Source organism: Nycticebus coucang, chromosome 6 (genome assembly GCF_027406575.1).
Source record: "Nycticebus coucang isolate mNycCou1 chromosome 6, mNycCou1.pri, whole genome shotgun sequence".
NCBI classification, from domain to species: Eukaryota; Metazoa; Chordata; class Mammalia; order Primates; family Lorisidae; genus Nycticebus; species Nycticebus coucang.
Window position 1 is genome coordinate 42,808,265 of NC_069785.1, and position 112,591 is coordinate 42,920,855.

Consider the following 112,591-nt stretch of genomic DNA (forward strand, 5'->3'; position numbering starts at 1 on the left):
GGAAGTGCTTTGGAACATGGGCATTGTCAGTACACATAGGTTCTTATAATGATGTGTATGACAGATGTAATGATATTACCCTGTACTAGGAATGGGAGGAGGCAGAGATCAAATTGCAACAAAATCGTTTCTTCTCAGTAGCTGCACAGTCATTTGCTTCATAATGGTGGTAGAACATACCATCATAACTCTATGTCCACCAGGGATTGTGGAAAAACAATCCAACAATCCTGAAAATCCAGAGAAGGGGAGACAGACCACAACACCATAATGTGGGTAAATGGGGGATGCTGCAGTTCTGCAAAAGAAAATGATCTAAAAGTTGGCTACAGGACCAACTAGGTAAAGTTGCTATAGGTGAGAAATTGGGTTGGGGATGGTTAAGCCATCACTAAAAGGTTTGGAATCTCTATTTTGGGAAAGCATTAAAAGGACTAACATTGATTGGTCTTTTAAGAGTTCTTCACTCAGCAAGAGTAATGAGCTTGGCTTCAAGAAGTCACAGTTTTGCTGCTGAGAATTTTTTTTTTTCTTCAGTTTTTGGCCAGGGCCGTGCTTGAACCCACCATCCCCAGTATATGGGGCCAGTGCCCTATTCCTTGAGCCACAGGTGCTGCCCCAAGAAGTCACAGTTTTGGCTCTGTAGTCACAGTTTTGGTGCCTGTAGCTCAGCGGTTAGGGCACCAGCCACATATACTAGAGCTGGCGGGTTTGAACCCGACCTGGGTCAACTGAACAACAATGACAACTGCAACAACAAAAAAATAGCTAGGCATTGTGGCAGGTGACTATAGTCCCAGCTACTTTAAAATAATAATAATGATGAAGAATTCCATAGTTTTGTGAAGGGTATCAACTCTTCGGTGAACTGGAACCTCTAAGCTTCCCAGAATGGCATTTCACTGGAAAAGAATGGCTAGGAATGTTACCACCCCAACCAGGTTCATCTGCCCACTACTCAAGAGGATGCCAGTAACCAGAGACAGACGGGCTTACAGCAGAGAAAGAGTTTATTTTGCATAGTGCTAAGCAGGGAGATTGAAGCAATTTGTCAAATCTGCCTCCCAGAGAATTGGGGAGGCAGGGTTTTTTTTTTTTTTTTTTTTGTAGAGACAGAGTTTCACTTTATTGCCCTTGGTAGAGTGCCCTGGCGTCACACAGCTCACAGCCACCTCCAACTCCTGGGCCTAGGCGATTGTCCTGCCTCAGCCTCCCAAGTAGCTGGGACTACAGGCGCCTGCCACAACGCACGGCTATTTTTTTGGTGCAGTTTGGCCGGGGCTGGGTTTGAACCCGCCCCTCGGTATATGGGGCCGGTGCCCTACTCACTGAGCCATAGGCGTGGGAGGCAGGGTTTTTAAAGACTGTTTGATGGTCCAATTCCATCCAAATTGCTGAAAAGAAAAAAAAAAAACAGTTTGATAGGCAGAGAGTTAGGTAACTGGGGTCTGCTAATTGGCTGGTTTCAGGGCAGGACCATCAGTCCTTTGGTGTGGGCCACTGTCTAGGTGGGTCAGTTACTGGAATGGAGGACCGTGGGTGGAGGGTCCAAGACCAGTTTGAGTCAGTTCCTTGCTCTGGGTGGGTTGTCTGGAATGCATACCTAGAAGACATCTGAGAAACTACTCCAGAGGACAGAAGCAGAGGAAACGGGGATTACCAAGCAAATGAGTGGACAGTGGCTGATAATTATCATTATTTTAGCTAAGCCAGCTCCTTCTCAGAGTTCTGGGTGCCCTTACTCTGTATCTCGCTTTGCACACCTTTCATCAATTTGTAAGGCCAGTTTCAGGAACATCCTTTTTGTGGGAGAGAAGAAACCTAAGCTACAAGGAAGGGGCAGCAGTAACAGATGGGAAGAGAAGCTCTAACACAAAACAAGGAAGGGCCTCAAAAAAGGGAACCACTGTGGGTCAAGCAGGGAGGCCTGGACGTGGAGAGCTTCCCAGAGCTGGCAAGGGCGGAGACGCTGAAGCAGACGTCCTGGATTCGTTACTGCAGATGCAGAAACCAGCTTCTGGGTTCTTCCCCGCCACCGAGTGGGAGTGATTTCCCGAGGATCGACAACCGACGTCCAGAACATTTGCAAGCAGCTTCCCCTTGTATTTCCTTCCTCTGCTCTTCCCAAGCGCCTCAGGCCTGGGGCTCGAGAGTGCTGGCCTCAGATGGGACAGGGAGGCTGGAGGCAGTCGCCCCAGAGTGCCGGACCCACGCTCGCCCAACTTCGCGGCGAGCGTCCGGGAAGCGTCCCGGCCTCCGGAATTCCCGGAGGTACTAATGGGGCGCTGGGCCCTTTCTCGAAGCTGGACGCGACGGAGCCTGCGAGCCCCTCCGGGGAGCAGGATGCCGGGGGTGGGGTCGGGGATCACCGGCAGGGCGGGCGGGCCGGGGCGCACCGGGCGTGGGCGGGGCCCGGGCGCAAGGGTTAATGGCTGCCCGGCCCCGCCCGCACTGACTCAGTTTCACCAGAAACCAGGGGGAGGAAGTGGCAGATCCTCCGCGCACAGAGAACCGGGGCGGAAGCTCAGGCCTGAGCCGCGCCGGAAGCCAGGACCGGAACCGCGGCCGGCCGGGCCCCTCCCCGCTCACCTGCGCAGGTAAACCGGGCCGCGGCCTGCGAGGCGGAGGCGCAGGCGGAGCGGGCTGGTGGCATGTTTGGCCCTTTGTTCTGTGCTCGTGCCGGTGTCCGGGTACGTGAGCTCCTCGGAGGTCCGTCTGTCCGTCCGTCTGGCAGCCGGGTCACCGGCGGGACCTCCTGCCCCTCTCGCTCGGGTTCTCGCGCTACCCCCACCCCGACCCCTCTCGGCCTGCCCTCCTACTTCGAAGACTCCCCAGCTCGTCAAGGGTGTCTCCTCCTCTCCTCCTCCCCTCTCTCAGGTCTCTAGCACCCTCGGAACCCAGAGGCCAGCACTGTGAAGGTGACCCTCGTAGGGAGGAGGCCCACGGCCCCTGGGAGGACAATGGCTGGCGCCCGCCTCGCCCCGGCCCGCCTCCCTGCGGTCACCGTGTGGCTCCTTTGTGCGCTCGGCCTCCAGGGCACCGAGGCCGGGCAGCCCCCAGCTCCCCCGGGGCCGCCCCTCGAGCCTCCGGGGCTGCCCGCGGGAGCCGTCTGCCTGGAACGCTTTACGGCTGGGGTGCCTGCCTTCGTTCTGGACACCACGGCCTCGGTCAGCAACGGGGCTACCTTCCTGGGCTCCCCTGCGGTGCGCCGCGGCTGGGACTGCGTGCGCGCCTGCTGCGCCACCCAGAACTGCAACCTGGCGCTGGTAGAGCTGCAACCCGACAGTGGGGAGGACGCCATCGCCGCTTGCTTCCTCATCAACTGCCTCTACGAGCAGAACTTCGTGTGCAAATTCGCGCCCAGGAAGGGTTTCATCAACTATCTCACGCTGGAGGTTTATCGCTCCTACCGCGATCTGCGGACTCAAGGATTTGGAGGTAAGGAGGAGGGTGCGGGGATGGATGGATTTGGAGAAACTCAGAAAAGGGGCTAATTATGGAGTCGGGGGGCGGGCAGCAGAAAGGAGTTAGGGCACAGAGTCCACTTCTACCCCAACTCCTCCTTAAAAGTAGGCAATATAAACAGTAAAGAAAGGAACGGGACGTGAGTCGAAATAAGTGATATCCTAGAGCCCACTGGAGGCAACCCCTAGGATCCCCAAACTCTAGCACTAATAGATAGGCTGAATGAGCGAGCTGGCTGGGTGAAGCCTGGTGTCTAGAAAGGCACCCTTCCAAACACTGTCCTGGGCACCTTGAGGTCCTGTCAAGTAAGGCTGGTCATGGTCTTCTCCAATGGCTGGACTTGGGACTGGTGAACATCTCTCTACCCCACGGGAACAGATTGGCCTTTTGGTGGTCCTGGAAAACTGCCAGATTCCAGAGACTAAAGAACAAGCCCAGGGGCGGTGCCCATAGTTCAATGGGTAGGGTGCCTGCCCACATGCACCCCTGCTGGTGGGTTCCAACCCAACCTGGACCTACTAAAACAAAAAAAATAGCTGGGTGTTGTGGTGGGGGCCTGTAGTCCCAGCTACTTGGGAGGCTGAGGCAAGAGAATCTTGAGCCCAAGAGTTGGAGGATGCTGTGAACTGTGACACCATGGCACTCTACCGAGGGTGACATAATGAGACTCTATCTCAATTAAAAAAAAAAAAAGAACAAGCCCAGTCTGCCATTGATCCCAACAGAGAGGTGGTGTTGTGGAGACAGTAAACTAGAGGCTCTGGGGTGGGGGTGAGGAGGATTGCTGGGTGAGTCAGCTGGTTGGAATCTATACCTGGTAGGGAGGGGTGTCAGCTGTCCAAGTGTGTGCCTGTCTGCCTGAGCCAGACTGGGCTCTCCCTGCTTAGCATCTGGTTGGCAAGCTTTGTTTACTTTCAGGGATAAGGGATGAGGCTCCTTCTCTTTCCTCCTGGGACTGAACAGTCATCTGGGATCAGGGCCTGCCTTCTCCATTCTCTCTTTCTTCTACTGTTCTGGGCAGATGGGGCTCCAGACCAGGGACAGGTCATACTGATAACCTCTGTTAGCACTTCACAGTTTACTGATTGCTGTGCCACACATCCTCTCACAAATCTCCAAAAGTCCTCATGACAAACCTCCAAAAAGGGTGTTATTTGTAGTCATTCCACTTTTTAGATAAAGAAATAGACTGTCATGTTAAATAATTTTCCCAGGATAGCACTACCCATGGTACATCTGGAATACATTCCCCGAGGACCTCCAAAAGTCTTCTGCTATTTTTCACACAAGACCACCTATCTAGCAGAAACCTATTGTTCTGAGAACCCAAGACTAGGGTGTCTAGTGCCCATGGCTGGGCTGGAGCCAAGTCTGGGATTGGTCTCAATTCTGGAAAGTGGAGAAAGGGCTTTCCTCTTCAGCCCTTTCTTGGGCTAGTCTCTATGCCAGGCTAAGAGTCTTTTCTTCTCCCTGTCTTTCCAGTAGCTCTCCTGGATCTCTTAAGAGAGGTGAGATGATGATTCCAGGGTTGTGGGGGGACACATCTGTGTGCTAGGCTGGGTGGCTGAGTCCCATTGGAACAGTGATAGAATAGAGCCTGTTCCACAAGGAAGTAGCAAAGTGTAGGTGGTGATGATTCCTATTGACCTGAGCTGCCTGTGCCCTTCCTGCACTGACAGAGGCCCCATGGGAGTCCTACTCCAGGGCAAGAGTCTGAAACTCTGGAGTCTGGTCAGGACCTGAGCTAGACTGGGACCACATGATCTTGGAACCAGCCTTCCTTATCTGAAAACCCCCAGGACATGCCTGGCTCAAGATAGGGTGAAGTGGGGATTTCCTGGGACATTTAGGGAGCTGGATAGGGCTTGGACTGAGTGTGAGCTCTGGGCTATTCTAGGCCATTGTAGGGTGCTGCAATACTTTGGGAAGTAGAGAAAGCTGTGTGTGTGTCAAGGGGCCCATTCTCACCCTGAGAGTCACCCTGAAGCATGCAATAGAGCCATTAAGGGCCTCCTGGAGGCCAGATAGATAGGCAGGCAAGGTGGAGTTGGTGATTAGGGCTTCTAAAACTTTTAATTCTTCTATTGGATAGAGAAATCCTCTTCCAGGTGGGTTTGTTTGTTCTGCTTTTCCTGCTTATGTCCAGGCCCGATTTCTGTAGCAAGGGGCTTTGCAGCTGGCTCTTCCTCCTCTCACCTTCTGCTCTCTGCACCTTCTATGGGGGAGTGGCTTTGGAGACGGAGTCTGCCTTTCCAAGAGAAGTCTTAAAGCCTGTTGGCTGGGGTAGAGCTGGTTTTATTGTCACTCTAGCCTTTGCTCTCTTGGAGGGTGGGAAGAAGGGAGTGGTAGGGCTGGGTACCTGCTCCTTGGTCCTGGAAGCTGGGGGTTGTAGAGGACAGAGTTGTGTGGGGGCGGGACTCAGCCCCTGATTCAGCCCTAGGTCTGATGTCTGTCTGACTCTGTCTGCTGCTTCTACCCTGGGGGCCCAGTAGGGCTAGCTTCTCTCTCTCCTCTGTAAACTACTGTCTATCTTCTTTCCCCTTTTCCAACAGCCGATTAAAAATGCAAGGAGGGAGAAATGGCTCCCCCTAGCTCACTACCCCCTCAGCTTTGTCTCTCAGGAGTCCTCTCCTAATTGCCAGCCAAGTCCTGGGCCAGGGAGTTGTTTCTAGACGGCCACTTTCTTGGAATTTTTTTTTTTCTTTTTTTGTTTATCAGGCCCAGGCGAGGCTGGAACCCACCCTCTGGTGTTTGGGGCCTGCAGGCTAACCACTGAACTATGGCGGCCAACTTAGACAGCCACTTTCTAGCCCTGTTCTCCCTGTCTTCTTTCCCCAGACTCCCTGAAACCCAGTACCCCCTTTTCATTATTGTAGGCCTCTGTACCATTTGACATATTTCTCTCTTAACCCCCTCCCTTCCCATCCCTTTTGTTGGCAATAGTGTCCTGGTCTTCTCACTTCCATTGCCACCTCTATGAAACTCCCATTAGCTCTGATTTCTCTGCCTCATCAAAGAGGAATCTCTGTGACTCCCCAACTGCTCTTATCTTTTTTCCTTCTCTACTTCTTTTGTGCCCACTCTTACACTTGAAATAACCTTCTATAGAGCCTCTTTGGAGGATAGTTTGGTAATCTATTAAAACTGTAGATGTAAATAACAATTCCACTTATAGGAATTCATCTTGTGGCTGTACTTAGACATGTGTGAAACAACTTACCAGCCAATTATTTATTGTAGCATTGGGCGGCACCTGTGGCTCAAATGGGTGCAGCGCCTGCCCCATATGCTGGAGGTGGCGGGTTCAAAGCCAGCCCCAGCCAGAAACTACAAAAATAAATAAATACATACATATTGTAGCATTGTTTATAATCTCGAAGAATTGGAAATAATCTCAATGTCTGTTCCTATAATGGAACATTATGATGCTTTTTTCATTATAATAATGATAATAATAATAAAAACCCTAATGCAGCATGATTTAGTTCTTGGGGAGAGAAAGAAAGAGGCAGGGAGAGAGAATCTAAACCAGGAAACTGGTAGGGACTGGTTAACTAAATTATAAATTGTGATACATTCATACACCAGTACTATAGGAATAATGACAAAAAATAGGAAACTTTGTATTGTTATGGAATGATTTTTTTTTTTTTTGAGACAGAATCTCACTCTGTTGTCCTGGGTTGGCTGCCCTGTCGTCATGGCTTACAGCAACTTCAAACTCCTGGGCTCAAGCAATCCTCTTGCCTCAGTCTCTGGAGTAGCTGGAACTATAGGTGCCCACCACAACACCTGGCTAGTTTTTTCTATTTTTGGTAGAGACAAGGTTTTGGTCTTAGGCTGGTCTTAAACTCCTCAAGTGATCTTCTGGCCTCAGCTTCCCAGAGTGCCGGGATTAAAGCTGTGAGCCACTGCACCCAACCTGATTTTTCAATATATTATATTTAATGGTTAAAAACAAGATGAATAGGGTGGCGCCTGTGGCTCAGTGAGTAGGGCGCCGGCCCCATATGCCGAGGGTGGCGGGTTCAAGCCCAGCCCCGGCCAAACTGCAACAAAAAAATAGCCGGGCGTTGTGGCGGGCGCCTGTAGTCCCAGCTACTCGGGAGGCTGAGGCAAGAGAATCGCGTAAGCCCGGGAGTTGGAGGTTGCTGTGAGCTGTGTGACGCCACGGCACTCTACCCAGGGCGGTACAGTGAGACTCTGTCTCTACAAAAAAAAAAAAAAAAAAAAACAAGATGAATAGGGCGGCGCCTGTGGCTCAGTGAGTAGGGCGCCGGCCCCATATGCCGAGGGTGGCGGGTTCAAACCCAGCCCCGGCCAAACTGCAACAAAAAAATAGCTGGGTGCTGTGGCGGGCGCCTGTAGTCCCAGCTGCTTGGGAGGCTGAGGCAAGAGAATCACTTAAGCCCAGGAGCTGGAGGTTGCTGTGAGCTGTGTGATGCCACGGCACTCTACCGAGGGCCATAAAGTGAGACTCTGTCTCTACAAAAAAAAAAAAAAAAACAAGATGAATAACTCGCATGCTTATAAATTTAAATTCTTTCTCTCTCTCTCACACACCCACACACATACACACACATACATAAAAGAGGATGCCTTTAGGATAAGGAATCTAGGGATTCAGGAGAAAAGGGGACTTAATTTTCACTAATTTTTTGTACCTTTTGAATTTTATATCATATGCGTGTATTACTTAAACCAGTGTTTTTCAACCTTTCTTATCTCACAACACACTCGAACCTATAGTTAAACTTCTGTAGCACACTTAAATTATGTTGATAAAAAAAATATATATATATATTTACTATGCTTTGAAAGTTCTTTCGAAAATAATTTCATTAATTATCTTTAAAAATTTTTGTGGCAGGCTCAGCACCCGTAGCACAGTGATTAGAGCTCCGGCTACATACATCAGGGCTGGTGGGTTCAAACCCATCCCTGGCCTGCTAAACAACAATGACAACTACAAAAAAAAAAATAAAAAATAGCTGGGTATTGTGATAGGCGCCCATAGTCCCAGCTATGTGGGAGGCTGAGGCAAGAGAATAGCTTAAGCCCAAGAGTTTGAGGTTGCTGTGAGCTGTGACGCCAAGGTACTCTACCAAGGGGGACATAGTGAGAATCCGTCTCAAAAAAAAAATTTTTTTTATGGCACACTAGTATGCCACATACCAGTTGGAAATTACTGATTTAAACTAAAACACGAAAAAGCTCAAGAATATTAAAGTAATCAAAATCACACCTCTAAGCAGGTAGATGGTCTATAGTATAACATTTTGGAGAGAGTATGAGCTGTGGAGTCAAACAGACCTGGCAAATCCCAGCTCTGCCATTTAGAAACTAAACAACCCTGGGTAAGTCATTTATCTTTTTTGGTGTCATCTTTCTCATCTGAAAAGAGGGTGAGGATATAAGTATGGCAGGGTAGTTACCAAGGTAAATGATGGAGACTGGGGGACAACAAACTTTGAGCCAGGGTCAGTCACTCACGCCTATAATCCTAGCACTCTGGGAGACTGGGTGGATTGCTTAAGCTTAGGAGTTCGAGACCAGCCTGATCAAGAGTAAGACCTACACTACTAAAAATAGAAAAAAAGCTAGCTGGGCGTTATGGGGGGCACCTATAGTCCCAACTACTCAGGAAGCTAACACAAGAGGATCACTTGAGCCCAAGAGTATGAGGTTACTATAAGCTATGACGCTCTGGCACTGTAGCCAGGGCAAAAAAAATGAGACTATGTCTCAAGAAAAACAAAAACAGGCTTGGCACCTGTAGCTCAATGGTTAGGGCATCAGCCACAAACACCAGGGCTGGCAGGTTTGAACCTGGTCCAGGCCTGCTAAACAACTATGACAACTACAACAAAAAAAGTAGCCAGGTGTATGGCGGACACCTATAGTCCCAGCTACTTGGGAGGCTGAGGCAAGAGAATCTCTTTCAGCCCAAGAGTTTGAACTTGCTGAGGGCTATGACACCATGGCTCTCTACTGAGGGCAACATAGTGAGACTCTGTCTCAAAAAAAACAAAACAAAAAAATTAGCTAGGCATGGTGGCATGTGCCTGTAGTCTTAACTACTTGAGAGAATCGCTTGAACACAGAAGTTCAATCAGGCTATAGTGAGTTATGATTGCACCATTGTGCTCCAGCTTGGGTAAAGAGCAAGACCCTGTCTGTTTTAAAGTAAAGAATAGGCTGGGCTGGACGCAGTGGCTCACACCTGTAATCTTAACACTCTGGGAGGCCAAGGCAGGCAGATTGCTGGAGCTCAGGAGTTGAGATCAGCCTGAGCAAGTGTTGTTGTACTCATGCCACCTATACGAAAGACTTGGACCCCACTTCAGGTGTAAATCAGATGGTGATTTATTACACCTGCGCAGATGGGCTGCCGCCCCGAAGGGCAAACGGCCCCGATGAGAGGAGCAGGCTGTCTTTTTGTGCTACGTGGCAAGCCAAGCAAAAACAGAAGCAGAACGTGGCTGGTTATAGTCACAGGGGTGGGGTTACAGTCAGGGGGGCTCAGTTGGCATGGGGACAGCTTGAGTAAGCTTTTACCATTGTTTTCATTGCTAGGGGGTTGGAGTAAGTTCAGGGGGGTTACAGAACCTGGGAAATTCTGCTCGAGTGAGTTTTCACTATTGTCTGACAAGGGAGCCAGGGAACTCAGAGAGAACTTCCTTGTTCTGAAACCTGTTCTCAGAATTAACCCAAGGGTGGCGGGGTTGAGATGTGCGGGGACTCAAGCTGAGACAGTTAGGGGCCTTTAGGGGTCTTTTTGCTGGTCGGTTATTACAGTGTGAGACCCTGTCTCTACTAAAATAGAAAAATTAATGGGCCTTTGTAATGGGCACCTATAGTCCCAGTAACTTGAGGCATGAAGATTGCTTGAGCCCAACAGTTTAAGGTTGCTGTGCGGTATATTGATGCCACAGCACTCAACCCAGGGCAACAAAGTGAGACTCTGTCTAGAAAAATAAAAAAGTATATAAGAGATGGTGGGCTGGATTTAGCCTGCAGACCATAATTTGCCAACCATAAAGGTAAAATCCCTAGCGTGCTGTCCACGATACACTCAAAAAAAGTGGCCTTTTTTTTTTTTTTTGAGACATCGGAGTCTCAAGCTGTTGCTCTGGGTAGAGTACAGTGGCATCATAGCTCACAGCAACCTCCAACTCCTGGGCTTAGGCGATTTTCCTGCCTCAGCCTCCAGACTAGCTGGGACTACAGGTGCTCACCACAACGCCTGGCTATATTTTTGTTGCAGTTTGGCTGGGGCTGGGTTTGAACCTGCCACCCTCTGTATATGGGGCCGGCGCCCTACCCACTGAGCCACAGGCACCGCCCAGTAATATACTTTATTTATTTATTTATTATTATTTTTTTTTTTTTGGAGATGTTTCCTTTATTATTTTTATTTATTTATTTATTTATTTTTTTGGCCAGGGCTGGGTTTGAACCCACCACCTCCGGCATATGGGACCGGCGCCCTACTCCTTGAGCCACAGGCGCCGCCCTTTTTTTTTTTTTTTTTTTTTTGAGACAGAGCCTCAAGCTGTCGCCCTGGGTAGAGTGTCGTGGCATCACAGCTTACAGCAACCTTCAATTCCTGGGCTTAAGTGATTCTCTTGCCTCAGCCTCCCAAGTAGCTGGGACTACAGGTACCCACTACAGCGCCTGGCTATTTTTTGGTTGTAGTTGTCATTGTTGTTTGTTAGTCCTGGGCTGGATTCAAACTGGCCAGCTCTGGTGTATGTGGTTGGCGCATTAGCCACTTGAACTACAGGCACCCAGCCAGTAATATACTTTTAAATTGGTCTCTGACCCTGGCCTCTCCGGAGTGTCCATGCCCATGTCCCACTGCCTGTTGGTCTTAATGTCTTTTCCTGCCTCAAATTCCACTTCTCTGTGATTGAAGCCACATGTTCCCTCTAAATCTGGATTTGCTTTTGCTTGTGCCCCGTTGGCCCATTCCCAGAGCCTGGCAGGGGGAAGCCTGAAGCATCTGTCAGCACTATATCTCATATCCTCCTCTTCATTCCTTTGGCTACTCCAGGATTCAGGCTACTCTTGTTGCATCTGCCCTGAACCGCTGGACTGGTCTGACAGCCAGCCTCCTCGCTTCACAGAAGTACTCATGAACAGACGGAAAAACAGCTGCTGCCCAAGCTCAGGAGTGCCCCTGCCACCCAAGCTCGGGGCTCTTTCCCTAGAACACTTGGGTTTTCCTCGTGTTTCTAGGAGGTCAATGTCTGGTGCAGCCAGGCCCTCCAGGAATCTGCTCCACTGCTCATGGCCAGTGTTTGTTCCCTTCCTCTACCACCAGTTGTTTAATATTTGAATACCACTCTTTCTGTGTCCAGGCCCCCTGGCCTGGTATCCAGGGTGCTTTGAGATCTACCCCAGCCCAGCTGGTCTCCCTACTGTCTACCAAACTAACCTTGTAAATTCCTAATTCTTAGCTTTGGTTCTCATAGTTTCTATTGTCATCAATAGTGCCTCCCATTCTTCTTCACAATCAAGCAGATAAAAACAATCAAACCCTTTCTTCTCCAGAGAGCCTCATCTGCCATGGCCTCCCTTCTTTGAATGTCCACTGCCTTATCTTGTGCACATACTGTTTCATGTTGTTTGCTCTTAGTCTGCCGAACCGGTCTGTAATCCCCTTAAAGGCAGTGTATTCCCTTCTTATGGCTACTATAACAAGTTACTAAAAACCAATTAGCTTAAAACAATAGTTTTTTTTTTTTGAGACAGAGTCTCATTATGTCGCCCTTGGAAGGGTGCTGTGGCGTCATAGCTCACAGGAACCTCAAACTCTTGGGTTCAAGCAATTCTCTTGCCTCAGCCTCCAGAGTAGCTGGGACTATAGGCACCCAGCACAACGCCCAGCTATTTTTAGAGACAGGATTTCACTCTTGCTCAGGCTGGTCTTGAACCTGTGAGCTCAGGCAATCTATCCACCTCGGCCTCCAAAGTGCAGGGATCACACTTTGAGCTGCAGCTGGCCCTAAAACAATAGAAATTTATTTTCTCTCAGTTCTATAGGCCAGAAGTTAAAATCAAGCTGTCAACAGGGACATGCTCCCTCTGCGGACTCCCAGGGAAAATTCTTCCTGTCCTGTCCAGTTTCTACTGGCTCCAGGTGTACCTGGCTTATGGCAGCATTACTCTAATCTCTGCCTCTGTCTTCACATGGCCTTTTCCTCTTTCGTTCTGTCTTCTCTTCTGTTTCTTTTGAGGATACTTGTCATTGGAGTTAGGGCCTAACCAGCTAATCCATGATGATGTGATCTGGAGATCCTTGGCTTCATTACTTCCACAAGACCCTTTTCCCACCTAAATCACATTCACGGGTTCCAGGGCTTAAATGTGGACATATCTTTTGAGGGGGCCACCATTCACCCAGCTACAGGTATGGATCCTGCTTTATACCTGTCATCCTTCCCCTGCCCCTAACACTGAGACAGAGGAAGCCTTGGACACAGGTGCCGTCAGGTCAAGGGAGGACATGGTTCCCTCAGGACCCCTCATAACTAGAGGCAGAGTCTCTCTGAAGTACAGAGGAATCCTCTTCCCATGGCCACTCATCCTGGGTATCAAGGCCTGCTACGTTGTCTACCTTGTTTCCTTGGGTAAGGGGGGTGGTGGCAGTATGTGATTAAGGCCTCTCTGTCCAGATGAGGTGGGGTTCTCAGTAGCAATCTGGACCCGAGGCACAGTGAGGGGTGATGGGGTTGTTTTGTTTTGTTTTTGAGACAGAGTCTCAAGCTGTCGCCCTGGATGGAGTGCCGTGGCTTTATAGCTCACAGCAACTTCCAACTCTTGGACAGGATTGATCCTCTTGCCTCAGCTTTTCTATTTTCAGTAGAGAAGGGGTCTCGCTTTTGCTCAGGCTGATCTGGAACTTGTGAACTCTAGCAATCCACCCACATCAGCCTCCCAGAGTACTGGGATTACAGGAATGAGCTATTGCGCCCAGCTGGATTTTTTTTTTTTCCAGGCAGAGTCTCAGTTGGTTGCCCTGGGTAGAGTGCTGTGGCATCATAGCTCATAACAATCTCAAACTCTTGGGCTCAAGCAATCTTCTTGCCTCAGCCACCCAAGTAGCTGGGACTATAGTTGCCTGCCACAATCCCTGACTGGTTTTTCTATTTTTCATAGAGTTGGGGTCTCACTCTTGCTCGGACTGGTCTGGAACTCCTGAGCTCAAGCATTCTTTCCACTTAGGCCTCTTAGAGTGCTAGGATTAGGGTTAGCCATCATGCCTGGCCTCCTTATTTAACTTAAAAAAAAAAATTGTTATGGCACCAGCCACATACACCAAGGCTGGCGAGTTTAAACCTGGTCTGGGCCAGCTAAACAACGATGACAACTGCAACAAAATATAGCTGGGCATTGTAGGGAGTGCCTATAGTCCCAGCTACTTGGGCAGCTGAGGCAAGAGAATCGCTTACACTCAAGAGTTTGAAGTTGCTTTGAGTTGTGACGCCACAGCACTCTACCGAGGGCGACATAATCAGACTCTGTTTCAAAAAAAAAAAAAAAATTGTTACTTTAACTTTTTAAAGCAGTTAACCCAAGTACCTGGTCATTGTAAAAAATAGGAACAAGCTCACTCCCTCAAATATCTATGTATTTTTTCCCCTAAATATCAGGTGGCACATGCTGTTTAGTAATTTGCTTCAGGAAGTGGGTTTTACAACATAAAAATGTCTTCTGTATACCAGAGACATAATGTCTCTGCATAGACAGTGAGAAGCTGATTTTGTCATGAGCTCCCACCTGTACCCCTTGCAGGCTGCTGAGTCCCAAGTAGGTCTAGGTTCGGCCCATACTGCCACCACCCCCCCTTACCCCAGAAGATATCTGGTCCATTCCATGACAGCTGACCTTACCTCACGTTCCCCCCAGGGTCCCAGATCCCCAAAACCTGGGTGGGAATAGACTTGAAAGTACAGCCACAGGAACCCCTGGTGCTAAAGGATGTGAACAACACCGACTGGCACCTGCTGCGGGGTGAGACAGACGTCAAGATAGAGGTGAGACATTGGGGTGACTCCCCCCTTAGCCTCCTGGAGCCCCTTTCCAGGGCCATAGGCCAACCAGTGCTTCCAGGCGGGGTGGAGTAGAGAGAAGCTGAGGATGCATTTAATACTAAGTCCCTCTGATCTCCCCAGGGGGCCTGTGTTGACTGAGGGGGCCTGGGGTGGACTGAGGGCATTAGGATGTACCCAGCCTGATGGCCACTCCTGTGTGTAGAGGAAAGATCCGGACCAGGTAGAGCTGTGGGGACTCAAGGAAGGCACCTACCTGTTCCAGCTAATAGTGACTGACTCAGACCAACCTGAGAACACGGCCAATGTCACAGTCACTGTGCTGTCTGCCAAGCAGACAGAAGGTGAGGGAGAGGTGGGGAGGCAGTGCCTGAAGCCACCTTGCTCTGCAGACTGGCCCTGCAGACCCCCCCCTTACAAGCTCTTCTCCCATAGACTATTGCCTTGCATCCAACAAGGTGGGCCGCTGCCGGGGTTCCTTTCCCCGCTGGTACTATGACCCCACAGAACAGATCTGCAAGAGCTTCGTCTATGGAGGTTGCTTAGGCAACAAGAACAACTACCTTCGGGAAGAGGAGTGTATGCTAGCCTGCCGGGGTGTGCAAGGTGGGCATTTGAGAGGCAACTGGTAAGGAGGTGGGCATCCCCCAGTCATCTCATCCCTATTGGACCCTGGCCATGCCTCCTCTCACTTGTCTGTTCTCTCTCTTCTAGGCCCCTCCATGGAAAGGCACCATCCAGGTGGGCTTTACTCTTTTCCTATTTCCTTCACCCCTGCCATGTCTCCAGCCCCATCCGTTCCCTGGCCAACCTGCCTTGGCCCAACCCATTCCTCCCCTCATAGTATGTGGAAGAACTGCAAACACCCCACCCCCTTCTAGCCCATCATCCTCCTATCAGGGTGTGCCAAATTCATACCTAGGAGGAGTCGGGTTGGTGGAAAGGGGGTGGGGAATTTGTTGTGATGCCGGGTCGGGGAAGAAAGACTGAAGTAGATGATGAATCCTTGGAGCTTGCTCTGTGCTTGAGCCTGACCTCATCCCCACCCGGTCCTGCCCCCATCCAGTGTGCTCTGGCACCTGTCACTCCACCCAGTTCCGCTGTGATGATGGCTGCTGTATCGATAGTTTCCTGGAGTGTGACAACACCCCTGACTGCCTTGATGCCTCTGATGAGGCCACTTGTGAAAAATGTGAGGCCTGGGGAATGAGGGGTGGGCAGCAGATGGGGAGGCCCTGATAACTCTGCCCTGCACCCCTGGGCAGACCCTCTGACCTTTCATCTCTGCAGATACCAGTGGCTTCGATGAGCTCCAGAGCATCCATTTCCCCAGTGAAAAAGGTGAGATCTTCCCTAGGTCCCCTAGGTCAGGGCATATGCTTGGCACTGCCATCCTCACTCATTCTGTCCAGCAGTGCGCACAGTTCTCCAGATAGTAGCCTGTTCCCTGGCCGGCTCTGGTGCTCTCTTCTGTGGTGCTGTGTTTTCCAAGCATCACTCATTCTCTGAAGAACCATACCCATCATATATCACCAAGATGTTATTTATTTAATCAATTAATTTGTTTAACTAATAATTGAAAAGGAAATTTCAAGGCTAGCCACACTGGCTCATGCCTGTAATCAATCCTAGCACTCTGAGAGGCTGAGGTGGGTGGATTGCTAGAGCTCAGGAGTTCGAGACCAGGGCGGCGCCTATGGCTCAAAGGGATAGGACCCCAGCTCTATATGCCGAAGGTGGCGGGTTCAAACCCAGCCTCAGCCAAAAACCACACACACAAAAAAACAAAAATAACTATGAGCCGATGTAGTTTACCTTGGTACCTAAGATTATTGTACAAGGTTTGTCTTCCTTGCTCTTGGCAACACTGTAAATAGGCTATCTGTTTCTGGGGTCCCTCAGGCCCTCCGGCTGCCACAGCTGCCCTGAGCACAAGGTGGGTTGGGAGGTGGTGGGCAGCAACTGTGTGGAGCTTGGCAGATGGTGGCAGGAGACCCTAGGCACTCAGTCGGCACTTGGCCTGCACCTTACCCTCCAGGGCACTGTGTAGACCTGCCAGACACAGGACTCTGCCAGGAGAACATCCCACGCTGGTACTACAACCCCTTCAGTGAACGCTGTGCCCGCTTTACCTATGGTGGTTGCTATGGCAACAAGAACAACTTTGAGGAAGAGTGGCAGTGTCTTGACTCCTGTCGAGGCATCTCCAGTGAGTGAGGCTGTGATGGGGCAAAGGTGTGGTGGAGAGGATGGCACTGGAGGGTCTGGGGCACAGGGGAGCAGCTGAGTGCTGACTGGTCTCTACCCTTATTCTACAGAGAAGGATGTATTTGGTCTGCGGCGGGAAAGCCCCATTCCCAGTGTAGGTAAGCCCTGGTCTGTCCTGTTACCAAAGTTGACATGGAGGCATCAACTCAAGGAATCAACTCCACCTGATTGGTTGTGACTGTCTAAACCTGTGTTGAGATGGATCCTGAGACAGAGTACCACAATCAAATAGTGATGCTTGCCATGGGCAAGAGAGAGAAGTATAGTAAAGTGCATGGCAGATGTCTGCATCAGAGTTCCAGGCCTTTCCCTAAGCTACCTGCAACTTGGAGCCAAGACCTGAGGCCCACAGAATCCCTCTGGGCTCCCTGATGGAGCCATTCAGTTGCTCGGTTGTGGAGGGTCTAAATTGGGTGCCTGGGTCCTTCCACACTGGCATCCATTTGACTTGGTCCTTTCCACAGAGTGGGGGTGTGGGTGTCAGAACCAGCAGGCCCCAGGAGCTCCTTGTTTCACTCTTTCTTCCCCAGGCTTTGTGGAGGTAGCCGTGGCAGTGCTCCTGGCCACCTGCATTGTGGTGGTGGTAGCCATCCTGGGTTACTACTTCTTCAAGAACCAGACAAAGGACTTCCGCAGACATGACCACGAGCCACTGCCAACCCCTGCCAGCTCCACTGTCTCCACTACTGAGGACACGGAGCACCTGGTCTATTATCACACCACCCGACCCCTCTGAGCCTGGGGCTCTTGCCATCTCTCACGTGGTCCTGCTTTCTACTTGCCAAGACAGACTGGGCAGGGGAAAACTTTAGGACCAGACACCCTCTGCCTGTTTCCCTGGCCCACTCTGCCTCAAAGGCCTGGACTCTAGCCCCTCTTGGAGGAGTCTCAGCTAAGCTCAGGTTCTGAGGAAACTCAAGGGTCTGGGGGTATCAGAAAACCCTTAGGCCGGAAGTACCATAAGTAAATGGACCTGCCTGTCCAGGAGTTCTGAGGAAGTTGGAGTTTTGTTTCTTGTTCAGCGCTGCCTGCCCCTGTCCCACCAGGTGGTGACAGAAGCTGGAGGCTCCAACCCTGTCCTCCAGAGGTTCCCTTGCATACTGTGTAATACAGGGCTGGGAGGAAGGACTTCCCTGTGTAGTTTGTGCTGTAAAGAGTTGCTCTGTGTTTATTTAATGCCACGGGGTGGGTGCAAAGGAATGACAGGTGCTCTGCTTGTTCCCTAATCTTCCCCCGGGATGGAGCTTTCCACCCTTGACCAGCCCCACCCTGGCCTGGATGGGCAGAGCCAGAAGAGGCTCAGCTGCATCCTGCACCCCACCCCCACTTCCCACTATGCCAGTCTACCCACGGGGTAATAAAATGGTTTCTTCTGTGGGGTTTCAGCCTCTGTTCTATGGGCCAGGAGGAGAGAGGTTGTTGGGGGGAGATGCAACTGCCCTGTCTAACTGGTTCAGGCTTTGGTCACCTCGCTGAGCAGGTTTTCCCACTTCTCTCGAAACTGCCCTGGCCCCTGAGGGTGGGGACAAGTGCCAAGTTTGACCACCAGAGGGGAGGGGTGAGAGGGCCTGGGGGAGTAGGGGGTGTGGGGAGGCTGCAGTGCTGCCGTATAAAATTATTTCTTCCTGGTCTGAGCCTCTCCTCAAGCCTGTACAGTCACTGAGGGTAGTTATAACCTCATGTGCATGTGGGGTGGGGGAGGGACACACAGGCTTGATCTGGGGCCCTCTTATCTCCACCCAGCAGGTCCCAAGTCACTGGCCTTCTCCCTCCCCACCTATAGAAGCTTGTCTTCTGCACAAGAATGCAGCCCCTGCCCATTCTGAGCTGTTGCCCAGGAGGCTCTAGTGGAGGTACTCTATACTCCGACCCATGCCCCATGCCCCTGCATTTGTTCAAGCAGCCTCCTGGTGTGCAAAAAAGAAAAAAAAAAAGTTGGGTGGCGCCTGTGGCTCAGTAAGTAAGGCGCCGGCCCCATATGCCGAGGGTGGTGGGTTCAAACGCAGCCCCGGCCAAACTGCAACAACAAAAATATAGCCGGGCGTTGTGGTGGGTGCCTGTAGTCCCAGCCGCTCGGGAGGCTGAGGCGAGAGAATCGCGTAAGCCCAAGAGCTGGAGGTTGCTGTGAGCTGTGTGACACCACGGCACTCTACCGAGGGCAGTAAAGTAAGACTGTCTCTACAAAAAAAAAAAAAGTTTAGACTTTTAATTCATAAATTAAATTTGTGTAAATTAAGTATGCTAAATTTAGGCTCGGCGCCTGTGGCTCAAGCGGCTAAGGTGCCAGCCACATACACCTGAGCTGGCGGGTTCGAATCCAGACCAAGCCTGCCCCCGCCAGCTGCAACCAAAAAATAGCCGAGCGTTGTGGCGGGCGCCTATAGTCCCAGCTACTTGGGAGGCAGAGGCAAGAATCACTTGAGCCCAGGAGTTGGAGGTTGCTTTGAGCTGTAGTGCTACGGCACTCTACCCAGGGTGACAGCTTGAGGCTCTGTCTCAAAAAAAGTGCTAAATTTAAATTCAAATCATATTGAGTTCCTCTGTGCCAGGCACTGCTAACCATTAAAAATTTGGTGTTATCCAGAGAAGCACATAGGAAGCACTGTTTAAATGCTCTACACATCTCACATTATTGGCCTAGCACACAACTCTGATAAAGGTACTATTATCCCCATTTTACAGGTGAGGAAGCTGACTCAGTGAGGTTGAGCCCCTAAGGTCCCAGGGCTGGGATAAGAGGACTGGATTCCAAACCTAACAATATGACTCCACAGTCTAGTCTTAAAAGAGGCTGGGGGCTTCTGTACAGTAACAAGTACAAGTGATCAAATGTACATACATGAAGTCATAAGTGTGCAGCTCAGTGAATTTCTGTAACTGCACACGCCTCTGAAGCAAGCAACCAAATCAAGAAGCAGAACCTTCCTAGCACCCTAGGATGGGCTTCCTTTAGGTGAGTAATACATCTGTGGTGTCTTGTGCCTATTGTGCTCTCAGCCTGGACCACCTCCGCCCTTTCTTATCCCTCAGCTAAGCTCAAAACCCATACACCCTCAGGTGGCAGATATTCCTTGTTCCTCAGCCCTATTTCTGCTAACAGGATCCTGAGCACAGGGTACCTCTTATTTCCCTTGTCTGCCCTTCTGCCAGTTTGTGGCTTCCAGAGCTGCAAATGGCAACTTAGTCATCTCTGAGTTGCCAGCACCTCATGCTCCCTCCATGACCTTAGTGAATGGTAGTTTTTTAAGTAGATGTTGACTAAATGGCTAGGGGTGGGGATCATTCCTTTCTATTTCACAGGACACCATATATTTCCTTCTAACCCCCTACTTTGTCTTTCACTCATCTGTCCTTTGAGGCTCAAAACAGACTCCTTCCTCTGGTCCCCTCAGCCCTGGGAACAAACGCCATTATCCTTCGGTTCTCTGTAAGCCCTCCAGGGCTGGTATGATCAATGATTCAAACTATCCCAGTATCTAGAACAGTGATCAACACAGAGTGAGTGCTTAATAAGCGTTTGCCAGCTCAAAGTGTACATCACCAAAGGGAGGGATAGAGAGCAAGTGAGGATGCCAGGCAAAGTGCACTCACCCATAACAGCTGCTGAGAGGCACAGAGGGCACCACGGGGTCACCTCTAGCCACAGGAGATCACAAGGGCCACTAGGGGGCACTCTTGCTACTGCTGGGCAGTAGTTAAATCCTGCAAGGGTTGGAGGGGAGTCCTGCCTCAGGTGGCAGGTGTGGAGCTTACACTCGAGTGCAGGCAGCAGAGATGCAGATACTGCACCAAAACAATTTGGTCCCCAAACTGCTCCTTCTCCCAGTGATTGCCCCAGGATGCTTTTCACAGGCAGAGTAGCCTCCACCTCAAATACACCTTCACCCCTGAAAAGCCCCTACTTTACTTGGGTTCCAGCTTAGAAAGATTCCTCTGGTTCTCCAGCCAAAATCCATTGCTGCCCTCTCCATTCACTCGTGCTCTACACAGCTCTGCTGCATACAGATGGACTGTGTTAGTGTGCCTGCCCTCATCTGGACCAGACTTCTCAGAGCAGGGACCAGTGATCCCCAGAGGCTGGCCAAGCCAGGAAAAGTGAGAATGTTGAAAAATGGCTTCAGGGGGGAGAAATAAAATGAGATGAGCAAAGGTCTCGAAGAGATATTCACACACCCATGTACACAGCAGCATTATTCACAGTAACTAAAATGTGAAAGCAACCCAAGTATCTAGAGTTGTACATACACACAATGGAGTATTATTCAGCCTTAAAAAGAAAGGAACATCTGCTACAACATGGATGAATCTTGAAGACAAACACTCTACGAAGTGCTCAGAATAGTCAAAATTATAGAGTTGCTGGGGAAAGGAGAAATAGGGAATTATTGTTGAATGAGCATAGTTTCAGTTTTGCAAGATAGAAAGGTTCTGGAGATGGATGGTTGTGATGGCTGCACAACAGTGTGAATGTACTTAATGCCACTGAAATGTACCCTTAAAATAGTTAAGATAGTAAAAAAAAATTTTTGAGACAGTTTTACTCTTTTGCCCTAGGCAGAGTGCTATGGCGTCATAGCTCACAGCAACCTTAAACCCCTGGGCTCAAACGATCCTCTTGCCTAAGTAGCTGGGACTACAGGCACCTGCCACAACTCCCGGCTAGTTTTCTATTTTTAGTAGAGATGGGGTCTTGCTCTTGCTCAGGCTGGTCTCCAACTCCTGAGCTCAGGTGATCCACTCACCTCAGCACTCCCAGAGTGCTGGGATTACAGGTGTTAGCCAGTGCACCCGGCCAAACATAATAAATTTTATGTTATGTGTATTTTAGCACAATAAAAAAATAGAAAAAAATGAAATGAGTAGTAGTGTTCCAGGCATAGCAAAATTATAGTGAGCTGGGCAGTGGAGATTAAATGACTCGTTATGTTTGGGAACAGCAAGCTGTTCAGTTTGAAACCAGTGAGGGGGCAACTGGGGGGTTGGTGCCTAGAAGGCATAGCTGGAGGGCAAGTGAACAGGGAAAGAAATGATCCAAACTTGAAGGAGTGGACAGATAAGCAGGCCATGTCGATGGAGGTCACACCACAGGAAGAGAGACAGGGAGGAAGCAACACCAAGTTAATTGGGTAACAGGCGTGAAGTACATAGCAGATGTGCAGTTTAGGTTGCACACTGGCAGCCAGCAATTGTACACAGTGGTTTAGCTTCTTTACTTAACAGCATTTCAAAAGTCAGGGAACTTTAGGCGGTGCCTATGGCTCAGTGAGTAGGGCGCCAGCCCCATACACTGAGAATGGCAGGTTTGAACCCGGCCCCACCAAACCCCAACAAAAAAATAGCTGGGCCTTGTGGCGGGCGCCAGTAATCCCAGCTACTTGGGAAGCTGAGGCAAGAGAATCGTCTAAGCCCAAGAGCTAGAGGTTGCTGTGAGCTGTGACACCACAGCACTCTACTGAGAGCGACAAAGTAAAACTCTGTCTCCAGGGCGGCGCCTGTGGCTCAAGGAGTAGGGCGCCGGTACCATATGCCAGAGGTGGTGGGTTCAAACCCAGACCTGGCCAAAAAAAAACAAGAACAAAAAACTCTGTCTCCAAAAAAAAAAAAAAAGTCAGGGAACTTTTTTTTTTTGAGACAGAACCTCAAGCTGTCACCCTGGGTAGAGTGCTGTGGCATCACAGCTCACAGAAACTTCCAACTCCTGGGCTCAAGCGATTCTCTTGCCTCCACCTCCCAAGTAGCTGGGATTACAGGCGCCTGCCACAACGTCTGGCTATTTTTTGTTTTGTTTTTGGTTGCAGCCATCATTGTTTGGCGGGCCCGGGCTGGATTCGAACCCACCAGCTCAGGTGTATGCGGCTGGTGCCTTAGCTGCCTGAGCCACAGGCGCTGAGCCAGGAACTTCATTTTTAAAAATTCCGTATTAGGTCAGGTGCAATGGCTCACACCTGTAATCCTAGCACTCTGGGAGGCCGAGACAGGTGGGTTGCCTGAACTCACAGGTTTGAGACCAGCCTGAGCAAGAGCGAGACCCCCATCTCTAAAAATAGCTGGGCATTATGGCAGGCGCCTGTAGTCCCAGCTACTCGGGAGCTGAAGCAAGAGAATCCCTTGAGCCTACGAGTTTGAGGTTGCTGTGAGCTATGACACTACAGGACTCTACTGAGGACGGCAAAGTAAGATTATCTCAAAAAAAAAAAAAAATCCATATTGCTAGCATCTTGTGAAAACTTGGGGAACCTGGAAATTCAGGCACTGAGTTTGGGGTTCTCCTTAGCTGGGTTGGCACTAAATCATTCACAGCCCCCACCCAGCCTGCCTCCACCACCCCCAGGTTGGGTGCTTGCCCGAGACCTCTAGGCATTCAACTTTGGGACCCTCATCATCTTATCCTTTATAGCTCATCCTACCTTCCCCATATTAGGGAATTGTCTCCAAACTTTATTGGTCCCAACATTTCAAATAAACACTCACAAAGATCTAGGTTGTTTCTCCCAAACCCATCCCTGCCCACTTAAACAAACAGCCTTGAATGAGTAGCCATTTGCTGTATTGCACAAGACTCCTTCCCCCACCCAACCACAGTGAGACTAAAGCCTGGGAAGGCATTTTTAAGTTATCCCCTCCCCTCCCATTGTTGTCTATAGGACCACCTTGGAGCTCTAAATCCGGAATCCCAGTGTGGGGTGGAGACAGGGGTAACCTAAACCTTCTCACAGGTTCTCAGAAGGAGAGCTTCCTCTCTTGCCCCACCTGCAGTGGCTCCTGCAGAGCCAGAACCCAGAAAACAGATTGAGAAAGAGATAGAGGACAGGCTCAAAGGCTCAAGCCTGTAATCTTAGCACTCTGGGAAGGCGAGGTGGGTGGACTGCTTGAGCTCAGGAGTCTGAGATCAGCCTGAATGAGAGACTTTGTCTCTAAAAAAAAGAAATAATAATAATAGGGCGATGCCTGTAGCTTAGTGAGTAGGGTACCGGCACCACATACCGGAGATGGCGGGTTCAAACCCGGCCCTGGCCAAAAACTGCAAAAAAAAAATAGGGCCGTGCCTGTGGCTCAGTGAGTAGGGCGCTGGCCTCATATACCAAGGGTGGTGGGTTCGAACCCAGCCCCAGCCAAACTGCAACAAAAAAATAGCCGGGCATTGTGGCGGGCGCCTATAGTCCCAGCTACTTGGGAGGCTGAAGCAAGAGAATTGCCTAAGCCCAAGAGCTGGAGGTTGCTGTGAGCTGTGATGCCATAGCACTCTACTGAGGGTGACAACATGAGACTCTGTCTCTACAAAAAACATAAAAAAATAATAAATAGCCTGGTGTTGTGGCGGGCGCCTGTAGTCCCAGCTACTGAGAGGCTGAGGTAAGAGAATTGCCTGAGCCCAAGAGTTTGAGATTTCTGTGAGCTATGATGCCACAGCATTCTACTAAGGGCAACAGCTTGAGACTCTGTTTCAAAAAAACAAACAACAACAACAATAAAAAAACTGAAAAAGTATATTTACCCAAATTTCCACATAATCTTTCATTGATAAAATTACAGATGATTTTTGTTTTCTTCTTCTCACCAACCTGTATTTTCTAAACTTTCTACCAATGAATATTTATTGGTTTTGTAATAAGAAAACATATTCATATATATATTTAGGAAAGAAAGAAACCATCAAAATGTGAAGCTCTGGGACAGGGAAAGACAGTGGGGATAGGGAAGAAGATGAGCTGTGTAGACTTGGGCAGGTCGCTGTTCCAAGGCTCTGGACTTTGATGGCAATGCCACCAGCAGAAACAGGGATTGTGGAGGAGGGACCAGGAGAACCAGGCAGAAGGTGAGAGGCCAGCCAGCAGCAGATAGAGACTGTTTTTTTTTTTGTCTTGAGACAGAGTCTCATTATGTCGCCCTCAGTAGAGTGCTAGGGCGTCACAGCTCACAGCAACCTCCAACTCTTGGGCTTAGGTGATCCTCTTGCCTCTGCCTCCCAAGTAGCTGGGACTACAGGCGCCTGCCATAACACCTGGCTATTTTTTGGTGTAGTTTTGGCCAGGGCCAGGTTCAAACCTGCCACCCTCAGTATACAGGGCCGGCGCCCTACTCACTGAGCCACAGGCGCCACCCAAGAGACTGGTTTTATTGATTTTATCATCAGCTTTTGTTTTCTTATGCCTTGCCTTGCAGAGGAAGGATTTAAGACCGCTTAAAAGAGTCTATAAATTATGAGATAACATAGGTGTAAAGTAAAAAACAAGATTTTGCTTTAAAAAGTAAGAAGGGGTAGGTGCCTGTGGCTCAAGGAATAGGGCACCGGCCCCATATACCAGGGGTGGTGGGTTCAAGCTCGGCCCTGGCCGAAACTGCAAAAAAATAAAAAGTAAAAAGGAACGTGAATTATGGCCAGGAGTGAGGCAAAACACAGGAGTGTGATGGTCTTTGGGCCCTACAGGTAGCCCTGAGTGTTCACACTGCCGTGCCTCCAGGTGAGGCTGTGCCTAACTCCTGAAGTGAGAGGTCTAGGCTTGGGGGAGATAATGGAGCTCCTGGTTTAGGGAGTGGGCAGTGTAGGGGTGAAACAGTAGCACAAGAGATTACTGTGAGAGACAAACAGAAGTTAGGGCAGATGCGCCACAGGAGAAGGAAGAAGGCAGAGATGAAGACAGAATCTTGGGAGGCGGAAGAAGACAGTGAGTTTATGATCATATAATTCACTCCAGCCTGTGCAGTAGAGTGAGTTCCTATCTCAAAAACAAAAACCACTGATGGAGTAAAAAGGTTACATTGTTGATCCACTAACTCACTTGGGGTTGTCCTCCCAGGTGATTTTCTGACTCACTTACCTTCTTCCACATGATCCCCTTTTCAGCCAGTTTATGAATTAAATTGGCCCTTGGATTAACCAGCAGATTAGTCTGTGTCTCCCAAAGAGGGGACCCATAGTAGTCTATGAAAAACAAAGGAGCCGGGCTAGATAACATGATCCTTTCCATCCCCAAACCATGGTCTTGGTCTCCAATTACAGGCTCTAGGGACCCCTGAATACAGAGGTGGGAGAGGCTGTCAGAGCTGAGAAGTTGAGGCTCAGAGAGGGGCAATGATTAGCCCAAGGTCACACAGCCAGTGGATGGAGACATAACCAGGCCAGAAGGTCAGTTTCTTAGAGTCCCACACCCTGTGCTCTGCAAGTCTCATCTCCAGAGGACCAAGCTCCTGGCTTCAGTTTCTGTCCTTTCTCTGGAAGTGGGACAAAAGAACCACAAGCCAAGAAGCTGTCAGGGCTGGTCCTGAGCCCCAGAAGGCTGGGAACAGAAGGTCCACGCCCATGTAAACACAGCCAGCACTGATACCTCTTATTTGGCTCTCAACAGATAGTTTCTTTCAAATCAGTTCCTGGCTATTATCTTGCTTATCCCTGTGGGTCCCCTGGGAGCTAGGGAGGGGCAGAGTATTAGCCCCACTTCACAATTTGGAGAAACTCAGACAAGGAGAAAGGCCGTCATTTGCCCAAGTCAGGATGGGATTGGAACAGGAGGCTATCTCCAAGGCCCTGTGAGGGGTGGTGGTCAACAGAGCACGTGGTCTGTTGGCATTGGGTGGGGTTGAGGGAAGTACAGGAATGCATACAGTCTCAGGAATTAAGGGTCCTCTGTTTCATGAGGGGAGTGATCTAACAGTCCCTGGAGGGTGACCTGTAGGGACAGACTCTGTTTGCTGGTTCAGGGTATTAGGAGGGAAGAAAGATAGGCAGAAGCAGGAACACAGCCACAGAGAATGCAGATGAGGGAGGAAGCCAACATGGTTCAGGTATCCCTTGGTGGGGTCTGTGCCAATGCCTTTCTGTCAGCTCCAAGTTGTCCCAGGGAACTCTCATGTCCACACTGGGCCCAACAGCTCTCCTGCTGTCCCTCACTGCTGAGGGGCCAGGGAGTCATCTGGACACTCAGGAAGAGAGAGACATTGGCACAGGTGAGGGTTAATGAGTCCACTTTCGAGAGGGGTTATGATATGGGGAGAGTGACCAAAACATTGAATCTGACAGAATTCCATGGTCATTCCAGTTATGCGACAAATGTGTGCTTCAGCAGCTTCTGTTAGTAGAGAAAGCCTTGAGAACATTTACTGGGGAGGGCAGGACAGTTCAGTGGTGACGTCTGTCCTCACTGTCCCCACACCCAGCCTTGTCTCCCTTTTCCTCACCACTCAGGCTAGGACAACCTAGTCTGTTCTAGGAACCATGCTTCCCAACCCTGTCCTATAAGAGAACTATTTCTGGGGGGCAGCACATGCCTGTGGAACACGGGGAAGAGGACTGGGCCTAGGGTCAGGAAACCCAGGAACAAGGCCTAGCTCTGCTTTAACCTTGGCCATGTTGCTTTGTGCTTCAGTCTCCTTCTCTGAAAATGGAGCTAATAAAAGCTGTCTGGTCTTTCTTTTAGTTCAGTTGTAAGGATGGAGGGTTATAGTGGAGGATCTAAGACTGCCTAAGTGTTGCTCCATACAGGGCAGAAAGTAGCACTAGCCAGGTCTAGGAAGTCATTCCCCCCGGTTGCCACAAGGTGTCTAATGTGGCCCCTTGTCTGGGTTCTACTCTTCAGGGATCTGGCGCAGGCCCAAGGAGGGCACTGACAGCACAGCTCTCCACTGACAGCACAGCTCTCCTGGGAGCCAGGTTTCCTGGCAGTTGAGGCACTGTGGGCAGGTCTGACCTGTGAGAACCACAGTTACTGCCTGGGGCCTGGGTTGGTTGCAAAAGGGGCTGGTACTTCTGACGCAGTCTACTCTCAGTCTCACTCTCTGGAGCTGGTTCCCAGGAGAATAGGGAGCTCAGGGAGGTGCATCACCTTTGCCCTGGGCACGATTATGCTCCTAGGGAAAAGCAAGGACACAGCTCCTTGGGGTGTACACACACCACACACTTACACTCACACTCAGACCAGCCTAGGCCCAGCATGCACATCCAGCACAAAGATGCCCATGAGACCTCACACGATCCACACAGAATGGAGCACAGACACACACAGACACATAGACACGGGACCCCAAGAAATGAGGCCCAACCTAGGTATACATACAAAGGCACAGAGACCAACATACACACCCAGATACAGATATACAATTGTGTACACTACACACTTCAAGAGGTGTGATGTGAATACACAGACATATACACATCTTGCATAAAGATATACACTGCATTTACAGACGTACATATGCATATATAGAACTATTGTATTTAGAGTTTTTTTTTTTTATTTTATTTTTTGTAGAGACAGAGTCTCACTTTATGGCCCTCGGTAGAGTGCCATGGCATCACACAGCTCACAGCAACCTCCAACTCCCAGGCTTAAGTGATTCTCTTGCCTCAGCCTCCCAAGTAGCTGGGACTACAGGCGCCCGCCACAACGCCCAGCTATTTTTTGGTTGCAGTTCAGCCGGGGCCGGGTTTGAACCCGCCACCCTCGGTATATGGGGCCGGCGCCTTACCGACTGAGCCACAGGAGCCGCCCTGTATTTAGAGTTTTTACACAAACATCCATTTTAAATACATAAGAGCAAAAGCAGGGACACAGGGAAAGGTACATGAACACACACCTAACCATACTTTGTCATCATTTAGTATTTATTGAACACCCACAATCTGTTAGTCATGCTTCAGCAGAAAAAGACCCCCCCACAGTCTCTCTCTCTCTCTCTCACACACACACACACACACACACACGTTTCCTCATAAGATCTACTTAGGATTATATGGGGGCCCAGTTTCCAAGCCAAAGATGAAGAACGTTTCTTCTGTTGACGGTCAACAGCACAGTGAAGAAAAAATAATCAATTATACATAGAGTGTCATTTACATGTCATTCAAGGTTAAAGGAAAATGAACTATATGCCCCCAAATGGGGATCTAGTGAAAGATATTAAGGTCAGGGTAGAATAGTAAGCAGACACGCACATGTAGTTACAGCCTCATGGTCAGAGTTTATAACAACTTGGAAAAACATTGTCAAAATTTTAAATTAGAGTTGAGTGGAGTGGCTCATGACTGTAATCCTAGTACTCTGGGAGGCTGAGCTGGGAGGATCTCTTGAGCTCAAGAGTTCCAAACCAACCTGAGCAAGACTGAGACTCCATCGCTACTAAAAATTGAAACATTAGCCAGACGTGGTGTCAGGTGCTGGTACTTCCAGCTACTTGGGAGGCTGAGGCAGGAAAATTACTTGAACTCAGGAATTTGACGTGGCTGTGAGCTAGGCTGTTACCACGACACTCTAGTCTGGGTAACAGAGTGAGAGTAGATCTCAAAAACAAAATAGGCACAGTGGCTCATGCCTATAATCCTCACATTCTGGGAGGCCAAGGTAGGTGGATTGCATGAGCTCATGTTTGAGATCAGCCTGAGTAAGAGCGAGACCTCATCTCTAAAAAATAGCTGAGCATTGGCTTGGCACCTGTGGCTCAAGTGGCTAAGGCACCAGCCACATACGCTTGAGCTGGTGGGTTCTAATCCAGCCAGGGCCCGCCAAACAACAATGATGGCTGCAACCAAAAAATAGCCGAGCATTGTGGTGGGCTTTTGTAGTCCTGCATACTTGGGAGGTTGAGGCAAGAGAATCACTTGAGACCAAGAGTTTGAGGTTGGTTTGAGCTGTGATGCCAGAGCACTCTACCAAGGGCAACAAAGTAAGACTCTGTCTAAAAAATTAATAAATAGGTCAGCGCCTGTGGCTCAAGGAGGAGGGCACTGGTCCCATATGCCGGAGGTGGTGGGTTCAAACCCAGCCCCGGCCAAAAAAAAAAAAGAAAAATTAATAAATAGGATGGCACCTGTGGCTCAGTGAGTAGGGCGCCGGCCCCATATACCGAGGGTGGCGGGTTCAAACCCAGCCCCGGCTGAACTGCAACCAAAAAATAGCCAGGCATTGTGGCGGGCGCCTGTAGTCCCAGCTACTTGGGAGGCAGAGGCAGGAAAATCACTTGAGCCCAGGAATTGGAGGTTGCTGTGAGCTGTGATGCCACAGCACTCTACCACTCTAACCAGGATGACAGCTTGAGTCTCTGTCTCAAAAAATAATAATAATAAATTTATTTATTTATTTATTTATCGTTGTGGTTGTTGCAGTTTGGCCGGGGCCAGGTTTGAACCCACCGCCCTCGGTATATGAGGCTGGTGCCCTACTCACTGAGCGACAGGCATCGCTCCAAGAAATATATTTAATCCAATTTATATAATAAGTATTCCTTTGGTTTTTTTTTTAGACAGAATGTCACTCCGTTGCCCTGCTAGAGTGCCTCAGCTCTCCTGAGTCCTTCATTTTGCAAATGAAGAAACTGAGGCATAGAGAAGGGAAATTATTTGCCTATGGTCATAGTTGGTGTCAAAGTCTGAACTTGAACCTGGCTCTCTGTCCTAGAGGGGCTTGTATTAGGCTGGACTGAAGTATGAGCAGGCTGTGGTCCTGAAGTAGGAGACCCTCACGACTGACCTGGCTATATAATATGCAGTTTAGCACCTCCACATGACAGGTCAAGGGACAAAAGGAGGGCTCGGCACCCGTAGCTTAGTGGTTAGGGCGCTAGCCACATTCACACAGACTGATGGGTTCAAACCCAGCCCGGGCCTGCTAAACAAAAGAAATAGCCAGGTGTTGTGGTAGGTGTCTGTAGTCCCAGCTACTAGGGAAGCTGAGGAAAGAGAATCATGTGAGCCCAGGAATTTGAGGTTTCTGTGAGCTGTGAAGCCATAGCACTCTACCGAGGGTGACATAGTGAGACTCTTTCTCAAAAAAAAAAAAAAAAGAAAGAAAAGAAAAGGACAAAAGGAGGCTGGAGTGTTGGAAGAGAGGTGCTGGTTGGCTTAAGCTAAACTTGGAGATTATCTGAGGTTTCACTTGGCTAGGGTTTCTATCCCTGGACCATGGTCTTTCTCACACACACACACATAGAGCTGTAGCTTCCTACCGAGGAAGCTGGCCCCAAAGGTGGGCTGGGATAAGCATGAGTGCTCACCTGGCCCAGCAGTTGCCTAGCAGGTGTGCCAGGTGTGCCTTAGAAATACCTAGGGTGCCAGCCACATACATCAGAGCTGGCAGGTTTGAATCCAGCCTGGGCCTGCCAAACAACAATGACAACTACAACCAAAAAATAGCTGGGCGTGTGGCGGGCACCTGTAGTCCCAGCTATTTGGGAGGCTGAGGCAGGAGAATCGCTTAAGCCCAAGAGCTGTGATGCCATCACACTCTACCCAGGGCAAAAGCTTGAGACTCTGTCTCAAAAAAAAAAAAAAAAAAAGAAAGAAAGAAATACCTCTCTGTAGGAATAACACATATCCATGTGCCCAACTCTAGTTTACAAAGTGCTCTTACAACTACATGACAATATTATCTCGGTCTGGGTGCCATGGCTCACTGCCTGTAATCCCAGCACTTTGGGAGGCTGAGGTGGGTGGATTGCTTGAGCTCACAGGTCTTTCTCTCTCTCTCTTTCTCTCTCTCTCTCTCACACACACACACACACACACACTGCTGAGCAAGAGCAAGACCCCGTCTCTAAAAATAGCCAGGTGTTGTAGTAGGCGCCTGTAGTCCCAGCCACTTGGGAGGCTGAGGCAAGAGAATCGCTTAAGCCTAAGAGTTTGAGATTGCTGTGAGCTGTGACATCATCGCACTCTACCAAGGGTGACAAAGTGAGACTCTGTCTCAAAAAACAAAAATGACAATAACAGCTCACTTGAAATATTATCTTTTCTTCTCTGGCCCTCAATTTCCTTATGGTAAAATAAATTGTTCTGTTTTACCCTAACATGCCCTTAAAGTTCCTTTAAGCTAGGCCAGGCATGGTGGCTCACTCCTGTAATCCTAGCCAAGTGAATCCCCTGAGCTACGAAGTTCGAGACCAATCTAAGCCAAGAGCAAGACCCCATCCCTAGTATAAAAAGAAAAATTGAGGGTGGCGCCCGTGGCTCAGTGAGTAGGGCGCCGGCCCCATATACTGAGGGTGGCGGGTTCAAACCCAGCCCCGGCTGAACTGCAACCAAAAAATAGCCGGGCGTTGTGGCGGGCGCCTGTAGTCCCAGTTGCTCAGGAGGCTGAGGCAGGAGAATTGCGGAAGCCCAAGAGCTGGAGGTTGCTGTGAGTCCTGTGACATCATGGCACTCTACAGAAGGCGGTAAAGTGAGACTCTCTCTACAAAAAAAAAAAAAAGAAAAAGAAAAATTGAGGCAAAGAGGATCTCGCGAGCCCAGGAGTTTGAGGTTGCTGTGAGCTATAATCCTCAGCACTCTACCCAGGGCAGCAGTATGAGACTCTTGTCTCAAAAAAAAAGTTCCTTTATAGCTGGGCATTGTGGTAGGCACCTGTAGTCCCAGCAACTAGGGAGGCTGAAGCAAGAGAATCACCTAAGCCCAAGAGCTGGAGGTTGCTGTGAGCTGTGATGCCACAGCACTCTACCAAGGGTGACAAAGTGAGACTCTGTCTCTAAAAGAAAGAAAAAAGTTCCTTTAAGCTTCAATTCCAGCAAATGTTCTTTGGATCCTCATTCCTCTCCAAGTCCTCTCCCAATGAACCACAGTTGCACAGGATTTCTGGGGCCAAACCTTTTTACATTGTTTACAACCAGCACCCTGACCTTCACTTAGGTCAGTGGTTCTCAACCTTCCTAATGCCCTGAGATTTTAATACAGTTCCTGTGGGTCACGACCCACAGGTTGAGAACTGCTGACTTAAGTGCTGAGGTGCCCAGACTGGCCAGTGGTTGAGGTTCAGGCTGTGCACTGGAGGGAGAGGTCCCCCAACCTGATATCCTAAGCCCCATGGACTGTCAGAAGGATGGGAGCAGAAAGGTTAGGCGGCTGGGGATTGCCCGAGTCCCAGGGCTGAGTAGTGCTCCAGAAAGGAGAGAGGAGGGGCCCCACCTGCCTGGTGAGGTCATGGGAAAGCAGTGCTGGCGCTGACACCTGGGGAAACCCGTTTCTAGGCTGCTTCCCACGCTAGCTCTCCTGGGAACCAGCAAAGCCCCAAGTGGGGAGCCCACACCTGCCCCCCCCATCCAGTTCCCATCATACTGCTCTCCCAGTCCAGCCCCACCCTTCAACCTAGCCTCAGTCCTTTGGTACCCACCCTGTCTGTACAGGCAGTTGGCCCCTGACCAGGGTTCTGAGGGTGCAGCGACCGCTCCAGGAAATGACAAAGACAGCAGCTTCACAAACTTAAGGTTTTATTTGGAGAGTCTGCACTGCACTACCTTCTTAGCTGTGTGATCTTGAGGAAAGGATGACTCCTAATCCCTTCCTCCTTTAGGCTCTAATTTGCAGCTCCTCCCCCTCCCTTTGCTGGTCTTGACTCTCACTTCCTGCCCTACTCCTGGCCCAGCCAGTTTGGGCAGTACCTAGGGAGCCTCGAGACCCAGTTCTTCCCAGGGACCAGCTGGCCCGGCCTTGGGGGTGGAAGGCAGCCCAGGTGTCAGCCTGTTCCTCAGCTGGCCCACTTCCCTGCTCTTCCCCTCCTGTCTTCCTCCTTCCAGGCCCAGGCCTCACTTTCTGTTCCCTCTCTTAAACACCCACTGGCCTCTGTCTTACCCACTCCATCCAAACCATTTCTAAATCAGGGCTGAACACCTTCTACCTTCAAGATGCCCCAGTGTTCCCCAGGCTCTTCTCCACCTCTGTGCCAAGGAGGAGGTGGTGACCACAACACGAGGGATCCTAATTTAGCCAGGCTGACCCAAGGGCCCATGATAAGAAACTGGGAATTGGATCTCAAACTCCTCAGAGGTGGATGATCTTGTTAGGTCCATCCTATGAAAATCAAAGTGCTGGGTTTTCTCTGCGAGCCCTGACTGGAGAAATCCAAATCAGAGCCTTCTCTCTTCCAGGCCCTAGGCTCACCCTAGCACATAAGAGTAGGCAGTTAGAGGCCCATGTGCCCACAGTGTTCAGAAGGGAACTGAATTCTATGGGATGGCCAGGCCTTGCCAGTAGCCCCCTCAAAGGCCCCATGCCCCAGGTTCCAGAAGTCTCTGGCCTCCGGCCTACTACTGGCTATGTTACCATAGCTGCTCAAACAAAGCAGAAGAATTTCTTCCAGCGGCAGCGAGAAAGGGTGCGCACACCTTTGGCATTCAGTTTCTTCTCCAGGCGGGCTTTGTGCTCAATGGCACTGAGAATGGCAGAGTCAAACACCTCCTTTAAGTTCTTCTGTGTCAAGGCTGAGCACTCAAGGTAGCAGCAGGCCCGGATCTTCTCGGCCAGACCCTGAGCCTGGGGTTGGGGCACAGGGCCCTCCCGACCCCCCTGGTCCAGCTGAATCAGTACATTGACATCGTCCCTCAGGTCTGCCTGGGTGCCCACCAGCAGCACAGGTGCCTGGGGGTTGTGAGTACGGATCTCTGGCAGCCATTTCTCTGTGATGTTTTGGAAGGAGCTGGGCTGCACCACACTGAAGCATGCCAAGAAGACATCGGTATCAGGGTAGCAGAGGGAGCGAAGGCGGTCAAAGTCCTCCTGGGGTGGGAAGGCCAGGTGTTAGTAGGATTATTCCCTGCCACATGGAACAGGAATTCACTTCTCACCAAGGGCTGGGGCCTGAGACTCCAAGAGCCCAAGGCCTTCTCCATTTCTGCTCCATGTGGGGTCCTCCCAGACTTCAATCTACCTCCCCCAAGACCAATAGAGGATGCTCCCAGCTTCTCACCTGCCCAGCTGTGTCCCAGAGCTCAATGCGCACAGGGGCTCCATCCACCAGGACTTGCACTGCAGGGAGACACTGAGTTAGGAAGAGCGTCCTGGATCCCACTAGGCCTCGCCAGCGCCACCTCGAGGGCCGGTCCCGCCTCCTACCCGGGGTCTTCCGTGCCCTCCCGCCGCGACGCGCGCCTGGTATACCCAGAGCACAACCTTATGCTTAGCCACGCGGCCGCCGAGGCCGTTAAACGTACCGGAGAAGGTGTCCAGCGCTGTGGGCCGGTAGCGCGCGGGGTACCCATTGCAAGTGTAGCTGACGATGAGGCTGCTCTTGCCCACCGCCCCGTCGCCCACCAGCACGCACTTGATGCCCAGCTCCGGGGACGCGCTACGCCGCCGCGGAGGAGGGGTCGGGGCCCGGAGCGGGGGCGGCTCGGCCTCATTCAGCTCCCGCGGTGGCATGGCCCGCTCCAGGAGCAGCAGAGGGGCCAGCCCCGGACCAGGCTCCGCTGCGCTCGAGGAAGCAGATTCTGCTGACAGTCGCTGAGTGTGCTGGTCCTGGCTGGGCGCGCTGTCCCAGCTCTACCCGCGGGTATATATGCAGGGCCCTGCCCACCTCATCTGCATGTCCCGAGCGGCCTGGGACCCAGCCCACTGGCCCGACCCTCCCTAAGCCCGGCGAGGCCAGGCAATCTCAAAACACTGGGAGGAGGAAGAGCAGGCAAAGCTGACACTCAAAAGAACCACACAAGTACAAAGACAAAGAACCGCCAAATAAGAATATCAAGAAGAGACAGACATCCAGGATTTATTGTTAGGAGGAAGAAGCAAGTTGCAGAACATATCACATGCTCAAGTTAAACAAATGTTCCAATGAAACCTTTTTCAATTTAAAACAAAAAATGTACATATGTATGTATGAATATTTAAAACGCTGAAATAGGGCGGCGCCTGTGGCTCAGTGAGTAGGGCGCCGGCCCCATATACCGAGGGTGGTGGGTTCAAGCCCAGCCCCGGCCAAACTGCAACAAAAAAATAGCCGGGCCTTGTGGCGGGCGCCTGTAGTCCCAGCTGCTCGAGAGGCTGAGGCAGGAGAATCACATAAGCCCAAGAGCTGGAGGTTGCTGTGAGCCGTGTGACGACGCCACGGCACTCTACCGGGGGCAGTAAAGTGAGACTCTGTCTCTACAAAAAAAAATAAAAATAAAAAAAATAAAACGCTGAAATAATTTTATTAGTGTTGTTGACCCTTGAACAATGCAGAGATTAGGGGCACTGACACCCCTGCAGTCAAAAATCCACATATATATATATTTTTTTTTCGGTAGAGACAGAGTCTCACTGTACCGCCCTCGGGTAGAGTGCCGTGGCGTCACACAGCTCACAGCAACCTCTAACTCTTGGGCTTACAGGATTCTCTTGCCTCAGCCTCCCGAGCAGCTGGGACTACAGGCGCACGCCACAATGCCCGGTTATTTTTCTGTTGCAGTTTGGCCGGGGCTGGGTTTGAACCCGCCACCCTCTGCATATGGGGCCGGCGCCCTACTCACTGAGCCACAGGCGCCGCCCCACATATATATATTTTTAAAATCCACATTTAACTTTTGACTCCCCCAAAGGTAATAGCTGACTATTGACTGGAAGTCTTACTGATAACATCAATAATTGATTAACACATGTTTTGTATATGTATCATATACTGTATTGTTACAATAAAGTAAGCCACAGAAAATAAAATATTAAGAAAATTGCAAGGAACTGGCATGGTGGCTCATGTCTGTAACCCTAGCACTCTGGGAGGCTGAGGCAGGAGGATTGCTTGAGCTCAGGAGTTCAAGACCAGACTGAGCAATGCGAGTCCCCTATTTCTACTAAAATAGGAAAATTAGCCAGCTGTGGTGGCCCATGCCAGTAGTCTTAGTCCAGAGGCCAAGGCAGGAGGATCATTTGAGCTCAAGAGTTTGAGGTTAATGTCAGCTAGGCTGAGGTCATGGCACTTTAAGAGAGACTCTGTTTCAAAACACAAAAACAAAAAGAAGAAAAGAAAAGATAATCGTAAGGAAAATATATTTACCCTTCATTAAGTGGAAGTGGATCTTAAAGGTCTTATAGGCCAAGGAAGAGGAAGTCTGTCTTGCTGTCTTGCAGCGGCAGAGGTAGAAGTGGAGGAGGTGGAAGAGAAGGTAGGAGGGACACGCATAAGAGTGTAACTTGTTTTTGTTTTGTTTTTTTTAAGAGTTTCACGGGTGGCGCCTGTGGCTCAAGGAGTAGGGTGCTGGTCCCATATGCCGGAGGTGGGGGTTCAAACCCAGCCCTGGCCAAAAACCACACACACACACACACACAAAAGAAGAGTTTCACTTTGTCACCCTCGGTAGAGTGCTGTGGCATCACAGCTCACAGCAACCTCCAGCTCTTGGGCTTAGGTGATTCTCTTGTCTCAGCCTCCTGAGTAGCTGGGACTACAGGTGCCTGCCACAACACTGGGCTATTTTTTGTTGCAGATTGGCCAGGGCAGGGTTCAAACCCACCACTCTTGGTATATGAAACCGATGCCCTACTCACTGACCCACAGGTGCCACCCAGGGGTGTAACTTTTGTTTAAAAAAATCCACATATAGGCTCAGCGCCTGTGGCTCAAGAGGCTAAGGCCCTAGCCACATACACCTGAGCTAGTGGGTTCGAATCCAGCCCAGGCATGCCAAACAACAATGATGGCTGCAAACAAAAAATAGCTGGGCATTGTGGCGGGCACCTGTAGTCCCAGCTACTCACTTGAGCCCAGGAGTTGGAGGTTGCTGTGAGCTCGCGGCACTCTACCCAGGGCTTGAGGCTCTCTCTCTCTCAAAAAAAAAAAAAAATCCACATATAGGCTGAGTGTGGTGGCTCACCCCTGTAATCCCAGCAATGTGGAGGCCAAGGTGGGTGGATTGCCTGAGTTCACAGGTTCAAGAACAGCCTAAGCAAGAGTGAGACCCCGGTCTCTAAAAATAGCTGGCGTTATGGCAGGTACCTGGAGTCCCAGCTACTCAGGATGCTGAGGCAAGAGAATCATTTAAGGCTCAGTGCCTGTGGCTCAAGTGGCTAAGGTGCCAGCCACACACACCTGAGCTGGCGGGTTCAAATCCAGCCCGGGCCTGCCAAACTACAATGATGGCTGCAACCAAAAAGTAACCGGGCATTGTGGTGGGCACCTCTAGTTCCAGCTACTTGGGAGGTGGAGGCAGTAGAATCGCTTGAGCCCGGGAGTTGGAAGTTGCTGTGAGCTGTGATGCCATGGCTCTCTACCCAGGGTGACGGCTTGAGGCTCTTTCTCAAAAAAGAAAAAAAAGAGAATCGCTTAAGCCCAAGAGTTGGAGGTTGCTATGAGCTGTGATGCCATAGTACTCTATTGAGGGTGACAAAGTGAAACTCTGTCTCAAAAAAAAAAAAAAAAAATCCACATATTAGTGGACCTGCACAATTCAAACCCATGCTCTATATACAGATCATACAGAGGCAGAGAAACTCAAGCATGAACACAGCAGGCAGGAATGTACTGTATTCCCTTTCACCTGAGAGCTTCCCTTAGCCTCAGCCTGAGGCAGTGTTTGAATACCTTCACTCTCCTGTGCTATAGGAACTGGGGGTGTTGAGAAGCTAGCTGGAGAGGCTCTTCAAGGGCTATTCCCCATTTGTTTTTTTTTTTTTTTTTTTGTAGAGACAGAGTCTCACTTTATGGCCCTTGGTAGAGTGCCGTGGCCTCACACAGCTCACAGAAACCTCCAACTCCTGGGCTTAGGCAATTCTCCTGCCTCAGCCTCCCGAGTAGCTGGGACTACAGGCGCCCGCCACAACGCCCGGCTATTTTTTTTTGTTGCAATTCAGTCGGGGCCGGGTTTTGAACCTGCCACCCTCGGTATATGGGGCCGGCACCCTGATCACTGAGCCACAGGTGCCGCCCGCTATTCCCCATTTGTATAAATCCCCAAAGTACCTAATATTATCTTCATCATCATCAAAAGCATGTAATTACCTATTTGCAAATGCTGTTCTGGGCCACCCACTGACCTTACCCTAGAAGGAGTTTGCAGACTGAGACAAGATCTCCCAGATAGCCCTAGGAAGGTCACTTAGAGAGCAAGTGAAGTATAGCCTGATGCTAATTTTGTCCCTTTATTGCAGCCACACTGGAGTGCCACAGGCCCAGAATCCTTTCTCTGATCTCCAAGTCAGTCTTTCATCTCAGTCTATATAAAGATCGTTGAAAACACCTTCACACAGGGAGTCAGCCATGCCTGAGTTTTGGGAAAAGAGAGAGTTGGGATAGAAAGGGGACAGTATATATTAAAGAGAAGAGATAATCCTACTTCTCAATGAGTTGGTGGCATAAAAATCTATGAATCCAAAACAAATCTCTAAATCTCTTGGAAAAAGGCTTAAGTTCCTTGATATTTTCTTTTTCTTTATTTTTGAGACAGAGTTTCACTTTGTTACCCTCAGTAGGGTGCCTTGGCGTCACAGCTCACAGCAACCTCAAACTCTTGGGCTTAAGCGATTCTTTTGCCTCAGCCTCCCGAGTAGCTGGGACAACAGGTGCCTGCCACAACACCCAGCTATTTTTTTTGTTGTAGTTGTTGTTTAGCAGGCCCGGGCCGTGTTCGAACCTGCCAGCCCCAGTGTATGTGGCCAGCGCCCTAACTGCTGAGCTACAGGGGCAAGTCTCCTTGATATTTTCTTTTCCCTTTCCCCTTCCTTTTCGCCTGTCAAAAGGAAAGGACAACAGCTAGAAAGTTGCTGTGTTAACTACTAAAATCTTGACTATAGGGTGGTAGAGTGCTGGCCCCATATGCTGGATGTGGTGGGTTCAAACCCAGCCCCAGTCAAAAACTGCAAAAATAAAATAAAATCTTGACTATAGAAAAATAGTAGGATCCTCTGTATCCATTTCTGCACCCAATGTCTACATCATACATTCCCTATACTGGAATGTCTGGGGATGCCATTAATCCCCCAATTATAGCTCCCAAACCTCAAAGACCTCTCAAGTATATCCACATAAGTTTATTCATCTAGCAAGTAAAAGAGATTGTTAAATGTTTTCCAGCCTTTGTATCCCCCTGGAAAGTCCAAAAACTGTTCCTTTTTCTGTCCTGAAAAAGGCAGAGGATTTTTTTTTTTTTTTTTGAGTCAGAGTCTCAAGCTTTTGCCCTGGGTAGAGTGCTGTAGCATCATAACTCACAGCAACCCCCAACTCTCGGGCTCAAAGGATCCTCTTGCCTCAGTTTTTCTATTTTTAGTAGAGATTGGGGGTGGGTGTCTCCCTTTTGCTCAGGCTAGTCTCGAACCTGTGAGCTCAGGCAATCCACCTACCTCGGCCTCCCAGAGTGAGAGGATTACAGGTGTGAGCCATCTCACCCAGCCTAAGGCAGAGGATTTTTTTTGTTGTTGTTGTTGTTGTTGCAGTTTTAGGCCAGAGCTGGGTTTGAACCCGCCACCTTCGGTATACGGAGCCGGCACCCTACTCCTTTCAGCCACAGGCGCCGCCCAAGACAGAGGATTTTAAAAGACCTGGACATCAGAAGACCTGCCCCAGTGTTCCCAGTTCTTTAGGTCACTACCTGTGTGACTCCTGCAAGATCACTTCTTCCATCTGAGTTCTGTAAAATGACAGGTGAAGTGTGTTTATTTCTGAAAATCTTTCTGTTGCTAGCAATCTGAGATTCAGGGATCCTAGGGAAGATGCCTCAGCCCAAGTTTCTGGGACAAAAGTACTAAACACACACATACATACAAGTGCCCTTTTTTTTTTTTTTTACAGTACTCTTTTCTTATACCTAGTTTTTTTTTTTTTTCCTTTTACTGTTATTTGCATTTATTTTATGTTGCATCTCTTCCCGTGCCATAAGTTTTTGTTTCTTCAGTTTCTTCTGGGATCTCTTTTTCTTCTGTGCTACCTCTTCTTCTGGTTTGGGAACAATCTGTTCCTTTTCAGTAAGGATCATCTCAATGTGGCAGGGGGAACTCATGTATGGGTTCATGCAACCATGAGCTCTGTAAGTTCGGCGACGCATCTTGGGTGCTTTGTTCACTTGGATATGCTCAATGACCAGAGAATCTACATCTAAACCCTTAAGTTCAGCATTACTCTCTGCATTTTTAAGCATATGCAGCAAAAATTCAGCACTCTTTTTGGGCCACTGACCCTGTGTCCAGCCCCACTGTTTGGCCTGGGCACACCTACCAACTCCACCATTATAAAGTCGGAATGGTACACATTGTTTCTTTAAGGTGACATCCTTCAGATACTTGGTGGCTTTTCCTATATGCATACCCTTGATGGCCTGGGCAGTTTCACGTGTGTTCTTAAAGTGAACACGAAGATTTGAGCCTCTTGACTTGCATGACTTTGTGGGGTTTTCTGGGTCAAGTGAATAGCGAACCATTTTCATAGATCACCTCAGGCCGCTTAGGGGAAGAGAAAGCTCTTATACCTAGGTTTTAATAATAGTTTTCAGCTCACACCTGTAATCCAGGCACTTTGGGAGGCCAAGGCCAGAGGATTGCTTATGGTTAGGAGGTTGAGACTAGCCTGAGCAAAAAGTGAGACACCACCTGCTTTGTCTCCAAAAATAATAGTAAAGTTACCCGGGTGCGGTGTCACACACCTATAGTCCCAGCTATTGGAAGGCTGAGGCAGGAGGATCATTGAGTCTGAGAGTTTGAGGTTGCTGTGAGCTATGACACCACCACCACTGTACTCCAGCTCAGGCAACAGAGTGAGAAATTGTCTCCAAAAAGTAGTAATAGTTTTATTGTAGCTATAAATTTGATAATCCTGTGTAATCATTTTTGCAGATAAGAAAGGTATAAATACAGGAATGGGAGAGATGTCTAAGGGGCATGAGCAAAAGGCCTGACTTGGCCTGAGACAGGCCATTCCTTTCTGGCCTCATGGGTGCAGACACCTTACGTAGGTCCCTCTCTCTGAGCTGGTTTAGGGACAGTCTTGTCAGCAAGAGGAGGAGGGAGGAGACAAGCTGGGGAGCTGGTGAGTCACCTATTTCTCAGCCAAGGACTTGCAATTCTGGCTGCAAATGCTGGGAAAGTTACCTCCTAAGAGTGGGTTGGGTCTTATTCCTGCCCACCTGCCAGATCTTCTGCTGCAACTTCTAGCTAGAACATTTGCTAGGATTAAAAAACTTGGCCCTGATCACTCAAGGTGGCTCACACCTGTAATCCCGGCACTCTAGGAGGCTGAGGCAGGAGGATCCTTTGAGCTCAGGAGTTCAAAACCAGCCTGAACAAGAGGGAAATCCCGCCCCAACTCCCCAAAATAAAAAAATTAGCCGGGCGTCATGGTGCACACCTGTACTTTCAGCTACTTGGGCGGCTGAGGCAGGAGGATTGCTTGAGCCCAGGAGTTTGAGGTTGCAGTGAGCTATGATGATGACACTAGCTGGGGCAACAGAGAGAGACTGTCTCAAAACAAGGCTGAGGACGTAGCTTACGCATATAATTCTAGCACCCTGGGAGGCTAAGGCAGGTGGATTGCCTGAGCTCAAGAGTTCCAGACCAAGCCTGAGCAAGAATAAGACCCTGTCTCTACTAAAAATAGAAAAACTAGGGCGGTGCCTATGGTTCAAAGGAGTAGGGCGCTGGCCCCATATACCAGAGGTGGCGGGCTCAAACCTGGCTCCGGCCAAAAACTGCAAAAAAAGAAAAAGAAAAGAAAAACTAGGCCAGGCGCAGTGGCTCATGCCTGTAATCCTAGCACTCTGGGAGGCTGAGGTGGGTGGATTGCTTGAGCTCACGAGTTCAAGACCAGTCTGAGCAAAAGCGAGACCCTGTCTCTACTAATAATAGAAAAAAATGAGTCACGAGGATTGCTTGAACCTAAGAGTTGAAGGTTGCTGTGAGATATGACTCCATGGCACTCTACCCAGGGTGACAGCTTAAGACTCTGTCTCAAAAAGAAAAAAAAAAAAAAAATAGAAAAGCTAGCCAGGGGTTGTGGTGCCTGCAGTCCCAGCTACTCAGGAGACTGAGACAAAAGGACTACTTGAGCCCAAGAGTTTGAAGTTATTGTGAGCTATGACACCATGGCACTCAATCCCAGGGCAATAGAGTCAGACAAAAAAAAAAAAAAAGACCATCATAAGGACATTTGTACTAGACTGTTGCAGATTAATTTACAATGGCTAAAAGGTGGAAACAACCTAAATGCACACCAACCTAGGAATGGATTAACAAGCTATGGTATAAATAGCCAGGCATCTTGGCGGGTGCCTGTAGTCCCAGCTACTTGGGAGGCTGAGGCAAGAAATACTCTTAAGCCCAAAGAGTTTGAGTTGGCTGTGAGCTGTAACCCCATGGCAATCTACCCAGGGCAACAGTGAGACCCTGTCTCAAAAAAAAAAAAAAAGAAATCATATGCCAAAAATATTAGTGATTTCTTTTTTGGAAGGAGTCCCTCCTAAGCCCTAAGGAGGATTTCAGGGAATTATGGGGCCCTGGAATGTCCCAGGGGCACCTCCCTTATAATTCCTGCCCTGGGGAACGGGGGCTACACAGGGAGGCCGACCCTCTGACTGACGAATCTCACTGGGACCTCCAAATGTTATATTCAAAGGGAGCGGAATAGAGAAATGCCAGCACAAGAAGTCCAAATTAAGCAAGGGTCCTTTATTGATCAGCCAAATGGAGAGCAGGCTCACTCCTCAAAGTCTCTCCACTAGTGATTTCTTTTTTTCAGATAGCTGAAACCTAATTATGTACTAAAATTTTATTCAAATTAAAGAACTGAAAAGTATTTGATGTGCAAAGGACTTGTTACCTGGTCATTATTCTCTTTGTAGGAAACAAAGCCAATACTTCAAGTGATGTCTTTGCTGGAACCTCTGGAGATTTTTACACCCCCTGGCACCACTGCCAGCAATGCACCCTAGGTTGGGGGGTTTGGTGAGGTTTCCCCATTGTGAGAGACTGGTGTGAGGGGTGAGATTTTCTTTGTGGAGCAGGAGCAGGAAAGGTGGGAAGGGGACCTACCATTTTGTTGAGGCTCTGGAAAGTGATTCCCTTAAAATGCGTTTGTGTCCTGTGTCTCTTGGGAGATCATTTCATAACTGTAGGGATGTATGAACCTTGTTAGAGGACCCTGACCTGAGGATGCCCTCATTTCCCATCCAGACAAGTAGGGCTACTGGACTACAGCCCTAGGGGGATTGGGGGGATGAAAAAGGACCTGGGTATATGTACACCATGGAATACTATGCAGCCTTGAAGAAAGATGGAGACTTTACCTCTTTCATGTTTACATGGATGGAGCTGGAACATATTCTTCTCAGTAAAGTATCTCGAGAATGGAAGAAAAAGTATCCAACGTACTCACCCCTACTATGAAACTAATTTAGGACCTTCACATGAAGCTATAACCCAGTTACAACCTAAGAATAGGGGGAAGGGGGAGGTGGGTGGAGGGAGGGGCATTGAAAGGATCACACCTGTGGTGCATCTTACAAGGGTATATGTGAGGCTTGGTAAATGTGGAATGTAAATGTCTTAGCAAAGTAAGAAAATGCCAGGAGGGCTATGTCAACTAATGTGATGAAAATGTGTCAAATGGTCTATGAACCAAGTGTATGGTGCCCCATGATGGTATTGATGTACACAGCTATGATTTAATAAAAAAAAGAAAGAAAAAAAAAAGGACCTGGGTGAGGCTCTGACATTCCCTAAATGAGAGAAGGGGTGACTTTAACAGGGAGGAGACAGTTTTTGAGAATTTCAGATAGGTTTGGCTACATCTGGAAGGGAACCAAGCAAGTGAGAGGAGAGAAAATGGAGTGGAGAAATGTTTTTTTTTTTTTTTTGTAGAGACAGAGTCTCACTTTATGGCCCTCGGTAGAGTGCCATGGCATCACACAGCTCACAGCAACCTCCAACTCCTGGGCTTAAGCGATTCTCTTGCCTCCCGAGTAGCTGGGACTACAGGCGCCCGCCACAACGCCCAGCTATTTTTTGGTTGCAGTTTGGCTGGGGCTGGGTTTGAACCCGCCGCCCTCAGTATATGGGGCCGGCGCCTTACCGACTGAGCCACAGGCGCCGCCCGGAGTGGAGAAATGTTTTATAACGGCCTCTTTCTTTCAGTTTATTTTAACAGGAGCCAAAAATTGTGCCAGGCCCCATACCAGGAGGTGGTGTGCAAGAGACACTTGTTCCTGTCTGCCAAGAAAAAGAGAAGGGTGGGGGGTGCCTGATCCTGGCAAGAGAAGGGCATCAGGGCAGCTATTCTAGAGTGAGCAAATCCCCAAGATCAAATACTTCAATGTCTGGGGGAGTGTGGCGCATTCTGGGAACATCCTTAGATCAGCATACTTGGGGCACTGAGCAATGAGTACAGATGGAGACTAACTGGAGATGAAGCAAAGGACTACTGAATTTGCTTAAAATTTTGTTTAAAAAGTTGTAGCTATATCGTAATATTGTTTAAAATTGTGTGCATATGGCTCGGCGCCTGTGGCTCAAGCAGCTAAGGCACCAGCCACAGACACCTGAGCTGGTGGGTTCTAATCCAGCCCAGGCCTGCCAAAAAGCAATGATGGCTACAACCAAAAAATAGCTTTGGTTTGTGGCGGGTGCCTGTAGTCCCAGCTACTTTGGAGGCAGAGGCAGGAGAATCACTTGAGCCCAGGAGTTGGAGGTTGCTGTGAGCTGTGATGCTACAGCACTCTACCCAGGGCAACAGCTTGAGGCTCTGTCTCAAAAAAAAAAAAAAGTTGTGTACATATGCTATGATGATTAAAAGAAAAATTAGCACCCTGGGAGGCCAAGGCAGGTGGATTGCCTGAGCTAACAGGTCTCTAAAAATAACCAGGCGTCGTGGCAGGCGCCTGTAGTCCCAGCTACTCGTGAGGCTGAGGCAAGAGAGTCACTTGAGCCCAAGAGTTTGAGGTTGCTGTGAGCTATAACGCCACAGCACTCTATGGAGGGCAACTAAGTAAGACTCTGTCTCAAAAAAAAAAATAAATAAATTAGGTTGGGCACCCTCACGCCTGTAATCCTAGCCCTCTGGGAGGCTGAGGCAGATGGATGGATTGCCTGAGCTCACAGGCTCAAGACCAGCCTGAGCAAGATCAAGACCCCCCATATTTAAAAATAGCCAAGCGAGGGCAGCGCCTGTGGCTCAGTGAGTAGGGCGCCGGCCCCATATGCCAAGGGTGGCGGGTTCAAACCCAGCCCCGGCCAAACTGCAACAAAAAAATAGCCAGGCGTTGTGGCGGGCGCCTGTAGTCCCAGCTGCTCAGGAGGCTGAGGCAAGAGAATCGCGTAAGCCCAAGAGTTAGAGGTTGCTGTGAGCCTTGTGACGCCACAGCACTCTACCCGAGGGCGGTACAGTGAGACTCTGTCTCTACAAAAAAAAAAAAAAAAAAAATAGCCAGGCGATGTGACAGGCGCCTGTAGTCCCAGCTACTTGGGAGGCTGAGGCAAGAGTATCTCTTGAGCCTAGGAGTTTGAGGGAGCTGTGAGCTATGACGCCAAAGCACTCTACTGGGGGTAACAAAGTGAGACTCTGTTTCAAAAAAAAAAAAAAGTAAATGGAGGCTCGATGCCCATAGAACTGGTTATGGCACCAGCCACATACACTTAGGCTGGTGGGTTCGAGCCCAGCCTGGGCCTGCTAAAGCAACAATGACAACTGCAACCGGGTGTTGTGGTGAGCGGCTGTAGGCCCAGCTACTTGGCAGGCTGAGACAAGAGAATCGTTTGAGTCCAAGAGTTGGCGGTTGCTGTGAGCTGTGATTTTACAGCACGCTACTGAGGGCGATACAGTGAGACTCTGTCTCAAAACAAAAAATTAAATTGAAAAACAAATTCCTGGGCAGTGCCTGTGGCTCAAGGAGTAGGGTGCTGGCCCCATATACCAGAGGTAGAGAGTTCAAATCTGGCTCCGGCAAAAAAAACCTGCAAAAACAAACAAACAAAAAACCCCAGAAAAACAAATTCCTAAATCTCCCCTGAAGAATATCAAAGGATTTATGCTGATACTTCACTGTGAAGGAAGCAAAAACCCCTTCTCCTTAAGTGTAAGATGTGTAGTGATTTCCTTCAAAGAGTATAACATGGGAAAAGGAGAAAAGACTGTTTATGGTAGAGAAATCTGACAAGCACTGTATCAGTTAGATGATCAAAGTCAATATCAAAGTGATGAGTCATGTTGCTAGCATGCTCCCTTGATACAATGCAATAATGATAATGGTGCTTTATCACCCCCAAACCCATAAATAGCTCAAATCTAAACAGGAAACAAAATCAGACAAATTTCAATAGAGAACATTCTTTTGTTTTTTTTTTTTTTGTAGAGACAGAGTCTCACTTTACTGTCCTTGGTAGAGTGCCGTGGCGTCACACGGCTAACAGCAACCTCCAGCTCTTGGGCTTATGTGATTCTCTTGCCTCAGCCTCTCAAGCAGCTAGGAGTACAGATGCCTGCACAACGCCCAACTATTTTTTTGTTGTTGCAGTTTGGCCCGGGCTGGGTTTGAACCCGCCACCCTCGGTATATGGGGCCGGTGCCCTACTCACTGAACCACAGGCGCCGCCCTCAATAGAGAACATTCTACAGAATACCTGCCCAGCACTCAAAATTGTCAAGGTAATCAAAAATAAGGACAATCTGAAAAATTGCCCAAGCAAGAAGAGTTTAAGGAGACATAAAAACTGTTTTGTCCCCATACATACACACCTGTGATAAAGTTTAATTTATAAATTAGGTACAGGAAGAGATTAAGAACAATCATTAATAATATTATACAATTATAATAATGTACTATTAATAGAAGTTGTGTTAACATGGTCTTGCTTACAAAAGATTTTATTGTACTACACTTGTCTAATTGCAGGCCTCAGCTGACCACAAGTACCTGAAACCAAGGAAAGAGAAACTGTAGATAAGAGGGGGAGGAGGAACCACTGTACTTCAAATGTACACAGGAGCCAACTGAGCTTCCAAAAGCCAAAACTGCAACAATTACAGCAATAAAATAAAGTAGTGGGCGGCGCCTGTGGCTCAGCGAGTAGGGCGCCGGCCCCATATGCCGAGGGTGGCTGGTTCAAACCCAGCCCCGGCCAAAAACCACAAAAAAAAAAAATAGCCAGGTGTTGTGGCGGGCGCCTGTAGTCCCAGCTGCTCAGGAGGCTGAGGCAGGAGAATCACATAAGCCCAAGAGCTGGAGGTTGCTGTGAGTCCTGTGACGTCACGGCACTCTACCGAGGGCAGTAAAGTGAGACTCTGTCTCTACAAAAAAATAAAAAATAAAAACATAAAATAAAGTAAAATAAAGTGGTATTGGATTAGAGCACAAAGTATAAATTTCCATGTGTCTATACAGATACTATATAAATAATCTAATATATAAATAAATAGGGATAACAGACAAATCTCCCATATGAAATAATTGCAAATAACATATGTGTACTCTGCCCTCAAGGAGACATACCTCTCACACCTTAAGTGTGAGCTTCCCATAGTAACTTTCTTCCAAAGACTACAGTATGAGAAGAGTTTTTTTTTTTTTTTTTTTTTTTTTTTGTAGAGACAGAGTCTCACTTTATGGCCCTTGGTAGAGTGCCGTGGCCTCACACAGCTCACAGCAACCTCCAACTCCTGGGCTTAATTAAGTGATTCTCTTGCCTCAGCCTCCCGAGTAGCTGGGACTATAGGCGCCCGCCACAACGCCCGGCTATTTTTTGGTTGCAGTTTGGTCGGGGCCGGGTTTGAACCCGCCACCCACGGTATATGGGGCCGGCGCCTTACCGACTGAGCCACAGGCGCCGCCCTGTTTTTTTTTTTTTTTTTTTTTTTATTTTGTAGAGACAGAGTCTCACTTTACCGCCCTCGGTAGAGTGCCGTGGCCTCACACAGCTCACAGCAACCTCCAGCTCTTGGGCTTCCGCGATTCTCCTGCCTCAGCCTCCCCAGCAGCTGGGACCACAGGCGCCTGCCACAACGCCCGGCTATTTTTTTTTTTGTAGAAACAGAGTCTCACTTTACTGCCCTCGGTAGAGTGCCGTGGCGTCACACAGCTCACAGCAACCTCCAGCTCTTGGGCTTATGTGATTCTCTTGCCTCAGCCTCCCGAGCAGCTGGGACTACAGGCGCCCGCCACAACGCCCAGCTCCCCGGCTATTTTTTTGTTGCAGTTGGGCCTGTGCTGGGTTTGAACCCTCGGTATATGGGGCCGGCGCCCTACTCACTGAGCCACAGGCACCACCCGAGGTTTTTTGCTTTTGTTTTTTTTTTTTTAAGGTAACTTTATAGTAGATAATCCTGGCAAACACTTCTTCAGCAAGTTGGTCAAGATTACCTGTGATAAATTAGGTTGATATTATGCACCCTTCCTATCATGTGATGAGGATGTAATGAGGTATGCTGGATGGCATCCTGCACCAGAAAGGGCATTAGATAAAAACTAAGAGAAGCTGTATACACTGTATGAACTTTAGTTAAAAATAATGCATTGGTACTGGTTCATTAATTTTTTTTTTTTTTTTGAGACAGAGCCTCAAGCTTTCACCCTGGGTAGAGTGCTATGGCAACACAGCTCACAGCAACCTCCAACTCCTGGGCTCAAGTGATTCTTCTGCCTCAGCCTTCCAAGTAGCTAGGACTACAGGCACCTGCCACAGTGCCTGGCTATTTTTTGGTTGCAGCCGTCATTGTTGTTTGGCAGGCCCGGGCTGGATTTGAACCTGCCAGCTTAGGTGTATATGGCTGGCACCTTACCCACTTGGGCCACATGTGCCAAGCCTCATTATTACTTTTTTTTTTTCAGACAAAGTCTCAAGCTGTCGGGGAGGCGCCTGTGGCTCAGTTGGTAGGGCGCCAGCCCCATGTACCAAGGGCGGTGGGTTCAAACCTGGCCTCAGCCGAACTGCAACAAAAAAATAGCCGGGTGTTGTGGCGAGTGCCTGTAGTCCCAGCTACTCGGTAGGCTGAGGCAAGAGAATCGCTTAAGCCCAGGAGTCGGAGGTTGCTGTGAGCTGTGTGATGCCCCGGCACTCTACCGAGGGCAATAAAGGGAGAGACTCTGTCTCTACCAAAAAAAAAAAAAAAAAAATGGGGAAAGTCTGAACCTGTCTGTCGCCCTGGGTAGAGTGCTGTGGCATTGTAGCTCACAGCAACCTCCAACTCTTGGGCTCAAGCAATCCTCTTGACTCAGTTTTCCTATTTTTAGTATAGACAGGGTCTCGCTTTTGCTCAGGCTGGTCTTGAACTTGTGAGCTCAAGCTATCCATCTGCCTCAGTTTCCCCTAGGATTATAGGCATAAACCACTGTGCCTGACCTGGTTTATTAATTTTAACACAGGTATTATGCTAATGTAAGATGTTCATAAGTGAAACCATATATGAAGTATATGGAAACTTTCTTTCTTTTTTTTTTTTTTTGGTAGAGACAGAGTTTCACTTTATTGCCCTCGGTAGAGTGCCGTGGCATCACACAGCTCACAGCAACCTCCAACTCTTGGGCTTAGGCGATTCTCCTGCCTCAGCCTCCCAAGTAGCTGGGACTACAGGCGCCTGCCACAACGCCCGGCTATTCTCTTATTGCAGTTTGGCTGGGGCTGGGTTTGAACCCTCCACCCTCGGCATATGGGGCCGGCGCCCTGCTCACTGAGCCACAGGCGCCGCCCTATGGAAACTTTCTGAACTATCTTTTCCATAAATCTAAAATTGTTTTTGTTGGCTGGCTGCAGGGGTTCATGCCTATAATCCCAGCACTCTGGCCAAGGTGGGTGGATTGCTTGAACTCAGCAGTTGAAGACCAGCCTGAGCAAAAGCGAGATCCTGCCTCTATTAAAAATAGAAAAAACTGAGGCAAGAAGATCACTTGAATCCAAGAGCTGGAGGTTTCTGTGAGCTATAACGCCACAGCACTCTATCCAGGGTGACAGCTTGAGATTCTGTCTCAAAAAAATAAAATAAATTGTTTTTCATGGGCAGCACCTGTGGCTCAAAGGAGTAGGGTGCTGGCCCCATATGCTGGAGGTGGTGGGTTCGAGCCCAGCCCCGGCAAAAAAAAAAAAAACTGCAAAAAAATTGTTTTTCATTTATCTATTTATTTATTTATGAGACAGGGTCTCACTTAGTCACCCTTGGTAAAGTGCCATGGCATCATAGCTCACAATATCCTCAAACTCTTGGGCTCAAACGATTTTCTTGTCTCAGCCTCTCAAGTAGCTGGGACTACAGGTGCCTGCTACAATGCCCGGCTAATTTTTTTTGTTGCATTTTGGCCAGGGCCGGGTTTGAACCCAACCTGCCACCCTTGGTATATAGGGCCAGCACTGGACTCACTGAGCCACAGGCGCTGCCCCAATGCCAGCTATTTTTAGAGACAGGGTCTAGCTCTGGCTCAGGCTGGTCTGGAACTCATGAGCTTAGGCAAACCGCCCATGTAGGCACGCAAAGTTCTATGATTACAGGGGTGAGCCACCTCCTCTGGCCTATAATCTAAAATTCTTTTTAAAAAGAATATCAAGGCCGGGTGTGGTGGCTCATGTCTGTAATCCTAGCACTCTGGGAGGCCGAGGCCGGTGGATTGCCTGAGCTCAGGAGTTCGAAACCAGCGTAAACAAGAGGGGGACCCTGTCTCTAAAAATAGCCATGGCTCAGGGGCAGCACCTGTGGCTCAAAGGAGTAGTGCGCCGGCCCCATAAGCCAGAGGTGAGGAGTTCAGGTCCAGCCCTGGCAAAAAACTGCAAAAAAAAAAACAAAACAAAACATGGCTCAGGGCCCATAGTTCAGTGAGTAGGGCGCCAGCCACATACATCTTAGCTGGCAGGTTTGAGCCCTGCTTGGGTCTGCTAAACAACAATGACAACTACAACCAAAAAATAGCAGGGTAGGGCGGTTTCTGTGGCTCAGTCGGTAAGGCGCCGGCCCCATATACCGAGGGTGGTGGGTTCAAACCTGGCCCCGGCCAAACTGCAACCAAAAAAAAAAATAGCCGGGCATTGTGGCAGGCGCCTGTAGTCCCAGCTACTTGGGAGGCTGAGGAAAGAGAATCGCTTAAGCCCAGGAGTTGGAGGTTGCTGTGTGAGGCCACGGCACTCTACTGAGGGCCATAAAGTGAGACTCTGTCTCTACAACAACAACAACAAAAAAAATAGCAGGGTGTTGTGGCGGGTGCCTGTAGTCCCAGATTCTTGGGAGGCTGAGGCAAGAGAATCGCCTAAGCCCAGGAGTTTGAGGTTTCTGTGAGCTGTGATGTCATAGCACTCTACCCAGGGTGACATAGTGAGACTCTGTCTCAAACTAACTAACTAACTAAATAAATAAATAAATCCAGGTGTTGTAGCAGGTGCCGATAGTCCCAGCTACTGGGGAGGCTGAGGCAGAAGGATCACTTGAGCCTGGGAGTTTGAAGTTGTTATGAGCTGTAACAGCATGGCAGTCTACCCAGGGTGACAAAGTGAGCATCTGAGTCAAAAAATAAATAAATAAATATCAATTTTTTTCCAGATGGGCAAACTGGCACGCACCTGTAGCCTCAGCTACTTTTTTTTTTTTGGCCGGGGCTGGGTTTGAACCCACCACCTCCAGCATATAGGACCGGCGCCCTACTCCTTGAGCCACAGGCGCCACCCAGCCTCAGCTACTTTTGAGGCTGAGGTTTGAGTCCAAGAGTGTGAGCCTGCAGTGAGCTATGATGGAAAGGAAGGAAGGAAGGAAGGAAGGAAGGAAGGAAGGAAGGAAGGAAGGGAGGGAGGGAGGGAGGGAGGGAGGGAGGGAGGGAGGGAAGGAATATCTATTTTTAACTAAGTCAATTAAATCATTCCTTTTGGTCTGGGTCATAATACCATCAACAATTACTACTAATAGTTAACTTGTATTGAGCATGTTCTAGGTATAGGCACCACCGCTGATTTGCCTTATATCCTGTTATTCTCCCAGTGCTGTAAGATGGAGTTCCTTATTTGACAAGTGTAGAAATTGAGATACAGGAGAGCTCATCCATGCCGTTGTTAATAAATATTTATTGGTGAGACGGCGCCCATAGCTCAGTGGGTAGGGCGCCGGCCACATACACCGAGGCTGGCGGGTTGGAACCTGGCCTGGGCCAGCTAAACAACAATGACAACTGCAACAGGGCGGCGCCTGTGGCTCAGTCGGTAAGGCCCCGGCCCCATATACCGAGGGTGGCGGGTTCAAACCCGGCCCCGGCTGAACTGCAACCAAAAATTAGCCGGGCGTTGTGGCGGGCGCCTGTAGTCCCAGCTACTCGGGAGGCTGAGGCAAGAGAATCGCTTAAGCCCAGGAGCTGGAGGTTGCTGTGAGCTGTGTGAGGCCATGGCACTCTACCGAAGGCCATAAAGTGAGACTCTGTCTCTACAAAAAAAAAAACAACAAAAAAAAAACAAAAAAAAGACAACTGCAACAACAACAACAAAAATAGCCGGGCATTGTGGGAGACGCCTGTAATCCCAGCTACTCGGGAGGCTGAGGCAAGAGAATCGCTTAAGCCCAAGAGTTTAAGGTTGCTGTGAGCTGTGACACCAGAGCACTCTACCAAGGGTGACATAGTGAGACTCTGTCTCAAAAAAAAACTGTGACTCAAAGGAGTAGGGCCCATATGCTGGAGGTGGCAGGTTCAAACCCAGCTGAAACTGCAAAAAAAAAAAAAATTATTGGGCTGTGCCTGTGGCTCAACGGAGTAGGGCACTGGCCCCATATGCCAGAGGTGGTGGGTTCAAACCCAGCCCTGGCCAAAAACGGCAAAAAAAAAAAAAAAAAAATTATTGGTGAGTTAGTAACTGCCCTGACAGTTTTTTTTGCAGAGTTTACCCATTGTGCTGAGCTTTTTTTTTTAAATTTTTTTAATAATAATTTTTTTTTTTGTAGAGACAGAGTCTCACTTTATGGCCCTCGGTAGAGTGCCGTGGCCTCACACGGCTCACAGCAACCTCCAACTCCTGGGCTCAAGCGATTCTCTTGCCTCAGCCTCCCGAGTAGCTGGGATTACAGGCGCCCGCCACAACGCCCGGCTATTTTTTGGTTGCAGTTTGGCCGGGGCCGGGTTTGAACCCGCCACCCTCGGTATATGGGGCCGGCGCCTTACCGACTGAGCCACAGGCGCCGCCCCCATAATAATTTTTTTTTATTACGTCTTTTGTACATAGATCATAAATACATGTGCTGAGCTTGTCTGGTAAGTGCCCTGCAGGTGTCCAAGCTAAGCTCAATCAAGTGACCTCCATCCCACTCCACCTGTCCTCCTCTTACTTGAATAGTGTCACAGCCACCATTGGCCAGGCCTTTCCCCAAGACTTGTCCTCTTCACCCCTCACACCTAATTGACACGAAGTCCAGAGACCTTCCCTGGGAAATGCCTTCCCAGCCTGTTCTCTTGCTCCCAGTTGTGTCCTTCCCTGCTTCTCCTCTGCCTCGGGCCTCATCCTCTCTGAGGTAAACTCCACCCAAACCACCACCTATCTTTCTAGAACCCTCATCAGATGATCTCATAACCAAAACCTTCTGAGGACCCATTGAATACTTCACGACCTCTCCACAGCCCGCCCATTCCCCCCACTCTGCTACTCCCAAATGCTCTAGTGTTTGCCCCCAAACATCGCAGTGTTGCAGGCTTTTGCTCTTGGTTTTCTTTTCTTTTTCTCTTTCTTTCATATTCTTTTCTTTTTTTTTAACCAAGGAAGAGTATGAAAATTAGCACAAATTACACAGTTGAGTTTCCCACATTTGGGGAAATTGTGGGGGTCAGCACAGCCAGAGTGCAATAAATAAATCTAGCCCTAGGTAAACCACCCATGATAGCTCCCCTGCCAGCTAAGTGTTCTTGGTTTTTCCAAGGACTGCCTTTTGCCTTCCCTTTTCTGCCCTTGGAGATCACACATGCACTTCAAGTATGCACTTTGACTTATGTCAAATTCAACTGCTTTCACATGTGAATCTTCTCTTTTGCTGGCCAACAGTCAGCCCTAGCCCTCACGTGTCTCTTAGCAACTGCCACGCTGATTCCAGAGGCTGGTGAACTGGTATCTCCAAGGGTAAGTTCCTTAAGGTACCTCTATGTCCCCTTGCTCAGAAATGCCAAGGCTATTTCCTACATCCAGATTCTGTTATATCAAAACAAAATGTCTGCACTTCATAATTAGGTGCCCATAAGTGACCAGGAGAATAAAAGCTATAGCAGTTCTGAGGGGTCTGACTGGGGGCTTCATGGAAGAGGGAGACTTGAGAGGAACTGTCAGATTAAAGCCACATTATTGAGCACATGCTCTGTGTTGAATATTATGCTATAGCAATGAGCTTTCACCTAGATCACCTCATTTACTCCTCAACACAGACCTACTAGGTAGTTAAAATATCTCTTTCTATAGATAAAGAAACTGAGGCTAAGAGCATCAGCTGTGCAGTGTCACGGCTAGTGAGTGGTTGGGCAGGGACAGGAAGACTGATCTCTGGCTTCTACTCCTAAGTCCAGCCTAAAGATTGAAGAATGAAAAATAGCCAGGCGTTGTGGCGAGCACCTGTGGTCCCAGCTGCTCAGGAGGCTGAGGCAAGAGAATCTCGTAAGCCCAAGAGTTAGAGGTTGCTGTGAGCCGTGTGACGCCACGGCACTCTACGCGAGGGCGGTACAGTGAGACTCTGTCTCTACAAAAAAAAAAAAAAAAAAAAGATTGAAGAATGAATATATAGAGATATACTGCTATTGATGACATCAGGGAGAAGGTACTGAGTCTGTAGCGAGCAGAGTCCACTTAAGCCCCACCCCATACATTCCAAGAGCAGTGGAGCTCAACAGAGGGGCAACTGAGGACAGTGATGCAGTGGCTGGAAGTACTCTGTGTCCTTGAGGAAACCTTCCTATGTTGATCTCCAGCTGCTGGTGAGTTCCATGCAGGGGGAAATACCTCTCTGCACAGTCCAGACCTGAGGGCAGATGGCAACTGATCTGGGGTGGAAGCCTTATGCCTGGAGCGAAGAAGTTCCCTTCGTGGGATGACTTTTCCCAGCGCCAAAACTAACTTTCCTACCTCTTAGCTCCCTGGCGGTGGGAAAGCAGCTTGAGGGCTGCACGCTTGGTCAGGAGAAATGAGACTCCACTTCCTGCGGCAGAAAGTGACCCTGGACAGAGTAACTTGTCACCACCTCTGATTTCGATCCCCTCTAGGCCTAGAGATCTCTCAGTGAGGGCAGGTGAGGGTCACAGTTTTCAGCTCCCGGCAGGGAAATTCTGCAAGTGTGGCCGTGTAAAGTACAGTGCAAACTTGGACGCTTGTGAGACTAAAGGGGCGCTCTAAGTTGTTAGGCTACGTGTACCCGCAAACACCAGATAGCGCTGACCCTGAGAGACTTCTGCTTTAGCGAAGTAGAGTCCAGGTGCCCCAGAAGGAACAACAGACTCTGTCTCAGGTCTCGTGGGCAGGTGGGAGAAGGAAACCCAAGCACTACCGCAGTTGAGGATTGGGACATCCCTCTCTGTTTTAGGCTGTGGGCGGCTCCCACCTTCACCTTGTGCCTTAGGCTTTGCAGGTATTTGTTCCCGACACGCCCACGCTCCCATAGAGCTGTGGCCTTGTCATTAGATATGCCCCTTAAGAGCAGAGACTTTTTTCCGTTTTGTATTCTGCCATGTTTCCAGAGCCTGGAACAGTTTTTGGCACAGAGTGGAAGTTCATGTGTAGAACGAGTGACATCATGAATAAATCTATCAAACGCTTTTCTAATATTAATAATCTATTTACTAGTCCGTAATCCCTGTTGGCTTATGACCTTCTCTGGGGCAGGGAAGGTGCCTTACTCATCTCCATGACCCCAGCACCCAGTCCAAGGCCTAGCACAGAGTAAGTGCTCAATACCAATACCATTGTGTTAAGTAAGCGAATGAAAACTTCCTGGCACTCATGTCTTCCCTGGCAGCCCCCACTCCCTCCCCCTTCACCGAGGAGACCCGGGGGGGTGGGGGCGGTGTGTGTGTCAGGGCACATGGGCGCCAGGGACGGGAGAAGGGAGGCTAGGACTCCCGTGCCTTGTGAAGGTGGAACCGAGACTGCGATTAGATCAAGGAACGGGGGTTCTCCGGCAATGTTTAGAGAATTGCGTGAGCTGTTCAGGGAGGCTGTGCAGACCACCTGCTGGAGGGAAGCCTGGGCCGAAGAGCTGGGGCTGAAAGGGCTGGGATCGCCTCCTACAGCAGGAGCGCGGTAGCGCAGCAACGCGCATGGGCGGAGCGCAAAAGCGCTTGGGGAAGGGGCCCGCCTACAGCACGGCGCCAGCTTGGAGGCGGGGTCTAAGGGCTCCGCCCGCGGCTGAGCCCTCCCCGCCCCGCAGCCCTTGCTGCGCCTCGCGGTGGCATCTCCGCAGGGTCCTGCGACGGCTGCCGTGGGCTCTCAGAGCCCGGAAGTTACGTTATTGGCGCGCGTCACGGGGCGGGAGTCAGCTGAGCCGCTGGGGCGAGGTTAGGGTCACCTGGGACTGGCCGAAGGGGGCTTGTGATCTTTTGGGGGCAGGAGTAGGGTGCAAAGCTGCGCTCGATCTTCTCGCACTATAAGGCGAAAGCAAGAAGATCCTCAGGATTCTAAAGAAGGAGCAGCGGCAGCAGGTTCCCAGGATCTGTCAGAGGCCAAGGAGTCACAGCTTCCAATCTGGGGAGACGAGGATCCCCAGGGGCAGCCCTGTTGTGATCTCCGGGCCCCCGACGGAGGGCCCAGAGGCCGGGCATCATGGCGTCCATTCTGGATGAATACGAAGACTCGCTGTCTCGTTCAGCTGTCTTGCAGCCTGGATGCCCGAGCGTGGGCATTCCCCACTCGGGTAAGGAAGAGGAAGGTGCTGCTGTCCCTTAGGGCTCTTCTAGCACCTACGGCGGAGAAGCTGGGAGGGCGGCTCGTGCATTACGGACTAGGCCCCAGATTTTCCTCAGGCCCTCTTGGCTCCCAGCTATTGGATCGTCGAAGTTTGGAAGAGCAACAGGAGCAGCTAGGTGATAAAGGCCCTACCACTAGGATCCTTCTGAGAGGGAACTGGGACCCAGACAGGGAAGTGCTTGCTTACAGGGCCGCGGTTGGGCTGTTAGGAGAACTGAGACTAGGCCCTAGGCTCCTAGTGCCTGATTCTGTGCTTTCCCCACCAGGCCCCTTCTGGAGGTGGGAAGGAGAGAATGGCCAAAAAAACTGCTAAAAGGGGAATGTTTTGAGGAAGGAGGGAGGATCCTAGAGGGAATTTTGTCACTGAACAGTCTTGGCTGGAGCTAGGTGCAGCTTGGAGTTTGGGGGAACTTTCTGTAGAAAGTAGTACAGAGTTGGCAGAGTGCTGGGATGTTTGGAGCAATCAAATGAGGGTAAAGACTAAAGAGAAAGTAGCTGCAGTTTGTTAACACAACTGACTGGTACATTGCCCAGGGGTCCCTTTCCCTCATCCTTCTAGATACTGAGTCTCATTAGGGCATGGACAGGGAGGAGGGGAAAGAATGGAGCTAGACTATTTCAGTTGAGCTGGGATTGCTAGGCCAAAGACTGATAAGGGAGAATGCCCAAACCACCCAGCACGACGCACCTCCATTGTGTCCCATTACCACTAGGAGCAAGTACTTCATGCTATAACAGCTTCAGGGAGTCCCCCATTGCTGTTACAAGTGTGGAAAGAACTTAAGACCTCTATGGTACAGGTTACCAGCATTTGTTAATCAGAGTCTTGAAAGTAGGAATATGTTGGAGAGTGGTGAGGAACACAGGCTTTTTGTTGTTTGTTTTCGGTTTTGGCTGCTTCTTGTCTTTGCCCTCTAATCCATACCTAATCTTAGCTTTCCTCTTCACCCATAGGGTATGTGAATGCCCAGCTGGAGAAAGAGGTACCCATCTTCACCAAGCAGCGCATTGACTTCACTCCTTCAGAGAGGATCACCAGTCTTGTTGTCTCCAGCAATCAGCTGTGCATGAGCCTGGGCAAGGACACACTGCTCCGGTAATCAAGGGCTGAAAATGTTTAAGAGTAGGGAATATTGGGGACTGTTAACTGACTGGGACCGTTCTTCCATTCTGGGCAAGTGAAGCAGTAGATTTGGAATTTTCAGGAAATATCCTGTTTCTTCCCAAAGAGAACCAATCTAGTGAAGTAGTTAAAAATCAGATGGGCTGGGCTTGGGTGGCTCACACCTGTAATCCCAGCACTCTGGGAGGCTGAGGAGGGTGGATTGCTTGAGCTCAGGAGTTCCAGACCAGCCTGAGCCAGAGTGAGACCCCCGTGGCAGGTGCCTATAGTACCAGCTACTCAGGAGGCTGAGGCAAGAGAATCACTTGAGCCCAAGAGTTTGAGGTTGCTGTGAGCTATGATGTCATGGCACTCAAAATTCCAGGGAGACTGAGTGAGACTCTGTCTTAAAAAAAAAAAAAAAATCAGGGTGGCACCTGTGGCTCAGTGAGTAGGGCGCCGGCCCCATATACCGAGAATGGTGGGTTCAAACCCAGCCCTGGCTGAACTGCAACCAAAAAATAGCCAGGCGTTGTGGCTGGTGCCTGTAGTCCCACCTGCTCAGGAGGCTGAAGCAGGAGAATCACAGAAGCCTAAGAGCTAGAGGTTGCTGTGAGTCCTGTGACATCATGGCACTCTACCGAAGGCGGTAAAAGTGAGACTCTGTCTCTACAAAAAAAAAAAAAAAAAAATCAGATAGACCTGGATTCAGATCCCAGCTGTAGCACTTACCAGCTATGGAATCTTGACCAAGTCACCTAATCTCTTTAAACATGTTCCTTCATCCGTTAAAGGTAGTACAGCCCACCGGTTAGTCACATATTTTATTGGAAATGTCTACAGTCCTGAAACATATCCACTATAAATGGAAATAATGTATGACAAAGATGTCAGCAAAAAAATTTTTTTTTTTTGTGACAGAGTGTTGCCCTCGGTAGAGTGCTGTGTTGTCACAGCTCACAGCAACCTCCAACTCCTAGGCTTAGGTGATTCTCTTGCTTAGCCTCATGAGTAGCTGGGACTATAGGCACCCGCCACAATGCCCAGCTAATTTTATTGCAGTTTGGTTGGGGCCAGGTTCAAACCCACCACCCTTGGTATATGGGGCCAGCACCCTACTCACTGAGCCACGGGCGCCGCCTAGCAAAATTGTTTTTTTTTTTTTTTTGTGGTTTTTGGCCGGGGGTGGGTTTGAACCCACCACCTCCGGCATATGGGACCGGCGCCCTACTCCTTGAGCCACAGGTGCCGCCCATAGTGGTTCTCTTTTTTTTTTTTTTTTTTTTTGTAGAGACAGAGTCTCACTTTATGGCCCTTGGTAGAGTGCCGTGGCATCACACAGCTCACAGCAACCTCCAACTCCTAGGCTTAAGCAATTCTCTTGCCTCAGCCTCCTGAGCAGCTGGGACTACAGGCGCCTGCCACAACACCCGGCTATTTTTTTTTTTGGTTGCATTTTGGCCAGGGCCAGGTTCGAACCCGCCACTCTAGGTATATGGGGCTGGCGCCTTACCAACTGAGCCACAGGCGCCGCCCGCAAAATTGTTTATCTGTCTGGATTAACCATCAGGACTAAAACAGAGCTAGACCTGTGTCTCACAAAGATGATTCTAGATGGAACAGTTATTTAAATATGAAAAATAAACAATGAGCATATTAATAAATTTAATATGCTTTAATAAAGCACATAATAAACTTCTGTGTTCTTGGGCTAAAAGGAGACCTTCTTATTCAAGTTAGAATATCTAGAAACCATAAGGAAAAAGATATCTATTTAAGCCAGGTGCAGTAGAGCATGCCTGTAGTTCCAGTTACTCGCTAAGCTGGGCTTGAGGTTAGGAGTTTGAGGGTGTAGTCCACTATGCTTGCACCTGTGAATAGTCACTACACACCAGCTTGGGCAACATAACGAGACATCTCTAAAAAGAGGAAAGAAAAAGATATGTATATTTGACTATATAATAATTGCTGTATGACAAAACAAAAACTTACTATACATTAGGTCAACACAAAGATAGTGGGAAATAATGTTTGTTTCACATATGACTGAGGATTTACATCCTTGTTCCTGAAAAAGTCCTTACAAACTAGTAAGAAAAAGATGATGCATGGCGGGCGCCTGTAGTCCCAGCTACTAGGAAGGCTGAGGCAAGAAAATCACTAAAGCCCAAGAGTTTGAGGTTGCTATGATGCCACAGCACTCCACAGAGGACAACAAAGTAAGACTGCCTCGATTTAAAAAAAAAAATGATTCAGTAGAAAAGGGAGGACAAAAAAATATAAACAAGCAATTCACAGAATAAGAACTTAAAATTTGCAGTAAACATGAAAGTATTTTGAACCTCTAGGAAGGGAAATACAAATTAAAATAACAGTAAAGGTGGGCACCTGTAGCTCAGTGAGTAGGAGGCCTGCCCCATATACTGAGAGTGGTGGGTTCAAACCCAGCCCCAGCCAAACTGCAACAAAAAATAACCGGGCGTTGTGGTGGGCGCCTGTAGTCCCAGCTACCTCAGGAGGCTGAGGCAAGAGAATTGTTTAAGCCCAAGAGCTAGAGGTTGCTGTGAGCGGTGACGCCATAGCACTCTACTGAGGGCGATAAAGTGCGACTCTGTCTCTAGGAAAAAAAAAAAATCACAGTAAAATACAATTTTTTTTTAACCCTTTAGATTGGCAAAATGAAGGCAGTAATAAACAATGCTGGTGAAGATGTAGGGAAATGGACTGTCATTCATTGCTGGTGAGAGTAAATTGCCACCATCAGTAATCTGCCAACGTCTATAAAAATTTAAGATGTCTGAGTGGCGCCTGTGGCTCAAAGGAGTATGGTGCCGGCCCCATATGCCGGAGTTGGAGGGTTCAAACCCAGCCCCGGCCAAAAAAAAAAAAAATTTAAGATGTCTATAACTTTGATCCAGTAATCCCACTTTGGGGAATATATACTGTAGAAAGAGAAGTTCACAGATATATAAACAGACAGATATTGAATTAAGGTTTATGGGTGGCGCCTGTGGCCCAAAGGGGTAGGTTTGCCGGAGGTGGTGGGTTCAAACCCAGCCCTGGCAAAAAAAAAATAAGAATTAAGGTTTAGTCATAAAATGGGTTATTTAGTTATTAAAACAGTATTGGTTGGGCATGGTGGCTCACACCTGTAATCCTAGCATTCTGGGAGGCTGGGGTGGAAGGATCCTTTGAGCTCAGGAGTTTGAGACCAGCCTGAGCAAGAGCAAGACCTTCTCTTTACTAAATATAGAAAAATTAGGCCAGGTACAATTGGCTCATGCCTATAATCCTAGCACTCTGGGAGGCCAGGTGGAAGGATCCCTTGAACTCAAGAGTTCAAGACCAGTCTGAGCAAAAGCAAGACCCCATCTCTACAGAAAATAGAAAAACAAGTGGATGTCATAGTTTATGCCCATAGCCCCAGCTACTTAGGAGGTTGAGGCAGGAGGATCATTTGAGCCTTGGAGTTTAAGGTTGCAGAGAACTCTAATGATGCTACTACTTTCTACCCAGGGTGACAGAGGAAGATTCTGTCTTAAAAAAGAAAAAAAGTGAGCTGGGAGGCTGAGGCATGTGGATGACCTGAGCTCACAGGTTCAAGACCAGCCTGAGCCAGAGGAAGACCTCATCTCTAAAAATAGCAAGGCCTTGTGGCGGGCACCTATAGACCCAGCTACTTGGGAGGCTGAGGCAAGAGAATTGCTTGAGTCCAACAGTTGGAGGTTGGTGTGAGCTATGATACCACAGCACTCTACCGAGGGTAACAAAGTAAGACTCTGTCTCAAAAAAAAAAAAAAAGAGAACTGGGTGGCACCTGTGGCTCAAAGGAGTAGGGCGCCCGCCCCATATACCAGAGGTGGCGGGTTCAAAACCAGCCCTGGCCAAAAACTGTAAAAAAAAAAAAAAGAGAACTATCTGTTGACTAGTGGAATGTTCAAAGAACTATTGAGAAAAGCAAGTTACAAATTAAGGCACATGCACATGTTTATAATATGAAGGCATTTTTGTAATAACAGGAACAAAAGCATTTATGTTACGAGCATGAAAAGGGATGTTAACATTTATTTTCTCAGTTGGGATTGACGGGTTTGAGAAGAAAATCATTAACTTGTTCTTTATATGTCTTTTCATTGATTCTTTTTTTTTTTTTGTGATTTTTGGCCAGGGCTGGGTTTGAACCCACCACCTCCGGCATATGGGACTGGCGCCCTACTCCTTGAGCCACAGGCGCCGCCCCTTTGCATTGATTCTTAAGTTATAATAAGCATATAATTTGGAAAAATTTAATAAGAAAAATATAAACAGGAGTACTCCTCAAGGTTGTTGTGAAGATTAGTTGAGATAATATTAGATCCATTAAGCTCTTGGCATGGTGCTTGGTATTTATATACAGATTTAGCTGTATGGTTTTTTTTTTTTTGTAGAGACAGAGTCTTACTTAATTGCCCTTGGTAGAGTGCCGTGGCATCACACAGCTCACAGCAACCTCCAACTCCTAGGCTTAGGCGATTCTCTTGCCTCAGCCTCCCAAGTAGCTGGGACTACAGGTGCCCACCACAATGCCTGGCTATTTTTTGTTGCAGTTTGGCCAGGGCCAGGTTTGAACCCGCCACGCTTGGTATATGGGGCCGGCACCCTATCTACAGAGCCAGAGGTGCCGCCCAGTGCTTGGTATTTAAAATGTACTCAGTGGGCAGGTGAGATGGCTCACACTTGTAATCTGGTGGATAGCCTGAGCTCAGGAATTCAAGACCAGTCTGAGTAAGGGCAAGACCCTGTCTCTACTAAAAATAGAAAAACTAGGTGGGTATTGTGGTGGGTGCCTATAATTCCAGCTACTTGTGAGGCTGAGACAAGAGAATCGCTTGAGCCCAAGAGTTTGAGGTTGCTATGAGCTATGATGCCATGGCACTCTACCTAGGGCGACAAAGTGAGACTCTGTCGCAAATAAATAAATAAAATAAGAAGTGCTCAGTAGGCTTGGCGCCTGTGGCTCAAGCAGCTAAGGCACCAGCCACATACATCTGAGCTGGTAGGTTTGAATCCAGACCAGTCCCGCCAAACAACAATGACGGTTGCAACCAAAAAATAGCTGGGTGTTGAGGCGGGCACCTGTAGTCCCAGCTTCTTGGGAGGCAGAGGCAAAAGAATCGCTTGAGCCCAGGAGTTGGAGGTTGCTGTGAGCTGTGATGCCACTGCACTGTACCCAAGGCAACAGCTTGAGGCTCTGTCTCAAAAAAAAAAAAAGAAGTGCTCAGTAACCATTAGCTGTTCTTTGTTCTTCTCTTCTTACTCCAGCAATCTGGGAGAGCCCTGCTTATCTTCCCAGATGCACTGGAGATCTTTTGAGCAGAAGACAAAAACTTCTCCTTAGTGACTTCTCAAAATGAGGTGGGGGGGGTTCTCAAAGCTGAGGGTTCTTAAGTAGAACCCTGTATGTGTTTCAGGGTTCCCTTAGGATTATATTCATAATTTTTATGTATTTGTATAGATTTCAGGGAATAAAGGCTGTGGCTTTCATTAGATTATTAAAGAGGTCTATGATCCGAAAAAGCATCTTCCCATCTCTAGAGTGATACTGACTCTTATCCTCACAGCATTGACTTGGGGAAGGCAAATGAACCCAACCATGTGGAGCTGGGGCGCAAGGATGATGCCAAGGTTCACAAGATGTTCCTGGACCATACTGGTAAGTGATGGTGGAGATCTGAGGGGGGGTCCATGGGTATGTCACTGCCTGGGTGGGCCGGGTCTGAGAGTTGTTGGGGAGGGGAGGAGGCTGCAGATGGAAATGGCAGGGTCCACTAGAGTGCCATGCTCTCCCCACTCTAGGCTCTCACCTGCTGATTGCTCTGAGCAGCACCGAGGTCCTCTATGTGAACCGAAATGGACAGAAGGTACGTCCACTAGCACGCTGGAAGGGGCAGCTAGTGGAGAGTGTAGGTTGGAACAAGGCACTGGGCACTGAGAGCAGCACAGGCCCCATTCTGGTTGGGACTGCCCAAGGCCAGATCTTCGAAGCAGAGCTCTCAGCCAGCGAGGGTGGGCTTTTTGGCCCTGCCCCAGATCTCTACTTCCGCCCACTGTATGTGCTAAATGAAGAAGTGGGTCCAGCACCTGTGTGCTCACTGGAGGCCGAGCGCGGCCCTGATGGGCGTGGCTTTGTTATAGCCACCACTCGACAGCGCCTCTTCCAGTTCATAGGTCGGGCTGCAGAGGGGCCTGAGGCCCAGGGCTTCTCAGGGCTTTTTGCAGCCTACACAGACCACCCGCCCCCATTCCGTGAATTTCCCAGCAACCTAGGCTACAGCGAGTTGGCCTTCTACACCCCTAAGCTGCGCTCTGCGCCCCGGGCCTTTGCCTGGATGATGGGGGATGGCGTGTTGTATGGTGCATTGGACTGTGGGCGTCCTGACTCCCTGCTCAGCGAGGAACGAGTCTGGGAGTACCCAGAGGGGGTAGGTCCTGGGGCCAGCCCACCCCTAGCCATCGTTTTGACCCAGTTCCACTTCCTGCTGCTGCTGGCAGACCGAGTGGAGGCAGTGTGCACACTGACCGGGCAGGTGGTGCTGCGGGATCACTTCCTGGAGAAGTTTGGGCCCCTGAAGCACATGGTGAAGGACACCTCCACAGGCCAGCTGTGGGCCTACACCGAGCGGGCTGTCTTTCGCTACCACGTGCAGCGGGAGTCCCGGGATGTCTGGCGTACCTACCTGGACATGAACCGCTTTGATCTGGCCAAAGAGTACTGTCGAGAGCGTCCTGATTGCCTGGACACAGTCCTGGCTCGGGAGGCTGATTTCTGTTTTCGCCAGCGTCGCTACTTGGAGAGTGCCCGCTGCTACGCCCTGACCCAGAGCTACTTTGAGGAGATTGCCCTCAAATTCTTGGAGGCTCGACAGGAGGAGGCTCTGGCTGAGTTTCTACAGCGAAAACTGGCTGGTTTGAAGCCAGCTGAGCGTACCCAGGCCACACTGCTGACCACCTGGTTGACAGAGCTCTACCTGAGCAGGCTCGGGGCTCTGCAGGGTGACCCAGAGGCCTTGACCCTCTATCGGGAAACACGGGAACGCTTTCGTGACTTCCTGAGCAGCCCCCGCCACAAGGAGTGGCTCTTTGCCAGCCGGGCCTCTATCCATGAACTGCTTGCCAGTCATGGGGACACTGAGCACATGGTGTACTTTGCAGTGATCATGCAGGACTACGAGCGTGTGGTGGCATACCACTGCCAACACGAGGCCTACGAAGAGGCCCTGGTTGTGCTTGCCCGCCACCGTGACCCCCAGCTCTTCTATAAGTTCTCACCTATCCTCATCCGTCACATCCCCCGCCAGCTGGTAGATGCCTGGATTGAGATGGGCAGCCGGCTGGATGCCCGGCAGCTCATCCCTGCCCTGGTGAACTATAGCCAGGGTGGTGAGGCCCAGCAGGTGAGCCAGGCTATCCGCTACATGGAGTTCTGTGTGAACGTGCTCGGGGAGACAGAGCAGGCCATTCACAACTACCTACTGTCTCTGTATGCCCGTGGCCAGCCAACCTCACTGCTGGCCTACCTTGAGCAGGCTGGGGCCAGCCCACACCGGGTGCATTATGACCTCAAGTATGCGCTGCGGCTCTGTGCTGAGCATGGCCGCCATCGTGCTTGTGTCCATGTCTACAAGGTCCTGGAGCTGTATGAGGAGGCTGTGGACCTGGCCCTACAGGTAAGCTGGCAAGTCTTGATCCCAGCTAGGAGAGGGACCTGGAAAGTAGTCGCTTTAGATGCCAAAAGACTTGGGGGTGGGGGGTTGTGGCAAGAGGATCCTGGCTTGTCTTGCAGAGAGGTGCTATAGTAGAAAGGTTAAGAGCATGGACTCTGAAGTCAGAGTCTGGATTTTGGCTTTGCCGCTTACTAAGCTAGGTAACCTTGGGCTAGTTTCTGAACCTCTCTGCCTCAGATTATTCAGCCACACAATGGAGGTTAATTTATAGTACTTTTACCTCCTAGGCTTAAATAAAGGACTATATATGAAAATCACTCAGATCATACATGTTAGCGCAAGGGGAAGGCTGATTGCAAAAGGGAAGATGCTAAGTTATAAGTTATTTTTCTCAAATCATGAATTGTTACCTGCCTTATGGAGCACGGAAAGGCTAGGTGACATGCAAATTCCTAGACCTAAGTACAGGTCTCACTGAACCAGAATGTCTGAGGATGGAGCTCAAAAATCTATATTTCGAATATGTTCCCCAAGTGGTTTTTAACTTTGGAGCCCTGCTACTATAAGTAGCTTTTATATAGCTGTGACAGGGACAGGCCCATTACTGGCCCTCCTGCTTCCACGAATGCTGGGCAACTTGCCTTGGGGCATTTCTCTGGCATCTGTCTGTTCCCATAGCTTCTGTTGTGGGTGAGGAGGAGCTTAACCCTAATACCTCGCTTTCCCCACAGGTAGACGTGGATTTGGCCAAGCAATGTGCAGACCTGCCTGAGGAGGATGAGGAACTGCGCAAGAAGCTGTGGCTAAAGATTGCACGGCATGTGGTGCAGGAGGAGGAAGATGTGCAGACAGCCATGGCTTGCCTGGCCAGCTGCCCCCTGCTCAAGATTGAGGATGTGCTGCCCTTTTTTCCTGATTTTGTAACCATCGACCACTTCAAGGAGGCCATCTGCAGCTCGCTTAAGGCCTACAACCACCACATCCAGGAGCTGCAGCGGGAGATGGAAGAGGCCACAGCCAGCGCCCAGCGCATCCGACGAGATCTACAGGAGCTGAGGGGTCGCTATGGCACTGTGGAGCCCCAGGACAAATGCGCCACCTGCGACTTCCCCCTGCTCAATCGCCCTTTTTACCTCTTCCTCTGTGGCCACATGTTCCACGCTGACTGTCTGCTGCAGGCTGTGTGGCCGGGCCTGCCTGCCTACAAGCAGGCCCGGCTGGAGGAGCTGCAGCGAAAGCTGGGGGCTGCCCAACTCCCAGCCAAGGGCTCTGCCCGGGCCAAGGAGGCTGATGGTGGGGCTGCCACTGGGGGGCCCAGCCGGGAACAGCTCAAAGCTGACCTTGATGAACTGGTGGCCGCTGAGTGTGTGTACTGTGGGGAGCTGATGATCCGCTCTATTGATCGGCCCTTCATTGACCCCCAACGCTACGAGGAGGAGCATCTCAGTTGGCTGTAGGAAGATGTCACTGATGGAATGGGAGCAGCTACCTGACTCCTCTTGGAAAAGCCATTCCCTAGTCTGTGCTCATTTCTCTTGTGATTGCTGGACTGTGACCACATGGAGGGAGTAGAATTAGAGCTGTTGTCTGTGAGGTGTCAGGTAGGAGTGTACTCTGTCAGTTTGTGCTGGTCATCCGACCTGCCTTAGAGCTGCTGTTACACTAGGCCATCTGCCTGCCTCCCAGTAGAGGGCCTTAGCCCGGAGAAGTCAGAAATCTGACCCCAGCACCATGCTCCTGCATCTAGCAGCTGTTTTGTACTTGTCACTCCCCATACACATCTTGTTCACTTCTAGAGTTCTAGAGTGAGAAGACTCTTCCTTCTTTTCACTCTTTGATCTCTATACCTCTAGCTCTCCTTCCTCAGAGAAAGCCTTTTCTTCTGTCTGCCCCTAGGTGTCCCAGAAGAAAAAAAGGCAGCCCTCAAGTCCTGAGCATTGTTCTGGAAAGGTGGTGCTAATGGTGGGTGTGCTCTTGTGCAGTCTGGGGATCCTGTGTGAGGGGTGCCCTGGGGCCGAGGGCCTAATGGAGGACAGTGGGCAATGGTGACCAGGGCAAGGGGGGAGGGGGACATTAAACTGTCTGCACTGCAGGGGTAGCTCTGGAGTTAATAGCTTTGTTGATGCTGCGCTGAGCGGTGTGTGTGATCTCCAGGCAGAGCCAGGGTGCTGCGGGACATTGCTAGGACCCCACATGCCTTTACACCTTGGTACGTGGTCCTTTACCTGAAGATGAGACAGGATGATCTTCATCTTTCCGGAGTCTGCTCACTTCCTTGTCCCCCACCCTCACCCCCAATCTTCTCTGACTCCGGGGAGGATGGGGCTTACAGCCCTTCATCCTGAGGCGCAGAGCAGGGACTGTTCTTCCCTTTGGCCAGCAGGTGGTGCTGCAGTCCACAGAATCCTTCGCACTCCGGCAACTGGGGGCACTCTCAAGTAACTCTCCAGTATTACTTGTCAGTTTGATCCCTCCCTACTCGCCCCAAGAATTTTCTGAGAGTCTGCACTGCCTAAGCATGGTTTTAAGCCTCTCATTCTTCCTCCATTAGCCTTTCCACATATTGGACTGTGCTTGCTCCTCTGTGCCAGTTTGGATCCCTGCCTTGCAGCCTCTGCTACCCTTGATGCTGCCCTGCCATGGTCTAGCATTTAACTCCAACATAGAGGTCCAACATGGAGGTCAGACTGCCACTGCTGCTATCCATGGCATGTGACAGATACATTTTCTCCTCACCCATTCCTGCGACCTGCTCCTCCTCCTAGGTTACACTTTAGCTGTGACTAGAGACTGAGTCCTAGAGAGTCCTGAGGAGTCCTGGAGTGGGGCCTTCCTGTGATAGCAGCTGAGCCCTTTGCCCCAGGCATTTACTGCATTGCCTTGCTCTGGGTGTGATCTGTCAGCTGGTCTAGACTGAAATAAAAGAACAAGAATTTTGGGGTCAAGCTGGGGTCAGGCCCACCTAGATGGTTACTGTAGGCTTCTCTAATCTTCCAAAAACTTTATCTCCTGCACCCCTAGTTGGATCTTGCTGCTGAATTCCCTAGAATAGCAAGTCTTCATGGCCTCTGCCAGTTTCTTGCTTCCCACAAGAGTGGGAGCAAATGGGGATGGGGTTCCATTACATGAGTAGAGGGCATCCTGATCCTGTTCTCTTTCCACTGTCCAGGGAGATTTGGAGGACTCCTGCTTCCTCTCCCCCTGTAGCCTAGGCTGCCCTCAAACCTAAACATAATCAGAGGGCTCAGGGGTCCCTGTTCCCCACCATCAGTGAGTATTCAGTATAAAACCTTGGCCTGCTACTGGCTGGACTTAACTTAGATAAAACAGTCTGGGGCTTCTGTCTTGCATATAATGAGTGCCTAAAACATGTTAGTTATACAAACACTGCCCTATTGCTCCCTGCTCCCAGAGGGCTTGGCCAAAGCAGCCTGGGACATCTCTGCCCCTTATATCTTCTCCTAAGCCAGCCCATCTGGTCCTAGGCTGTTTCTTTCCTGGGAAAAGGCCCCAGGCTTCCCTGGCACTGACAGAATGGGGTTCCGGTGAGTCAGAGCAACGGGAAGCCATGGCTCTTAGATCCCTGGAAACCAAGCAGGGCCTGGTGGAGAGCAGAGAGAAGGCCCTCAGGACTTTGGCCTCAAGCCTGAGGGACGGCCAAGAGGGGGTGGGGGGGGAGCAGCTGTGTGGGCAGGGGCCAAAATGAATGAGCTGCTCCTGGAGCGGTCACTGGAAATAGGAGGAGTGGCCACAGGCAGTGACGCTGAGACCAGAACAGGAGGCCTGTAAACAAGGAAGCCACCTGGGGGAGACGCTGGGCGGCCACTAGTCCTGGGGAGCAGGTGCTTCCTGAGGCCCGCCCTTGAGAGGGCCCTAGGGGGCCGCCCTGCCGAGCGGGCAGCGGGCACTAGGGGGCGCAGTCTACTGGTTTCCTGAGCCCGCTGCAGCCTGACCGGAGCTCCGGGTGGGGGGTGTGGTTATTAAGAGGGTGTGCCGGTCCTGAGTTCCCCGCCCGGCTGGCCCGCCCGCCCTCCCTTCTTTCCAAAGCAGACTGGCCAAGGGCACTAGCCCTGGCAGAGAGGACGCAGGGCTCAGCCTGGCCAGCCCGGGTGTGAGCTCATTCCCCTGGGACCACCAATTCATGTAGTTCCTCCTCCTACCCCCCCAAGGCTCGGGTTGCAGGCGGGGTGGGAGGGGGAAGGGGACGTCTGGCACCAACCCCGTTGGTAAGGAGGGGGCTCCAGGCCACCAGGCTACCTTGGCGCTGCCCGCGGCGCCAGGGAAACAAAAGGTTAGGGGCCCAGAGGGAGTTATCTGGCCCCACCACCACCACTGGGTGTGGGGAGGGGTCCAAGCGGTGGCACACCTCTCCTCTCCCCAGCTCTACTGATTCTTCGAGACACTTTCACAGGCGGAAATTCCCAGAGGTCAGAGGAGGGAAACGGTTAATTCCTTTTATTCAATGGGTCCCCCCTAAACGCCTCCCCCCAACTTCCTCCCTCCACTTCCCGCCCCCCCCGCGTGTGAACAGGAAGTGGAGAGGAAAAGGCTCTGAGCAGAGCAGCTGGGAGCAGGAGGCAGGGAGTGGGCAGCAGGCTTGGTGCCAGGCCTGCCCCTCATGGTTACTTGCTGGAGGCCCAGACTGACTGTGGCCTGGGAAAGAACCTGCAGGGTCTCTGTTGAGTGGCAGTAGAACTGGGAAACAGTTTAGAGTTCAACCCAAGTTACCCCACGCTGCTCCCGGGTCTGAGGCTGCTGTCCTGAAGGTGTAAAGCATCCTTTGCCCAAGCTGCAGCTGCCCTGGCCACTGCAGCCCCGCCCCCGCCTCGAGGCTGGGCATCCCAAGCCTGGCAGGGATCTCTTCAGGCAGCCGCCAGTCCTGGCACTAGCTCCACCACTCAGCCCCTTGCCCCTGCCAGTCCTTTGAAGCTCATGCAGTGCTTCCTGTTTGGGTCGGGTGATGCCAGGGCCCCTCCCCCACCATTGTTCTGTAGAGACCATAGGTCCATCTGTTGCCCCATGGTGGGGCCCCTAGGCAGTGCCACACAGGAGGAGCACCACAAAGGACCCTGCTGGCAGCTTTGCTTCTTTGGGGGAGGCTGAGCCCTGCAACAGGCTAAGAGTGAATAGTGATCAGAAGCAGTCCTGGGGTGGGCAGTGAGATAGAAGGACGATGCTGGAAAGTTCTGTGCTTAAGCAGTGGGAGCCCTCAGCTTTCTTCTTCACCTGGAATATGGAGATGATGATAATCAGGGAACTATGCATGCTGAAGCTACCAGGAGAGGGGCACCATTCTCATGCCCAGTGTTCCAAAAGGGAAAACTGAGGCAGGAAGACAAAGTGGTCTAATATGGCCAATAAAGGGGCACAACTCTCCTTTCAAGAGAGTTGGCCCCCACTCTGACTGCCCCAGGATTGTTGCTTTCTTCTCCCTCAGCAGCTTTGAGGTGCTTGAACTGAGCAGTCAAGAACTGTACCATGAGTTCATCAGAGGTTGGGTGGCCCGAGGACTGGCAATGGATGTCCACCAAGAACAAGCCTGGGCCTAAAAAGGGAAAGGGGCACTGCTCAGGGCCCTAGGACCTACTGCTCCCAGTTCCCAGGCTGCTGTGGCCAAAGGTCTATTTGTGTTTTCCAGGTGCAGAGACAGGTGCCTGTAGACTGTGGCATGATCTCACCGCTCTGCCCCGCAATCTGTTCCCTCCCTGGCCTCTCCATAGGGCTAGAAGCCCAGGTGCGGTGGTCTACCCCTCTTCTCTCACATACCCTGTGGCTTTTCTTCCCAGCCCAGGACCTGAACTCTGCACAGCTCCCAGAAGACCAGCACTACAGAGACTTCAGATAGACACCATTGAGTGCTGTGGAACCCTCATTTAAGTAAAAACCTTCATAAATGTCCAGCATCTGAAATTGATGTGCTGAGTTTCTCTGATGGAAGCTGGTCTGGGGAGCCCATGCTGTTATTCACTCTGCCTGGCCTTTCCTCCTCAGTGCCAATCTCTGGGGGATGCTAGGATGCCCAGGAACCCATTTTGAAAACCACTGACCTGCCAATTCCACCCCCTGATTTTTTTTTTTTTTTTGGAGACAGAGCCTTAAGCTGTTGCCCTGGTTAGAGTGCTGTGGCATCACAGCAACCTCCAACTCCTGGGCTCAAGCGATTCTCCTGCCTCTGCCTCCCAAGCAGCTGGGACTACAGGCATCCGCTACAATGCCCAGCTAGTTTTTGGTTGCAGCGGTCATTGTTGTTTGGCGGGCTAGGCTGGATTTGAACCTGCCAGCTCAGGTATATGTGGCTGGTGCCTTAGCTGCTTGAGTCACAGGCGCCAAGCCTTCCACCCCCTGATTTTACAGATGCTAAATGTCAGAGGAGAAATTGGTATCTGACAGGTAGCTCCTTCTAGGATCTTTCCCTGGGCTTCAGCACCAGTCGGCCGTGATCCTCTGCTGCTGTGAGGCAGACACCGTTCTCTACTCCTCATGGTGCTCTTTCCATCTCCAGTCGAACTAGGCTGAATTGAGGGACAAGGAGGTTCTCTGGAAAGAGCAAGTGCAAGTCTCTGCTGTGCCGTTTACTAGACATCAGGCTTATCAGGTCCTTGGAAGGAGCCCTGAGAGGCTCTGCTAATATAGGAGCAGGTGGCACATGTCAAGGTAGCCCAGCGCCTGGCGCCTGAGCAGTCCCAGGTCCCTTTCCTTTTACTGTGAGCCTGATTCCTGTAGGCCTGGCACCCTGGGAGACCTATCCCAGCTCTCCCTCACAAACCCCTCTGATTTTTCTCTTCAGGAATCAGAGGGAACTGGAAGAAAGGGGCCTCCTTAGGTGCTTTATCTGGTTTCTTGAATAGTAAGTGGTTCTAGGGAAGAAAGGTTCAGGATGAGAACGAAAGAGGAAGCTCTCTGGCATTAGAATATGACTACAGGTGGGACAAAAGTGCTCCCTTGGGCAGCGCCTGTGGCTCAGTGGGTGGGGCGCTGGCCCCATATACTGAGGGTGGCAGTTTTAAACCTGGCCCTGGTCCGGCCCCCACCAAACTGCAAAAAAAAAATCTGAGTGTTGTGGCAGGTGCCTGTAGTCTCAACTACTCGGGAGGCTGAGGCAAGAGAATCACCCAAGCCCAGGAGTTGGAGGTTGCCGTGAGCTGTGACGTCACGGCACTCTACCAAGGGCGACAAAGTGAGACTTTGTCTCTAAAAAAAAACGTGCTCCCTTGGGTTGAGGGTCCTGGTGTCCTGGAGAAGAGAGGGCACTACTCTAGCTCCAGGGAACCCAGAGGACAGGCCAAGGGGGCTGAGCAGACATCACTTGGGCCACTGTCCAGGCGTAGCTTGTCTGCCAGACTGCCCTCATGGGCCAGACCAGAGCTTGCACAACCGTCTGCCTGGCTGGCACTCCCCAGGGAAACTCAGAAAGTCCCCCTTGTCCTCCCCTTGACCTTTGACCCATTGGGCCTGCTGCAGGCCAGAATCCCAGGCAGATGTTCCCTCTTTTACCTTTTGTTCCTAGCCATTTCCCTTTAAGGCTAGAACTCAGAGACACCTAAACCTTCACCTTATAGCTCATTCTTTCCCAGGCTCTCAGGTGTAGACCAGCTGGAGCCTCCACTGGGGCAGCTCCCTACATGAGCCAGAGAGGATCCTTGGCCACAGCCAGCAGGACACTTGGCATGTAGCTCTCTGAAGGGTCCAAGCCTTACAGGATTGTTCCCCACCCTCACCTCCAAAAGTGCTCCTAACTCCAGACATCTTCCCAGGTGTCCTGCCTGACTGTATCCCTGTTCCAAACCCTAGCAGATGAACCAGGAGCAGCAGGCAAAGACTCCTTCCCTCCTCTGAGCAGCCAAAGTTGGAAGACCCCTTGGTACTGTTCTGTATTAAACCATGCTGTGCCTCACAGCACTCCATTTCACAATCAAATAATTCCCTTTGGTTTTCTAGTGGAATTTTTGCTTTTATTTTTTAGAGTTTCTTGGCTTTCTTTTTTTTAAGCAATCAGTCTAAATTTGTCATCACACATCCCCCATTTCCGCCCCTAAGGGCCTCCTTTTGATCCACTGGAATCTGAAAACCATAAGTGTGGGCAGAAACCCCCCAGCATCCCCCACCACACTCTGGCCCAGCTCAGCCTCCACAGAGACATCCGTGTAACTGGGGGAAGAGTCTATACTCCGGTTGGGGCTGGAAAGGGAGTTTCTCTTTGGACCTTCCCAGATCAAGCCATGGAGAAGCCGTGTGGTCTAGTGGTTAGGACTAGAGCACATGGGTTCTGTCCCCAACAATCTCGTTGACTAACACCAGAAGCCCAGGAAATTCCCCTTGACACCTAAAGGACTCAGTTTCCCCACCAGCTGAAGGACCCAGAGCTTCACCAGCTAGCTTATCTCCTACCTGCTTTGAGAGAGTTTTTGATCTAGAATTTTTATTTATTTATTTTTCTTTATTTTTTTGAGACAGAGTCTCACTGTGTCGCCCTTGGTAGAGTGCCGTGGTGTCACAGCTCACAGCAACCTCCAACTCTTGGGCTTAAGGCAGCAATTCTCTTGCCTCAACCTCCTGGGTACCTGGGACTACAGGCGCCCACCACAACGCCAGGCTATTTTTGTTGCAGTTGCCACTGCTGTTTTAGCTGGCTTGGGCCGGGGTCAAACCCACCACTTTCAGTATATGGGGCCGGTGCCCTACCCACTGAGCCACAGGCACTGCCCTGATCCAGAATTTTTACTCTTTCACTTATAAGCTCTTTGGCCTTGACAAGTTGATTAACCTTTCTGAGCCTCAATTTCCTCATCTTTAAATTAGAAACTATTATTGTACCTACCACTTGGTTGTTGTTAAGGATTAAATAAAAAACGTGTTCTCAAGGGCCCAGCACCAGACATACTGTAAAAGCTGGGGGTTGGGGGGAAGTAGTTATTATTGATAATAACAAAGAATAGAAAAGCATAATGAGATCTGGCCCTGCCTCTCCTCCTCTGGCTGCCCCAGCCTGGCCTTCTCTGAGCCTCTTCTGCACTGGAGGGGCAAGGATGCATCACCAGTCATTGTGGATCAGGGCTGAAGCCCTGCTGCTCTCCCTGTCTCCATGACGACCCCAGCCCCTCCCCTCCTTCCTTCCTCAAGAGCTTTCTGTTTACTGTAAACAGCTGCCTGGCTCAGCCCTAGCTGATCCCACCCAGGGCCAGCCAGACCCTCTCTGAACTGAATCTTGGCTTGATGGGTGAAGGTCTGTGCGCTGGGCTGCTGCATGCTGGGCTCCTCAGGCCTTCTTAGGCTCTGCTTTGTCACCTTGACTGGAGGGGAGAGGTGAGGGGAGGGGAGGGACCTCAGAGGTAAGGAGCATAATTAAAGAGGACCAGGCCAAGAGAGTTTGGCAAGGCATCTCTAGCTTGGCCTTAGACTGACCTGGGTTCAGATCCTGGCTTGATTTGCTCACCATGTGACTGACCTCAAGCCAGTCATTTCTCTAAGCTTCACTCAGTTTATTGATTTATAAAATGGAGACAATAACATCTCCCTCCAAGGGCTGGTTGCTGTGCAGACTGGTAAAAATACATGTATTATTAATAAAACTCGTGGCTCAGGTATCAGCACATTGTTAGCCTACAGTGATGGTGGCTGGATTTATTTTTTCACTTCTCAGATCCTCTCTTGTTCCAGGACCTGTTCCTTGACCTGGGATGCCTCAATCACACAAGCCTACACATGTGCGCAAAGCATGTGTACACCTGTACACAGTAAACATACAGGCCAGGTAATGAAGTGAAACTCACAAGTGTGTCTAAGGCACAGGAAACTCTCCAGGAGGGTGGAGAAAGAAGAATCTGTTTCCTAAGTCCTTACTCAGGCCTCAGGGGGACTGACATTAGAGGTCCACAGGGTATCCCTGTGTGTGCCACGGTCAATAACTAACTCACCATGAGTGGGGCACAATGGCTCACACCTGTAATCCCAGCACTTGGGCGGCCAGGCAGGTGGATTGCCCTGAGCTCTTGTGTTGGAGACCAGCCTGAGCTAGAGCAAGACCCTGTCTCAAAAAAATAGCCAATGTTGTGGCAGGCATTTTTAGTCCCAGCTACTTGGGAGGCTGAAGGAAGAGAATCGCTTAAGCCCAAGAGTTTGAGGTTGCTGTGAGCTTTGATGCCACAGCACTCTACTGAGGGCGACAAAGTGAGACTCTTGTCTCAAAAAAAAAACAAACAAAAAAACTCACCATGACTTTCTCCCTCACCCATCACTTGGTCTCCAGGATTGCACCCAACTTCCCTGCCCAGCTGAGCACGGTGCAGGAATACAGAGAACGCAGTTAGGCTACAGCTCCCCTTTCCTATAGGTTAAGCTTTCAGGGCAAGATTGTCTGGGATGTGGGCTCTTGGCTCCCAGCTCCTGACGGGTCCACGTTGCTCCTTTGACTCTCCAGAATCCTTAGAAATGCTGGCCATCAGTGGAACATTTTGAGATGAAATTTAGACCTGCAATTCATCTTTTAACTAGGCCCACCCAGCAGCTCTGGGGCAGAACCTGGGATTAGAAAGGGGCATTCATTGATTTGACTCATTCCCCACAAAACGATGAGTAAGTATAGCTCTGGAAATCCAGGCCCCCTACCCCTTCCTAGAGATGCCTGCCGGGGTCTTCCAGAGCTGGATCTTAGTTGGTGGCAGGTGCAGCCCTGGGGTTCCCTTGAGGTTTATTGGCCTGAATGACTCTTATGCCCCTATTCCCTCTTGCCCACAAACGGGCCTAACTCCAGAGTTTCTATCTTCGCCCCAACCGGGGCTGCATGAGAAGGGAGAGGAGCCCCCAGTACTGAAGTCAGCCCCACGGAAATCCCCCACTTCTTACCTTGGCCTCTTGAGGAAACTGCCTCCCGGCAGAGGGCCGCTTCCCGCCAGGGACTTTTCTCCTGGGGATGACATGGAACTTAGGGCAGCTACAAGGACCCCAGCCTCGCTGAGCCACACTTTAGCCAGTCTGAGAGTAAGGGAGGAGTGTGCAGTCACACAGGACCACTCTCTGCCTTGCAGGTAGCATGGCACCCAAGGGTCCTGGAACCCACCTGAGACTTAAGCATGTCCAAAGACAGAAGGGAAGCCATGGGATCAGTGGTAGCCAGAAAGGTCCAGAGTGCTGTGTGGTTCTGCACCCAGAGCTCACCAGCCTCTCCCCGCTACATTCCCTTCCTCCACCCCATCACCCAATCTGAAACTGGCTTCTGATAGGATATAACACCTCCACTAATCTTCTAGGATGGTGATCTCCAAATTTTTTTTTTTTTTGTGGTTTTTTTTTGGCCGGGGCTGGGTTTGAACCCGCCACCTCCGGCATATGGGACCGGCGCCCCACTCCTTGAGCCACAGGTGCCGCCCTCCAAATTTTTTTGATAATGAATATTTATTATGGATGATATACTATAGTCAAAACACATTAAATATTATTACAATTTAGCTTGTTTTTTAGCTAAAAAATAAGGCAAAATAGAAATCCTGTTTCTTCCCAACCCCTCTCCCCCAAGAAATGCCTTACTGACTCTTCCACTCAGGCCACCGTGGAGCCCACCATGCAGAGAGATGAAGACAGGAGAGCCTCTCAGAGTGGACCATCACCTTATAGGAGAATACAGGAAGTGAGGAGGCAACTCATTTTCTTTTGTCTTTTGGCTGGGGCTAGGTTTGAACCCGCCACCTCCGGCATATGGGACCAGCGCCCTACTCCTTGAGCCACAGGCGCCGCCCGGCAACTCATTTTCTTAATATACTGCAAACTACAAACAATTGAGTAACCCATATCCAAAGCCCTTCTATTTGTTGTTAACTTGAAAACCAACTTGGTTAGCAAGGCCCTGTCACTGCTGTGGTGGTTATGGTACAGGTCCCCACCCTAAAGGCTCAGGCTAGGGCCTAGGACCACAACACTAATGTAGAAAGGGAAAGTTTAGGAGAAAGAATGTACAGCTTGGTTAGGTGCCCATAGCTTAGTAGTTAGGTCTCTAGCCACATGCTCCAGGGTTGGTGGTTCAAACCCAGCCTGGGCCTGCTAAACAAACAAACAACAACAACAACAAAAAATAGCCAGGTGTTGTGGCAGTCACCTGTAGTCCCAGCTACCTGGGAGGCTGAGGCAAGAGAATTACTTAAGCCCAAGAGATGGAGGTTGCTGTGATCTATGACACTATGGCACTCTATTGAGGACAACAAGGTGAGGTCCTGTCCCAAAAAAAAAAAAAATTTTTTTTTTTAAAGAATGTACAGGGCAGCACCTGTGGTTCAAAGGGGTAGGGCACCAGTCCCATATGCCAGAGGTGGCAGGTTCAAACCCAGCCCCGGCCAAAAAAAACACATTAAAAAAAAAAAAACGTACAGCTTACAGGTGCTTACCCAGAGCACACCATTCAAACAAAGCCTGCTGGAGGTGCCTATGGCTCAAAGGAGTAGGGCACCAGCCTCATAGACCAGAGGTGACGGGTTCAAACCCAGCCCCTGCCAAAAAAAAGCCTGCTCATGACTGGGTGCAAAGGCTCACACCTATAATCCTAGCACCGTGGGAGGCTGAGGAGGAGAATTGCTTGAGCTCAGGAGTTCTAGCCCGCCTGAGGAAGAGTGAGACACTGTCTCTACTAAAAATAAAAAAACTAGATGGGTGTTGTGGCTGGCCCCTGTGGTCCCAGTTACTATGGAGGCTGAGGCACGAGGATCTCTTGAGCCCAAGAGTTTGATGTTTACATTGCTGTGAGTTATGACATCATGATACTCTAGCCTGGGCAACAGAGTGAGACTGTCTAAACAAACATACAAACAAAACCCCCCAAAAAACAAGAACCTGTTAAGTATGGCCTCTGCTTTCTGGTCTGCTGGTTGTGGAGGTCTCACGCTGGTTACCAGGTACTGAGACACCTGTCATTAACCCTTCTGGTCAGTCATAAGAACCCTTGACATTGGATCATATATCTGTGTTCTCACAACATTACTGTTAGGTAAGTGAGGCAGGTATCAGTATGTCCTGTTGGAGGCAGGGCACCCAAGGCACACGGGAGTGCAGGGAATTGCCCAAAGTTGCATAGTTTGGCAGAGCTGGATCTCTTGTGTGCTCCCCTCTTCCAAAGGTATCTCTTCTGTCTGCCACACTGGTCCTACGGGGCTGTCTGATGGTTCAGAATTCTAACCTTGGAAAAATTAGGTCTGAAGGGCCATGGGACCCCTATCCCACAACTAAGAGGTAGTCTGCCCTTTCTGCCTCCATAGAGAGAATGCAAGCCCAAGACCCTCTCCTTGTCCTTTGATATGTGGCCTAGCCCATGGACAACACCCTCAGTAGGGAGCAGGAGCTGGACGGGCAGAAGAGAGGGGCCTGACTTTATTGCTGAGACCAGAGTTGCCCCTCTGGCTCCAGCTTGCCTGGCTGACTCTGGGGCCAGGGCTTCCTCTTTCATTCAAAAACTCAGCCCTGTGAAGGTGGCAGAGGGGGAGGGTGAAGGGCTCAACCTCCAGCCCCCTCCCCCTCACTGACATCTGTAATCTGCTTGGGAAAATCTCTTTTTTTTCCGTACAGGAAAAAATATTAGTTGTCCCGATAACAAGGAAAACAAAATCCAGTGCAGGGCATCAGAGACTTCCTGAGGCGGGAAACAATGTCCAGGGAGCTCAGTGGAGAAGGTCTGAGCTGGGAGGCTGAGGGGGAACCGAGAGAGGACACTGGTCCAGTCCTATCCGGTCAGCGGGGGAGGGGGATGACAGATCGAGGAACTTGGAAAAAAGATTTCCCCCCCAAAACCTTGAAGTCTGGGCTTGTGAGCGATATCCGGGAAATGATTCAGGACCAGAGCATGTCCCTGCATGGGGCCAGACCCCACTGGCTCAGGTGCTCTGAGTCTACCTCTCTTCCCTCTCAGTCCCCAGCCTGCTCTCCCAGGTGCTGCCTCGGCCAGGGGGTAGAGTGTAAGGCTGGAGAGAACCCCTTCCCAGGGGCCTGGCTGAGGCCTAGGGCACACCATGGGCAACTCTCCCTCAGGCTTCTTGCCTTGTCTGCCCACATCTGCTTCCCTGGGTAACTTTCCACTTGGGGGGTGGGGCTGAAGAAGGGGAGGACTTCTCCAAAGGCCAGAGGACTTTGTTGCCCATTTCCCTTTGGGGCACTCAGCAAGTGGGCAGGGCCTCTGTGCACTATGTGCCTCAATGAGAGGGCAGGAGCAGGTGAGGCCTCATGTTCCCAACTAGCAGTACCTCTCAATCCTGGCTGCACACTGGGTCACCTGGGGAGCTCTTAGAAAATATTGATGCCTCTTAAGCCTCATCTCAGACCAATTATGCCAGGAATCTCTAGGGAGATGCTCAGGTAACTCTTGTGGGGCCAGGGCTGAGAACTCCTGCTCCATGACCCTATAACCCTTCAGTCACTTTTTGGCTGGTCTGTTCCACCTCCACCAGCAGAATTGGCCCCTTGATTTCAGATTGGAGCCCCTCAGAGATAACTACCTGGCTGGTGGCTCCTGGAAGTGCCTGCAGAGTTCCCTGCCCCGGCTGGAAGCCAGCTGCCCACCCAACAGCAGGTTCTGGGTTACCCTCCCCCTTCTCCTTCTCCCTGGGCAATGACGCCTGGGGCTTTTGTTCTCAGCCAACAGGAGTGTGACCAGAAACCTACCCACAGTTTAATTATAGCCCCATTCAGTGGCCATAGGCTAGCCACCTCCTCATGCAATTTACCCAAGTCTCCACCCCACAGCTTTGCCCCCAATCCCAGGGTCATGGCAGTTTTGTCTTCAGGAGGACCTGGAGTTCCTTCCCCCACAGTGCCCAGGCCCAGCGCCCTTGAGGAGGTCTAGGGTCTAGATTCTGAGCATAGAAACTGGGACATTCCCCAAGCACCAGGAGCCCTGCCAGGGTACTGATGTGGTGCCATTAGGCCAAAATCCTGGGCTTATGTGGTAAACTCCTCAAAGTCAGGGGTGATTTTTGGTTTGTTTCTGACTGTTGACAAGAATGTACCAGTCACCTACTAAGTGCTGGGCCTGTGGAGGGATATGCACATGGAGAAAGTCACAGTTCCTGCTGTCAAAGGCCTTCTTGAGACAGGGAAGGACTGTAATGAGTTTTCACAAGGTAGAACCATTTTTATTTCCCACAACCTTCCCAGGAGCTCCCTGGCAGAGCATAGGAAATAGCACAACTGCTCCATAAGTATTTGTTGAATGAGTATTTGTTTCTTCCATGGAGCCTAGAGTGTGCCTTCTGGCATTACAAATAAAAGGAGATATCTCAGGCTCGGCTGTGGCTAGGGCGCCAGCCACATACACCGGAGCTGGTGGGTTCAAACCCAGTCCAGGCCTGCCAAACAATGACAATTGCAACAAAAAAAAATAGCCAGGCCTTGTGGTGGGCGCCTGTAGTCTCAGCTACTTGGGAGGCTGAGGCAAAAGAATCGCTTAAGGTCAGGAGTTGGAGGTTGCTGTGACCTTTGATGCCACGGCACTCTACCGAGGGCAGCATAGTAAGACTCTTGTCTCAAAAAAATAAATAAATAAATAAAAGGAGATATCTCAGCAGTGAGAGACAGAACAGAGTTCTCAATGTATCAAAAGTTGGAGGGGGGGAGAAAAAAGCAAGGCTTTTTCCAGCTGATGAGGCTTGCAAGTGCCCAGAGTCTGCCCAGAGGACCTGTGTCCCCTCTGCTCAAGTGGTCTTGCCCACCTGAAGGTTCACCAGAAGGCCCAAGAGGCAGGGCCACAGAGCAGGCTTTTTTCTCCTCCTAAGGGGGCCTTCTTGGCTTGGGATTCCCAGGGGTCTCCCCTTTCTCTCTGGAGGAGTCCAAACCAGCCCTCACTCCTAGTCACAGTATTTTCCAAACAGGTAGAGGATGCTATGCACAAGCGGCCACCTGGCTGCGGGAGAGGGGAAGCCCCAGTGCATGTCCCTGGGGCTTCTATCAGGCCACTGCCAGCTCCCATAAGCTTAGGCTCTGACCCTTGGCCTGGGCAGTGGGCAGCAGACTGCAGGAGCTTGGAGGGAGGGCGCTTATGAGGGAGGGGATTCAATCCCAGCTGCCTAGCTGTGGGTACTAACAGGCCACGCGGGGGGGGGGGGTGGTGCAACAGAGATGGGGGGGCACCACCACCTGCTTTTCCTTGTTTTGTTTTCAGGGCACTAATTACTGTGCTGAGCTCGGAGCTGCCTAATGAGGCCGTTTGGATTTCCTGTTGTTCTGGCTTCCCAAGACCCTTAAAGGGCCAGCATCACACTAGGCGCATGCCCTGGGTAGGATGCCAACCACTCTGGTGGGGTAAGCACAGAGGGGCTATCCCTGTGTTTGACCTGAATGCCAGGGGCAGTGAGTGAATGAGGAGCTGGCCCAGTTCACAGCTCCCATGCCCTCCATGAGGACCTGCTCAGAAGTGCCTGCAGCGGAAGCAGGAGTTTCAGCACTGTGCAGCCTGGCCAGGGCATGGAGCAGGAGGGAGAGGCAAGGAGGCCAGGGCTGAGGAGGAAAGGCTGGTGATGTCACCAGTGCCCAGACTGTGAGAACCACTGCAGCACCAGGCAGGAGGGAAACGCAGTGACGTCCTGTTCCCCACACTGGAAAATAAACACTTGTTGTCTGAGCAGCTAGCACTACTTCCGAAGGAACAGGAGCACATGGCTAAAGGCCCAGAAACAACCCTGAGCCCAGAGTTGAGCAGAGACTTCTACCCACATTGGATGCAGAAAGGCCAGCAGGTCAGGCAGCTCCTGACCAGCCCCCGTATTGCACACCACCCAGCAAGGCTCCCAGAATGCACTAGTGCCTTCTGCACCTTAGCACTCTTTATACTCAGAGGAGCTGCTTGTGGCTGGGGATGACAAGGAGCCTGTTTCCTTTATGGACTGGCAAGGCAGGTGCAGTGTAAGGGGGCACCCATCTGCCTGCCTGTGTCTCCTTCAGATTTGAGGCAGAGTCTCAAATGCCCCTCATACTGCCCCAGGCTGTGGGTTCCTGGGCCCCTAGGAGAAGTGGCCTGCGGCGCCCTCCCCCACAGACAGGGTGACGGCATTGTTGTTTTTATACGGGGCCTTCCGCCTGGAGTTCCGGCTCTGCTAAATGGTGGGAATGAGAGCCCACGGGACAAAGCCAGCCTGGTTCCCGCAGCCACCTCAGAATGGACGGAATCCCCATTGTGTGCGGTCTACCCGTGCCCGCCCTCCCCTTACCCTCGCCGGACATGCCAACAAACAGCTCATTGAGCCCAGGGAGGGACCCAGGGAACAACAATGTCCCCCGGTGGGCCAGGGCAGTGAGCTCAGCTGGGAGTGGGGGCTGCCATGGAGATTGGAGGATGATGATCTCAGCCTAGGGAGGGCTGACCTGTGTGACGGGCTGACCCAAGTCTGGCCTCCCCAGTGAGGCTGAGGAGGGCTGACCCTAGCAGCCTTACCCTGGCTGTCTCACCCCTGGTGAGCTGCAAACTTCTTAGGTTAAACTGCCCCAGCCCAGGGCACCAAGCAGTTATAGCAATCTGCCCATGGGCCCCAGAAGAACCATCCCAAAGGGGCTGGTGGACCCTGCCTCTGGCAGTACTATTCCAAAACCCCTCAACAAGGCCCAAACCAAACAGAGCTCCCCCCTGCCTAAACCTCTAGCCCACATAGACCACAGCTGGTCTTTCAGATCAGCAAGAGGATATACTTTCTATAATCAGAGCCATCTAAAGAGCACGGGGCAGCCTGGAGAGTCCTGTCCTGAGAGGTATTTAAGTCCCTAGTTATAGAATATGGGATTCATCTCAGTGCCCCTGGGAGCTCACCTCACCCTAAGCTTCTAGATGTAGGGCTCCAGGTCATTTCCCTAAGGCACCTCTGGACTTCCTTTGTGGGTCCCAGGCCTGATTTAATTCTGTTCTCCTCTCTCAGACAAGTCTGGGCTTCCAGACAGGGCCTCAGGCCTCTAAGGGAGAATGAAGGAAGGGGAAAGGACAGGCCAGGACAGTGGCACACTTCCTCAGTATTGGAGCTAAGGAAGCCATGATGCTGGTCTCATGTTTGTAGGGGCCAATCTGGGAGTGAGAGGAAACCGCAGCTGCCAGCAAGGAAAACATGGAGCCTGTCCCAGCAGGTCATTAGGATTCTGGCATTTTCAGGTGCTCAGTCATCTACCCTGCCAACTCAGGAACAGGACATAGGCATCAGGGCACACATGGCCAGCCCCAGGTACGGGCCTTCTCTATGGACCTCTCTGTTCCAGACTACCTTGTATGCCACTTCCAGATGGTACTCAACATTCTCCTCTGCTCAAGAACTTACAGAATCTCTAGTGCCTATCAAGCAAGTCTGTATTTGTCTGGCTGGAGGGTTTCTTTTTTTTTAACCTATAAAGGCAAATCTTTTTTTTTTTTTTTGTAGCGACAGAGTTTTTCACTTTATGGCCCTTGGTAAAGTGCCGTGGCTTCACACAGGTCACAGCAACCTCCAACTCCTGGGCTTAAGCGATTCTCTTGCCTCAGCCTTCCGAGTAGCTGGGACTACAGGCGCCCGCCACAACGCCCGGCTATTTTTTTGTTGCAGTTCAGCCGGGGCCGGGTTTGAACCCGCCACCCTTTGTATATGGGGCCGGCGCCTTACCGATTGAGCCACAGGTGCCGCCGGGCAAATCATTTTAATTGAAGGAAAGCACAGTAAAATGGGAAGTGAGAAAAATGCCTGTGGCTCAAGGAGTAGGGCACTGGTCCCATATGCCGGAGGTGGTGGGTTCAAACCCAGCCCCAGCCAAAAAAAAAAAAAAAGGAGAAAAATGATGTTTTGATGTATTAAATATTTCCAATTAGGAAGAAGAGAACTAGTATTTACCAAGGATCTACAAAGTGTCCAGTACTGTATTGTATGTTTACATGTATCTCATTTGTAGAATTCATGGATATTACTTTATTTATTATTTTATTTTATTTCCATCCTGATCCTGTGTCTCTCTTCATTCCCCCAGCCAGGAATGCCCTCCCTTCTTCTCTTTATTTTTTATTTTTATTATTATTATTTGTAGAGACAGAGTCTCACTCTATTGCCCTCCCCTTGGTAGTGCTGTGGCATCACACAGCTCACAGCAACCTCCAATTCCTGGGCTTAGGCGATTTTCTTGCCTCAACCTCCCAGGTAGCTGGGACTACAGACGCTTGCCACAACGCCCGGCTATTTTTTTGTTGCAGTTTGGCCGGGGCTGGGTTTGCACCCGCCACCCTCGGTATATGGGGCTGGCGTCCTACCCACTGAGCCACAGGCGCTGTCTCCTTCTTCTCTTTATGTAAGTTCTGCTCTTTTTGTCTAGGCCCAGTGTAATCCCTCCTCCCCCATAAAGCCTCCTCTGCCCATGGGATCCCAGTCCATCCCTGAAATCTGGTTCCACAGGTCATCACAGTCCTTTTCTTTCTTTCTTTCTTTTTTTTTTTTTTTTTGAGACAGAGCCTCAAGCTGTCACCCTGGGTAGAATACTGTGGCATCACAGCTCGCAGCAACCTTCAACTCCTGGGCTCAAGCGATTCTCTTGCCTCCACCTCTCAAGGAGCTGGGACTACAGGCACCTGCCACAACGCCTGGCTATTTTTTGTTTGCAGCTGTCATTGTTGTTTGGCGGGACTGGCCTGGATTCGAACCCACCAACTCAGGTGTATGTGGCTAGTGTCTTAGCTGCTTGAGGCACAGGCACTGAGCCGTACTTTTCTTTCTTTGAGAAAGAGTCTCAGGTGGCACCTGTGGCTCAAGAGTAGGGTGCCAGTCCCATATGCTGGAGGTGGCGGGTTCAAACCCAGCCCTGGCCAAAAACCACAAAAAAAAAAGAGAGAGAGTCTCACTCAGTCACCCTGGGGTTGAGTCCCATGCCATCAAAGCTTACGGCAACCTCAAACTCTTGGACTCAAGTGATCCTCCTCTTGTTTCCTGAGTAGCTGGGATTACAGGCACCCACCACAACATCCTGCTAGTTTTTCTATTTTTAGTAGAGATAAGGTCTTTCTTTGCTCCAACTGGTCTCAAACTTGTGAGCTCAAGCAATCCACCTGCTTTAGAGAGCTAGAATTGGGCGGCACCTTTGGCTCAAGGAGTAGGGCACTGGCCCCATATGCCGGAGGTGGTGGGTTCAAACCCAGCCCCGGCCAAAAACTGCAAAAAAAAAAAAAAAAAAAAGAGAGCTAGAATTACAGGTGTGAGCCATTGAATCCAAACTTTTTTCTTTTTGAGACAGAGTCTCACTCTGTTGCCGTCCTCTGTAAAGTGCAGTAACGTCACAGCTCACAGCAACTTCCAGCTCTTGGGCTTAGGCGATTCTCTTGCCTCAGCCTCTGGAGTACTGGGATCAGAGGTGCCTGGCACAATGCCCAACTATTTTTTTTTTTTTGAGACAGAGCCTCAGGCTGTCGCCCTGGGTAGAGTGCTATGACATCACAGCTCACAGCAACCTCCAGATCTTGGGCTAAGGTGATTCTCTTGCCTCAGCCTCCCGAGTAGCTGGGACTACAGACGCCCACCACAATGCCCAGATATTTTTTGTTGCACTTCGGCTGCAGCCGGGTTTGAACCCATCACCCTTGATACATGGGGCCGGCACCCTCCCACTAAGCCACAGGCACCACCCAAGGGGCTGAAACTTATGCTACTCTGCAGCCTGACTGACCCTAGCCCAGTGCTAGGCACATGGTAGACATCCATACCCAGATGACTGATGAACCCAAACTCTGCATACACCACTGACCCACCTACCCACCCCACCCCCACAGACACACAAATACACAGAGCCCCTAAAAACCCACAGGGCCATGCCTCAAATGGAACCTGCTTGTTGCATGCCTTCTTTTTGCTTGGTGGAAGTTTTTTTTTTTTTTTTTGTGGTTTTTGGCCGGGGCTAGGTTTGAACCTGCCACCTCCAGCATATGGGACTGGCGCCCTACTCCTTGAGCCACAGGCGCCGCCCTGCTTGGTGGAAGTTTTTATAAACTTGTCCCAGGTCTCCCTTTCCTGGAGAAGAATTGTAGTAAGGAATGAGAGGAGGGGATCAAGGCACATAGGAGAGGAGGGGAAGTAGGAGAGAGGAGCTAGCCACAGGGCAACACTGAGATGTGGCACCCAGAAGGGCTCCAACAATAGGCATGTTCACACTGCCGAAACAGGACTCATGAAACTAGGGTAAATGAGCACTGAGGTGTTGATACAGAATATAGAGGCCAGGCGCCTGTATATTCTAAATACAGAATATAGAGGCCAGGCGCGGTGGCTCACATCTGTAATCTTAGCACTCTAGGAGGCCAAGGTGGGCAGATCGCTTGAGCTCACAAGTTCGAGACCATCCTGAGCCACAGCAAGATCCTGTCTCTAAAAATAAATGAATAAATAAATAAGGCTGGGCATGTAGCTCTCAGTGGTTAAGGCGTCGGCCACATATACCAAGGCTGGTGGGTTCAAACCCGACCCAGGCCTGCTAAACAATGACAACAGTAACAAAAAAATAGCCAGGTGGCTCGGTACCTGTGGCTCAAATGGCTAAGGCGCCAGCCACATACACCTGAGCTGGTAGGTTCAAATCCAGCCTGGGCCCACCAAACAACAATGACGGCTGCAACCAAAAAGTAGCCGGGCATTGTGGTGGGCACCTGTAGTCCCAGCTACTTGGGAGGCAGAGGCAGAGAATCACTCCAGCCCAAGAATTGGAGGTTGCTATGAGCTGTGATGCCACAGCACTCTACCCAGGGTGACAGCTTGAGGCTCTGTCTCAAAGAAAAAAAAAAAAATAGCCAGGCATTGTGGTCAGCACTTGGAGTCCCAACTACTTGGGAGGCTCCACTTAAGCCCAAGAGTTTGAGGTTGCCGTGAGCTGTGACAGCACAGCACTCTACTCAGGGCAACAGCTTGAGACTCTGTCTCAAAAAAAAAAAAAAAAAAAAGCCAGGCATTGTGGCAGGCACCTGTAGTCCCAGCTACCTGGGAGGCTGAGGCAAGAGGATCACTTGAACAAAAGAGTTTGAGGTTGCTGTGAGCTATGATGCTACAGCACTCTACCCAGGGCGACATAGTGAGACCCTTGTCTCAAAAAAAAAAAAAGAAAGAAAAAAGAAAGAAAATAAAAGAGCATAGAGAAGATGTTACTGACACCCCTGGGGTTGGAGACCCCAACTATTCACTATGGCTCTGGAAATTCACTTTGAGCTCCTAGACCTCAAAACTAGCCTGCCTCTTTGCTACAAAGTTTGTGTGGCTGGACAGCCCTTATAGGGCTTGATTTTCTGAGAATGGCACCCAGAGAGCTGGGGCCAGAGAGGTAAAGCAAGATTGGCTCACAGTGGCCTAAACACTGTACAAAAATCTCCTTGAGGCTGAGAGAGGGCCTAGTGCCTCCAGATCTCTCTGGACTTCTTTGTTGGGGACAGTCTAGACACAAGGCGAATTCTGTGGGCTGGGGTTTTTTTGCTAATCACAGACCAGGCAAGTTACTCATTAGCAAGCATCAACATGCAATTCTCATCAATTGAGGGGAGAGTTCAACCTGGATTAACAACTAGGATACATGATGTAGATACTCTGTCACAGGAAGTTCTCCCATATGTCTAACCTAAATCCTTCCTGACACAATTGAAGCCTGTTTCCTCTCATTCTGACTGTGGTGGGAGAAGGAGACAGCCAGTCACCCTCTTCTGCTTAAGACCCATCACCTACTTGACCATGTCAGTTGGTTCCTCCTTAGCCTTCACTAGGGAACGGTGACCTGCCTGGGCAGGCAGCTGTTCCCAGAATTGGCACCTGTCCCTGGTTTCTTCCTCTGTGTAGGAGAGTATTTTAAGGATACTTCCTGGTTCAGGATTGACCCTCCTTCTAGGGAGATTGCAGGGGACTAAGGCTGATCCAATAACCCCCTACCCCCAGGTTCTTGCTGGCAGAGGTGTGGCCCCATCCCCTATCTTTTGCTTGCTCGAGTTCTCAGAGATCAGAGGTTATGTGGAGAAATGAGGAGAGGTCAGGGTTTCTTCCAGGCAATGAGCTATTGCTCAGCGGGGCAAGGTGGAGCTTGCAAGGACCCAGGGATACCCAGGATTTAGGGCAATAGTGGCCTGGAATGTAACAGAAGGCTGGAGCCAGAAGAGAAGTGTGAGGGCTAAGGGGGAAGGTGGGCTAAGGAGAGCGTCCCAGAGGACAAAGTTTACAAAGAAAAGAGGTTTCAGAGATGGGTGACCTGTATGCTGGTGAGGGGGTAAGAGGAGAGGACAGTTGAGGTTAACAGGGCCAGGGCAGAGGACGTTTCTATAGGGTAGGGAAGTCAGTCCAAGAGGATGGCTAAACCTTTGCTTTAAACTCAGGCTCTTCTCCCCCAACCCCATCACGTCCTTCAGCTCAGGTCTCTTTTGGCCCAGTAACTCCTAGCAATGCCTTTCCCCTGTGCCCTCTCTTCTCTGGCCCCTCTCAGAGTCTGCTGGACCCTAAGAGATCCAGATCAGGAGTCAGGGGCAGTCTGGGCAAGGCCACTAGCCTGAGGGGTCTCCATACAGAGGCTTCCCTGAGTCTCCCTCCCCTCTCCTGAGCCTCCAAGCTCACTGGCAAGGGTGGGGACAGGAAGGAGCTAGTGAAGGGGAAGCCAGGAGCTCTGGGAAAGTTGCCGTGGAGGCTGCCCTAAACCCCCGCCTCTGCCGTGGCTGGAAATACCCACTGCGTGGCTCCTGGCCCTAGCTTTCCAGGCATCCCCTAGGTTTGGCAAATGAAGCTGGGGCAGCTGCTGGGTCACTGTCAACACAAGCTCTTGCGGCCAGGCCTATCTCAGCCTCTCCAGCCAGCAGGTCTTCACCCTGAGCCCCCCCACCCCCTTCCTGCCCGCCATGAGTCACAGTTAAAAAGACTTTTCAGGTCTAGGACCCTTAGCTTCTTCTCTCTTAGGCACATTGTCTATGCCCTCCAAATCTGTTCTCCTCCAGAAAGACAGGGCCTGCTTCATACCAGTTACTCAGTTCCAGGCACCTCCTACATTGGGTCTTCTGAGAAGGCAAAAGAGGCAGAATGAGACTAGTCTAGACCCTCAGGTTCCTGGAGAAGTTGGAGAGAAGAGGTGGGAGGCCCTTCTAGTGTCTCATTAGACACCAGAGCTAATACAGTGGTCCTGCCCACTGGGACATCCCTTCCTTGGCACATTTGGGTCATCAGTCATGAGCCATCAGCCAGTGGACAGTCCAGCCCAGTTCGCATACCCTCTTGGTGATAGGGAGAGGGCTGAATCCCCCTAAGCTGCTGGGAGCTTTAATGACAAAGGCAATTCAGAAGTTGCCTCCTCCTTACTCCCACAGGCCTCTGCTCTGAACTACCACCAGGAAGAAGGAGGGCTACCCATTTGAGACTACTTGGCCCTGGAAGCGGGGTTATGTTGGTCTTAGAAGGTCATTACCATGAGCAGTTGGTTCTCCAAATCTTCCTATTTTCTCCAAACTTATTTATTTTCAAAACTCCAGTCTCATGCCCCAGGCAAGAACTTTGTGACCCTCCCCACACACGAAAGGCCCTCAAACAGTTGATTATTTTCACAGGGTCCATATATCCCTTCCATGCCCACCTCACTTCCCTCTCTCCTCGAGTCTCATCCCTTAGGAGAATTTGTCTTCTGCTCGCCTTTTTCCTTCTTTTCCTCCTGGAACTCTTTTGCAGTCAGGGATCACTCCTCCAGTCCAAGTAGGCTCCTGGCTTTCTGGATATCACACGGGGGAAAGCAAATTATTGTTTATGGGGGTCCTGCAAGTGCACAGTCTGATACAGTACCCAGGCCATTGCACAGATGAGAAAACTGAGGTGTAAAGTTGGGATTAAGACCCAAGCTCCAGACCACGTAATTAGGAAGTGCTAAGAGTCCCTTCATGTGTTCATGTCATGTGTATTCCCCAGATTCGTCTGGAGGGTGGAGAGAGGCTCCATACCACCTCAGTCCTCTCCCGGGGGTGGGGGGTGAGGGGTGGTTCTTCAGAGCTTACTATGCTCCTCCATGACCTACCCTACCTCTTCACGGGGCACCTTATATCTTTTTTTTTTTTTTGTAGAGACAGAGTTTCACTTTATCGCCCTTGGTAGAGTGCCGAGTCACACAGCTCACAGCAACCTCCAACTCCTGGGCTTAGGCGATTCTCCTGCCTCAGCCTCCCGAGTAGCTGGGACTACAGGCGCCCGCCACAATGCCCGGCTATTTTTTGGTTGCAGTTCAGCCGGGGCCGGGTTTGAACCCGCCACCCTCGGTATATGGGGCCAGCGCCCTACTCACTGAGCCACAGGCGCCGCCCAGCACCTTATATCTTATCAGGCATTGCATCCTGTTTCTTCCTTGAGGCCCCCCAGTGAGTCCTCAAGGACACCACCAAATTACCAGATTTCTTCTGGCCCTTTCACCAGCCTCAGGCCTATCCTATGGGGAACCCACTCCGTCCCTTAAGAAAAACCCAGAGCAGGCGGTTCCTAGTAGGGGCACCAGGAGAGGTGAACAAGGCCCGGCGGAGCACCGCCTGCGGAGCGGGAATCCCGTCTCTAACCGCTGGCGCCCCTTGAGGGGAGGGGCGAGGGCGGAGGTGGTTCTGCGGCGGCATCTGTCCCAGGCGGGCGGGAAGCTGCTGCATTAAATTGTAAAATCGATTTATTGACCGGCAGGTGCGAGCAACGGCAGATGGAGAGTAGCGCTGCCCGGGCGCATCTGCGGGGAGAGGCGGCATCGATCCTGGCCCCCCTTTGAAACCTGTCGGTCCTGGTCCTTTCTCGCCAGCTCATTTCCAATTATAGGGCCAAGGTCCGCGAAACAGAGGCGCCTAAGTGGCTAGGGTAGCTCTACTCCCTCCTCCTACCCTCTCCTGAAGGCCCAGCCTGGGCTGCGCCCCCACGGCTGGCAGGCTCTGCCAGCCCCACTGCCCCAGTTGGCACGCGGCGGGCCGGGCTGACGCGTGGCAGCGCCCTACGGCAGATGAGGCACGCGTCGGCCTCATTTCAATGTGAATGGATCGAATGGAGCAGCCATGTGGCAGCAACAGTTTGCAAATCTCCCCGCCTTCTGTGCAGCTCCCCGGCCGCTGCTCCCTGCACGTGGCCCCTTCTCCGCAGTGACCGCAGCAGCGCCCCTCAAGGCTTAAACGCCCCGCCCAAGCCAGACTTGCGTCCCCGCCCCCGGCCTGTCCAGCGGGCACTGTGGCCCGGCCTCTGCAGGGTTCCTACCCGGGTACTAAGTGCCCTGCGGAGAGCACTGTCTCCTGGGAGGGGGTAGGGGAGAGGAGAGGCAAAACAGCTCTGGAGGCCGCGGTGCGGCGCCTCTGGCCTTGGGGAGGGCACGTAGGGTACACAGCCGGGAGAGTCCAGTGGCTTTACAAAGCTCCGGTTGCACCCCAGTAACGGGAGGTCAGCTGGGGTACCGCTGGACTGCAACCTTGGAGTTTCCCGACCTCCGGTGTTGGTTGCTGTAGTGGCCAAGTGAAAGGGACAGCAAAAGCAGAAGGCCTCTAGGGTGGAGGCTGTGGCCCTTGAGAGAAGCCAGGTCTCGACCATGCTCCGGTTTCGACGCTGAGCACTGTTGCAGGTGCGGGTCAGGTTGAGGAACCGTGGACCTGCAGAAGGCTCATAGTCGGTGGGAGCCCAAGTGGCTCAGGCCATGGGTCTATGCACGCTCTCCAGGGAGTCGTTGAGCCTGTAAGTCAGGGGCGGGGGCAGCCGACTTCCACACGCGTGCAGCCCCACAGTGATCTGCTCCCTCTCATCGCCTCACAGCCTCCTGCTCCTGCAAGTCAGCAGTGGGAGAAGATAGGACCAGCAGCCTTAACTGTGGGGCGGGGACAAACACTGCGGCCTTTGAACTCGGGTTCCCTGCCAGCAGTGCGACACCCTCCTGGTCGACCCCAGGAGCTTCAGGGGGAGTGATAGTAGGTACCCAGAGCCAAGGGTGGCATCCTAACCCAGTAAAGAGCTGCTTCTGAGCAGCGCACCTTGTAATATGTACTTTATGAATGCCATTTAATGGTGAGAATTTAACCCTTCCACCCCTCCCCCAGGTCAGAGACTTTCTAGATCTCTGGGATCCCGTGCATTTTGTGACTCTAATAATGACTCTGACTTTTGTATGGTTCTTGACTATTGGCAAAGTGCTTTGGGGCACAGTGGCCCAGATATGAAAAAGAAAGTGTTCCAAATCTTCTAGTATTGAGAGAGTTGCTTTGTGGGGTCAAGCAAGTGACAGAGGCAGATAAAAAGCGTGTTTTTATGAACTCCCAGGTCAGGATTTGGGGAAGGAAGTGACAGAGCTGGACAGAGCTGGGCAGAGCTGGATGCCAGATTGAAGAAGAGCGAGGATGCCCTCTCGCATCCTGGAGAGGCAGGTCTAGGGATCTATAGCGTGTGGGCAGAGAGATCTGGGGCCCTACTTGCCAGGACCGCCGGGAGGCACCCCTCGGGCTCCCCCTCCCTCGGGCCTGGGACTCCGCCTGCCCATAACCTACATTAACTCCAGAGCGCAGCCTGGGCCCATCTGCCGGCCCCCGCCCCACCTCGGTTCCCCACGCCAACCCGCTCGCGCCAGATGGTGGCTGGGGGGGGGGTGGCCGTGCGTGGGGGACCCCGGAGCCCGTCTCCTCACCTCGCCCCTCCCCCAACCCACGCTCCCAACCTCTTGTTTCTCATCCTTTTCCTCTCAATCCTCCACCACCAACAACCAAGTCAAAAAAAATCAGACCATGTTCGGCCTTGGCAGCTGTTGGACTCTGCGCGGCGCCCCCCCACCCTCCCCCGGGCCCGCGCCGCGTCCCAACTCCCCCCGCGCTGATCTTATCGCCAGACCACAGCCATCACTGCGCGGGCGAGCTGACAACTGAAGCCACAAGGCCCCCGCTGTCCTCGCGTCCCAGAGAGAGAGCTCCCCGGCACCCCGGAGACTGGGAGAAGCTGGCCCTCCCCGGTCTGCCGCCTCCAGGGACAACGTGGGGTTCCCGGAAAGCAGCTGCGCCGCTGCGGCTTGGAAGAGTAGGGCCACCGGGGGAGCCTGGAGGGCGAGGCGTGTGAAGTCGCCTGAAACTCAAACAAATCCGCGCGCCTCCAGTTCTACTCAACATCCCGCCCTATGAGGAGAGGACCCGGGCCTGCCCGGCCTCAGCCCCTTCACCTTAACTCTCCAGTGGCCTCAGCCAACTCTGGAGCCAAGAGAGTTCCTCCCTGCCCCAGAGGAGCTACAGGACGCGTCCGGGGGCTTGGGGCTGCTGGGGTGGGAGGAGAAGGCGCTGGAGCTGAAGCGGAACCCAGGTGAGGGCGGGACCGGGAGGCGGGGTCCCAACCTTATTACCATACAGCTGAGGACGCGCCCCCTTCCTACCTCTGGGACCAAGCACCGCCTTCCCCCACCTCGAGGATCGCGCGTCTCAGTGCAGGCACGAGCCAAACCCAGGCGGGGTGGGGTGGAGCAGGGGCGGGGGCGGGGGGGCAAAAGGAAAAGGCACGCGACGGGTACGCCCCCGCAGCTAGAGGGGAGGATGCCCACTAGGTGTAGAGAAAGAGCTCCAGTCTTCGACGCGTGGCCCCTCGCCTTGCTTGGAGTGGCTACAGAGAGGTTAACGCGTCCGCTGGCTTCCCTGCTGTGTTGGGGACGCGCGGTTGGTGGGTGCTCATAGGTTGGGGGCCGACAAGGCGAGGACTCACAAAGCTCCAGGAAGGGAAAGGAGATCCGAGTACCCTGGCGCTGGTTTTCGCTTTCTAGGCTTAAGTTCTTTTACCTGCTTAAGGACAGCAGGTAACTAGCGCCCGCTGTTGACGCACCGCCTACGGGTACACCCTAGTGTCTCCGCCCCCAGGACCATCCCGGAACCACTCGTTTGCCTCCCGCCTGGTCCCCCTGCCAATCCTCCCACATCCTCCAGCGGTCAGGGTCTCAGTCCTTAACTCAGCGATCTCTGATGACTGGTCACCTCGGCACACGCACAGCTGGAGGATCCAGGGGTTGGGAGCAGCACAGAGGGGCGGGGACCTGAGCCAGACTGGCTGCAAGAGGCGGAGGGGGGTGGGTGGGGGCGGAGGCCCCCTCCGGGCGGCGCTGGAACTGTAGCAACTAGAGGCTCGGAGGGGAGGGGAGGGGAGAGTGACCATGAGTCTGAGTGACAGGCGGAGAGGAGAGGAGCCAATATATAAAAGGAGGGCTCCCAAGTACGCAGGTTTCAGTAGCGGCGCTGTGAGCAGGCCGGGAACACGAGGCCAAGAGCCGCAGCCCAGGTCGCTTCGGTGCACTGTACCCCGGCACTAGCCCGCTTGCAACCCCAGGATTAGTCCGTGGACACGTCCTCAACGCGGCCGCCGCCTAGCTGCCCTCACCTGGATTACCTAAAGCCGCAGCTGCCCGGGAGCTAGCGAAAAAGCTAGGGGGTAGCAGTGTCCCGAGAGGAGCTCAGCTTTTCAGGGACCCCCGCCGGTGGGCGGACGCGCGGGAAAGCAGCGTCTGGAACAGAGCCAGATTCAGTGCCCGCGGGTGGAGAGAGCGACGCTCCAAGGGGATGGCGGCCGCGTTCCGGAGCGCCTTTGGCTGGGCGCTCCTGCTGCTGGTGGCACTTTGGCAGCAGGTAACGTCCCGCGCCCTCTCCGCTCCCTCCCGCCGCGCTCTGGGTTCGAACCCCGGGCGCCAGTGCAGCTGACCGATCCCCTCCCTCCTTCTCTCGATCTCTGTGCAATAGCGCGCGGCCGGCTCCGGCGTCTTCCAGCTGCAGCTGCAGGAGTTCGCCAACGAGCGCGGCGTTCTGGCCAGTGGGCAGCCTTGCGAGCCCGGCTGCCGGACTTTCTTCCGCGTCTGCCTTAAGCACTTCCAGGCGGTCGTCTTGCCGGGGCCCTGCACCTTCGGCAGCGTATCCACGCCGGTATTGGGCATCAATTCCTTCGCGGTCCGGGAGGACAGCAGCGGCGGGGGCCGTAACCCTCTCCAGTTGCCCTTCAATTTCACCTGGCCGGTGAGCACAGCTTGGGCGCACTGGGAGGTCACAGAAGCCAAAGCAAAAGACGCCCTAGGACCACCCCCCCGAAAATCTCCCCCCCCAAAAAAACACCCCAGGGTGCATTCGCTCCTGGAGCTTTCTTCTCAACTCCCTCCCTAGGACCTCATCCCAGAGAAGGCTCTCGCCAGCCTCCGTCTTCCCAGTTTTACACCCTTCCTTCCCCCAGCCTTTGGGACGCGATTTTCATTATCTATGACTCCGCGAGGAGCATCGGCGCCGCCCCCCCACCCCCCGCCCCGCATTACACTCCCCTATCCCTCAACCCTCCCCCTACCCGGGGTTCTCCTCTCGCCTTCCCGGCTCAAGCGCTACACTGCGCGCAGACCCGTTATGTTGACCCAGGCGCAGTAACTGTATCCTGCAATTAGATTAATTAAATCGGCTGCTGCAAGGCACTCCCACCTCTCCCCTCTGCTCATCTCGCTATCTCTCCATCCCCCCACGCTCATTCCCAGGGTACCTTCTCACTCATCATCGAAGCTTGGCACGCGCCAGGAGACGACCTGCGGCCAGGTGAGTAGCTCGCTCGGCCACCACAGGGGGGCGACACGGCGCAGCGCTGAAAGAGTTAACCTGTTGGAGGCGGGGGAAGTGCGGGGTTGGGGGTGGGAGGCAGGACGCTTAGCTTGGCCAGGAGCTTCGCCCCGCGCTGGACGCTCAGATTCCGCCCGCCTCCTGGACTCAGAGCACAATTGCGTTTCCTGCGGGTTATTTTTGGCGTGGGAACGCGGGGAGCACGGCGGTGAGAAAGGCCGAAGCTGCCAGCGCCGCTGACGGGCCCCTTCCTGTATTTTACACCTTTCGCGAATTCCGCTCCTTTGGAAAGGGAATAATGGCTTTGGGATGTTGTTCTGACACAGAGGAAAAGGATATTTCAGCAGCACAACAATTCTCACTTTGAAAAGGAAAAAGAAAAACGACTACCCACCTCTGGGGGCAGAACCCCTGAATGGGCACCAAAGGAACCCCTGCTCCCAGAGTCCTCCCCAGCCTGGAGAACTTTTCTTTTTCTTTTCCTTTATTTCCCCCCCATTTTGACCTCTTTTCCCTCCCTATCCCCCTCCAGGACCCTGGGATATCTTAACATCCTTCTATTGTCCCCATTTTTGAATGATATCAGGACCCCTGCTCATGCACAGGTCAGCCTAGTAGTGGGACTTTTAGGTCCCTGTGGCCTATGCTTGCTGGCAAGTAGGGGTCATTTGGACAACAGGACAGATTTGTTGGCTGCTCACCATCATCACAGCCAAGAGGGGCACTGGTCAGCAGTTTCTGGCACTCTTGAGAACCAGACCTGCCCCTCCCTGATCTGACTCTTTGCCCTTTCAGAGGCCTTGCCACCAGATGCACTCATCAGCAAGATCTCCATCCATGGCTCGCTAGCTGTGGGTCAGAACTGGTTACTGGATGAGCAAACCAGCACCATCACAAAGCTGCGCTACTCTTACCGAGTCATCTGCAGTGACAACTACTACGGGGACAGCTGCTCACGCTTGTGCAAGAAGCGCAATGACCATTTTGGCCACTACGTGTGCCAGCCAGATGGCAACCTGTCCTGCCTGCCTGGCTGGACTGGGGAGTACTGCCAACAGCGTAAGCAGACAAGCTCTCCCCTGCGTGAAGGTGCAGGGTCCCCTGACCAAACACAGTGGAGTTTTCTAAGCCACAGCTTGACTCCCCTGAAGAGTGGGTCTGGGCTCCCCACTAGCTGGGCCTCAGGGATGTCTGGGGATGCTGAGGGTGTGTGTGGACTCAGACCCTACTGTCTCTTCCCAACATTCCTCCCCATTATGCCAAAGCCCACAAGGACGTTACTGTATTCTATCCAGCCTGGATTCTCTTTCCCTCTGCCATTGTTTCCCTTTAAGATACTCAGGGCTTCTCTAGGAGACCAGGAGTGGGAAGTGAGCCCAGGAGACTTGGGACACCCCCAGGACCAGGAGAGGAGAGGGAGACTTCAGAGTGCCTGGCGTCCTGGCCTTACCCAGCCCTGTTTTCTTTCCTTAGCTATCTGTCTTTCTGGCTGTCATGAACAGAATGGCTACTGCAGCAAGCCAGCCGAGTGCCTGTGAGTAGAGGCAGGAATTGGTGAGGGGTCTACCCCCTTGGCCAGGCCTCTCACCTCACTCTCAGCCTTCCTTTTGTCCTTCAGCTGCCGCCCAGGCTGGCAGGGCCGCCTATGCAACGAATGCATCCCCCACAATGGCTGTCGCCATGGCACCTGCAGCACCCCCTGGCAATGTACTTGTGATGAGGGCTGGGGAGGCCTGTTTTGTGATCAAGGTAAGTCAAGGCAAGGAGAGAATGCAGAGGGGCTTGGAGAGATGGGGTGGGGGTGGGGTGGAAACCAGAGTTGTCACCCTGATCCTTCTTACTTGGTGACTGCTGACTTGGCTTTCCCATTTTCCTTCAAGGATCTTGGGACTTTTTAGGACTTTTACAACTATCCTAGAATGAGATGATTGGTACTTCTTCTCCAGATACTAGAGACCTAGGGTGGCTGAAGAAGTTTTGGGTGGGGGGGTGACAGCTTGGTGGCCTGGAGTTTACATTCATAAATTCTAGTAAAGCCGAAGAGAGAGGGATGCCAGGCTCAGTTCCTCTTTCTGCTTGTAGTTACCTATTAACCCCCTAAGTGTTTGCTTACCTTCCAGGGCTGTTTGAGCAGCTCTCCCCTAAACAGCTGTCTGGTGGGGTGTGCCCATCGGCTGCCTGAGGCTGTGGGGGAGCTGGGCCTCTGGGTGGAGTGATATCTAACCGACTTTTCAGTGTGGGCACAGCCTCCCTTGCTCTTCCCTAGTTGACCTTGCTAGGCAGCTGCTGTCTGTGCCTGTGCTATCCCTTCCTAGTATTTGGGGTGCTAGTCACTCTTCTGGCTAGACAGGGATCTTTGAGCCCCAACCTTAGGGGTGGGACCCATCTCTCCTGCATCCTGCTAGCCAGCTGTAGCTTGTAATTCCCATTTCCAGGCACAAATGGTGTGCCTGCTGTCACAGAGACACCAGCACAGGCCTGGGTTGGGTGGATAGGGGCTTGCCAGGTTGGGAAAAACCTGTCTAGGCATTGACTTGCTGTCAACTAAGGGCTTGGGATTCAGTCCTTGTATTCTGTGTGTGTCTGTGTGTGTCCACCCATCCCTGCCCCAATACCACCTAGTTCCTGCTCATTCTCTTTCTTCTCCCCCACATTTGTTCCCAAGTGACACAGTCATACACTCATTGTATGCAAACACAGCTCCTTCAGTCCCTCTATTTGCTCTGTCTGATTCTCCCTCCCTGTCCTTCCCAAATAAGAAAACAAATACTTACATTTCAAAATACCCTTGTAACAGCTCAGCACCCGTAGCACAGTCATTATGGCACCAGCCACATACACCGAGGCTGGCGAGTTCAAAACCTGCCCAGGCCAGCTAATACAACAATGACAACTGCAACAAAAAATAGCTGGGTGTTGTGGCGGGCACCTTAGTCCCAGCTACTTGGGAGGCTGAGGCAAGAGAATCACTTAAGCCCAAGAGTTTGAGGTTGCTGTGAGCTGTGATGTCACAGCACGCTAATAGAGTGTGACAAGGGCGACATAGTGAGAAAAAAATACCTTTGTAACACCTCCTCCTTCAAAAAAATGCTGGTTACTACCTATAGTGGCTCTCATCTCCCCTCTACAGTTTCTACCTGTTGAAATTCTATCCCTCCTTCTATGCTTATCTCAGCTTTCCCTCCTTCATGAAGCCTTTTCTGACTTCCTTCCTGACATGTGGCTTTGGTCTCTCCACCTCTTCCTTACCTTCATCCTAATTAGACTGGCAGTGTTTGTGAGTTTACCTGGCTGGATATCATCCAGTTGTGTTATTTCGACCTTTGTTGACTTCACTGGTCATATATGATTTAAGATGATTGAGGAAACATGATTTCATTGAGTGGAGAAGGCCTGAAAGACTTTGACTTGAAGGCTCCTTGGGGCAAACATGGGGGTGACCTTGCACTGCGAGGACCCTGGAGGTGGGAGCATCCCCTGGACCTGCTCAGCTGGTCGGTTCCTGTCTCTGCAGATCTCAACTATTGCACTCACCACTCCCCATGCAAGAACGGGGCAACGTGCTCCAACAGTGGGCAGCGAAGCTATACCTGCACCTGTCGCCCAGGTTACACTGGCGTGGACTGTGAGCTGGAGCTCAGCGAGTGTGACAGCAACCCTTGTCGAAATGGGGGCAGCTGTAAGGTGAGGCCCACACTAGCGCAGGAAGGCAGAGGTCAAGTCAGGAGTGTCCAGGCATCCTCCAGCCAAGTGGCCACTGGGTGTGCAGCCACAGGCAGGCCTTCAGAGCAGGTAGAGCCCAGCTTCCAGTCGCACATACCTGCTCCCCTGGGGCTGACTTTGGCCCCTTTATGGTCTCTCTCTAGGACCAGGAAGATGGCTACCACTGCCTGTGTCCCCCAGGCTACTACGGCCTGCACTGTGAACATAGTACCTTGAGCTGTGCTGACTCCCCCTGCTTCAATGGGGGCTCCTGCCGGGAGCGCAACCAGGGGGCCAGCTATGCCTGCGAATGCCCCCCCAGCTTCACTGGCTCCAACTGCGAGAAGAAAGTGGATAGGTGCACCAGCAACCCGTGTGCCAATGGTGCGTCCTGTTGCCTTGCTAACCTGGTGAACTTGCCTTTCTAGTGAGGGAAGGGCAGGAGCACAGAGAGGCTTTGTCTGTCACTCTGGGTAGTTTGATGTGGGTCCCCATCTGCTCTGGAGGGTGAAGAGCTTTCCTGATCATCTGGGGGGCTCTGAAGGAGCAAGTTTGCAGCACGAACATCTCAGGAGATGGGTTGGTGTGTACCCCGTGTGGCTTCCTTCCCTATTACCCTGCCAGAGCCCTGTCCTGGCTGGACTGGTCTCTGACCCTCCCCAGGAAGTCCTGGCCTAGAGAGTAGGATTTATGTCCCTCTTAAAGGGAGGTTGGTGATGGAGTCAGAGCCCTGCTCCTGGAGGCCTCTTCTTGGCTCACACCCACATAAAGCACGGTGTGGCATGAGGCATCTAGAATGTTCAGCACCTTTTTGGACACACAGCATGTTGGTAATCTTTGTTTACCTGACCTCTGATTGACCCTCGTGAGGCCGACAGGCAGCACCAGCAGGAGAGTAGCTCAGGATCTGGAGAGAGTTAAACAGGCTGAGATGGAGTCTACACTCCGACTTAACCCCCTGGAGCTGCCAGTTCTTTATCACTAAATGGGAATATAGAACACCCATCCTCTCTCATGTGGTGGTGAAGATGAAGCAAAACAATGATAATTACATGTATTTGAGCAGTTCACTATATATCAAGCATGTGCTCTTGCCTTCAGGCACATTCCTGTCTAACTCTCAGAACTACCCTCTAAAGGGGACAGATAACTTTCTATTCCAGCTTAACACAGAAGGAAACTGAAGCTTAGGTGCCAGACTCCTGGCTGGAGAGAGTAGATGAGATTCAAACTCATGAATGTCTGTATGATTTCATTTTACAGTTCTGTAAGATGCTAGTAATTTCTTTTTTTTTTTTTTTTGTAGAGACAGAGTCTCACTGTACCGCCCTCGGGTAGAGTGCTGTGGCGTCACACGGCTCACAGCAACCTCTAACTCTTGGGCTTACGCGATTCTCTTGCCTCAGCCTCCCGAGCAGCTGGGACTACAGGCGCCTGCCACAACGCCCGGCTATTTTTTGGTTGCAGTTTGGCCGGGGCTGGGTTTGAACCCGCCACCCTCGGCATATGGGGCTGGCGCCCTACTCACTGAGCCACAGGCGCCGCCCAAGATGCTAGTAATTTCTATATATGAGACCACAGAGGCAGAGAGACTCGGGGTCGCCCTATACTCTGGGCCTCCTGTCTCTGTCCAGTTCTCTTTGTCAGACACTCTAAATGCTAGCTGTGTACATGGGGACAGAAGAGCCTGAGTTTGTTTCTGAGATGGGACACCCACCCCTCCCTTGGGGAGTTCCCAGTCTGTGGCTGATTTGTGTACTGTGTGTCCTCCCAGGGGGCCAGTGCCTGAACCGAGGTCCAACGCGCATGTGCCGCTGTCGTCCTGGATTCACAGGCACCCACTGTGAACGGCATGTCAGCGACTGTGCCCGAAGTCCTTGTGCCCATGGTGGCACTTGCCATGACTTGGAGAATGGACTCATGTGCACCTGCCCCGCCGGCTTCTCTGGCCGGCGCTGTGAAGTGCGGACACCCAGCGATGCCTGTGCCTCAGGGCCCTGCTTCAACGGGGCCACTTGTTACACTGGCCTCTCCCCGGACAACTTCGTCTGCAACTGCCCGTATGGCTTTGTGGGAAGCCGCTGCGAGTTCCCCATGGGGTTGCCACCCAGCTTCCCCTGGGTGGCTGTTTCCCTGGGTGTGGGGCTAGTGGTACTGCTGGTGCTGCTGGGCATGGTGGCAGTGGCTGTGCGGCAGCTGCGACTTCGGCGGCCAGATGACAGCAGCAGGGAGGCCATGAACAACTTGTCAGACTTCCAGAAAGATAATCTGATCCCCGCCGCTCAGCTTAAGAACACAAACCAGAAGAAGGAGCTGGAAGTGGACTGTGGCCTGGACAAGTCCAACTGTGGCAAACAGCAAAACCATACTTTGGACTATAATCTGGCCCCAGGACCCCTGGGGCGGGGGACCATGCCAGGGAAGTTTCCCCACAGTGACAAGAGCTTAGGAGAGAAGGCACCACTGCGGTTACACAGGTAAGCAGCACGTGGAAGCCCTGGGCCTGACCATAGGCCCCCTCGTGGTTCTGCCTGGGTTCCTCCTAGGCCAGGTGGGAGGCATTTCAGCAGGTAGGGGGCTTTGTTACTAACAAAAGATCCTCCAACAAGATTTCTCCAGGGGTCCTTTGTCCTTCCCTCTGGTTCACTTTTTTGTTCACAAATGTCAGGTGTCCGTAGTGTATCTTTGGTGATTTCCATTTTTCCACAGTGTGGATTGTCTGTAGTGGCAATGCTGACTTGTTCCAGGCCTAGGACCCTTCTAGTAAGGTTGGGAGGTCCTGTGGCCCTCTAAAGAACCTGTTCCTAAATGCTCCCTCCCTCCCAGCTAGCATTGGGCACCTCTAGCCCCCATGATCTCACCCAGAACCACCTCTGCGAGTGCCCTTTGATTCTCCAGGCCCACCCTCCCCTGGAACCTCTCCCCAACCCTCCCTCATGCACCTGTCTTGTGTTCCTTCAGTGAAAAGCCAGAGTGTCGGATATCAGCGATATGCTCCTCCAGGGACTCCATGTACCAGTCTGTGTGTTTGATATCAGAGGAGAGGAACGAGTGTGTCATTGCTACAGAGGTGAGTGTTGGGCTTGCCTGTCCTACTAGCATGTTCCTCCTGCCTTTTATGGCCTGGTCACTCTCAACCCCATAGGCTACCCTGAAGGATGGGTCAGACCCCTCCTTGGCAGACCAGGTTCAGTGGCTCTAAGGTCCCTGCTGTCCTCATTGTCACAGAGGGTGTGAAACAGGAGCCGTGGTGGCAAGCCTGGCCTGGACACTTCCTGTTGTGTTGGTGCTGGGCTAGGCGGCCATGGCGCTGGGCCAGCTCCTCAAGTGCTGCTTGCCAGCCACTGGTGGGTGAGGGGCCCTTATCCTTTGTGTCCCTCCTCCCCCTCCCCACTGGCTTCCTCCATTGGGCCACCTCACGACCACAAGCTCCCAGGCATGTGTGTTTGTTGGGGCAGGAGACTGGCAAGGACCACCCCACTTTCCCTTCACCCCACCTGCCCATCAGCTTCTCCTGGGGATGCCTAGGGCAGCTGTAGAGGAAGTGCTTGTGCCAGATAACCTATTTCCCCACTTTCCACATGCTCCCCAGGTATAAGGCAGGAGCCTACCTGGGACACTCTGGCTTTGGCCCAGCAGCTGGACCTTCCTTCTGCATTGTTTACATTGCATCCTGGATGGGACGTCTTTAATATGCAACATGCTGCTCTCAGGAGAAGGAGGGAATGGCATGAACAGGACAGACTGTGAACTTGCCAAGAGATGCAATACCCTTCCACACCTTTGGGTGTCTGTCTGGCGTCAGATTGGCAGCCGCAAAGAATGGAGGAGAGGAGAGATGCCACTGGGCTCTGCCCTGCCAGCCATGGCTCCAGAGGGCTCCTTCTGGGGTGCTGGCCTGTTTTCTAGAGAGAGTAGCAGTGGCCGCATGGGGCCTGGAGCTGCTGTGGCCTCCACTGGCGTCTGTGTTTCCAAAAGTGCCTTTGGCCCAGGCTCCATAGCAACAGTTGGGCCCAAATCAGAAAGGAGAGAGGAGGCCAGTAAGGGCAGGGCCTCCTGTGGATTGGAAAACCACTGGGTGTGGCTCTTGGCAGGGGTTGCCCTGCAGATGAGGTGAGCGCTCACAAGGAGAGGAGCACTTTCTGCCCTGTGCCTTCAGCTACTGCACTTGGGCCTGGTTCAGAACACCACCCAGCCTCTCTCCTAGGCCTAAGCCTTCTGGGCAAGAATGCTGGTAAGCTTTACCCAGCTCCTTCCACCCTCTGGCCCTGGATGCCTTAGGGCTTCTGTGAGCAGATAGGCAAGAACCTGCCCCTTCTGCCAGGCTAACTGGTGAGCTCAGGGCAGTTATATCGAAGATTTCAATGAGGAAGAAATTGGGTGCCACTGCCACCTGGGCCCTTTCCTCCCTCTAAAACCCACTTCTATGACCTCGAGCCTGGGCTCTCTGCTAATGCCCATTACTGCTCCCAGACCACCCTCAAAGCCCATCTTCAGAAATCAATAATATGAGTTTTTATTTTGTTTGTTTTTTTGTAGTTTATTTTGGAGTCTAGTATTTTGATAATTTAAGAATCAGAAGCACTGACCTTTCTACATTTTATAACATTGTTTTGTATATAATGTGTATTTATAATATGGAACAGATGTGTACAGGAGTTTATTACTTTTGGGATCCTGTCTTTGTGATGACAGAGTGAGGATCTCCCTGCTTTCTCACCCTAAGAATTTTAAATCCCCCCTGCTGTGTACCCTACCAGAACCCTGAGACTTATACAAGCACTTAGGTTTGGCATGCTGTGCCCCAGGCCTTTGTCCTATTCCAGTCCTTGAGAAGGCTGGCCTTGCCCCTCTACTCTCCAGCCTAGGCCAACTTTCCTTGCCCGAAGGCTTGGAGGTTGGATGCAACTTCCCACTTCCCTCTTCACGCTCCCACATATCCTTGGTGTTCCCCACTGACCTGAATCTAATCTTCCTTTTTCTCCATAGACCTGAAAAGGCTTATGGGACTCCCTAGTTCTGCCTGCTTTTCTCTTATTCAAAAGGATTCCCTTGTCAGAGAAGAGGGCCTCTGAACCATGATGATGTCTGGGTTCTTCCTCCTGCAGATGGGGGATGCACTGGTCTCAAGGGACAGAGCAGGAGGAAGGATGGGCTTAGTTTTGTCCTCCTTGCATCTGGACAAGATAGCTGAGAGTTTGGGGCACCTTGTCTGTTCGGGGTACTGGAGCTTATTGAAGGCTACAGGGTTGGGGAAGAGAAGGAGTGGGTGGCCCTCCCTGCATCCAGGTTGGTCTGGCAGAAGTGCTAAGAAGGGATTTTCCAGCCTGGCTTCCAGTCTAGCTAGGAGTTTTCATGCCTAGCTTCCTCTAAAGCAAGGATAGTCCCTAGTGTGCCACAGTCCTCTCTCTACAGCTGCAAATATATCCCATAGAGAGCAAATGATGAACAAATGAGCCACTGGCAGAAAAGCTGAGCAGATGCTCCCAGTTCTCAGCCTGTCTCTCACAAAATAGACCCACCAGATGCCTTATTCCTAATGCCGTCCAAGTGTCTAGAGCTCTACTTGCCCTTTCTCTTTCCCCAACACTGGCAGAGTATGCCTGCCCGGGACCTGGGTGCTTCTGCCAGAGACTCAGGAGTATGCACACGCTCCGTGACTTGTTCCTTGCTCCCTGTTCCTTCCCTGCACACACAGGGTATCAAACAGGAAAGCATTCAGGGAACTGTTCCCACAGCCTGAGCCGGCAGCAGGGGGAAGAACAACACGACCTCACTCTTCCTGCCCAAAATGAAACAGGAAAGCAGCTCCTGGGCTCTGGGGGGGGGGGGAGGGACAGAGGAGGAGTGCGGGGGAAACTAAGCTGGGACACTAAGGCGAGATGACGAGGCTCCCATGTGGGGGACAGGTAGGATACCCGCAGGCCTGCACGTCCACACCATCATACTGTGCTGCTCTGATATCCTAGCCAAGGAGCCCACCACCAAGCTGGTTTTCTGGGGAATGTGGGGACTCCATGCATGGACTTAGTCTGGTCCATGCCAGATGCCTCTAGCAGCATACCAGGAGCTGGGCAGACACTTGGGGGGATGAATGGGCCACAGTGGAACCCCTTCTTTCCCCAGGATTTCCTGAAGGTCCAACCTCTTCTCAGAGTTAAGGTATCCAAGACTTCCCTGACCACTTGAGTGTCCACGTTGACAGGAGATATTCCAGGTTTGTCAGAAACAACGTCAGATGATAGCTCTAGACTGGACTCACTGTGAAGTACTTTCCTATGATAGCAAATGCTCACATGTAATTCGCGTGGGTATTTCACAAGGGAATTCAGGTTAGCAGTTCCCTAACAGCCTGGAGCCAGGGCCCTACCTAGAGAATAAATGTGACCACACAGTGACCTCCAGCCCTGAAGACAGCTGCTTTTCCAGGGCCCCTTGGCTGGTAACCACCTGAGGATCACTGAGGAGGGCTTGAGGGGTGGCGCTATGCAGACGGAGAAATGCTTTTATTCTGCTTGCTGAAGAAGGTCCCCTCTTCTGCCTCAGGGCCAGGTCAGGCTGGTCAGGAGGTAGGAAACAAAAGAGGACACTGGCTCCTACTTCCCCACATGCAGGCTAGATAAGGCCACTAAACCGGACCAAGGCAACAGGCACGCTCCACCCCATCTCTCCACACAGCTGTATGTCGGCTCCCTCCCCACAGCTCTCCCACGATCAACGGACCCTGCCCCTCCACCTCACGTGGCCTACTGCATTCCGGGAAGGGTATGGAAGTGATTCACTCAAGGAACTGTGACTGTCCCTTCCCGCAGAGGGGATGCTTCTGGGAGGTCCCAGCGGCCCTCCCTAGGCAGTCGCGCCCTCACTCGCGCCCAGGGCGAAGGGCCGGATCCCGGCGGGCCCCAAGCCCCGAGCAGTGGCGGAAGGGCAGGTGCGCCAGCTCCCGGGGTCAGCCCTCCACCTGCCGCCGCCGCTGCCCGGCGCCCTGGAGGTCCCGCGGCTCCCCGCCCCCGCGCTCTTTGTTACAGCCCAACTTCCTGTTTGCTGCAGCCGACCCCGGCTCACTTCCCGGGCCGGGAAGCCGCCGAAGGCCGAGAGTTTCTCGGAGACTCTTCCCCCAACTCCCCGCCCCTCGGCTCCGCCTTCTGCCTCTCTGAATCCCGCCCCGGCCGGGGAGCCCGCGCCGGACCGCGGGCAGCAGAGCCGTGGGAAGCCGGAGCCGCAGGCGGCACTAGAGGGCGCTGCGCGGCCGTCGGCACTGTGCGCGAGGAGGGGAAGATCGCGGGGTCAGCCCTTCTGCGTCCTAGGGGCCAGTGGACGAGAGGCAGCAGCTGGGCAGCCGGACTCTTGAATTTGATTTGCGTCTTTGCTGGGCAGCGCTCTCTCCTGGCTCCGAACCCTTAAGCCAAAGGCGTAAACCGGAGAGAGCCCAATGCGAAGCTTTCCCCCATACCCTCAGGGTGTCTAGAAGAGCAGGGCCCTTTCACATGCTCCAGACATTGCAGTAGCCAGCACTGTGGGCTCCAACAGGCAGCTTCCCTCACCCCCACGGTCCTCCCGCCATCCCAGTCCCACAGGCATCCTGAGTGGCGGGAAATGAGGGAGGGTTGGAAAGGTCACCTAGACTGAGTTATGAGGCTGAAGTTCCCTTTCAACACCATCCCTTACTGCCAGAGGACCTGGGACAAGTCTGTTTCTTCATTCCTTCAATGCTGATTTACCACCTGTTAATATGACAGGCATAGACAGCAAAACATAGTGTCTCTGCCCAGGGAAGCTAACCATCTATCTAGTTGATCATCTTTTTCTTTTTTTGTAGAGACAGAGTCTCATCTTATCGCCCTCGGTAGAGTGCCGTGGCGTCACACAGCTCACAGCAACTTCCAAATCCTTGGGCTTAGGCGATTCTCTTGCCTCAGCCTCCCGAGTAGCTGGGACTACAGGCGCCCGCCACAACACCCGGCTATTTTTTTGTTGCAGTTTTGGCCGGGGCTGGGTTTGAACCTGCCACCCTCGGCATATGGGGCCGGCGCCCTACCCGCTGAGCCACGGGAGCCGCTCATCTTTTTTTTTTTTTTTTTTGTTGCAGTTCAGCCGGAGCTGGGTTTGAACCTGCCACCCTCAGTATATGGGGCCAGCACCTTACCAACTGAGCCACAGGTGCCGCCCTAGCTGATCATCTTTAAGCTCTCTGAGGATAATACCTTGGGGTTTGGCAAAATAGCCCCACTAGTAGTTCTAGAATCATGCAAGATAGCTTAGATCACAGGCTGCCCCCATTGTCGTCTCCTTGTGTGCCCCTAAGGAGCATCATTAATCTGGGTCAGTCTCTTCTGATGTGGGAAGTAGAAGGGGGGGGGGCCTTGCTGTGGGAAGGAGCAGCAGGACCCCAAGTCTTCAAGAGTCACCTTCCCCTTGAAGATCTGCCATAAGTCACCTTTGCCACCTTTTTCCTGGCTTCTGGGACATGATACGCTTTAACACTCTGGTTAAGAGTAGATTCAGCCTGTTCCCTTTTCCCCAAAGGTCCTCTAAGCCTCGGAGGCCAGAAACATCGTCTAGAAAGCCAGCTGAGGCTACAGCCAGACACAGCATTGCAGGAATCTGGATTAAGCAATAAGTGGGCTCTGAGCCCAAGCCTGCTCTGTGCCATGAGCTGCAGCCCTGCCAGGCATGGTCAGTGCTCTGTCTCTAGCAACCCCTCCTCTTGGCCGGATGTGGAAGTTTGCACACTGGTACTGGCTATTTGACCTGTCAGAGCACTGCAGGTCCCTTTCCCAGTGGTAGTTATCAGGGCCAGGCACATCCTACTAGGCCTGGCCTGTTCAGCTTCCTACCACCAACAGTGACACCTTTCACTCAGTGGTCCCCCTTCTAGTGCTCTGGCAAAGAGATCCGAAAGATTCTGGGACCTCCTTTCCCTCAGCAGTGGGCCCTGGGAGGGATAATGTCTCAGCTGCTCTCATTTAAGGAGGTTCACTTCCTTGGCTCACTGTGGGCCTCAGATCTGCAGCCCCACCAGGCCCCTTGCCAGCATTCTTACCTTTCCATATGGGCTATTTTCTGAGGATTCTCTTCCAAAGCAGGTTCCACAACACTGCAGCATTTATGAAGGATCTGATGTTCACTCCTGACCTGGTAGGTCTCCCCCATATTCACTCCCGTCACTCCACTGAAATGCTCCCCACTGCAGCTTCTCCTCGGCCCTGCAAATTGTTGCTTCCTACCCCCACAAACTACACCTTTCTCTTTCATTGGAATTGAGAGCACCACTCCACTGTTTCAGCCCTTAATTGGAGCTTGGTCCTTCTCCTTCCAGGTAGAAGAGGACCAAGCTCTGAATAACTGCAACATTGATCCCCCCGAGATGCCCTGTTGGCTGGTTCTGTCTCCTCTGGAGGCTAGAAAATGGGCAGTGAGCTAGGTTTTTCTGCCATCCCATGCACCCTTCTGCCAGGATATGGCAGGATATGGATCCTTATAGTCCCTGCTTTTGTGGACCCAGGGCTAAGCAGCCTTCTCCATCAACCCTGGATTTTACTGGCATACCCAGCAGATCAGCTGGTCTAACCATCTCTCCCTCTTCTGAGATGGACTATATGCTCCATCTTTGCTTCCTTCTGCCGGAGTGTTGGTGGGACCTATGTCCTTCTTACACATGGGCCAAAGATCCAAGGATACACTTATCTCTCAGAGGCCTGTGGAAGGTGTAGTCCCTCGTAAACTATGGATTATTTATTATTTATTTTAGCACCCCTGCCCTCATGCATACATGAAAATCTCTCTTTGCTCAAACAACTGTTCTTTTTTTTTTTTTTTTTTTGAGACAGTCTCACTATGTCACCCTGGGTAGAGTGCTGTGGCATCACAGCTCACAGCAATCTCAAACTCTTGGGCTTAAGTGATTCTCTTGCTTCAGCCTCCTAAGTAGCTGGAACTACAGGTGCCTGCCACAACACCCAGCTATTTTTGGGTTGTAGTTGTCGTTGTTTGGCAGGCCAGGCTGGATTCAAACCTGCCAGCTCCGGTGTATATGGCTGGCACCCTAGCCACTGAGCTATAGGCACCAAGCCAAGCAACTGTTCTAATAGCATGATTTTGGAAGACTATTACCTATTCTGCTTTTTAAAAACACTCCTTTAGCATCTTACTTGCTAGAACAATCTGTGAACTTTATGGTAAGGATGGAGGGTGAAATGGCCAGAGATTTCTTCCACCGAATCTAAAATGCTTGCCCTAAGGCAGCGCCTGTGGCTCAGTGAGTAGGGTGCTGGCCCCATATACAGAGGGTAGTGGGTTCAAACCCGGCCCCAGCCAAACTGCAACAAAAAATAGCTGGGCGTGATGCTGAGGCAAGAGAATCGCCTAAGCCCAGGAGTTGGAGATTGCTGTGAGCTGTGACACCATAGCGCTCAACTGAGGGTGACAAAGTGAGACTCTGTCTCTAGAAAAAAAAGTAAATAATGGCTCAGCGCCTGTGGCCAAACGGCTAAGGTGCCAGCCATATACACCTGAGCTGGCCGGTTCAAATCCAGCCTGGGCCTGCCAAAGATCAATGATAGCTGCTACCAAAAAATAGCCGGGTGTTGTGGTGGGCAACTGTAGTTGCAGCTACTTGAGAGGTGGAGGCAGGAGAATTGCTTGAGCTCAGGAATTGGAGGTTGCTGTGAGGTATGATGCCACAGCACTCTACCCAGGGGGACAGCTTGAGGCTCTGTGGCAAAAAAATAAAAATTAAAAAAATAAATAAAATAAAATAAAACGCTTGCACCTGCAATCCTAGCATTCTGGGAGGTTAAAGTGAGAGGATTGCTTGAGCTCAGGAGTTCAAGACCAGCCTGAGCAAGAGCAAGACCCCATCTCTATTCAAAATAGAAAAAAATTAGCTGGGCATGGCTCGGTGCCTGTGGCTGCACATACATCTGAGCTGGTGAGTTCGAATCCAGCCCGGGCCCGCCAAACGACAATGATGGCTGCAACCAAAAAATAGTCGGGCGTTGTGGCGGGCGCCTGTGGTTCCAGCTACTTGGGAGGTTGAGGCAAAAGAATCGCTTAAGTCCAGGAGTTGGAGGTTGCTATGAGCTATGATGCCATAGCACTCTACCCTAGGTGACAGCTTGAGGCTCTGTCTCAAAGTAAATAAATAAATACAAATAAAGCTGATTTTATTTTATTATTATTTTTTTTTGTAGAGACAGAGTCTCACTTTATGGCCCTCGGTAGAGTGCCATGGCATCACACAGCTCACAGCAACCTCCAACTCCTGGGCTTAAGCGATTCTCTTGCCTCAGCCTCCCGAGTAGCTGGGACTATAGGCGCCCGCCACAACGCCCAGCTATTTTTTGGTTGCAGTTCAGCCGGGGCCGGGTTTGAACCCATCACCCTCAGTATATGGGGCCGGCGCCCTACCGACTGAGCCACAGGTGCCGCCCTAAAGCTGATTTTATTAAAAAAAAAAAAAAAAATTAGCGGGCGGCACCTGTGGCTTAGTCGGTAGGGCGCCGGCCCCATATACTGAGAGTGACGGGTTCAAACTCGGCCCCGGCTGAACTGCAACCAAAAAATAGCTGGGCGTTGTGGCGGGCGCCTATAGTCCCAGCTACTCGGGAGGCTGAGGCAAGAGAATCGCTTAAGCCCAGGAGTTGGAGGTTGCTGTGAGCTGTGTGATGCCATGGCACTCTATCGAGGGCCATAAAGTGAGACTCTGTCTCTACAAAAAAAAAATTAGCCAGGCATTGTGGCAACTGCCTGTAGTCCCATCTACATGGGAGGCAGAGGCAGGAGAATTGCTTGAACCCAGGAGTTTGAGATTGCTGTGAGTTAGGCTGATGCCATGGCACTCTATCCTGGGCAATAGAATGAGATTCTGTCTCAAAAAAATAAAATAAGATACTTGCCTTTATCATTTTCCTACCTACTAAGTTCTTCTGAGCTGTATCAGACCGAGAGACTCTGCCCTGGATAAAATGAAAAGTGAAAAGTGTGAAGTAAAAATAATAAAGTATCAATGTTTATTGAGTGTTTCCATGAGACAGGTACTGACTACAGTGTTAGATCTTTCAATCCTTGTCAGACCCTACTATTCTTCTCTCTTTACAGTTGAGAAAACTGAGGAGGAGAGACAAGGTGCCTAGGGTCACCCAGCTGGAAAATGGTAGAGCTGGGTTCAAATTTGAGCAAGCTGAACTTAGAACTGATGTTTTGGAAGATTTTTTATCCTTCAGAAATCAGTAGCTTTCAAAGGCAACCTTACCACTGAGCATATAAAATTAGCCTAATTCC

At 51.2% G+C, this 112,591-nt stretch overlaps 5 protein-coding genes and 1 pseudogene across 7 annotated transcripts; 4 read left to right on the top strand and 2 right to left on the bottom strand.

Moving 5' to 3' along the window:
* Nucleotides 1-1,112: 1,112 nt before the first annotated feature.
* On the top strand, nt 1,113-3,016 carry LOC128589021 (uncharacterized). 2 transcript variants are annotated; one of them, XM_053595892.1, is made up of 3 exons: nt 1,113-2,271; nt 2,470-2,690; nt 2,878-3,016. In XM_053595892.1, exons 1-3 carry the CDS (start codon nt 1,853-1,855, stop codon nt 2,883-2,885), a joined length of 648 nt encoding a protein of 215 aa, XP_053451867.1. In that variant the 5' UTR covers nt 1,113-1,852; the 3' UTR covers nt 2,886-3,016. The 2 variants fall into 2 exon arrangements, with proteins under 2 accessions (XP_053451867.1, XP_053451868.1); XM_053595893.1 differs by having other exon boundaries at nt 2,470-2,597; nt 2,878-3,015.
* On the top strand, nt 2,501-18,165 carry SPINT1 (serine peptidase inhibitor, Kunitz type 1). Its single transcript, XM_053595875.1, has 10 exons — nt 2,501-3,438; nt 14,380-14,507; nt 14,728-14,866; nt 14,958-15,128; nt 15,237-15,263; nt 15,589-15,714; nt 15,813-15,863; nt 16,561-16,731; nt 16,841-16,888; nt 17,321-18,165. The coding sequence occupies exons 1-10, from the start codon at nt 2,961-2,963 to the stop codon at nt 17,524-17,526; spliced, it is 1,545 nt and encodes a 514-aa protein (XP_053451850.1). The 5' UTR covers nt 2,501-2,960; the 3' UTR covers nt 17,527-18,165.
* A 14,796-nt stretch (nt 18,166-32,961) lies between these two features.
* Nucleotides 32,962-35,003, bottom strand: RHOV (ras homolog family member V). Its single transcript, XM_053595891.1, has 3 exons — nt 34,698-35,003; nt 34,454-34,512; nt 32,962-34,263 (listed from the first exon to the last, which is right to left on the bottom strand). Exons 1-3 carry the CDS (start codon nt 34,903-34,905, stop codon nt 33,820-33,822), a joined length of 711 nt encoding a protein of 236 aa, XP_053451866.1. The 5' UTR covers nt 34,906-35,003; the 3' UTR covers nt 32,962-33,819.
* A 5,320-nt stretch (nt 35,004-40,323) lies between these two features.
* Nucleotides 40,324-40,906, bottom strand: LOC128589027 (60S ribosomal protein L17-like; annotated as a pseudogene). The gene has a single exon (XR_008380832.1). The product of XR_008380832.1 is annotated as a 60S ribosomal protein L17-like (transcript).
* A 15,875-nt stretch (nt 40,907-56,781) lies between these two features.
* Nucleotides 56,782-68,209, top strand: VPS18 (VPS18 core subunit of CORVET and HOPS complexes). The gene is made up of 5 exons (XM_053595859.1): nt 56,782-57,259; nt 58,267-58,408; nt 64,015-64,106; nt 64,250-66,120; nt 66,849-68,209. The coding sequence occupies exons 1-5, from the start codon at nt 57,169-57,171 to the stop codon at nt 67,572-67,574; spliced, it is 2,922 nt and encodes a 973-aa protein (XP_053451834.1). The 5' UTR covers nt 56,782-57,168; the 3' UTR covers nt 67,575-68,209.
* A 26,375-nt stretch (nt 68,210-94,584) lies between these two features.
* Nucleotides 94,585-104,835, top strand: DLL4 (delta like canonical Notch ligand 4). The gene is made up of 11 exons (XM_053595871.1): nt 94,585-95,647; nt 95,759-96,028; nt 96,529-96,586; nt 97,403-97,666; nt 98,081-98,141; nt 98,226-98,356; nt 100,122-100,291; nt 100,474-100,693; nt 102,084-102,786; nt 103,271-103,379; nt 103,902-104,835. The coding sequence occupies exons 1-11, from the start codon at nt 95,582-95,584 to the stop codon at nt 103,905-103,907; spliced, it is 2,058 nt and encodes a 685-aa protein (XP_053451846.1). The 5' UTR covers nt 94,585-95,581; the 3' UTR covers nt 103,908-104,835.
* The last annotated feature ends 7,756 nt before the right edge of the window (nt 104,836-112,591 follow it).

Coding starts and splice junctions, on each gene's coding strand:
- VPS18 (XM_053595859.1), top strand. CDS start 57,169: ATGGCGTCCATTCTGGATGAATACGAAGACTCGCTGTCTCGTTCAGCT. Junction 57,260..58,266: donor CGTGGGCATTCCCCACTCGG/GTAAGGAAGAGG, acceptor CTTCACCCATAG/GGTATGTGAATGCCCAGCTG. Junction 58,409..64,014: donor GGCAAGGACACACTGCTCCG/GTAATCAAGGGC, acceptor TTATCCTCACAG/CATTGACTTGGGGAAGGCAA.
- RHOV (XM_053595891.1), bottom strand. CDS start 34,905: ATGCCACCGCGGGAGCTGAATGAGGCCGAGCCGCCCCCGCTCCGGGCC. Junction 34,513..34,697: donor AGCGCTGGACACCTTCTCCG/GTACGTTTAACG, acceptor GTCTCCCTGCAG/TGCAAGTCCTGGTGGATGGA. Junction 34,264..34,453: donor TCTGGGACACAGCTGGGCAG/GTGAGAAGCTGG, acceptor TTCCCACCCCAG/GAGGACTTTGACCGCCTTCG.
- DLL4 (XM_053595871.1), top strand. CDS start 95,582: ATGGCGGCCGCGTTCCGGAGCGCCTTTGGCTGGGCGCTCCTGCTGCTG. Junction 97,667..98,080: donor TGGGGAGTACTGCCAACAGC/GTAAGCAGACAA, acceptor TTCTTTCCTTAG/CTATCTGTCTTTCTGGCTGT. Junction 98,357..100,121: donor AGGCCTGTTTTGTGATCAAG/GTAAGTCAAGGC, acceptor CTGTCTCTGCAG/ATCTCAACTATTGCACTCAC.
- LOC128589021 (XM_053595892.1), top strand. CDS start 1,853: ATGGGAAGAGAAGCTCTAACACAAAACAAGGAAGGGCCTCAAAAAAGG. Junction 2,272..2,469: donor GGCCTCCGGAATTCCCGGAG/GTACTAATGGGG, acceptor CAGTTTCACCAG/AAACCAGGGGGAGGAAGTGG.
- SPINT1 (XM_053595875.1), top strand. CDS start 2,961: ATGGCTGGCGCCCGCCTCGCCCCGGCCCGCCTCCCTGCGGTCACCGTG. Junction 15,264..15,588: donor CATGGAAAGGCACCATCCAG/GTGGGCTTTACT, acceptor GCCCCCATCCAG/TGTGCTCTGGCACCTGTCAC. Junction 15,864..16,560: donor CCATTTCCCCAGTGAAAAAG/GTGAGATCTTCC, acceptor CTTACCCTCCAG/GGCACTGTGTAGACCTGCCA.